General features: G+C 35.6%; 5 protein-coding genes across 6 annotated transcripts; 3 read left to right on the top strand and 2 right to left on the bottom strand.

Annotated features, from left to right (window-relative positions):
• Positions 1-14,170: 14,170 nt before the first annotated feature.
• On the bottom strand, positions 14,171-15,310 carry LOC137394218 (uncharacterized protein PF3D7_1120600-like). The gene has a single exon (XM_068080940.1). The coding sequence runs from the start codon at positions 15,308-15,310 to the stop codon at positions 14,171-14,173; it is 1,140 nt and encodes a 379-aa protein (XP_067937041.1).
• A 15,660-nt stretch (positions 15,311-30,970) lies between these two features.
• LOC137394217 (cation channel sperm-associated protein subunit gamma 1-like) lies at positions 30,971-40,740 on the top strand. Its single transcript, XM_068080937.1, has 7 exons — positions 30,971-30,975; positions 31,017-31,044; positions 33,287-33,413; positions 33,617-33,741; positions 35,688-35,831; positions 36,773-36,926; positions 40,562-40,740. Exons 1-7 carry the CDS (start codon positions 30,971-30,973, stop codon positions 40,738-40,740), a joined length of 762 nt encoding a protein of 253 aa, XP_067937038.1.
• Positions 40,741-42,212: 1,472 nt separating this feature from the next.
• Positions 42,213-74,157, top strand: LOC137394216 (uncharacterized). Its single transcript, XM_068080936.1, has 28 exons — positions 42,213-42,385; positions 42,918-43,014; positions 44,729-44,853; positions 45,161-45,320; positions 45,635-45,718; positions 46,512-46,643; positions 49,483-49,614; positions 50,469-50,580; positions 51,884-52,128; positions 53,066-53,251; positions 53,848-53,977; positions 54,858-55,099; positions 57,069-57,229; positions 57,528-57,649; positions 59,426-59,613; positions 64,406-64,541; positions 65,792-66,006; positions 67,023-67,145; positions 67,420-67,623; positions 67,807-67,887; positions 68,726-68,903; positions 69,098-69,213; positions 70,414-70,581; positions 71,340-71,493; positions 71,850-72,064; positions 72,152-72,261; positions 73,313-73,464; positions 73,740-74,157. The coding sequence occupies exons 1-28, from the start codon at positions 42,213-42,215 to the stop codon at positions 73,910-73,912; spliced, it is 4,314 nt and encodes a 1,437-aa protein (XP_067937037.1). The 3' UTR covers positions 73,913-74,157.
• Positions 74,158-77,814: 3,657 nt separating this feature from the next.
• LOC137394822 (complexin-like) lies at positions 77,815-86,315 on the top strand. 2 transcript variants are annotated; one of them, XM_068081590.1, is made up of 5 exons: positions 77,815-77,936; positions 78,381-78,452; positions 81,846-82,018; positions 82,628-82,757; positions 85,773-86,315. In XM_068081590.1, exons 2-5 carry the CDS (start codon positions 78,398-78,400, stop codon positions 85,871-85,873), a joined length of 459 nt encoding a protein of 152 aa, XP_067937691.1. In that variant the 5' UTR covers positions 77,815-77,936; positions 78,381-78,397; the 3' UTR covers positions 85,874-86,315. The 2 variants fall into 2 exon arrangements, with proteins under 2 accessions (XP_067937691.1, XP_067937692.1); XM_068081591.1 differs by having other exon boundaries at positions 82,628-82,766.
• A 2,438-nt stretch (positions 86,316-88,753) lies between these two features.
• Positions 88,754-117,062, bottom strand: LOC137394215 (programmed cell death protein 2-like). Its single transcript, XM_068080935.1, has 6 exons — positions 116,520-117,062; positions 99,348-99,437; positions 98,290-98,450; positions 94,760-95,299; positions 89,251-89,373; positions 88,754-89,033 (listed from the first exon to the last, which is right to left on the bottom strand). The coding sequence occupies exons 2-6, from the start codon at positions 99,435-99,437 to the stop codon at positions 88,754-88,756; spliced, it is 1,194 nt and encodes a 397-aa protein (XP_067937036.1). The 5' UTR covers positions 116,520-117,062.
• Between the last annotated feature and the right edge of the window lie 20,076 nt (positions 117,063-137,138).

Genomic DNA, 137,138 nt, shown 5'->3' with positions numbered 1-137,138 from the left:
TTTCATTAGACACACATTCTTTTCAAGAATTCAATTTCATATTGCTGAAAAAATCACTGCACTGACTCGGCCACACCTTTAAACCCCTTCGCCAAATATCCCGGCCACCAGGATACTTGGACCAGGTGTGAGAATACATGGACCAACTACAGTAGTTGGTCCATGTATTCTCACACTGTCATTATGTCATTTTGGTATTATTGCTTATTGTCAGCTTTTTTACATTTTTATTAGGAATTATAATAAAAAATAAACCTACAAGAACAGAAATACTGATAGTAAGGTAAATAGATAGCTGGCAGGATACTTGGGCTAATGGTGAGATAGATGGACCACTGGCCCATGTATCCCTGACTCAAGTATCTTATGGAGTTTATTTTTACACAACTGAACTTTTGCTTAAAAATAACAAAAATTTGGTTTCATGCTTTGCTGTAAAAGGAGGGTAACCTTAAAGTAATTCATTAACACACAACAAAATAGCTTCATAATATTTACCAAGTAATTATGCTGCAAAAAGCTTATGGTAAATTTAATTGTTTGAGAAAAGAGTTTTACCTACCTTTTTTTCCAAACTGTTTTAAAAATAGTGGCTTTGGTGTCAATCACACAAGTACCTGATAGATTATTGACTGGTAGATTATAAACCATGAAGATTCAACTCAAAACTGTTCGTGAGTACAGCTGGTTCATGTTTTCTGCTGACTCACCTATCCCAACTCTCCCCTATTATGATTTTTAGGAACTGTCTCAGGACAGCCGTGATCCTAAAGTGAAGGCAGCCGTGAGAATCGCATGAGACTTGCGGCTCCAGGTGACACAAATGTGTTTATACTAGTGTTTATATAGAGTTATAAAAATGCTGTACAGTATAATAAACATAGAGATTAGAACAGTTGATTGATTGCAATTACGGCATGTGATGTGGTTAGATGATTTATATATGAATTGTCATGGAGCCGATACTAGGTTAGAGGTTTACAGTTCCTGTATTGTATTCATTCATGTCCTAAAGGCCTTCGGCCAATTGTGTGATAGATATGTTGAACTACAACAGTGTATGTAGAAGACTGCGACGTTATGCTGTACATTGCGTAAACCGTAAAGACCACCCATGCACAATAATTCAAAGAGCCATGCTTTTTCTTGCCAAAGCTATTATTTTCTGGTATGTATGTACTATAGATGAAATTGTTGGAAAGTCTCTCACTGCGCTTGATATTTCACATGGCGATGATTATTGCGAATGGAAATATAATTTACTACAGGTAAGTTGTGTTCTCTTTAGCTGTGTAGGTAAGCACGTTGAGCTGGTTTACTTAAACCCAAAGCAAACATAGTTATGCATAATTTTGCTATTTTATCACCCACCTAGAAAAGATGCCAGTAAATGTTTGTATTAACACTTATCATTGACCAGAATGTATCAATGGAAGCTTGCTAAGCATTTATAGTACTTCAAGCTAGCTGCCAAGAGTTGTTCACTCGTAGTCAATACAGGGTATGAAGATCAACATGTCTTTATTCTGCTCAAGTTTTCTGATAATCTATGGGCATATTGCAGATCAATACTGATGGAACTATTCAAGTTGTTCCAAGAATAGACATCAAAAACACCAAAGTTGAGATAACCAAGCAGTCACAATTTCTCAGTTCTGAAGCATATGAGTATATGTCTGTTAAAGTAGGTACAAAATCTGGGTTCTATGGATGCATACACTGTTATAATAGATATCTTTCTGTTACTCGGGTAGACTATCTATCTAGTCTAATGTAGCTGATGTAGTCTATGTAGTCTATTAGTCTATGTAGTCTAATGTTCCTGTCTATTAGGGTAGACAATAACATGCTACAGGTGTGAATACATTAGTATAATAGGTACACTCCTGTTACTAAGGTAGACAGTTGGCTTACAAGACCATGCTACAGGTGAGAATACACTAGTATAATAGGTATCCTTCTATTACTAGGGTAGACAGTTGGCTTACAGTAACACGCTACAGGTGAGTATACACTATCAAAATAGGTATCCTTCTGTTACTAGGGCAGACTGATAACTTGCAGGAACATGCTACAGGTGAGAATACACTAGTATAATAGGTATCCTTTTATTATTAGGGTAGACAGTTGGCTTACAAGACCGCGCCACAGGTGAGAACACACATATATTTTTTAGGGTGCACTGATGGGTTTCAGGAACATGCTACAGGTGAGCATACACTGCAAGAACAGGTATTCTCCTGCTGCAAGTTTGATGGTTGCTCAAGATGGCTTCGTACTGCATGTCCATATATCTAGCTCACACTTGACACGAGATGGGAATCACACTGGTAATCTTTTAAGCCTGCGTACCCCTCATTTTCAATGTTTCCTTGCTCTTGTTAGAGACTTTGCAACAGTTTGCCTTTTTCAGTCAAGTTATTTTTATTGTATGCTCATTTCAGTTTTTCATGAGTTCATTGGTTGTTGTGTGCAGCATGCTTATACTTTGGTTGTTGATTTATCTGAAGATTTATCTTCCAAGTACTTACTACAAGCAAACCCTAGTCTATCATATAACAGGTCTCTTCAGCAAGTACTTACTCCAAGGGAACCTTAGCATATCATGACACAGGTTTCTTTAGTAAGTAACTGCTGCAAGGGAACCTTAGCCCGTCATAACACAGGTTTCTCTATCAAATACCTACTACAAAGGAAGTCCTAGCCTATCATAACACAGGTCTTTTTAGCAAGTACCTACTACAAATGGAACCCTCGCCTAACATAATACAGGTCTCTTTAGCAAGTACCTACTACAAAAGATACTCCGTGGGAGTTACTTGTTGATGTTTTCCATAGGTGTTTGTTGAGCACTTTAAGAAATGGTGAACTACACAAATCACCAGCCAGTCAATGTCTTTATCGGGAGATAAAAGAAACTTCATCCGTTAATTCTGAACAGAAAAAAAATCAAAAGATTGCATAAGATGCGCTGCTCAAATGAGTGAAAATAACTCTGATAGGAACAATTCTAATTGCAGTTATGTGTATACATGATGATTATATTCTTTTTTCTTTTCAACCTGTGCTACTAGCTTTAGTACTATAACATACTATCTCTAGTAGTCTCACCATTTTTGCTATAACCACTGTAGTACTACCCCAACTAGTATAAACACCCAATTACCGTCACAATTGTCCTTTCTGAGCTTTCTCTATTGGTATATATGTATTGCTATGTATAACACCATTACTACTACACCAGAAGTACACTACTGTTACATTCTTTATATACCTACTGCCACTATGGCAGCCACTATTAAAAACATTTCCTTTTTTTATCGAGCAGCAAAAGAAGAACATTGCTGTAGCTCAACTCACAGAGAAGATTCTTTTAACTATTTTTCAGGAGTCATTCAGGATACATTTGAAGGAGCGCTGACTGACAAATACTTGCTGACAAAATCAAACAAATCTTGTAAAGCAGTTTTGTGCGAGCCAGTCTGGGTGCTACCACTACCTGTACCCGATGACTCTTTGTATCTGGAGGTGACAATAGAAAGCGTTCCTGAGATTCTCTTTACGTCACCTCTCAAGTAAACAAACATGCCCACCTCTTTGTGATATCTAAAGTTATGGGAGACTAACATAATTTTTAGACATCTTGTCCTTTTATTCAGCTATGCTAAATACTAAAGTATGTACTGTTTAAAAATATTTAATGCATCCATGTTCTAGTGGTCTAAAACGTCTGGTCTGTGAACAGAAAGGTTGGTGTTCAATTCTTAGAAAGGCCAATAGTGGTGGTAGGATGGGCATTCATCATTAAAATTACTCTTTTTGCTGTCTTGTTGTAACTGGAAGGGCATCACACTTTAAATTGCTCTCTCTGCCAAATCAACAATGCAGATTAATTTACAGGTTGTCTGCATTATGTTTTTATGTTAATCTCTAAAGAAGGCTAATCTCTCAAAAACTATATATGGTAATTGGAATAATAATTTGAAGAAGTGACAAACTAATTCTTAATAATCTACTACTGAATGCCTGGCGTAGCACAGATAATAAAAAAGTTTTTGCACAGAAAATTTAGTTTAATCAACATACATAATAATACTCACCATTCTAACTTTTAAATGAAGGTATTTGCTTATTTCTGTGTGTGCTATAAGTCTAATCAAGTTTATGCTATATATGCATTTACTACCTAAATTCTTTGGTTGCACCGGTAATGAAAAACAGCTTATAAACATTACTTTACTTACATTACTTTACCTGCTACATTACCTTTACACTACAGTACTTGCAACTGTCTATAAGCTGTTTTTACAACACACACACCGCCGGGCATTTGCCTAGTGAGACCAGCTGGTAATCATTACGTGTGTTGCAATGTTATTATGCGTATTCCACACGATGTAATGTACATGTATATCTTGACAATTATTGACCACTTTTGTCAGTTGAATATGTAGTGTAATGGATAAGCCGGACACATCCAAAACTGTAGGTTCCGAGATCCAATTATCTTCAAAGCTGATTTTTCGTTATTAAAACTTTATCGTTATAGCTGGACAGACGACAGACACCGAGATTTATATATAATGTATATAGGTTTAAGGTTCATAGCATTTTGGAAAAATCTGGACACGTATTTTTCTTTTAGTAAAAGTTTTTTTCTAGTAAATTAGTTCAAGTGTGTTAGAAGATGTATGCATGTATGCATCATTGAAGATTGGCAATTGTAATAAGTATGTGGACAATTATTCCATAGTATGGCAAGTAGTGTGGAATAGTGGCTAGCGCACTTACCTTTAAAACTGGGGTTTCCGAGTTCAATTCTAGTAAGAAACGGTTTTTGTTCCTAAAACTTTGTCACTATAACTAAACATACAAAAGACAGACAGACACTTACATTTATCATTGTCGAGGTAATAAGAAGTCTATGCACAGAAAATTTATTTTTATTCAACATATATAACGTTTACCATCTTAAATTTTAAACTTCATATCATGAATAAAGTGTTTTGCGCAGTTCACATAAATTAGGAGGAAAACTAAAACAACTGTAAAGGTGTTAAAATGTGAAAGAATTAGCAAGTAATAGCTAGATAAAGTATGATTTGTTACAATGGTTACAATGAACAGTGAAATGATACAATTAAAATGAACTTGAAAAGAGTAAAATAGAAATCATGAATATGTTGAATTAATAATGACAAAGAGTACATAGAAGTGTGTCTATAAAAAAGGTTACTGTTGTTGCAGAAGCTATTCATCAAACTTTTTAATTCGGCTTTACTAGTACCTCTTGATAGCTGATACTAGCATAAATGTAAAAATGAGATATCAAAATTAAAAACATCAATGAAGCGCACGAATTTACTTTGTCTGATGGAGCCAAGAGAGAATGTAGAGGCAATTCTTACGCGAGAATGTCCATACGAACGTTTTTTAGTTTTACAATTTCTGGCGATTACCCTTTCAATAACCAGAAATTGAAGATCGAAACTGTCGTACTGTAACGGAATATTTCAAATTGCAATGACACAGTTAAAAATTACAAATAAAGATAAATGAATAATGAATTTAAAAATAGCTTTTAAAAAAATTTCAAACGAAAAACAAATGCGAAAGGTAATAATAATTTATAATAAAACATACATATTTAGCTTTAATCGTGATAAGGATACCGTAGGTGAGCTAAATAAGATAATGGCCTAGCTTTGTGGTTAGGTGCGCGTAGTTGCATACTTGCAATTGTAACCGAGGCTCAATTCCAGTATGGTGGGGATTTTTCATTGCTAGACTTTAATCGATATAGCTGGACACAGGGATGACAGAAAACCAAAGACCAACAAAAGGCATGCATTGAGATTTATATAAATACCTATGTAGATTATGCAGTTGTATAAGATACATTGTCTAAGTATACCGACAATTAATTATGATATGAATTACAAATCTTGTACTCAACTCTTATGGCTAAATTGAATGTTAACAATTGCAGGAGTTTTCTTCACCTGAATCCGTACTGCGGCCAAGATTGCATGCTTGGCCCTTCCGTAAAACTAGATAATCGTGTGGCAGCAAGTTTGATAGCACGAGGTTAGCATCATTTTCTTTGCCTATTTATTTTCTCAATCGAGTATTGATTTTGTACAAAGGTTTTTAATTACCTACTGACTAAATTACTACAAACATGCATGATGTCTGTATGAATTGAAGGAGCAAATGTTATATTGCCCTGCATAAACGATAAAACAGTTTGCAAGTTTTACTAATTTTGCTCTGCCGCTTTACCCTTTCCTTATTCTATTGCTAGGCAGGTTATAAAATTTAATTTTATATTAACTTTTTGAACCCTGACAACCGGTACAGCAGCATCCACATGACTCTGTTGGCAAATGCTGTTTCTAAGCAATAGCGAGTCCAAACCTATCAAAATACATCTTGCATATAGAAGAAAACCAGAAATTTTCCATTTTTATTGTTTTCAAATATTTTTATCAACTTTTTTCGTTATTATAAAAATTTTATTGGAATGAAATAAAAAACATTTATACAACTCATTTGTTGGTATGTGATAGATAATTGTGATACAGATGATGCATTATGTGAGACTAACTATTATTTTACTGATTATTTAGAATCATAAAATAATGATGAGCGTGTGCTCGATTAAAACGATGATACTGCAAACATTTTAAAGGTTGACTTGCAACAAAATTCACATTACCGTTATTTGATATGAAAAGATTCACCATGTCTTACTCTGTTGTGTTGTAGGTGCAAAATATGTGGAAAGGTGATTACAAGCTCTTGAAAGCTCAAAAACGAACAGAAAATCGCAGCCACATGAGACCGCCGTAGTTTGGATTCCCTTTCCAAAACGGCTCAAATGTGATGTAGTTGTGAGAGATGGTTTCTGTTTACACTTTCATGCAACCTTATTCGCCGAAATATTTTCACAAATATACTTCACGCATTCAATAAAACCATGTTTATTGTTCTTACGCGTCTGTTTTATCGTCACCGTAATGCTGTCATTTTTAGCAGTGATATCTTATAACTTACTGTACAAATTCGTTTAATTTTTTAGCCTTAGCTTGAAGGAGTACATATCATTGTCTGATAATCATGACGAGCCTGTTGGTCACTTGTGATAATTGAAAAGTGCTGCAGAAATTATTTGCGAAGTATTGGGTCACATGATCCGTTTACGGCTTGCCGATTGAATAATGCCGAAACAAAACTAAAGTAGCGAGCATCTATATTTGATACGGGGTCTTCGGTAAAACCCGAAGTGTTTGTCATAAACTAGTTCTAAGATAAGTTTTATATTGACCTTTGTATTGGCCTTTCATTTCACGTGAGAACATACGTGACAAGACGATAACCAAATTTCGTAGCTACGTCATCGAAATAAAGAGATTCTCATCTACGGCGGTTTTTCGGTTTTGAGCTTTTAAGAGCTTGTAATCACATTTCCACATATTTGGCACTTACAACACAACAGAGTAAGACATGGTGAATCTTTTGATACCAAATAACTGTAATGTGAATTTTGTTGCAAGTCAACCTTTAAGAATTTTTTGAAATCGTACGAAATTTTATGATTTGAACCCCAAGAACTGTGAAACAATTTTCTTTATATTTGGTGACATTTGCTGTCTTGTTGACCTTGTTTTTAGCATATTTTGATATATTTAATAAAATTTTCAAAATGTCCCACTGTTTGACAAATTGCATTGGGATACTGACACACATTGACAACGATGCGCTGCGTTCAGATGGTTAAAAAGTATTGGAATATTTTCATTACCTTTCACTCATTTATTAGCACTAAGAGAGCAAACCCAATCACGATAGTATTCTACGTCTGATGCTATCCTCTTCTACCCGTCTAGGTATTCAGCCTATGGTCTCAACCCCATCTTTCTCGGTGTTGGGCATATTACCTTTAGGAATTGACACTATCCTTTTAACTGATGACCAATGGACAACCGTTAATCCTATCAAAGTGAGTAAGTAGTGACTCGTGTCCACTATCATACTTATCAAAGTAAGTAAGTGATGACCAGTGGTCACTTGTCATCACTTGTCAAATCTATTGAAATGAGTAAATTGAGACCAGTGTACAACCTTTAACTCTTAAAACTAAATAAAGCGTAAACTAGCATTCAATTTGAACTCTTGTTTTTTTTAGTAGTACAAGCACCTGACTGCTGGTAGGTAAACTTAACAACGTGGTTATCAATTAAGGAATTTTTTAAACTTACGTAGTCCTACGCATTCGTTGACCAATGTGATATATATATCTGTATATGTATATTTTTCAAAGTTTGTGTGTATGCATGTGTATATATGTATGCATGTCCAGCTATAGCTATTAAAATCTTAGAATTGATATTCCACTTACTGATAGATTTCAACTCGCGGAGATTGCTACCACAAGTTTAAAATCCGGGCACTCTACCACTGAGCCATACAAGGCGTAATGATTTAAGACGTTATCATATACCGTATAGCATTATGCGCACGCTAATTATTTTAGCATTGCACCCGCGCGTTACGGTGCCCCTGTTAAGAAATATTTTTCCTAAGGTTCAATTACTATATCTGGGGTCAAGGCCAATGCTTCTCATGCGGACAATTATATTATCTTCGTGGGAAGAGCCTCGACATTCTCTTTCCGTTCGGTCAGACAAAGACAGTACAATATCTCATTTTTACATTTGTACCAGTATCGAGAAGTACCAGAATTGAGAAGTACCAGTGTCGTCGTATTCAAAGTTTTCATGGATTCAAAGTCTTGTAGAACAGTAACCTTTTTTATACACACATTTCTATGCAAGAATGTTATTATTAATTCAACATATTCACGATTTTTATTTTGTTTTTCAGTTCGTATTAATTGTATCATTACCGAATCATCTTTTATTGCGATCGTAGCAAAACCGACTTAATTTAGCTATTACTTGCTAATTATTTTACATTTCACATACCCTTATATAGTTGTTTTGTTTTTTTAATTTATTTGACCTACACAAACATTTTTCTCATGAGATGAAGTTTGAAAGCTACAGTTGTTTGACAAAGTTTGAAAACCTTTACATTTGTTTTTATTTTCTTTTAAATTATTTTAATTACACAAAACACTTTTCTCATGATATGTAGTTTAAAAGTTAGAATGGCAAATGTTGTTATGTGTTAGATACAAATCAATTTTCTGTCCAAAAACTTTTTTTATTATTCGGGCAACCCCGGGTAGTACAGCTAGTAATATATATAGTGTATATATAGTGTATATATATATACTAGTGTATATATATACTATGCTGGTGTATATATATACTAGCTGCGCTACCCGGCATTGCCCTGGTAATAAAAAATCAGCTTATAAACAATGAGAGGTAATGAAGAGTTGCCTGTCACTTGTTATTAATTAACCTGGCACATTGCCAATGGATAATTTGAGTAAGCTTACTAATAAGAGCTACAGTTTCTCATGACTTAGCGTCCTGACCGAAAGCGTAGCTCACATATATCGCCCAGTGAGTCTGTCAAGCTCGTGTGGCTAATGTGGTAGGGTGTTGGATTGACTAATGGGAGGGTTTGAGATCAAATCTTCTGCGATTCAGATTCTTTATTGCTAGATTTTGATGGCTATAGCTGGACATGAATACACACATATACACATACATACGCACAAACTTTGAGAAATATATATATATATATATAGATGTACATACATATATGCACTAGCAGAATGCCCAGCATTGCACGGGTATTAAAAATCAGCTTATAAACAATAAGAGGTAATGTAGTTGCCTATCATTAGTCTGGCACATTGCCAATGGCTAATTAGAGAAAGCTCACTAATAAGAGCTAACTACTTGCTCTCGTGGTTGGTTGAGCACGCATAAAATTACACTACTGCTCTCTGTGATGTTGCGCCGTAACAGAGAGTGGTAGCTTATTTGCACTCATATATTGTCTGATGAATCTATCAAGCTTGTGTGGCTTAATTGGTAAGGGATTGAACTGCGAAGGGGAGGGTCCGAGATCAAATCTTTTGTAATATGGATTTTTTGCTCTAAGATTTTAATAGCTATAGCTAGACACAAACACACACAGACACATAACTTTGATAAAAAAAGTCTTTGTACAGAAAATTTATTTGTATTTAACATGTACAACATTAACCATTCTAACTTTTAATCTTCATATCATGAGAAAAATATTTTTGTGTAGTTCAAATGAATTAAGAAGAAAAATAAAACAACTGTAAAGGTTTTCAAATATTTTCAAACAGCTGTAACTTTTAAATTTCATATCATGAAAGAAGTGTTTCATTGAAATAAATTAAGAGAAAAAATAAAAATGTAAAAGTGTTTTAAAGTAAATATGAAATCATTAGCAAGTAATGGCTAAATATAGTCTGCTTTGCTAGGATTACAATGAACAATTATTTGGTATACACTTATATGATTTTAGTTCGTTTCAGTGTTGGCATCATAATGCGAAAATATCGTAGGTTATAGACGTGTATAGAGTGGTATAGAAACCCGTAGTAATTCTCTAATGCAATCACTTTCTGGAAAAAATCATCAAAATCATCATCATTGAAAATACCTATAAATTAATGTGCTATTATCAGAATTAACGAAATGTAGTGTGGCTGGGAAAAAGTCTTCGAAGCACCTGAAATAAATTGGGAGAGCAAATAGATGTAGATGTGAAATAAATAGCAAGTATGTAAACTACAAAACAGATGATTTTGTATTGATACAATTAATATAAACTGAGAAAACCCAATGAAAGTCGTTATTCCGTCGTAATCAGTACAACAATCACCAAATTTTAATTTTGAGAGAATCTACTGCTGATATCGTTTTGCTGAAAACAAATCAGCCCTAGTACGACGAGGAGGAAAAAGCATCGTGTTTCATAGAGTTAATAGAGTTTCAATTAATACACCATTTAGCGTGTGAAATCGAAAAAATGTTCTATGAAGTATATACTAGGAGCGATAAATTGTAAGAGCTTTCGTAGTCTTGTGGTTAGAGAATTGGATTGCAAGCCTGTGGTCGCAATCTTTGTGATGTCAAGTCCAGCAGAATGCAAAATTTTAATTCCAAAATTTTAATAGCTATAGCTGAACATGCCGAAGGACAGACAGACCGATAGACGACAAACTTTGAGAAATATATATATAAGTGTATATATACATTCCAAAGGTCGTCCAAGTAATACTTATACAAAAATTCAGGCCCTTGGTCCTCTTTTCACTGCAGATTGACTTGGAGGCCCTGAACTCTACTAGGAATGTGTGTGAGGGTGGAGATGTTCAGCAACCTTCTGTTACTGCTGCAGCAGTTACTGGAGCCAACATCTATCTCGCTACTGATGTATGTAGCTATTTTACTGGCTTACATCTCTTCATGTACATTACATAGGTAGCTATCCTTTTGGCCAGTGTCTCTCCAAGCACATTTACATATGTAGCTATCCTACTGGCTTGTATCTCTCTACATCCCTGTGTATAAGGGCTCTCTTATAAGGGCTCTCTGTATAAGGGCTTGTGACTGCCAACATGCACGTAAATTTTGAGATAACCAGATAATAGACAGATGTGTATTATTTTGCGAAAAGAACTGCAATGGCATATTACTTTCTCATATTGTTGTGGAATCTTTAGTAATGGCATGTTAGTTACTTATATAGTTGTGGAATTTTTAGCATGACATGTTAGTTATGCATATAGTTGTAGAACCTTTAGCAAAACATGTTAGGTACTCTCACAGTTGTAAGATTTTTAGCAAGACATGTTAGTTATTCATATAATTGTAAAGTCGTTAGCATGGCATGCTAGTTACTCTCGTAGTTGTGAAATGTTTAGTGTTGACATGGTAGTTACGAGGGTCAGTCAATAAGTAGGGGGAATTTTGTCATTACATTTTATTACAATAAGATATAGCTACATTTTTTTTTCGCTTTTCAACATAATTCCCTTCTTTTTTTATGCACTTGCTCCACCTTTCTGGAAGTTTCTCATTTCCTGCAGAATAAAATTCTGGCCGCTGGGCTCTAAACCATTCACGCACAGCTTCCATGATGGCTGCATCAGTAGCGAAGAGCTTGCCTCTCATGTGGTTCTTTAATGGTCCAAAAAATGAAAATCGCTTGGTGCTAGATCTGGACTATAAGGAGGGTGTGCTAACACCTTTCAGCCCAGTTCCTCAATTTTGGCCAATGTACGGGCAGCAGTATGTGGGTGGGCATTGTCCTGGTGGAACATGACATCTCTATTCTGGAGGCCGATTTTCTTGTTCCTTATGTCTTGCTTCACCACAGCCAGGAGCTAGCTTTTTATAGACAATATTGTGTGCAGTTCCATGTGAAATGTCATTGGTCTCCGCAGCATCATCTATAGTGAGTCTTCTATCAGATTTAATCAGCTTTTCCAGCTCAGCTTCTGTGTCTGGAGTTGAAAAATCCACTGGTTCACCACTTCTTGACTCATCAGTTATGTCTTCTCGCCCATTCTTGAATTCATCCGCCCACATATAGCAGCTTGTTTTTGACATACAGCATTTCCCATATTGTTGTTTCATTCTTCTGTGTATGACTCTTGTTTTCACAACTTCAGCTCTCAAAAATCTTATAACAGTTCTTTGCTCTATGAGTGCGCATGCTTTCAGCTTGGCGGCCATTTTGAATATAGATAATATTAAAAAGTTGAATCACTAAAATGATGAATTTTCGGGGAAGTGATGACAACTCCCATTTATAAAAGTTTAGAAAATATTAAATTGCTAGATAAAATAGAACAAAAGTTATGACAAAATTCCCACTACTTATTGACTGACCCTCGTACTTATCTAGTTGTGGAATCTTTAGCAATGGCATGTTAGTTACTCATATAATTGTGAAATCTTTAGCAATGGCATGTTAGTTACTCATATAATTGTGGAATCTTTAGCAATGGCATGTTAGTTACTCATATAATTGTGGAATCTTTAGCAATGGCATGTTAGTTACTCATATAATTGTGGAATCTTTAGCAATGGCATGTTAGTTACTCATATAATTGTGGAATCTTTAGCAATGCTGTGAGAAGTTGCAAATGAAATCTAAAGTTTTTAGTAGCATAACACAAAGCACTAAAATACTTTGTACCATTTTGGTTGCTCTAAAACTTTGTAAATTGCTATCTGGGTTTGGGTTGATTGTGTAGTTTGGACTGTCCTTTCAACATCAAATAGATTTGTTTGCTTAGTGTCTACAACTTGCTTGCAATGAGTTAACCAGTCAAAAGTTGAATAATTATTAGAATTATGTTAATTATTTAATATTAGGTTTTGTTATGAACAACATAAAAATGAGTCAAAAGAATAGTGAATCGCTTCGATCGAATCATATGAATGGTATCAACATGCAGAGAATGTACTGACATAACCAAATTTATCAAGTAACTAGTATACAATCAAGAAGAGATAATTGCCAGATTCATCAAGTTTTCTCGACTTAACTTAAAATGTGATTTTTCATTAATATTTCCCATATTTTTGTGTTCCTCTTCTTTCTATACTTTTTTCTTTTGTTAAAGAATCTTTGGACAAGTTTGTTACATTTTTAAAGAAAGACTATATTTTTTGTGATTTTTTGAAAGCAAAATTTAGGTTGTGCATTTTCATTACAGATTGGGCTAGTATCTCTGTCGATTGGCTCCCGAGGACAGCTACAGCCTGTGATCATCTCAAATGAGTGTGTCAAAAGGCTAAAAGTCAGACTTGAGCATAACAAGCAGCAGAGACCTTTGCTAGCTTTTGGTGTTTCTAAAAATGAGTCGGCTGTTCTCTATCCCTTTCAATGTTAGTATTAAGTAGAGCAGCGGTTTTGGCATGTCTGTACACAAAACTAGATTGGATGGCGGTGTTTCTCACAAAATTAAAAATGGTCAAGTTGAGATGTTAGTTGCTTGAAAGCTATGGAATTAACAGTATCAGAAGCATATCTAAAACTTCTGGGACATCAGTTTTTCCGTAATTAATGAAATAAGAAGGCGAATCTATTTAAGAATTCTTGGGAGAAATATTAGGAAGTGGACATGGTTAGTTTTTATAGAACTGCATGAGTCTTGACTAGTCAAATTTTAGCAGTATAGTTTAGTAACAGGTACCTTTTATACAAATTCTACGTGCGCAGACTCATAGTGTACAGACTCATAGTATACAGACTCATCATATACAGACCCATCATATACAGACTCATCATATACAGGCTCATAGTATACAGACTCATCATATACAGACTCATAGTATACAGACTCATAGTATACAGACTCATCATATACAGACTCATCATATACAGACTCATCATATACAGACTCATCATATACAGACTCATCATATACAGACTCATCATATACAGACTCATCATATACAGACTCATCATGTACAGACTCATAGTATACAGACTCATCATATACAGACTCATCATATACAGACCCATCATATACAGACTCATCTAATACAGACTCATCTAATACAGACTCTTCATATACAGACTCTTCATATACAGACTCTTCATATACAGACTCATCATATACAGACTCATCATATACAGACTCATAGTATACAGACTCATAGTATATAGACTCATCATATACAGACCCATCATATACAGACTCATCATATACAGACTCATAGTATACAGACTCATAGTATACAGACTCATCATATACAGACTCATCATATACAGACTCATAGTATACAGACTCATCATATATAGACTCATCATATACAGACTCATCATATACAGACTCATCATATACAGACTCATCATATACAGACTCATAGTATACAGACTCATCGTATACAGACTCATCGTATACAGACTCATCGTATACAGACTCATCGTATACAGACTCATCGTATACAGACTCATCGTATACAGACTCATCATATACAGACTCATAGTATACAGACTCATAGTATATAGACTCATCATATACAGACTCATCATATACAGACTCATTATATACAGACTCATTATATACAGACTCATAGTATACAGACTCATAGTATACAGACTCATAGTATACAGACTCATAGTATACAGACTCATAGTATATAGACTCATCATATACAGACTCATAGTATACAGACTCACAGTATATAGACTCATGGTATACAGACGCATAGTATACAGACTCATCATATACAGACTCATAGTATACAGACTCATAGTATATAGACTCATAGTATACAGACTCATAGTATATAGACTCATAGTATACAGACTCACAAACAAACAAAAACATGACACACTGCGTAGACCCAGAAATAGCTACACTATTCCTTCCAACAAAACCTTTTATATTAGCTAAGCTAGCATTATTGATCTGACCACAAGCTATCTAAATAATCAAATTAGTTGGCTATCAAACTACAGTGAAACTCGGCTAACTCGACCTTCACAGGACCAAGAGAAAGTGTTCGAGTTATCAGAACGTTCAAGTTATGAGAACGCTGTCACAAGTGCATGTATTATTGTATTTATCAGTACATACAAACTATGTATAAATCAAAAGCATTGATTGCTTGTTGCAAGTCAAGGGACCTCTCATGTAATGTTTTAACAATTTTTATCAGAAAGTATAAATATTTTCCTTTTATTACTTGAGGTTCGTTTGTTTGTTTTAGGTGATTGTGACTGCCAAGACATTCAGATTAAAATAGGCAAAACTTGTTCGCGATTGAAACTCTCAGAACAAAAAGATATATTTTTCTTTTGAGCGTTTTAACAAAACCAGTTTTGCCGATTTTTCTTAAAGTTTATCTGAAGGTTACCTCGTTACACCTTGCTTGCGGAGGGCTATCCCCAAGTAGATGTTTGGTAAAATTTGATTTTTTGCAAACCTTTAGAAAAGTCGTTAACGAAAATATTTTGCCGATGGTGGTAATAATGACGCCTAAGAACTACTAAACATTGTTGTTTATCTCTATGGCTTGGAATAAAGTGATATTATAAAGCAATAACAACCGTCTCCGTTAGCCGTTGGGCAAAAAAACTGTTCGAGTTAACCAAGTTAAGGTCGAGTTATCTAAAGCAATTTGTCATTGCGTGTGAACGGACCAAACAAATTCGTTCGAGTTAACCATGTGTTCGAGATATACGAGGGCGAGTTATCCGAGTTTCACTGTTTACTGTTTGTTACAGATAAGTTCGACAAACATATTGTCATGCAAAAAGTTAATCCGAAACACATTTCATGCGAAGAGAACTGCGATATCATAGATGCAGAAATGGATCCTGTTGATTCAAACCTCTTGACTCTTCTGACAAGAACCCAGACTTCTGAAACATCATACTCTCTTTGGCAATATAATATGGGTAAACCTGGTTCATTTTAGCAATTTGTTTTCTTTCATTAGGCACTTGTTAGGATCTAGAATCTACAATACATATTGTAAGTTGAAACATGTGATGTCAGTTGACACCACAAACACACTTGCTATGAATAATAATGGTGAAGTATTCAACATGTAGATAATAGTTGACACCACCACCACACTTGCTGTGAATGATAATGGTGAAAGATTCAACATGTAGATAATAGTTGACACCACAAACACTTGCTATGAATGTTAATAATGAAGTATTCTACATGTAGATAATGAAACAGATGTGAAGCTGCATGATGAGTTTTATGGCTATATAATACAAGAATTCGGATATAGAGGGTACTATCTTATGACATCAGGTGAGTAGAGTAGTGTTAATATATGTGCCTTGTAACAATAAGAATAGTGTTAATTTATGTGCCTTGTAACAATAGGAATAGTGTTAATATATGTGCCTTGTAACAATAAGAGTAGTGTTGATATATGTGCCTCGTAGCAATAAGAGTAGTGTTAATATATGTACCTTGTAATAATAAGAGTAGTGTTAATATATGTGCCTTGTAACAATAAGAGTAGTGTTAATATATGTGCCTTGTAACAATAAGAGTAGTGTTAATATATGTGTCTTGTAACAATAAGAGTAGTGTTAATATATGCGCCTTGTAACAATAAGAATAGTGTTAATATATGTACCTTGTAACAATAAGAGTAGTGTTAATATATGTGCCTTGTAACAATAAGAATAGTGTTAATATATGTGTCTTGTAACAATAAGGGTAGTGTTAATATATAATGCCTGTTGTAGAGCTGAAAAAAAGACTTTCTACTAAGTTGTACCAAGCAAGCTTTTTTTCTATGCTGTGTAAAAACTGCTACCATAAGATAGGGATCAGAGTTGATCGAATTGTTTCTCATCATCAGACCAATAAGAATATCCTCCTTCTTGGGTCTCATATCATATATGGGTGAGTCAAGTTAGAGATGCGTTAAGAATATTTGAAGCAAATTAACCTTTACGCTTTAATAAACTTGAGAGGTTTTACAACCACTCAAGTTTTAGACAAATAGATATATAAGATTTTCATACATCTACATGTTCATATTTGTTCATGAACATGTTTACGCTTATGTTTTATGTAATAGTGATAAGAGATTCGCAGAAGGAAACCCATTTTATTGCTAGTATGTATTTGTTCTTAATTTGTAAGTCTGTGATTTTTTATATTTGCTCTAGCAGCCATTTTTACTGGTTTCAACTAAATCAATATATTTTGAGTTACCAGGTAAGTTAAATGTAGAACTTCCCACTGATTAAAGTGATAGTTTTACAATTGGCGCTTCATTAATAACAATGTTGGAACATAAAGGTCACTTTAAGGTGATCGGTATTTTTAGCCTTAGTTTGATTTAGTTTGATTAAATGTTTAATTTTTTAGCTAATGGTAGAATTAGGTTAACAATTATAAGTTTATTACACAAATAGCTGTGTATATTACAGCACTATTGACTTATTAACAAAAACTATTTTAAAATTAAATGCATCCAGACCAACACTTTGATAATTAGTGACTTTTATAGCAACCACAACTTATAATAAACTAGCTGTGCTACCCGGCGTTGCCCGAGGAATAAAAAAGTCTTTAGACAGAAAATTGATTTGGATTTAACATATCTAACAACATTTGCCATTCTAACTTTCAAACTACATGAGAGAGGTGTTTTGTGTAGTTGAAATAAATTAAGAGAGGAAATAAGAACAACTCTCAAGTTTTCAAACTTTGTCAAACAACTTTTGTAAATGTAAAGGTGTTTAAATGTAAATGTGAACTCATTAGAGAGTAATGGCTAAATATAGTCTATTTCGTTACGATTACATTCAAAAACTATTTGGTTTGCAATTATATGATTTCAGTTCGTTTCAGTGTTGGTATGTGAAAATATCGTAGGCTATAGACGTACATAGAGTGGTATAGAAGCCCATAGTCATTATCTAATGCAATTACCTCCTGGTAAAAATCATCATTAAAAATAGTACCAAAATAATATGTTAACCTTAGTAACTATAGGTACCTAAAATGATGTTTGTGATAGCTGTACAACTAGGCGTAGCCTGGGTAATAAAAAAGTCTTTGCACAGAAAATTGATTTGCGTTTAACATATATAACAACATTTGTCGTTCTAACTTTCAAACTACATATCATGAGAAAAGTGTTTTCTGTAGTTGAAATAATTTAAGTGAAAATGAAAACAACTGTAAAGGTTTTCAAACTTTGACAAACAACTTTTAAACTTCATATCATGAGGAAAATGTTTTGTGCAGATCAAATAAATTATAGCTATAGCCGAAATGACGGATTCACATACACACATATTGTACATTGAGAAATATATATATGGCCTTGTAGACATATTTGTATATTTGTATTCTCTCATCAGGTTGAGAAGATTGACAGCATCCTTAAAACTTACAGTAGCTGAAAGTTAAGTACACACTACTTGTCTAACTGATTATAGATTTAGCTCTATACTTTGTAACTTCATACTCAATAATTATTGTTAATTAACATCTAATCTAATTATGTATTGGATTTACTTGAGTAGTTATCTTTTAGATAATGATTTACTTCACCAGTATATTCAGCTGAAGTAAGTATATATATATATGTATATATATATACATATATATATATATATATATATATATATATACTTACTTCAGCTGAATATACTGGTGAAGTAAATCATAGCCGATACATATATGATACATACATCCTTATTAAGTATACATATATATATATCTACATAAAATATATGGACATTAAATATATGAACATTAAATATAAATATGTATACATTGAATATATATACATTAAATTTAAATATCATGTGTGTACGTTTAATGAAATATATATATTTTATTAATAAAAAGACAAAGGTGGGGTCGTGAATAATAGATGAAATAAAAGATGTAAAAATGACCACTAAACCATATTTATAAAAATTTATATTATTTATAAAAATATAAATTATAAGGTATCTATATATAATACTGTATATATAATATGTATAACACAGTAAATGTTTGGCCTAAATAGCCAAAACAGTGCTGTGTTGTATACTGGTACTATAGAAGACTGTTTTGGCTTTTTAAGCATCATCAGTGCAGCTCAGAGTAGGCAAGGGAGATAGCTCTCATTGCCAGCTAAAGTATATACGTGTATATACTTCAGCCATATATCTATCTTTATACATATTTCTCAAAGTATGTGTGTATGTGGATCTGTCATTCCGTCTATAGCGCACTCTGATTATTTTACCGATGCGGATACGCGTTACGATGCCCTGTTGAGAAATATTTTTTGTAAGGTTCAATTACTATATCTGGAGTCAAGGCCAATTTTTCTCGCGCAGACAATTATATTGTCTCCGTATTATCGTATTCAAAGTTTTAATGGATAGCTTCTGGTGGAACAGTAACCTTTTTTATACACGCGCGCGCACACACACACACTTCTATGCAAGAACTGTCATTATTAATTTTACATATTGGGGATTTTTATTTTGTTTTCTCAGTTCGTATTAATTGTATCATTACCGAATCGTCTTTTACTGTAATCGTAACAAAACCAACTTAATCTAGCTATTACTTGATAATTATTTCACATTTACATCTAAACCTTTTTATAGTCGTTTTATTTTTTTAAAGTATTTGACCTGCACAAAACGTTTTCCTCGTGATATGAAGTTTAAAAGTTGTTTGACAAGGTTTGAAAACCTTTACAGTTATTTTTATTTTCTCTTTTAATCTATTTCAATTACACAAAACACTTTTCTCATGATATGTAGTTTGAAAGTTAGAATGGCAAGTGTTGTTATAGGTTAAATACAAATCAATTTTCTGACCAGACTTTTTTATTACCCGGGCAACGCCAGGTAGCACAGGTACTGTAGTATGTATATATGTGTATATATATACATATATATATATATATATACATATACTCATGCTACAGACAGTACTGTTTCGGCTATTGAAGCCTCATCAGTGCAGCTCAGAGCTTAGGCAAGGGACACAAATCCCATTACCAAAGGGAGTTGACTTCCTGCCATGAAACAACTAGGTTGCCTCACAGACTTTAAGAAAGTCAATGTGCTGGCACCAGAGTGCTCAAATCATAAAAGTGATGAGCTTTGCACAAAGGCTAATAGTGCCGCACCTCTCACAGAGTGCTCAACCAAACCGAAGTGAGAGAGCATATACTCATGCTACAGACAGTACTGTTTCGGCTATTGAAGCCTCATCAATAATACCCAACGGCTTTGCGTACTACGCAGGGTGATTGCGTAACTTCATGGAGATGAATAGCTCTCATTAGTAAGCTTACTCAAACTTTCCATTGGCAATGTGCCAGGCTAATAGCAAGTGTATATCGGATCTCGAGGTGCACTGTACATTTGCTTGGAAACTCAGCCAATTTTCTTATTTCACCCTTCTGCATCAATAGTGGTTCTGCACAAAAGTCATCCAGCCGGTAATAAGACACTATGTAGTATAAAATGCTTTCCAACATTCACATCTCAAAGTGAAATAGAAATTGAGATAGTTAGTGGGACCCTAGCTTAGTTAGTTGGCTTATTTAGTTTTGTAAACAGTAAACGAGACTTCAATTGTGTACTTTAGAATACTTGGAGGAATGTTTCAGAGTATATCAGCACCTTTTGGTATATCTAACTACAGTCTTGTAGCTTCAGACTTTGCTGGTCACATGGTCTTCTATTCTCAGCCTCCCAAGAAGGTTAGTTATGATTGTTAGTTTTTTTATTGTTGTAGTTTGTGCTAAAGTACTTTACTCATATCATTATCCTTGTTAGTTTCCTCAGGTTGTAAACCAGCCTGAACTGGTGTCAGGTTAGAACATTTGTAAAGGAAACTGCCTGTTTCTTTACTCTCCACAAGACAGTCAAGCAATAAACACACCGAGTGTTGGCCACCGTGATATGTATTTGAGCAATGTACATAAGTATACATGTATGTCACTGTATAACAAATGAGCATGCATGCAGAGGCCGTGTTTGCAGTATGACTGCTGTAACGATCGTGATGGCCTGCCTCATATATCGAGACTTTATGATCGGCCCGTTTTCCTTTGTTTTTTCTCGGTCGGCCGAGCTGGCTCACTAGCAGCCCAGTCTTCTCCTATGATAGGAAGGCTCGGTCTGGCTATGTCAGTGACCGTGAGGTCTTGCCCGCTCTGGTCACAGCACTTTGTCGTAACACCCTTAACTTTAAACTTTTAAAGTTAGGAATTAAAACTGAGTTTATGTTTGTTATGTCCAGTACATTCATCTTGTCTCCAGTCTTGTCAAGTTTCTAGTGTTCCCACAACAATAGGTACCACATTAGCTGATGTTGACCACAATGCTTGTCCTCGTGTTCTCAATGTTCTCTTGCTACTTCTCAATATTTTCAGTTTTTATCAGGCGTTATCGGGCATCGCTATATCCGCAAGCTAAATATGGACGGTGGAACTTCTACTTTTGAAATACTCTATATACAAAATTTTCAAGTTATGAAACCTCTTTGGCAGAAATTTTGTTTAGAATTGTGAAAAATAGTTCTAGATACAAAAGGCAAAAAGGCCTTTCGTACTTTGGCCCGTTTGTTAGTTTTGTGCCTTGACAGGTTTGCTTTCCATGGGAATGTCTCTCTCAGATTTTTTTGCTAGCAGATGTCAGCAAGTAACAAGGGGGATGTTTTTTAATGCTGTATAATTTGGAGTTATCATATACCGCATAGAGAGTAGGAAAGCTTTTGTTTCTAGCAATTCAAGTTCTGGTTTTTCTGTATGAGTACAGTTTCTCAGCTTGTGCCAATGTAAATAGATTTTTTACTTACATTTTTAAAAACAATTATTCTGAGCAAAACAAAACCAAGCCCACAATACTGCACCCTCATCTTCTACTCCCTATCCTCCAATTTCTTGTAGTCTTTTCTTGTCCACGACCAGCACCAAAGATAAACAAACATACTGTATCTAGTTTTTTGTTACTTTTCTGTTTTTTCTTTATTCCTTGACTGCATTTAGTATTAACTGGTATAGCGTATAGGCCTACTCAAAACTGCGTGAGAGAATATTACAAAATGAAGAAACTGTAGATGTGTATTCAGTAGATTTACACCGGCTGGTTGAGTCAATGGTCAGACAACTCCTGAACCGCTCCTCAAAAATTGCTGTTATAGCAGGGTTACCAAACAGTGTGACCAATCAGTTGAAAAAGATGGCTGGTGTAGAAGAAATGGGTTTGGATGAAATAGTGACCCGTGATCAGTGCGAGTGGTGAGAGCTTTGGATGAAAGCGGTAGAGCGTTTGTGTCGGAGGTTCGCCCAACCAATACTCAGCAAATCGGCACTTCCAATTGCAACTGTAAATATTAGCAACATGCCCATGAGAACTTTTATTGATACTGATAGTGGCTGCGAATGGTCTGTTGTTTCAGGTGATGTTGTTGATAACTTGCTGTTAAGAACCACAGGTCCAGGCAAAACTGTTAGAATGCTTAATGGAAGTACTGCACAAAACAGCAGTAAAGTTCCACCGAAAGCTGCATATGATAGATGGCAAGAACGTGAAACAACTGTCTAGCTGCACCAGAGTTAATTTGTGACTGCAGATTTATTCTAGGAGTAGATTGAATATATAAACTGATTGACGTGACGGCTGGTTCATGCCAGACTCAAACAATTTACTCATTGAAGATACGGACTTCATAGCTGCGTTCGATGGCAGTAAATGAACAGTTAGCTGGAAATTAACAGAAGGACAACCAGTTCTAAAAAATCAATGTGGATAATATGCAATAAATAACTCAGCTGACTTAGCTGAAGAGTATCACTTAACCCTTAACACCTCACTAGTAAGATAAAAAAGCTGACAAATAACAAGAGTTCTTTGAAAGTGGTTAGCAGCGTGGATATGCAGTGTCAACGTAGCAGTTTCAGAAAGACGGAAAGACGACAAACGCAAACTTTACGACACTTATCATCTAGGAGTCGGTCGAACTCTACATTTAGCAAAAAGTAAGTGGAGTGCTGGCATCTACAGAAAAGATGTAGAAACAACTGTTTTTTGTGTGTAAGTGTGTAAATCCGGTTCTAGCTTACTGAGAGACTGGGTAAGTAGGCTTATGAGGCGACTGGTTACGATTAGCAACAGATATAACCCATTACGACAATGTTCCACACGCAACAGTAATAGACTGCGACCCAAGTAGACATGTCATTTGGAGGAAGCAGCCCAATGAAACATCAGCGCCAGTAATAGAGCAACTATAGCAGATATTTAGGGAGCAGGTGCTCCAACAGAACTTCTATTTGACAATGGCCTGTGCTTTAGAGTTTTGAGTTTGTTCACACTCAAATGGACTAAATCACTAGTTGAACTAAATCACATATTCAGTTGCGCATACAGAACCATCAAAATGGCATCGTGCTATAACCAATATCTAAATCAACCAATCAACCAAATCAATAACCATCGTACTATTAAACTAATGCTAGCTAGGTCTGGGTGTACAGTCAGTGATATGGTGTTTTGGTACAACAACACTCCTAATAACGAGGGTGTGGTGGCATGTGAAAGATTGTTTTGCTACAAAATGCGAACACCAAATGTCGAAGGCAGTGTTTCTCATGATGTTAGTTTAAACCCATACAAGATTGGAGATCAGGTGTTTGTGAAGCCAGGATCAGCGAAATGCACCTCTGATTGGAAAACTGGTAACATTACTCACATGGTCTAAATACCGCTGTCCAAGTTGATGGAGTTGCAAGACAGATAAGAAATGTTAAGTTTTGTTGCCGACTTGTGACTGAGAGGCTTTATAACAGCTGGTTAGCTGTTATAAAGTCATCACATTTTGTAATCCATGCGAAATTTATTTTACATAAATGTGTGACCAATTCTGCTAAAATCATTATCCTGTATTATCCTGTATGGGTATAGTCTATTATCTTGTCATTATCCTGTATAGCTGTTACTATCTTGTGTTCAGGTGTTGTTTAGTCCGTCAAACATATACACTTACACACCCTGAACTCTCACCTGTCTCGTATATTACAATGACTAATACATACTGCAAGCAACATAACACCAGCGTACGTTTATTTTGAGTTTGATGCTGATAATACAAATAAATTTGTGAATACTGAACCTAGCGTAAATTGTTCTGACAATGGCATTAGTGCCTATAATGACAATATTGCTTAGCCTGAGTCAGACATTCTCTCGCCTCACTCGAAATTGTAAGCCATCCACATGGTTTGCAGACTTTTGTATGACATACTCTTTTGTTGATGTGGAGACCAGGGGGAGATATACATGTAGTTGAGAGTTATCGTTTATAAGTTTATGGTGTAGTATAGACATTGTTATTGCATAACAAGAACACTGGTAATTACTATACAGCACATTTACAACCAAGTCTGATCTTGTGTGACATGGTCTGGTCTGTTCGTATAAAAAATTCTGCAAAACTTTTGCTTGTTCATTTTAGTAGCTTTTCTTTGAGTAGCGTGCATTCTAATTATTGGACCAAACATCTACAGGCTTCAGTTAACTATGTTACCTGTTCTTATATGTAGATTAGCCGAATGCCCTGCGTTGCAGGGGTTGTAAAAATAGCTTATAAACAGTGGCAGGTAATGTAGTTCCCTGCCATTAGCCTGGTACATTTTTAATGGCTAATTGGAGTAAGCCAGTATTTGGAGTAAACTTACTAAAAAGAGCCGTAAGAGCAAGCTCTAGTGACATTGCGTAATGCAGAGTACTATGCGTATTTCAACCTTGGTAATGACTAATATCGCCCAATAAACTTATTTCTCTCGCGTAGCTCAATTGGTTAGGTATTCGTCTGGTGATCGGAAGGTTCTGAGATCAAATTCTTTGTGATACGGATTTGTTAATGCTAGATACCAATCTTTATAGCTGGGCAGATTAAATCACAGAAAACACACGAGGACTGAGATTTGTATATATAGATTGTGCAATCTTGGAGAATGTACATAGAATTTGAGAAACTGTTTATTCTCCTTTATTACACATTCTGACTCTTTTTCTATCTGTACTCCAGTGATTAGTCCTTTCAACTCTCATATTTGACATCCCTGTTTCATTCATTTGTATGTTTTGTGAGACCAGTTACTGCAATCTTTGTGTACTGCCCATGGAGTGTCTGCTTCCACTCCTCTCTAATCTTTCTTTGGACGTCTTGCTATGGACTGCTTTTTTGTTTATTCATAAAATTTCTTGTGTAATCTGTTATCACTAGATTAAACATAGTTTGACAATTTGAGTTCTGCAGTTCTCGGTGATTGTTCTGCTCATTTCAAACCAGTTGTCCCTTATAATGGTGCTTGAGCTGTCACTAAGCATCTGTGGGACCAGGAATTCTACTGGCTTACTTTGCTAGCTGCTTAGTTTTTTAGCTGCACAGAGATTTCGCCCAAACTCATTTCATCATTTCTTTATTTATTATGATCTCATGCTATTTACTATGATCTCATGCTATTTATTATGAACTCATGCTATTTACTATGATCTCATGCTATTTATTATGAACTCCTGCTATTTTTTATGATCTCATGCTATTTACTATGAACTCATGCTATTTACTATGATCTCATGCTATTTATTATGATCTCATGCTATTTATTATGATATCATGCTATTTATTATGATATCATGCTATTTATTATGAACTCATGCTATTTATTATGATCTCATGCTATTTACTATGAACTCATGCTATTTATTATGATCTCATGCTATTTATTATGATATCATGCTATTTATTATGATCCCATGCTATTTATTATGATCTCATGCTATTTATTATGATCTCATCCTATTTACTATGATATCATGCTATTTATTATTATCCCATGCTATTTATTATGATCTCATGCTATTTATTCGTTCTATCCAGTTGTCCTGATGTCTCGGCTAAAATATTATTATAAATACTAGTATCTTGGCAGTTCGGTGAGATCGTCATGTGTGCCGATAAAGAGCAGAGAATTAGTATCTTCACAATTATACCCAATATTGGGTATGTGGTTGATTGGTGCAGTTGTTAGGGTGTTGGTTGACTCTGCGGAAAGTTATGAGTTTGAATCCTGCATGATGCAATCCTTTTTCTCAACTTTCAAGCATGGCTTGGAAAGATGGACACGGCTCCTATTATAGTAAAGGTTGTTTCACACTTTATAAGAGTAGGTCGTCATCACACTCCTACAGCTCTACTACTTCTCTGTTCTCGTGTTTCATGCTAAACCTAACAAACTTTTAGATCTCATCCATAGACTTGTATAAATAGCTACTAGGACTGTTACGACACACACAGCTTCTCTACTCCAAAGAGCCGTGACTAAATGTAAAACACCTGCACCAGACCATTTGTTTACATTTGCATGTACATGTACTTGGTTCTTTTTTAAATATGTAAATTCATTTACTCCTGTTTCAAGGTTTGTTGTGATGACTTTTGATCATGTTTTAATTTCAAACTGCAATTTTTTATAGAATGCTTCTGCTCTGATTTTAACACTAAATTGCTTACAACCTGAAAAGTAAAAGAGTCTGAAAACACATAAATCTTCAACCATTAAACATTTCATTTATTAAAACTCTAACAAAGTGAATTTATTTAATTTATTCTTTTCAGCTTTTCCTCTGGATTGTGCACACAAACTACTTGCACCAACTCTACCCGTCGCATGGCTGGGAAGCACAGGGTCATCAAATGACGTTACAGGGCTCTGTGAGACCTGCCGATGAAGGCTTCTTTGACATCCATGATATGATCAGCATGGAGTTTTCACTTGATGGTAAACTTTTGCTGGCAAGTCTTTTTACCTTTCTACTCCAAAAACTATATAAAATAAAAAAATACATAAAAGTGGAATACATTTAAAAAAAGATACATTTAAGTTTAAGAGGGGCAGTCTTGTCACAATTCATTTTTAACTTGTACATAACATTCTTTAGCTGATGGCAAACAGAAGTGCTGTTGCTCCTAGTGATACTCTCATCAGATATGAAGTTGATGCAGCTGCAGTAGTGCAGTACGAGAGAACAGACAGCCAGGTTTTACATAGGTATTACCGTTTCAGCATCCACATCCTATTTTAAGTACAGTGTACATTTCTTTCAAACGCATTCACTTTAGAGTCTGCTCCATCCTAGTAATTGCACTAAGAGTTAAAGTATAACAAAATCTGGACTATCTTGTTACTTAGGTATCTAAAGGTTAGAGTACTTGGTTTAGAGTACTTGGTTAGAGTACTTGATTGGCGTACTTGATTAGAGTACTTGATTGGAGTATTTGATTGGAGTACTTGATTGGAGCACTTGATTGGATACTTGATTGGAGTACTTGATTAGAGTACTTGATTGGAGTACTTGATTAGAGTACTTGATTAGAGTACTTGATTGGAGTACTTGATTAGAGTACTTAATTTGAGTACTTGATTGGATACTTGATTAAAGTATTTGATTGGAGTACTTGATTAAATTACTTGATTAAAGTACTTGATTAGAGTACTTGATTAAAGTACTTGATTGGAGTATTTGACTGGATACTTGATTGGAGTACTTGATTGGAGTACTTGATTAGAGTACTTGATTAGAGTACTTGATTGGAGTACTTGATTAGAGTACTTGATTAGAGTACTTGATTGGAGTACTTGATTAGAGTACTTAATTTGAGTACTTGATTGGATACTTGATTAAAGTACTTGATTGGAGTACTTGATTAAATTACTTGATTAGAGTACTTGATTAGAGTACTTGATTAGAGTACTTGATTGGAGTACTTGATTAGAGTACTTGATTAGAGTACTTGATTGGAGTACTTGATTAGAGTACTTGATTAGAGAACTGGATTGGAGTACTTGATTAGAGTACTTGACTGGAGTACTTGGTTACTTAAACTCAACAAGCTAATTCTAAACATATAAACTAAGCACAAATCAATAAACTTTGACAGTAGACACTGATAGTAAATCTGATTTTTTTACTCAACTTTAGAATTTCAAGCCATTCTTGTGAAAAAGTTTTATGTAAAATTTAGTACCTCATCTTTGCCAATCGCTATTTCTGTTCACATGTAAAAGGTTTGTTTGTAGCCTGATGCATTGCTAAAAATTCAGCTTTTAGTGTCACCTAGAAATGGCTGTTTTTCCTTTTACTATCATTGTAGGCGACCAGCCGGTCAGCTCAGAGCATTGAAGTGCAGTTATGAGGTGTTTGTCAACCACTCTGATCTGCAGACTCACGCCAGGGCTAAGGTAAATTTGTTGCGGAGCTTTCAAGTAACTAGTACACACTATACTTTCAATACATTTGGAACTTCCTGTTGGTTCAACTTGCCAGTTTACTGTAGAATATAGCTTAGAGGGTAGACCAGATCTTATTATAACCGTTTTATAGGAAACTACAGTCAAACATGGATAACTCGTCCTCGGATAGCTCGAACACATGGTTAACTCGAACGGTTTCTTTGGTCCGTTCCCACGTAATGATAAATTGCTTTAGATAACTCAACCTCAACTCTGTTAACTCGAACAGTTTTTTGCCCAACGGCTACCGAAACGGTTGTCATCGCTTTAGAAAATCACTTTATTCTAAACCATAGAGGTAAACCTCAACTTTTCGTAACTCATAGGCGTCATTATTACCACCATCGGCAAAATATTTTTGTCAACGACTTATCCAAAGGTTTGGTGAAATTTGATTTTTACCAAACAACCGCCTAGCGATGGCCCTTCGGAAGCAAGGAAAAGTGAGGTAACCTTCGCATAAACTTCATGAAAAATCGGCAAAATTGATCTTTGTTGAAACGCTCAAAAGAAACAGATGTATTTTTCTGAGCATTTCAACTGCGGTCAAGTTTAGCCTATTTTAATCTGAAAACGTTCGGGCAGTCACATCACCTAAAACAAACAAATCTCAAATAATAGAAAAAATGTTTATGCTTTCCGATAAGAAATTTTAAAACTTTACATGAGATGCCCGATTGAGGCCCTACATGAAAGAAACTGTTGGGGGAGCTGACACAGCCCCCCTCCAAACTCCCAGATGCTCATAATTAGTCGTCTAACATTAGCCGCCCCAACTTGCAACCAGGGAATACAGGCCTGATTATAATAAGGAATGGACCATAATTATATGGTTTGTGATCATAATAAAAAGGGAGGAGATCACTATGAAAGAATGTGGGAGTCTCACCTCCATTCATAGCGCTTCCATCTCCTTTCATTATGGGACCACTCCTACAGGCAGTGGGAGTTAGACCGCAATTAAAAAGATAAAACCACAATGAAGAGGTCGGGTAAATTTAAAGAGGAGTGTCACCAACCTTGACCATGTGAATATGCTAAGTCGGTTATCGAAAACTACAATTGAATGTCAAGTGTTTTTCTAAATGATATGGATAATAATAATAAGACCTCTGCATCTTTCACCTGCACTTGAGGTAGTTCTGTAGTGCAGGTGAAAGATGAGAGTCTCTTTCATCACAATACTATATTGTGATGATTTAGGCAGAGACACTTCTTTTGTACAATAGCTAATAGGAAGATCTTTCTTTTCGTAATGAAGAAAACCTGTTTTAGGCTACTACAGATTTTTACAAATTGCTGTGATTTGTAATATTGGGTAATGTTTAAAAATTGCTCTACATAAATGTAGATATAACAAGCATCATTTCAGTGCCTAGAGAGTGCTATAAAACGCTATTACCAAAACTCGTTAATTGTGTCATACTGTATTTGTCTCCTGTCAGTCCAGTGCGCCTCGAGAGATCACCATGCATAATAAATATACATGTACAATGGTTCTGTGATGTGGAAATGTGATCACTGGGGTGCAGTTGTGAACGTATAGTCTACCATGGACCTGTTGTTATAGCAAAGATTCTCTGATTACTTATTGCAAATATAAGCTGAGAGTTATAGAGATTCCATCTACTGTGTGGCTCACAGGTTATTTTGATGAGAGAAGCTTAAGGGGTAGCAAATGACTTAATGATTTTCAGGGTCAATGAGGGTACTTTTTCATTTAACTAGCAGTCGCTGTGGCTTTAATCGCCAGTCTTCCATGTCGTATCGATCTCTAGCCACTACTATCGACACTTGTAGCATCAACTTGTTGAAATGTAATGATAAAAATGTGGCTTGCCTTGAAATCTGACGCTCCGAGTTTGATTCCTTTGTGTGACAATCTTGTTTCTTAACATTCTTAGCATGGACAGACAGACAGACAAACACTGCTCTTATTATAGTTATAATTGTTTATTGCAACTACTTCTTTGGCAAGAATGTTCTATTAGTCATCCAAGCTTCTATTTGTATTCAACAGTTTTTTGATTGGCACATGTTTCCGACGGCTCGAGGATCGGGGCAGTACCTGCACAACCTAACTGACATAATAACCAACCAGCTTTTAGTCTATTCTTACCACCACCACTCACGGGCTTCATTAGAAGAGAGGACCAATGATAGCCTGACCTATACAGATGCTGTCTCTTATATATCTGCTCACAACAATCTATCTGAATACAGTTTCGGCGTTACACAAACTACAGGATTGGTAAAAAGTTATTGCTTATATTCTGCATTTGATTTGTAGTAGTAGAAAATATTTCTTCTATTCTTCTTATTTAACCTTCTGGTTTGAATGAAGAAATTCATAGTTTACTATAATAACTGCATGATATGGTGCTTATATAATTTCATGTGAATTTTGCATATTTTCACGTGAAACATTTTCTCTGTATGCTGTATGTAAATGTATTTCAGATGGAGTAATTGTCTTACTTATATAAAATAGTTATGCAAAAACAGTTTGAAAATGCACTCTGTGTTTTTATGCTTATAATTGGTTTGGGAGTTGCTTCCACTCTGAATCATAAAGATTGCAAAATCTGAAGGCATTAGATGACAGTTCATTTTGCTAAATTTGTGCGAAGGCATTTGCTGTGAGACTACTTTCGCTGTGAGAGTACTATTCGATATCATAGAAACGCTCACTGCTGATGAATCCGAATTGATAATAGTTGATCTCGAATTGATAATAATAGCTCTCTCCAGTGAAGGTGAAAGTAAAAAGAAATTGAGCACAGTTTAGTACACACCGACGGTGGTCTCGACTATGAATAAGTTCTACTGCTACTCACTACTGTTTATGCTTGACTTTTTGCTTTTTACATTCATATGCCAAGGATGAGTTGCTCATACGATGATAACGACAAAATTACTTTTTTAGATCTGGTAAAAGACTATGCATGAATTGAAAAATGACTGTGCCCTGAAAGCTATTCTACCTTGACAAGTTTTGTTTTGAAGGATGCGTCAATAATCTTGAAACAATCTATTTAGTGTAACTAATGAATTGTTGAAATGGTATGGTGCAAAACTGTCGGCAGCAGGCAACTCCGAACCTATTCGACGCATTGAAACGCTCTGATACGAAAGCGTGCATGCAGAATATACAATGTATGCAAAATTTGTATACTTTAAGATATTGCATATGTGTTAAGTAATTACAAACTAGCTGTTATTAGCATAAGTTCGTTAAAAGTTACTAGTTAGAAATTTGTTTTGAATTAACAGTTGGTAGTTAACAAATGTAGTTTGTGATAAATTAACAGTTGGTAGTTAACAGGTGGTAGTTAACAGGTGGTAGTTAACAGTTGGTAGTTTACAGTTGGTAGTTAACAGTTGGTAGTTAACAGTTGGTAGTTAACAGTTGGTAGTTAACAGTTGGTAGTTAACAGTTGGTAGTTAACAGTTGATAGTTAACAGTTGGTAGTTAGCAGTTGGTAGTTAACAGTTGGTAGTTAACAGTTGGTAGTTAACAGATGGTAGTCAACAGTTGGTAGTTAACAGTTGGTAGTTAACAGTTGGTAATTAGCAGTTGGTAGTTAACAGTTGGTAGTTAACAGTTGGTAGTTAGCAGTTGGTAGTTAACAGTTGGTAGTTAACAGTTGGTAGTTAACAGTTGGCAGTTAACAGTTGGTAGTTAGCAGTTGGTAGTTAACAGTTGGTAGTTAACAGTTGGTAGTTAACAGTTGGTAATTAACAGTTGGTAGTTAACAGTTGGTAGTTAGCAGTTGGTAGTTAGCAGTTGGTAGTTAACAGTTGGTAGTTAACAGTTGGTAGTCAACAGTTGGTAGTCAACAGTTGGTAGTCAACAGTTGGTAGTTAACAGTTGGTAATTAACAGTTGGTAGTTAACAGTTGGTAGTTAACAGTTGGTAGTTAGCAGTTGGTAGTTAACAGTTGGTAGTTAACAGTTGGTAGTCAACAGTTGGTAGTTAACAGTTGGTAGTTAACAGTTGGTAATTAACAGTTGGTAATTAACAGTTGGTAGTTAACAGTTGGTAGTTAACAGTTGGTAGTTAACAGTTGGTAGCTAACAGTTGGCAGTTAGCAGTTGGTAGTTAACAGTTGGTAGTTAACACATGTAGTTTGCGCTGAAGTAGTTCAACAAATATGAATTCAAAATGAGTTCATGATTTTCAAAATGGATACTAATACAACAAAATTGTGAAAGTGAACTAGGGAAAGATGCTTGGACTGTTCATATGCCTTAGTATTAGTACGATGAGAGATAACGATGATAATAATAGGGATAATGAAAGATAATGGTTTCTGTTTATTCGTTACAAATCTGTATAAGACATACCTCAAGCCAACTCGAAATCATTAACTTGGACATGTATTCAATGTTGCAATTCTTGGGTTTACCCAAATCATCTAAGCTGATATAATATTTTCTTTTTGAAATAGGTGGTTTTTTAACTACTAACATGAGAAAAACTTTGATTTTAGAAAAGACACAACCACAAACTAGAATATGACATCGGAAAACTACCTCCTTACATCTACTTAGATAAAACATCAGTTACCAATTTTGCAGTCGAAGTTTACCTCCTTAAAGACAAGAGCGTAGGAAAAGGTGCGTAAAGTTATGATTAGCTAGTTAATATTATGATTGGCTAGTTAATAATATGATTGGCATAAAGTGTTAACACATTAAAGTACAATCATTTGATTTTATCTCAGTCTTTCCAATTACTGTAGTTATGTAATAAAATAAACAAGAAATATGTATTATCAATGTATTGTACTTTTAAGGCATGTTTTACTAACAAATTGTAGACGTAGACAGTGAATTGGAAACATTGAGTGGAATTCAGCTATCCTTGGAGTTGTCTGTTTTGGGCCTGATAACTCTGCAGACTACTCGCAGTCAAGATTTCTACAGAGATGTGGTGAAATTTTTTGTAAGTTGCAATTTTTGCCTTCAACTTACCTTTTTATTTAAAGGTTGACTTGCAACAAAATTCACATTACAGTTATTTGGCACCAAAAGATTCACTATGTCTTAATCTGTCGTGTTGTAGGTACAAATTATGTGGAAATGTCATTACAAGCTCTTAAAAGCTCAAAAACGAACAGTTAATTGCCGCCATCACGAGACTGCCGTAGATTGGAATCGAAAACGGCTCAAATGAGATGTAGAGGAACGAGATGGTTTCTGTTTACACTTTCATGCAACCTCACTCGTCGAAATATTTTCACAAATATACTTCACACATTCAATAAAACTATGTCTATTGTCTTTACACATCTATTTCATCACCATTGTAATGCTGCTACTTTGAGCACTGATATCTTGAAACCTACCGTGAAAATTCGTTTAATTTATTAATTTTAGCTCGGAGTGCTTCTCATTTTCTGATAAAAATGACGAGCCTGTTGGTCACCTGTGATAAGCGAAAAATGCTGCAGAAATTATTCGCGCGGTTTGGCAGGAAGTATGGGTCACAGGATCCGATTATGACTAGACGGTTAGATCAAGCCGAAGCAGAACTGTCAACTAGCGATCATCTATATTTGATGCAGGGTCTTCGGTAAAACCCGAAGTGTTTGTCATAAACTAGTGCTACGAGAAGTTTAATATTGAGTCTTTTATTGGCCTTTCAATTCTCATCAAAACACCAACCAAATGGATTGACTACGTCAGAGAAATAAACTGATTCCAATCTACGGCGGTTTCGTGATGGCGGCGATCAACTGTTTTTTTTTTAGCTTTTAAGAGCTTGTAATCACATTCCCACATATTTTTCACCAACAACACACCAGAGTAAGACATGGTGAATCTTTTGATACCAAATAACTGTAATGTGAATTTTGTTGCAAGTCAACCTTTAAAGAAAATTTCAGTTTTGGAGAAAAATGAATAACAATAATAATAAGGGACGGTGAAATGAGAAAAATGTCGACAAGTACTATCCTAATAATATTTGAGACGTTACACCTTGTCATACTTTATGTGTAATGCATGTATTTATCTAACTAGTAATAATAATATTTGAGACGTTACACCTTGTCATACTTTATGTGTAATGCATGTATTTATCTAACTAGTAATAATAATATTTGAGACGTTACACCTTGTCATATTCTATGAGTAATGCATGTATTTATCTAACTGGTAATAATAATGTTTGAGACGTTACACCTTGTCATATTCTATGAGTAATGCATGTATTTATCTAACTAGTAATAATAATATTTGAGACGTTACACCTTGTCATATTCTATGAGTAATGCATGTATTTATCTAACTAGTAATAATAATATTTGAGACGTTACACCTTGTCATACTTTATGTGTAATGCATGTATTTATTTAACTAGTAATAATAATATTTGAGACGTTACACCTTGTCATACTCTATGAGTAATGCATGTATTTATCTAACTAGTAATAATAATATTTGAGACATTACACCTTGTCATACTCTATGTGTAATGCATGTATTTATCTAACTAGTAATGCTTGGCTAACAAAACAAATAACTAGCTGAAATAATTGTCAGATAGTATGCTCGTCGTCTGTTACAAAATTATACCATTTTATACCATTATAGTTATACCATTTCATTTTACAACATCCATATTGGCTATGGCATTCACCAATCAGTATTAATATATCCACCATCCTGTAGGTGTCTGATATCACCCTTCAGATCACAGTATGACTAACAGTATGACTAACAGTATGACTATCAGTATGACTGCTCTTTAACCATCTCATGACTGCCAACAACAGAGGCGTACACACTAATGAAAAAATTTGCTTGATAAGGCTTTGATCAATCGATCGACAGCTTTCAGAATGTCCAGAATGTTCTAGAAGCAATATTTCATGTTATAATTTTTAGGTAAAGATGAAGCTAAATAGAACTGCTCTCCCTGGTCAAGGACTGCCTGGTAGAGACCTACTTCCTGTGAGTTTGACAATGAAGGTGTCTATAGATACGCATTGCAGTATACCTCAAGAGATCTCTGCTGGATTCACTGTTGGAGTAAGTTGTCCTGCTAGTATTTCATGTCTTTTCCTCTTTTAGAGCACCTTTGCCTCCCTTGTTTTCCGTTGGCTATTTATTGCTTGTTTATAAATACGACCAGCTCTGAAAGCAAAATTCACATTATCAGCATACGATCCGTGTGGCTATTATTTGCAAGAACTGCAAAAACTTGTGAGGATGAATCAACATGATGAAAAAAACATATGTATGCATGCCTGGCTAGTACATATGTATGCATGCCTGGCTAGTACATATGTATGCACGCCTGGATAGTACATGTGTATGCATGCCTGGCTAGTACATATGTATGCATGCCTGGCTAGTACATATGTATGCACGCCTGGCTAGTGCATATGTATGCATGCCTGGCTAGTACATATGTATGCATGCCTGGCTAGTACATATGTATGCATGCCTGGCTAGTACATATGTATGCATGCCTGGCTAGTACATATGTATGCATGCCTGGCTAGTACATATGTATGCATGCCTGGCTAGTATAGGTGCTACAAAACCGGTATAAATGCCTGACAAATACAGTTACTAGTCAATGGATTTGTCTGATTACTGACACATCCGTATGATGCTTTTTCGCCAAAGGCTAGTGCACCAAAACACTGGTCATGTAGCTATGGCTCAAGTCGAAGTTGTGCTTTTTCGTTGTTTTTTTAATTTGCTCAAATCTATTTATAGCTTGCAGATTGACTTTTTTTAATTTATTTTTAACATAGTGTTGTTGTTGAAATTCTTTTTACATCTAAACTATGGATGTGTTTTAGCCACTTCTTACTCATAGTTTTTGCAGTCTTTATCTAAAGTCAGCTAGTTAAGTTATAATGAAATCATTTCTGTGCAAACTTATATGCACTTGGTAACACCTCATTTTTACTAGTGAAGAAGCGAGTAATGTGTTCAAGATTAGCTAACCTTGTTTATAGAGTGCACAAACCATGCGCATATTGCTGGGATGCCCGCCTCAGCTGACTCCGACCTTTGATCTCCGAGGAACCATAGAAGAACTTGAACATCACACCAATCACCTCCACTGTCTCAACAGAGATGAACACGAGAATTGCTTTTATTTTCAACACAGTAAGAATAGAGCTACTAGTAAATAGAGTTACTAATAAAGTCTACTGCCTTTTAGTTCAAAATAACAGAGTAAGCATAGAGTTATATCTATTGCCTTTCCGTTCGAAATAACAAAATAAGCATAAAGTTATAGCTATTGTTTTTCTGTTCAAAATAGCAGAATAAGCATAGAGTTATATCTATTGTCTTTCTGTTCAAAATAACAAAGTGAGCATAGAGTTATATTTATTGTCTTTCTGTTCAAAATAACAGAGTAGCATAGAGTTATAGCTATTGTCTTTCTGTTCAAAATAACAGAGTAGCATAGAGTTATAGCTATTGTCTTTCTGTTCAAAATAACAGAGTAAGCATAGAGTTATATCTATTGCCTTTCTGTTCGAAATAACAAAATAAGCATAAAGTTATAGCTATTGTTTTTCTGTTCAAAATAGCAGAATAAGCATAGAGTTATATCTATTGTTTTTCTGTTCAAAATAACAAAGTGAGCATAGAGTTATATTTATTGTCTTTCTGTTCAAAATAACAGAGTAAGCATAGAGTTATAGCTATTGTCTTTCTGTTCAAGATAACAGAGTAAGCATAGAGTTATGCCTATTACCTTTATGTTCAAAATAACAGAGCAAGCATAGAGTTACGCCTATTGCCTTTCTGTTCAAAACAACAGAGTCAGCATAGAGTAACCCACTGATTTGTAGATGTGCTAGTAAAACAAAGATAAATGCATAAACATTTTAATCAAACTCTATACAGCCTATCTATTACAAAGCCTAACATATAATACAGTATCTGCTCCTACAATGTAAGTAATGCTTTCCGAGAACGTTTCCATTATAGGGATTTTAAGTTAAACAAACTGTAAAATACATCTAAACTGCCTAATCTGTTTTAAGATCATCTCAAACTCAAACCTTTGGTCATTCAAAATGGGAAAAAACTAACTTTAACGATTTAATTTAGTGACTTTACAGTAACTGTGGTATTATTGGTTTGTATCAACATCTTTTCATTTTTTTATCACGCTATCACATTCACTCGGTTTAGGGTCCATGACTATGGTAATTCTACATTAAGTTAAGGGAAGCACACACTATCAATCTCAAGTTGAGCAGATGTTTTCGCATTTTTTTAGACAGCAAGGTCTAAGCCATAAAGAAAAATATTGCATATGGCAAAAGTAGACAAAAACAAGAAATACGTATGTACTATAGTAAGAGTGGTCTTTCTGTCTGTTCGTTTGTTGGAAACCAGGGTTAGAGGTTAGGATAAAATATCGCTTTCAATGAGACTCCAAATCGTGACATTCAGCTTGATAGACTGACACTCTACCACTGCACTAATCGATCGGATTTAAGCACTTCCGAATATTTGTGCGACTACTTATTCTTTGTGCTTTATCGACACGCCTGACTATCTCTCGCAGCACCCTAGACAACCAGGGTACTAGTATATATAATAGAGATTTCCCTGTGCGTCATTTTCTTTCCCTTATGCTGCAAAAGAGAAAATATTTTTTATAGTTTCCTATGGACCCTCATTATTCAAATCGAGTTAAAGGGTTTGAGAACTTGCACCGACTTGACCCTTTACGCTATATGGGATTTTTTACGCATCACGAATCAAAAACTTTGCATAAATTTTTATGTTATGTTGGCTTTACTTAAAATGAAGCTTTATGTTATAGAGTGTTGACTGTAGCTATAGGTTGTTTACTGCAGTTATAGGGGTGTTTACTGGAGCTATAGCGGTGTCTACTGGAGCTATAGGAGTGTTTACTGCAGTTAGGGGTGTTTACTGTATGTAGTTATAGGAGTGTTTATTGCATTAGTTTTTATTCAACACACAAACAAAATAAAAAGCTTTGCATTTTTTTTAAATTCGGAGGTGAGCTATTTCATTTGTACTATAATAAGTATTTTGAGATTGAAATATGTTTTTTAAAGCTAGTACAATTGTGGGAATTAGATGATAGCCTACTAGTGTTAGCATAATATCTGTAAATATAAAAAAGGAAAATTATGAACAACGCTTATTTGAGCAAAACAATAATATTGAATTAAAATGTATATTTATTTCTTGAATTTTTAAATCACTCAGTCAATTTGTCGAACAATCAATCATGTATTTGCTCCCAGCAGTTAAATGATATGCTATAAGGCTGTCAGTGTCAATTTAAAAAGCTTAGGAGGAATTATAGAATAAATATTGGAGGTTTAATCTTAGATTAGAGAGTTCTCCGAAATCATACTGGTATGTAATCAATAATATAATGTTTGTTTTTGTTCTACAAAAAATAGTGGAAGTTCTTCCACAGCTTATATTATTATATGTCTATCAGAAGAAATGCTTTAAAAGTAGATGCCATTCTTTTGTGCTTACTTACACATATTTGTACATACATGTATTACTTATCTGTATTTTATATATATATAGTCTGTAGCAAGCATCTCTAACTAAAACTAGAGTGTTTCGTGAAGTTTGCTTTTGTCTGTTAGTATGAAGAGCCACAAGTAAAGCTTTTATTAGTTAAGATTGCCAAACCTTGCCAAACCTTAGATAGGGTGCATAGTTGTTGTTAATCCTATCTAGAGGGACCGAGAAAGAGCCCTCAGAGTCTGAGTACGCTTCTTAAAATCTCGCTCTAATTCTACCTCAATGAGTATTTTGAAGCAGCTTATTAATGCTTCTAGAGTCCCTTATTCTCAGTCTACCAAAGTATTCAAACAGTCTTGTATCTCTTCTCTTTACACATTGCCTCTTAGTTTATGAGAGTTGTTTGCTCCTTCATGTTGCTGGAGGCTGTCAGTTAGCTAATGCTTCTAGAGTCACTTATTCTCGGTCTGCCATAGCCTGTCTTGACAATCTGTTGTTTTTTGCAGAGTTGTCTCCCAACAATCACGTGCGAGCAAAACAACAGCTTGTTACAAGACGTACTGCAAAATTTTTTAAAAGTGTTAGCATGGGTTTCCTTAGCATATTTTCCTTAATTTTTGGCAACTTGTTTAAAGCTTTTAAGCACTCTGTCTTTAGTCAAAATTGAAAATTATTTGTAATTGATTGTCTGCATTCTCAGTGAGCTTTCTCCAACCATGTCAAAATTCTAAAAAAATAAAAGACCAAAATCAGGAATTATTTAGTCAGCTAAACAAAAGCGTATTAAAAAGTTGTTTAACTAATAGTATTGTGAAGGAGTCGAGATAGTGCATTGAAGGTTTTAGTAACAGAAAGTTCATAAACTGTAACATACGATAGTGGATGTAGTATGTTGGTATCACAGAATAGAAAACAATGTTTGTCATATATGTGAAAGGTAAAAAAAAAATTCAAGGCATAGTTCACGCAGAATTTTGAAACTGGTCTCACAATTACAGCAACAACCAAGTTTGGGATACTTGATGTGAGCTGGAATATGTGATCGGTAGTACACAAGTCTAGATTTCTGTAAAAGAAATATCCTTTTCTGCTGTCAGTATGGTGAGACAGGGAAACATATCAATGCGGCTGATCAAATGACAATGCGCAAACTGCTAATAAAACAACAGTGCTGAAATAGACTTCATCCAATAGGGTACAGTAAATGATCCGTCAGACATTGACTAGCCTTAAAATATAGTAATTATCTCCTGCTCATTTTGTAGCCTTTTATCCCCATTTTGATATATTCGATTCAACTATGGGGTCTGGCAAATCCTTTCGAGGAAAGTACACACTCAAGGTAGTAGGAGGAGGAACACGCTACAGCAAAATACGAAGATTTACTGAAGAAGAGATCATTAAAGCTAACTTGATCAACCAAACGTATGTTGCCGACGCTTAACAGAAGACAGGCCAAGTATGCCTGTAGCATTACTGCTGTTGAAATTCTTGTACTCTGAAATTTTTGGTTGAATAAGTATTTTATTGCCTGATGACTGCAGAGTGCATACTACATTTTATCATCATTCAATTTTTACTTATTTGAGCATATCCTGTCACTTACTGTCTGCTGATGTGTGATAACAAGGAATGGATAGATGGTTTTACAGTTAATACATACTATAACATTGAATCTGACTGACCACAGCCTGAAAATGTTGATTATATATGCATGTGTATACATGTATACACATGCATATACATGTTTATACATGTGTATACATGTATCCACACGTATATACATGTATATACATGCATACATATGCATATACATGTGTATACATGTATATGCATGTGTAAACATGTATATACATGTATATACACGTAAGGTATATATACATGTATATACATGTGTATACATGTATATACATGTATATAAACGTATAATAATTAGTGTGCGTGTTTATGTGGGTATGCAGATGTGCTTGAGGGTGTGTGTGTGTATGTGCATGTGTATCTGTGTGTGGGCGCATACATACATATATGCGTGTGCACATGTGTACATGCGTGTGTGTGTGTGTACATGCGTGTGTGTGCACTTCTGTGGGTGTGTATGTATGTGTATGTATGTATGTACATGTATATGCGTGCGCATATGTTACACAAGTGCCCGCGTGTGTGTGCATTCGTGTCTGTGTATGCATATGTGCATGTGTGTGTGCGGGCGTGTGTGTGCGGGCATGTGTGTGTATGTGTGTCTGTGCGCCTTTGTGTTCGCCTGCACGCCTGAGGGTGTGTGCGGGTGTGTGTGCGGGTGTGCGCGCGCCTTTGTGTTTGCCTGTGTTCGCATGCGCACCTGAGTGTTTGCGTGTACACATACATACTGGCGTACATACATACACGCTTACACGTTTGTGTACCTGAGTGTGTACACGTGTATTTCTTTCAAGTCTGGTGGTCTTTTGGCAAAGGATCGGAAAAGTATAAAATTTAACCCTCTAATTTAAGCATTGCAATTAACCCAAATACATATGGCCTTTGAGATAAATTGATAGATAGGGGCAGAGAAAGGGGGAGAGATATAGAGAGAATAGGTAAGTTTACGGTAAAGCCACCCAGACAACAACATGTATTTAGCTAGTGTATTACAATGGTAAGAATTTTATTTGTATATACATGTAAAATACATTCTACTAGAAGAAATAGCATATAATGGGTAGTTTAAATAATACTTGTCTTTCTCAGCTTCAATTTCAAAACAGTTAATTTGGTGTGTAAAGAGATGAAATGTAAATAGACAAGGATTCTTTATGAACATAACTGGGTCTTCAAGAGGGAGCTATGAGAGAGACAGATCAAGCATTGTCAGTATATTATTGTACCATTTTATCCATATTTTTATATGTTATCAGAAGCAAGAACTGGGACTATTTAATGATAGCTCCTGAAAACTACAACCCAGAAAAAACTCACCAAGGATATCCGATCTATGATAAAAATGCGAATGAGATAGTCTGGCACTGTGGTAAAAAAAGTGAATGTTCAAAGCTGCCACCTGCGGAAAGTGGCATTCCTGAGTATTACTTTCTGCTGAAGTTCTCCAACAGGTAAGCCTGAGGTTGAAAGCGCATTTAACATTCACTAATATAAATAGTCCCAACATTTGCAAACAAGTTGGAACAAAGGCTTACATATTCAGTATATGTTGAGCAATTCAACAATATTTGAAATTTGTAAAAAAGGCGACAAATGTCTGTTGCTGGTAATGATTGTGTAGTGAAAGGGTACTTGCACTTGTTTGTATCTGTATTAAAAAAGAAACTGCTTGACTTCTTCTATTTAGCTGTGCACTTGCACAAGTTCATTTATTGATGATATAAAATAGTCTCCAAATCACTAATTACAAAATGTCTATTTGTTTAAACATAATAAGTGCAGCATTTAGCTTAGTGTTAGTTGGCAGCCTTTCGCAATCTTCTATGTAAAAATTTTTGTCAGTCTCTACTTCTTTATGTACAACGCTAATTATTGCTTACAAGTTGATTGTAATAATACCAACAGTGAATTTTTATGCTAATGCTAATTGTTTGCAGTTTTTTTATTTTACGAGTAATGTATTAACCTTGTATCTGGTTTTAGTGAAGTCGATTCCAGGACAAACTGTAAGTTTGAAGTTCAGTTTGTTGTGCGAGTGTTTGGCTACAAGATAGGACAGCAGCAATACTCAGTTTTAGCGGTAAGTTTTATTTGTTGACTTACTCTAGCGCTGCTTCACATTGCTTGCTAAGAACAGTGTTGCTAAGTTGTATGTCTGCCCTATTGCCCTGCTTGTTTTGTTGTTTAGTCTCAGTCTCTCTTCTCCCCTCTCCACCTCCCCTCTTCCTAACATTTTCGCTCTCATCATCTTCTTTCCTCTTCCCCATTTCTTTGTCCGTCAGTCAACTCAATTTAAGAGTAAAAGGTTAAAGGTTGACTTGCAACAAAATTCACATTACAGTTATTTGATATGAAAAGATTCACCATGTCTTACTCTGTTGTGATGTCGGTGCAAAATATGTGGAAAGGTGATTACAAGCTCTTAAAAGCTCAAAAACGAACAAAAAATCGCAGCCACACGAGACCGCCGTAGTTTGGATTCTCTTTCCAAAACGGCTCAAATGTGATGTAGTTATGAGAGATGATTTCTGTTTACACTTTCATGCAACCTTATTCGTCGAAATATTTTCACAAATATACTTCACGCATTCAATAAAACTATGTCTATTGTTCTTACGCGTCTGTTTTATCGTTATCGTAATGCTGTCACTTTTAGCACTGATATTTTATAACTTACCGTAAAAATTTGTTTAATTTTTTAGCCTTAGCTGGAAGGAAGACATATCATTGTCTGATAATCATGACGAGTCTGTTGGTCACTTGTGATAATCAAAAAGTGCTGCAGACATTATTTGCGAAGTATTGGGTCACATGATCAGATTACGACTTGCCGATTAGACCAAACCGAAACAAAACTGTAAAGTAGCGAGCATCTATATTTGATACGGGGTTTTCGGTAAAACCCGAAGTGTTTGTCATAAACTAGTGCTACGATAAGTTTTATATCGAGCTTTTTATTGGCCTTTCAATTCACGTGAGAACATCACGTGACAAGACAATAACCAAATTTCATGACTACGTCATTGAAATAAAGAGATTCCAATCTACGGCTGCTTTTCGTTTTTGAGCTTTTGAGAGCTTGTAATCACATTTCCACATATTTGGGACCTACCACACAACAGAGTAAGACATGGTGAATCTTTTGATACCAAATAACTGTAATGCGAGTTTTATTGCAAGTCAACCTTTAAGATACTTGACAAACAGAGAATATAAAGTTTTATACAGTTATTGTGGTTAGTTATTTGTGGCTAAATACTGGAATTTTTCAGGTGTTATTCCAGTCTTTATTGTCACCGACAGCGTGACAGTCTTTTCCACATCACACAGTTGAAGTCGTCTAGTGAGGACCTACAGTCTGTATAGACATGAGGGTGTTTAACTCAGTAATCTATAGCCATTTCTGCATGCATTCTTTGCTACGTGTATATCGATCTTTCCTTAGACATCATTAACCTCTCCCAGTGTTAATAAAAAATCTATCCAGGTTTCAATACATTTAAGTACAGTAACAACTTGATCCGCAAAAGTTGATATTTCAGCTGAAGTAAGAATCTATTGTGTCCTAACATAATTAGAGCAAATATGACCCCCGATATAGGGTTATTGTCTTGTCTCAGCTCACACGGCCTTCTATGCAAACGTAAACTCCATTATGTTCTTTACGACACTAGTATCGTAGAGAAGTCAATGTTGCTTTCACATAGCATCGAATGCGCATCCTAGAACCCAGTTTTGAGCGATGTAGATTACCTCTGCAAGTTTATTCGCTTTGTATGACTCACTGTTTGTAGGGTACACTACTAGTACTCTTTGCTCATGTAATTGGCTACTACTTTTGGAAGACCAGATTTTATTGGCTGGCCAAACTTCACAGGGAGGAAAACCTGGCTATAAAGAAACTCCTCTCATTTGGAAAGCTGGATGCTATTGGTCAGTAACATGTGGTAATGCAAATCAGTGAACACTATTGGTCAGTGTTGTAGCTACAAATTTGAGTTGAACTTTACCTATCACTAAACGCTGAAATGTTTGTCTAACTTCAGGAAACAAGAACTAGCTGCCACCTCAACCGGCTGTCATCGCTTTTCTGTCTTCTGCACCTAGTAGTATGCTGTGTTTGTGAAGCATAATTAAATTGATTAACTTACTGGTGTGGTGACACTAGCTATCATGAAGGCGTACCAAAAGTACAGTGTATGGTAATAGTTCATTATACTTGCTAGCCTCGCATTTATTTATATTACAGCTTCACAGGCTTCCTTGAAGAACAATCTCCTTGAAGCCATTTACAATGATGATACTTACCTGCTGTCTGAAGTCTTGGCTAAAACAGAGAACACCAATAAAAGGGCCTCAGCAGCTAAAAAATCATTTCCTAGCAAAGCCCTCACAATCAATGCTAAAGTAATATTAAATATCCATGACAATTGCTACAGCTTGTATATTCTAGATTATAAATGGCAATTCGACATTAAATTTTAATTAAAAATGTCAGTAAGTTGAGATTCAAGCAATAGTTTTAGATTCACCATTGAGCCTGTTAGCTGAATGTTTTTTTAAGAAAGTATCTATGCTTTGGCAACACATTTCTAGTAATGAATTTTAGGGTTTGATTTTATCTGAGGTGTATGACAAGGATAGTGGATTGTATCTGATGTGTATAACAGGGATAGTGCTGTTACTTGATCTGTTGGTAGAACAAACTGGCGGATGACTTGAAAAGGCTGCTGGAGAAGCAAATAGCAGATCATGACATCAGAGGAATAGGAATTACTGTAGGAGTAAGTTTATTTCAATGGAAACCTTCGATCATTTTGTTATAAATTCTGTAATTAAGCATGACTCAGATTCCATAAACTCTGAAATGTAATCTAATTACATTTCAATATGATAACCTGTTGACAATTAGGTCACAAAAAACTTATAGAGAAACCTTGCCTTCATTGATTATGACCAGTTTGTGTAGTGTGTGACTCTACATATGTCTCCATTCTTTATAGACAACTCATATTTTGTGTGACTCTATGTCTCCATTATTTATAGGCAACTCATATCTTGTGTGACTCTATGTCTCCATTCTTTATAGATAACTCATATCTTATGTGACTCTATGTTTCCATTCTTTATAGACAACTCATATCTTGTGTGACTCTATGTCTCCATTCTTTATAGACAACTCATATCTTATGTGACTTTATGTCTCCATTTTTATAGACAACTCATATCTTATGTGACTCTATGTCTCCATTCTTTATAGACAACTCATATCTTATGAGACTCTATGCCTCCATTCTTTATAGACAACCGTTTGTATTTTTAGAACTTTTAGAGTAGAATATGGCAGCTAACTATATCATTTGCATTACATTTAGGCGTGCTATATACTGTATATATATATCCCTTTGAAATTAGTATTATTAGATTCAAAATGTATAATTATAGTTTTTGTTATTTTGTGGGAGTTCAGCTTTTATATAAGCTAAAAGCCACAAATACCGGTTTTATACCCCTGGCCCATGTCATCTCAACCTTGGATAGTCTTAAATTTTATAGCATACGTATGAAATTTTGCAGGAGTTGGCAAGGCACAATATATTCAAAGAGGAAGGAGAGCATAACCCCAACTCTGTATTGATGAAAGCCAAAAAAATTCTCGCCAAAAAAGCAAACATTGTGTTACATCTGATTGATGCTATGGAGTGTCATGTACGTATCGTATTATATTTATAATTTTTCTGTTGATAAATATTTTTACCCATAATCCATTGTTCAAGTGCTTCAATTATTGGTGTTTAAAAAGTCTTGCTGGAATACAGAATAGGATATGAAATAAACACTTTATAATGTAAACCTTCTTTTACATACATTTCGTTTGACGTAAAAAATTAATGTCAAGTTCATGTGATAAAGGATCGGTCTACCGGGTTTAAAGTCATGAGTTGGAGTTTCGTTGAACGCGATTTTTTATCATAACATTCAGTCTTGATGACGGCCAGACAGACACTGCTGTCTAATGTAGTAAAGATAAGATATATTTTTGTTTTAGACATCTATGATCTTTTTCTGTTTGTTTCTTCGTAGTGTAGATCTTGCTGTGCAGAAAAGAAAGAAACAAAATAGCGTTAAATTAACATTGAAGGTCAAATTAACATTAAACATTAACATGCATTTAACTTAATGTAAAATTATCGTATTCATGAAACCTAAACCAGTGAAACCGATGAGAAAAAAGAGAAATGTTGTTGATACAAACCAATGATACCAGTTACTATACAGTCATTAAATTCAAAAGTTAATGTTCGTTTATAATTTTTAAATTGGATTGAATTTTACGATTTTGGAATGGATTAGGCAATTTACATGTTTTGCTGTTTGCATGATGTAAACTCCCTACGGCATAAACATTTTCAGAACGGATTATTTACATCGTATGACCACCTTTTGTATATTTTTGACAGCATGACCTTGTTTTCTTTAGCCAATTCTATGTCATAGATTCAGACATGTTATGACGCATCTATGCATCATTATTTACATCGTATGACCACCTTTTGTATATGTTTGACAGCATGACCTTGTTTTCTTTAGCCAATTCTATGTCAAAGATGCAGTCATGTGATGACGCATCGATCAATTTAAATTATGTTTATACACACGTACCTTGTGCTGTTGAAATATATATATATATACGAGGTCTGATCCAAAAGTTCCCGGAATTGAGTTGTATACTCGTGCATATTTACACGATGGAAAAACCCATTGCAGGGTTGGCTGGGAAACACCTCTGGAGTGTTGTCACAAAATTTCAGGTTGCTATGACAATGCGTTCTCATGTGAGCTAACGATATGTCAAGGTCTGTCCGGTGCTTCGGTATTTTTTTTAACAAATTTATCGTCATGTCTAATCAATCGGAACAGCGTGTTTGCATTAAATTTTGTGTGAAATTAGGGAAAACAAGTACTCAGACAGTTGAAATGTTAACTATTGCTTTTGAAGATGCTGGTCTATAAAGAACACAAATTTTTGAGTGGTACAAACGTTTTTGTGAAGTTAGAGACAGCACTGAAGATGACGCGAGGTCTGGCAGACCAGCGTCGGCAAGAACCTGCTCGTAAATTGACAGTGTGAGGTCACTAGTCATGCCAGATCGACGTTTAACCATTAGAGATATTTTGAGAGACTGGACTTATCTTTGGAACTGTTCAAAAAGTTTTAACTGACAATTTAAACAATTTAATGCAAAATTTAATGCAAATGCGCTGTTCCTGTTTATTAGACATGATGATAAAAAAACTTTTTAAAATACCGATGCACAGGACAGACCTTGACATATCGTTAGCTCACATGAGAACGCATTGTCATAGCAACCTGAAATTTTGTGACAACACTCCAGAGGTGTTTCCCAGCCAACCCTGCAATGGGTTTTTCCATCGTGTAAATATGCACGAGTATACAACTCAATTCCGGGAACTTTTGGATCAGACCTCGTACACTAGTACTAGTACACTCGGCAGTCCCGCGCACCATGAGAAATCGTTATGAGTAATTAGTACATGTATGTGCCTAATTAACTCTTTTGCTACCAAGTTAGTTTCTTTACCAGGACATAATTACGTATTTGATCAAACCTAAGATATATTATGATGATCCCTATATAATTTGTCATTATTTCTGAACCGCAGAATGAGAACGAAGACTTTTTTGGCCATTTTCAAAAAGACTGAGTATTTCTGAGTCGGACGATATATCAACGCTATTATTTTACGGCATTATTGTTACCGACAAAATATGAATAATTATTCTGAGTACTACTATTATCGAATAAAAATTAACCAAAGTCTATGGACCTAAAATTAGTAAAAGTTTGTAGCTGCAATTTGTCTAGCCCGACTGGTGGTTGCTAACGATAAGTTGTGATATAAAAATAGAGGTTTTTGCAAAGCGAAACTATGCTCAGGTTGGGTTGTTAACAGTTTTTATGTTTTGAGCGTTAATGATCGTTTTGTGAAACTTTATCTATTCCATGACCATGGTAAAAATAATGTTTACATTGTTGCACTTTTGAATGCTGAGAGCTTACCAAAAATCATGTAGTACTCGACGGTGAATCAGCAAGTACAGAAAAAATACAACAATTACCAATAATCATTTTTAGTTGCTTCTTATTCTACAAACTGCAGCATGTTTATTGACCAACCTCTGATGTATGAACCATGTATGAACCATTTACCATGTATGAACCATTTGAATATTTATGGAAACTTGAAAATTGAGAATTTTCAATTGTAGATAATTTGCAATTTGAAATAAATTGAATAGATTGAAAATAAATGGAAAACAATTTCAATTTGTTATTTACAATAACAATCAAGTTATGCTCTAGCCATGGCCTTGTTTTTCTCTAGGCTGGAAAGCCTTCAAGATTTCATGGATTTGTTTTTGACTCAAGCTTTATAAGGTTGTGTTATTCAGTTTTGTTAGGAGTTGCCTTCCCTAAGAAAAGACAACAACGGTTTAAAGTTAAATGAAGCATATCTATTGCAGAATTATAAAGAGCTGGCAGATGCATTGGCTCAGTACAAGGATATAATGCCATCTGAGAGTGTTGATAATAATTCATTACTAAGACAGGCGACTGCACAGCTCAGTTCTGTTCTCACTAAACAACTCCTCAAGGTGCTTGATATGAAGTTACTAATAGGTTATATATAGGTTACACTGATATACTATATGCTACTAAAGAACCTAGTTGTCATTTAATACTACTACTCTGATGGTCTAGTGATCTCCACAATTATTTCAAAAAGCTAGATGTTGATCGATTGCCACAGGGTTTGAGTGTCAGACTACCAAGTTTAAGGTCCCGAGTGCGAGCCCCGTATAATGCAATCTGTTTTTCCAACCTACCTCTGTTGCTTTAGAAGGATAGACACAGCTCTTGTTGTAGTAAATTTTAGTAGCCTGGTTGTCTAGTGTGCTGTGAAAGAGTGTGTAAATGGAGCACAGAGAATAAGTATGTACATAACTGTTCTAAAATACTAGAACGAGAATTATTGAAGCGGATGGTAGGGTTGGACTGCCAAGCCAAATGTCATGGGTTTAAATCCTGCAGACAGCAATCTTTTATCCCAACCTCTAACCGTCGCTTTAGACGGATGAACTCTTATTATAGTAAAGGTTGGGTTAGACTAGCCAGCCTGAGATTGGACGGATGAACTCTTGTTAAGTTAAGTAACTAAAGATGTGATCAATGAAGTCTTAGCGTAGTATACATGTAGGTGCATATTTAGCCTTAGCTCATAGGCTTCGTGTAGTTACAACTTTAGTCACACATGAAAGCCTTTCGATTTTAAACAATGCGGTACTTTATATGTCCGTTTCATAGCTGCACCTCTTGTTCTGAGTAATAAAGGCACCAGGATTAGTAAGCGGTACTATAAACAGGAGTACGGCTACATTGGCCCTGAGTTTACGCACTACTCGTAGTAGTATGGAGTTATGTGCACTTACTGGGATTTATCTCCTGACAGTCACTGAAGAAAAAAGACACATGGGAGATACACTATGCCATTAAGGAATTCAAGGCCCATGGCATTCCCGATAGACTGACTCTGATTCCTAAAGCTGAGCAAGTCATATACGGTAAGCCTTTGCACTTTCCGTTATTTTAATGTAAATTATTTAAGGGTCTAAAGCTAAGTACATCTAAAAGGTAAACTCGCTAATCAATCAATAATCTTTTTGCAAATATAATAAAACACTTACAGCTGATGAGCAGCATAAATAATAGTAGCATAATCAAACGTTATTTAGCGTCATGAAGATTTTTAAGATATGAAATTAATAGCTCTACAAGGCCTTCAGAAATTACCTTTTGTCATTTCTGTTAACTTAAAATTTTATATTACAATGGTCTGTAACTTTTGTACTTTTAATACATACCCGTCAGGATTTTCTCCAGCTGGAACGAAAAGGCAGACCACCCTAATTATTTTTGCCTGTCCCAGCTAGCTACCACTTTCATGATTGAGTGTACACAGCAATAAATGTGCTGAAAATACAATTCTATTCAGCTGCACTATTTGTACCTTATATTTGTACATATAAGGTACGAATGCAGGTATACTTATAGTATATACCCGTGTACTTATATATAGTATACACCCGTATACTTTCAAGTTAACTCTTTTTGAGAACACTATTAGCTAGGCGTGTTTCCATATCATTATTACTGGTTATGTAATACCAAGTCTCTGCATATATGTAATCTTATGCCTTATTGTCATAAAAAATATATAAAAATTGCTTCATTTTATTTCTGTCAATAATCATTATGTATATAAGTAAATGCAATAATTATACATTTACATGATAGTTATACAATTATAATTGCAATAACCGAGTAGGCTAATACATATGATGTTTTATTTTAATGAAACTTATTGTATTTACCATCATCATTACTTTCTTGTTCCTTACTTATTTTCTTACATCACTATCATTCCTCTTACTTTCATCTTCTTACTTTCATCACAAAAATCAAATAAGAAATACTGGTAGCAATATTTTGTAATGAATAAAGCAAACCATTGCAATGGATAAAGAGTTTAGTTGTGTTTTTAAAACAGTTTGACTACAAGCAAAGTGGTATATGAAAAACAGAACCAGTTTACTCCTAGGTATATATTATTCTGCATTAAATATATTTTCAAAAAGAACAACTTCTAATAAGTGAATAGTGAATGCTAAATTATTTTTATTTTTAGAAATATTGAAATTTAGGTATTATAACTGAATCGATCAGTTTGAACATCTACCCTACTTTCTCTCCCTCTCTCCCTTTTCTTGAAGCTCAGATGACACAAGTAAACTGTAATAACCAGACGTATATTGATCGTGTAGTATAAAACGACACAAATTTACAAAAATATTGAAATCGTTTCAGGTCGTCTGACAAACAAATTGAAAAAGGCGATAAAGCAAGGCACGCCTCAACTTTTGCGAGACGCGATCACTGACACGGAGAAAGATTTGGAATTTCACAAAATCCCTGACACTGATGCGATGATTCACCAAGCAAAAAATCTGCTTTACAAAATACTCAAAGACAAACTTTCTGAGGAGTTAAGGAAGAGAGATTCTGTTAAAATAAGAAATGCTATAAACAGATTTGCATATTACGGTGTAACGGTAAGTCAAACGCTAATGCTGTAAAACAGGTTGTTACTGCTTTTTAATTTTTTCGGTTTACCAAGATCAGAGAGAAGCACAATCACAGCATGTAAGAATTGAGGTCAGTTCAGGGATTTGTATTTTATATTTAGTACACTATCAGCTATATGTTCAGTTTATATTTTATATTCATTACACTATCAACTATATGTTCAGTTTATATTTTATATTCATTACACTATCAGGTGTATGTTCAGTTAATATTTTAAATTCATTACACTATCAGCTGTATGTTCAGTTAATATTTTAAATTCATTACACTATCAGCTGTAAGTTAAGTTTATATTTTATATTCATTACACTATCAACTATATGTTCAGTTTATATTTTATATTCATTATACTATCAGCTGTATGTTCAGTTAATATTTTAAATTCATTACACTATCAGCTGTAAGTTCAGTTTATATTTTATATTCATTATACTATCAGCTGTAAGTTCAGGTTATATTTTATATTCATTACACTCTCAGCTGTATGTTCAGTTAATATTTTATATTCATTACACTATCAGCTGTATGTTCAGTTAATATTTTAAATTCATTACACTATCAGCTGTAAGTTCAGTTTATATTTTATATTCATTACACTGTCAGCTGTATGTTCAGTTTATATTTTATATTCATTATACTATCAGCTGTAAGTTCAGTTTATATTTTATATTCATTATACTATCAGCTGTATGCACACTTTACGTTTATTACACATTACATAGATTTGGCTGTCTGGCCACGTTTCTTCTCTGCCTAGTTTCAGCACTGTCACCTAGACTGCATACCACCTTCTCACTAGTTAATGTATGTTCTCATAAAAAGATCATAGTCGCTCATACAACCCTTTTGTTAGATATTGAACTATATTTGTGTCACTAGTAAACTCTGCAATGTCTTTGTTAGGACGCATCGGGATTTTTAGACAAGGCAAACAGAAACCTGTACAACCTTGTAATACCTCCAATAGCCAAAACTTTAGAGCACGCAAAAACTCCTGAAGATATCTACCAGGTGGTCAATCGGCTTCGATCAGAACTTAACAAATTTGGGCTCCAAGACAAGGAAAAAATAGTTATAAAAACAGAAAAAGTAGGTGCTACAATGCTATAAGCCTTCCTAGGTATGTTGATAAGGCATTTAGGAAATATTGATCGAAAACAAACTTTACATCAATTATTTATTGAAAATCTCCAAAAAGATCTTTCAAGCCAATGTATGTTGAAAGAAGCGAGGTTAAATAAGAAAGTTTCTGTGTACAAAGCCCTCTTCCTTTCGATATTTAGTGTACTGCAATGCCTTTTCAAATTACCAATAGATCTTGTATCTAATCTTGAGCTTTTTAATTGTACTTACTGTAACATCAACATGCCTGGCATAAGGACATCTTCAACTGTTTTACAACTAAACATACGCTTATATACAGTGAATATATGACGTTGCGGAAACCCATGTGTTGCCTGGGAGATTAGAAAATAAAGAACCTGCTTATGTAATCTCATGTTAACACAAATTGTCAAATAGTTCGCACTATATCATGTTAACATATATTATAAGGTAGTTCATCCCATAAAACTATCTCATGTTAACATATATTATAAAGTAGTTCATCCCGCAACTCTATCTCATGTTAACATATAATTATTAGAAGGTAGTCCATCCCACAATGCTATCTCATGTTAACGCAGATGCTGTACAACATGGTCGCCAAGCAACTTCAAGCTGCAATCAAGTCCAAATCAAGGCCAAAGACGCTCTCAGTTATTCTGGCAGCGTTTATAATGAGCAAGAAGCAATACAACATTACAGACCACCGAAGTGAGTTCAGACCTCATTTCACATAATTTATCTGGTTTTAGCCAACTCAAAAACAAAGTATTACATCATTTTTACCTACAAATGTAGGAAAAGTGTGATGACTGCTAGGAAATTTCCTTTTCTTGTTCATAGACTAATAATAGGAAATTGCGAGCTTGTCATACTTCAACTTGTAGCAAAGGTTCTTATAAATTGAAATAGACTACCTTCTTTTATTCATGAAAACCTTTGCTACATGTAAAAGTTAAAGAACGACAAACTCGTAAGTTCCTATGATAAGTCGAAGAAAATCCATAAATGGTCAGTCTGCTTGGCTGTTGGTACATCACTGTGAAAGAATGCGGAGAGTACCTCCCTGTAGCATTAGCAACATCGCTTTAAATATTTCAGTTTGACCATAAAGAAAATCTTATTTCTATCATTAGATTTGGTATGCACTTCATATGCCACTTGTAATCATATGTCCATTCTATTTCTATCATTAGGTTTAGTAGACACTTCATGTGCCACTTGTAATCACATGTCAATCCTATTTCTATTATTCTGTTCATGCTATTTTTGTCTTTGTTTTCATAATGGATTGTTTGTGTAACTTATATATTCTGTGGTGCTTGTGAAAACATGTTTTCAATTTTCTACAGTTTTTTGTATTTTTTGTTTTGTGGTCATGTCAATATTGTTTAGTGTGCTATTTACATGTGTTGTCGACCTGCTATATTTTTCTACATGGTCAATCTTTGTGTGCTTATTGTTTACCACACTTACGTTTGCCTCAAATAGGTTTATCTGTTTGATTGTTTTGACCAAGTGTTCAGCATAATGCTGCCTGCACTTATATTATATTATATGTGAACATCCGTTCTCCATGTCTGTTTCTTAGGGTTGGAGGAAGCAGGAAAAACTCTACTATATCAGCAACTCGTTCCGTTTCTATTAAAAATCTTGGCACAATCTGAGCCTGACATTAAACATCTTTCGGCAGCGATTATCGCTGCCAAGATGGAGTTTAGCAAGCTTGGTCTACCTGACCCAGGAGATGTTATTGAGAAAGCAGAAACTAAGCTTTACCAGGTAGCTTTTGCTTCACTTAAGGAAATGATCTCCTTCTCCAAGGATAGCAAGGTAAGCTAGTATTGATACACATAGATGAGATGAGAGGTAGGTGAGCTGTTAGCATACACCTGAAATTGTGATGACTATCAGTTGGCTGCAAATATTTCACAAATCTGTAAAGGTCTTTTACACAATTACCTGTGTGGTCTGATACACAACTACCTGTGTGGTCTTTTACACAACTACCTGTGTGGTCTTTTACACAACTACCTGGTTGGTCGTTTACACAACTACCTGTGTGGTCTTTTACACAACTACCTGGTTGGTCTTTTACACAAATACCTGTGTGGTCTTTTACACAACTACCTGGTTGGTCTTTTACACAACTACCTGTGGTCTTTTACACAGCTACTTGGGTGGTCTTTTACACAACTACTTGGGTGGTCTTTTACATAACTACCTGGTTGGTCTTATACACAACTACCTGTGTGGTCTTTTACACAACTACCTGTGTGGTCTTTTACACAACTACCTGGTTGGTCTTTTACACAACTACCTGTGTGGTCTTTTACACAACTACCTGGTTGGTCGTTTACACAACTACCTGTGGGGTCTTTTACACAACTACCTGGTTGGTCTTTTACACAACTACCTGTGTGGTTTTCTACACAACTACCTGGTTGGTCTTTTACACAACTACCTGTGTGGTCTTTTACACAACTACCTGGTTGGTCTTTTACACAACTACTTGAGTGGTCTTTTACACAACTATTTGGGTGGTCTTTTACATAACTAACTATCTTGTTATATAGATTCATTAGCTGCATCTAGAAAAGATGTACAAAACAGATTATTCAAAAGAATTATAAGTTGTCATTAGTTTTCTAACAACACTTCATCAGGCATTTACTTACTTTTTCATTTGTGTCTTGAACATTGAATAGCAAACCATGTTTCCACATGTGCAATTGTGTGATAAAGTTTACTGTCACTGTACATGTATGTGTGTGAAGTCGATAAAGTTTACTGTCACTGTACATGTATGTGTGTGAAGCCGATAATGTTTACTGTCACTGTACATGTATGTGTGTGAAGTCGATAAAGTTTACTGTCACTGTACATGTATGTGTGTGAAGTCGATAAAGCTTGATGCAATAGTCAGTAACTGTGTCATCTTAAATATCAATGTCTATATCAGCCTCTCTTTATGAGTTGATTCACTTCCTACAGTAGCTTTGCTGCGTTTTGTGCTACTAGGCTGATTCCTAAATTTTATATATTGTAATTTATGAAAGATTTTGTTTTGTTAGTTTAAAGTTATGTAAATAAAAGATAGGAAAGTATTCTTTATGTTTCTTTTCTGATGAAACTCGTAATCTATCTTTTATATTAAAATATCATTTGATTAGCAGTTGCCCTAGTTAATCAACACTAATAAACACATCTAGTAATGTTGGATAGGTACAATGAGTCACTGGTTTAACTATTAAACGCATTACATATTCAAATAGTATAATATTATTTCATTAAAAGGTATAAAACAAGAATTATAGCAAACGTAATATTTATCACTAGGATGACAATCTGCCCAACATGGTGCTAAGCATGCAAAGTTAGATGAGAAGGTTGATTAACACGATTAGTTTAAAATACACGTGTAAAGTTGGTCTATTTACAGGTAACACTAACACTGTTAGTATTACTAACATTACTAGAATTACTAACTCTACTACTACCACCAACACTACTAGTACTAGTAAAAAACTAGTACTGCGAACTCTACCACTGTTACTACTCTATTTGTAGTACTAATATTATGTTACAGTGCATTTAAATACTAAAAATATTAAAGATACTGAAGTAATGAAAAAACAAAGTTCTATTTTAAATGGTTCTTACATTTAGTGTGTAATTTGGTGATTAGAGTGAGTGAGGAGCACAGGAGGAGCTTTATCGACAGTGTCTTAGAGTTGATGCCCTTGTGGCTGCAGATCAACCATAGTACTATGACCAGTTGCTATTATACCTACTACTTCAGGCCCTCTGGATGAAGCTGAAGAGCACACAAACCATCAGCAGGGAGTTGAACATTGTAGACAAAGAGTATATCCTGGCAAAAGCTGAAAGTCGGTTTACCGAACTCTGTGAATTAGAAATAGAAGAGGCTGTGCAGAGAAAAGATTTACAAGCTCTTAAAAGGTATAAAAGTACTTAATCTGTTTTGAGATGAGCTATGATGAGACTTTGTCTTGAATGAATTATTTAAACAACTTTCAGTGGAGCATACATGAGATGTGCATTAAATTTGTAAAGATAGCAGTTGAAAAATAAGAATTGGTGTTGGGGGTCTTTTGAGCTGAGCTCAAGAAGATTGTAAAATATAAATAGAGTAATTTGATGTGATACAGCAAGACTTTAGGAAGTACAGTTACCTTGAGACATGTTGTATAGATTTATGTTGTTAATGTAATCAGTAAAGTATTGCCTGTTTCCATAGTCTTGCAGAGTTTATACGACCCTTACCTGAAGCAAGAATAGAGCTAATTAAAATGATTGAAAAGCAGATCAAGGAATTGTCTATCAAGTTGAGTAAAATGAACACAAGACTAGAGCACAACAGTGAGTTAACTTTCTGTTTTCCTTTATTAATCATTTTGTTTGAAAATATGCAAAAAATATGCAAAATATGAAAAAAATCATTATGTAGGCTATAAGTTTCACTATATGTGTGGTTATTAATCTGGTTAATTAGGAAAAAAATCTATCAACTCGCTGCGCTGCGTAGTTCCCTTGTTAGTGTAACTTCATGATCATCAACTTTTTAGTCTGCAACCTTTTATTCATAAAGACTTTGACAATTAGTTTTTTGGTTATGAAATTCTTAGTCATTAAACCATAACTGTCACGAACAACTTTTATCGTATTTACTAGGTAAATCAGACACGCTGATTCCGATTTTGTACTCAAAATAAAGATTAGTCCACTAACCTTCAAAGTCATTTAGGCTTTTTTAAAGCGTTTCAATATCCGTTTCGAAAACAACACAATCGGCATTACAAGCTCCGCCCATAAATATGTGACGAAACCTAGCTTTTTCAGAAACGGAAGTTCGGAATGTTTAGTCCGATTTAAAATAATAGAGATGGGTGTCTTAAAACCCATTATTATCTAAATCCAGCCTGTAAAATAATTTCAGTTTTTTATGAAAGGGATATAAACTATTTAAAATTGCTCGCAGCTTGCTACATGACGTTTAAATGGGCTGGACGCCGAGAAAAATTAGCTCAAAAAGCGCGGTTTTATCACAAGCTAGCGTTGTTATCGCGCCTTTTAAATATGCAATGCTAAATAGCTTATCTACCTTTCTGAAAAGACTGATATTATTTTTAAGGCTGAATTTAGATATTAATGGATTTTAAAACACCCATCTCTATTATTCTAAATCGGTCTAAACATACCTACGTAACTTCTGTTCCTGAAAAGCTAGGTTACGTCACGTATTTATGGGCGGAGCTTGTTATGCCGATCGTGTTGTTTTCGAGACCGATATTAAAACGCTATAAAAAATCCTTCATTACTCTGAAAGTTAGTGGCCTAATCTTTATTTTGATTACAAAATCGGAATCAGCGTGTCTGATTTACCTAGCAAATACGATAAAAGTTGTTCGTGGCAGTTATGGTTTATTAACTTTCTGGTTATTAACTTTCTGGTTATTAACTTTCTGGTTATTAACTTTCTGGTTATCAATTTTCTGGTTATTAACTTTTGGGTCATTGACTTCTTGGTTATTAGCTTCCTGATTAGGAACTCCTTGTCACACCACTTGACAGCTTTCTGAGTAGATCTAAAGATTTTTGTCATTGCATAACCCTTAGTCGAACATTTTGGTTTACCTTCAAGTATTTTGATTAGTGAATGCTCTGAAGAGCAAATAATAACTTTGGTTTTAGGTACCCAAGTAGAAGTTAGTATGCTCTATATTTATTTATATTACCTTTTGTAATTTACAAAAGCTGCTCTTCCTTCATTAATATCTCTAAAAATAAAGTTGTTAGTTTTTGTTGCCATGTACTTTTCTGAATCTTGTGTAACTTTTTTTGTGATGGTTTGATGAGTTATAATATAAACATTTTTAAACTTAAAATCAATTAAATTGAAAGTAAAAATGTTGAAAAACCTCATTCCTTTTTTATCCCTGAAGCTGTGTTTGTAGAAAAAACTGTTGTTTTAAAGTTTGCTAACAGCCTGTTTAAATTTGGGTATTTAATCTAAATTTTAAATTTGATATTAAAGATACAAATGGGAGTATTCTTTTGCTGCTTGCATTCTGCAAGACTACAGCACCTAGAATTCTGTAGACTCAAGTGGTCATTTATAGATATAATATATTGTAGTGGGAGAGTATAATGCAATGAAAGAAGAGTTGAGGAGTGCCACAGCCACCCTTAATGCTACAGGGAATATTCAAGCTATTATGCCAATAATTACAAAATTTGAGAACTCTGGATTTCCAGATATAGATGGTGCTCAAAAGGCAGCACTGTCAGCAGTGACTAACCTGGTCGACAGTCAATTTAGAAAGGTGGTGACAAAGTAATTTAAGCAATGTATTGTCTGTCATTTAAACGATATGTTAGTATCAGTGCTATCAAGTAGTATAACAGTACTACTGTCTGCTCTATCTGATATATACAGTGCTATCAAGTAGTATAATAGTACTACTGTCTGCCCTACCTGATATATACAGTGCTAATAAGTAGTATAACAGTACTACTGTCTGCTCTATCTGATATATACAGTGCTATCAAGTAGTATAATAGTACTACTGTCTGCCCTACCTGATATATACAGTGCTAATAAGTAGTATAACAGTACTACTGTCTGCTCTATCTGATATATACAGTGATAATAAGTAGTATAACAACACTACTGTCTGCTCTATCTGATGTATACAGTGATAATAAGTAGTATAACAGCACTACTGTCTGCTCTATCTGATATATACAGTGCTATCAAGTAGTATAACAACACTACTGTCTGCCCTATCTGATGTATACAGTGATAATAAGTAGTATAACAGTACTACTGTCTGCTCTATCTGATATATACAGTGCTAATAAGTAGTATAACAGTACTACTGTCTGCTCTATCTGATATATACAGTGATAATAAGTAGTATAACAACACTACTGTCTGCTCTATCTGATATATACAGTGCTAATAAGTAGTATAACAGCACTTTTGTCTGCTCTATCTGATATATACAGTGATAATAAGTAGTATAACAGTACTACTGTCTGCTCTATCTGATATATACAGTGCTAATAAGTAGTGTAACAACACTACTGTCTGCTCTATCTGATGTATACAGTGATAATAAGTAGTATAACATCACTACTGTCTGCTCTATCTGATATATACAGTGCTAATAAGTAGTATAACAACACTACTGTCTGCCCTATCTGATGTATACAGTGATAATAAGTAGTATAACAACACTACTGTCTGCCCTATCTGATGTATACAGTGATAATAAGTAGTATAACAGTACTACTGTCTGCTCTATCTGATATATACAGTGCTAATAAGTAGTATAACAGTACTACTGTCTGCTCTATCTGATATATACAGTGATAATAAGTAGTATAACAACACTACTGTCTGCTCTATCTGATATATACAGTGCTAATAAGTAGTATAACAACACTACTGTCTGCTCTATCTGATGTATACAGTGATAATAAGTAGTATAACAACACTACTGTCTGCTCTATCTGATATATACAGTGCTAATAAGTAGTATAACAGCACTACTGTCTGCTCTATCTGATATATACAGTGATAATAAGTAGTATAACATCACTACTGTCTGCTCTATCTGATATATACAGTGATAATAAGTAGTATAACATCACTACTGTCTGCTCTATCTGATATATACAGTGCTAATAAGTAGTATAACAGCACTTTTGTCTGCTCTATCTGATATATACAGTGATAATAAGTAGTATAACATCACTACTGTCTGCTCTATCTGATATATACAGTGCTATCAAGTAGTATAACAACACTACTGTCTGCCCTATCTTGTATATACAGTGCTAATAAGTAGTATAACAGTACTACTGTCCGCTCTATCTGATATATACAGTGCTTATAAGTAGTATAACAGCACTATTGTCTGTTCTATCTGATATATACAGTGATAATAAGTAGTATAACATCACTACTGTCTGCTCTATCTGATATATACAGTGATAATAAGTAGTATAACAACACTACTGTCTGCCCTATCTTGTATATACAGTGCTAATAAGTAGTATAACAGTACTACTGTCCGCTCTATCTGATATATACAGTGCTTATAAGTAGTATAACAGCACTATTGTCTGTTCTATCTGATATATACAGTGATAATAAGTAGTATAACATCACTACTGTCTGCTCTATCTGATATATACAGTGATAATAAGTAGTATAACAACACTACTGTCTGCCCTATCTGATATATACAGTGATAATAAGTAGTATAACATCACTACTGTCTGCTCTATCTGATATATACAGTGATAATAAGTAGTATAACATCACTACTGTCTGCTCTATCTGATGTATACAGTGCTAATAAGTAGTATAACAGTACTACTGTCTGCTCTATCTGACATATACAGTGATAATAAGTAGTATAATAACACTACTGTCTGCTCTATCTGATATATACAGTGCTAATAAGTAGTATAACAGTACTACTGTCTGCTCTATCTGATATATACAGTGGTAATAAGTAGTATAACATCACTACTGTCTGCCCTACCTTGTATATACGGTGCTAATAAGTAGTATAACATCATTACTGTCTGCTCTATCTGATATATACAGTGGTAATAAGTAGTATAACAACACTACTGTGTGCCCTATCTTGTATATACAGTGCTAATTAGTAGTATAACATCACTACTGTTTGCGCTATCTGGTATATACAGTACTAGAGAGAAAAACATTGCCATAGTAGGAGTTGCAATTAATTACAAATATGGTTTTACATACTGTGGTATGTCAGTATTAAAAGCATGAACTTATTTTTGGTTAATCTTATATGGCATCTGAAACTTCAAAGCATCAGGTTTCACCTAAACTATTTAGTTTTTCAGAATAACATAAAGTAAATTGATGATCGCTTTAAAAGTGATTTCTTATAATCAGCCTGTTTTAGTCAGATTATTTTAATAAAGATAACAATGGCTGAAAACCAAGTTTAAAAAAATATAAATTTTTCATTATCAGTTAGTTCTTTATAGTTTATTCATTTCATGCACAATGCTTTCCAAACTCTTAGATAGCTTTCCAAACTCTTAGATAGCTTTCCAAATCTTAGATAGCTTTCCAAATCTTAGATAGCTTTCCAAAATTTTAGAATTTTTTTGTGTTTCATCCAAAAAGGTTTGTCCAAAATAATATTTTTTATAGCAAAACTTTACATGAAATGTCATTTTTATTAGTTTTAGATGCTATTTATTTACTTACTTTTGTACATCTTTTCTTCCATAAATACCTTTTGACAAATTATACGTGAGTTGTAGTTTCGACAATACTATTTAAATGATGTTTATTCTAGGCGAGAAGTGATAGTATTTATTTTAGGTGAGAAGTGATACTATTTATTCTAGGTGAGAAATGATAGTATTTATTCTAGGTGAGAAGTGATAGTATTTATTCTAGGTGAGAAGTGATAGTATTTATTCTAGGTGAGAAGTGATAGTATTTATTCTAGGTGAGAAGTGATAGTATTTATTCTAGGTGAGAAGTGATAGTATTTATTTTAGGTGAGAAGTGATACTATTTATTCTAGGTGAGAAATGATAGTATTTATTCTAGGTGAGAAGTGATAGTATTTATTCTAGGTGAGAAGTGATAGTATTTATTCTAGGTGAGAAGTGATAGTATTTATTCTAGGTGAGAAGTGATAGTATTTATTCTAGGTGAGAAGTGATAGTATTTATTCTAGGTGAGAAGTGATAGTATTTATTCTAGGTGAGAAGTGATAGTATTTATTCTAGGTGAGAAGTGATAGTATTTATTCTAGGTGAGAAGTGATACTATTTATTCTAGGTGAGAAGTGATAGTATTTATTCTAGGTGAGAAGTGATAGTATTTATTTTAGGTGAGAAGTGATACTATTTATTCTAGGTGAGAAGTGATAGTTTCTCACAAATTTTGGACGATGCGTTAAGCGTTATTGGTCACAAATTCATGCGTTCAAAATCAGATGTTGTATCAGCTGATTAAATCTGGCTGTAAGGTTCTGCTCTGATTTAGTTCTAATTCAAGTCTTACACCTTGAGCTGTAGAGATAACAGCTACTGTAATAATAGCTACTGCATCAGTTCAATCGGTTAAAACCTATTTTTCACTCCACTCTTACATCGAAGATCAAACTCTATTTGTTAGTTTTTTTTTGTAGCTTCACTGATTTTAATCTATTATTTTAATCTATTATATGGTTTTATTAAGGCTTAAGCTGACAGCTTCAGCCAAATAAAGCGCACAGGCTAGCAAGGTTGTTGTAGCTTATTTTGTTGTAAATGAGCTATCTACCTTCAGTATTAGTATGAGTCCAAATCTCCTTATATATGGATAGTCTTCACTTCAGTTGTGTTTGTCGTTAGGGCAGAGGGCTCTGGTTAGCTGGTGCTATAGTGTTATTCACCGTCTATGTGAGTGTCAATGCCGATAGGTGGGAGGTAGTCTAGTGATGGTCAGGTTACGATTCTACAACAAGGCTAATCCAATGCTATAGTTCATGTAACGATGCCTCATATATACGTACACCTCCAACCAACCCTCTGAAGACTGGGTTGGGGTTAGATTAACAGTCTAGACGTAAGATATTATGATACAATATACATGTTGATCGATCAACTATTAGTATACAATTAAATGATGTTGCTTCCTTAGTTGCTAGACATGGAATGAATATAACTATAAAGCTACTTCTATATAAATGGATTGACTGAATAGGAGTTGTGTTCCTACTATAGTGTTGCTATGGACTGAGTAAGTAATTCCCAACTCCACAATCAAATGGTAAGAATATTGTACACGTATGCAGCATGTAAACAATGGTTGTTGATGCATACTTGTTTCCGTTAGTGGGAGATAATGTATGCTGTAGGAATGTATTGTAACTGCTAAGTTTCCTACCTATTAACTAATCTCTTGACATTTACGTTTGTGGGAACATTGCTAATATACAGCTATTTCAAAAACATGATTTTCAGCTATAACAAGGTCATTGGCCAGCGAAATTACGTAATAGGCTGGTTTTTACCATAATTATTGCAAGAATTGAAGATTATCTTTTCTTATTTTTACAGCATTTGTTAGAAGAGAATTATGGAAAAGTCGCTCTGCTGAGAGACTTGGTGAATGCCTCAGCTATGGAGTCCAAATCAAAGGACACATTTTACCTGTTGACAGTTGTGTGCGGTAGATATCTTACAGCAAAATCAGGTGAGGATAACTCTGATTGTTCCCTAACCTCCAACTTTTCACAAGTTCAAAATGAAGTTGTTATCTAAATGTTCAGGTTTTGTTTGCATATTCTGTGCGTTCATGTTTCATGCTATCTTATGAACTGTCATGTGAGAGACTGAGATGTTTGCATATTCTGTGCATTCATGTTTCATGATATCTTATGAACTGTCATGTGAGAGACTGAGATGTTTGCATATTTTGTGCATTCATGTTTCATGCTATCTTATGAACTGTCATGTGAGAGACTGAGATGTTTGCATATTCTGTGTGTTCATGTTTCATGATATCTTATGAACTGTCATGTGAGAGACTGAGATGTTTGCATACTCTGTGTGTTCATGTTTCATGATATCTTATGAACTGTCATGTGAGAGACTGAGATACTACTGGCTATTTCTGAACAGTCATAAATTTGTAACAGCTTGTTCCCAGACAATCAGTTACAAATCTATATTATTATTAAGTCCCAGTTGGTCATTGTGTCTTTCTGTTAGTCTACGTAAATGCCGTGCTTTTTCATATATTTTGACAGATTTTATCCAAACTTCACACGTATATGCTCCATGCCTCCGGCCAGGTTGCTAAGAATATTTGGTTTCAAAACTCTATCTGGTTCCTGTAAACCGGCCTCTTAGACACCCACCTGCAGACTGTCTCATTACGAAAAAAAAATACAGATATTTCTCAGCTGAGTGCTAGTTGTATATAAATTATCTTCTCGTTCTTTCATCACAACCACAACATAAAAGATTAGCTCATGATTTGCCAAATATTAATTACTTACAAAACTCTGTCGGATACCTGAGAACCAGCCTATTAAACCCCCACCTCCAGGCTATCTGATTAAAAAACCACCTACGGGCTATCGGATTAAAAAAACCACCTACTGGCTATCTGATTAAAAAAGACTACCTACGGGCTATCTGATTAAAAAACCCACCTACGGGCTATCTGATTAAAAAAACCACCTACGGGCTATCTGATTAAAAAAACCACCTACTGGCTATCTGATTAAAAAACCACCTACAGGCTATCTGATTAAAAAAACCACCTACTGGCTATCTGATTAAAAAAACCACCTACTGGCTATCTGATTAAAAAAACCACCTACAGGCTATCTGATTAAAAAAGTTTGCCTCAGAACATGTAGTTATTGCTTTTCATAGTCGCACGTCTGAATGATGATGATTTTACGAAACTAAAAGATTGGCTTGAAATATTTACAGACATAGAGATGTCAGTCGTAGAGAAGTCTGCTGACGTTATCAAGTACATACAAATGCTCGAACAAGCAACTCTCAGCTTGAAAACATTGAAAACATTATTGCCAGAGGCCTACATCCCAGCCTTGAACAAGCTAGATGTTTATATCAAAGCGCTTATAGAGAAGGCCGGAGAGCTTAGTGCTTTTCTTTCCAGTGTTGAAGAAATTAGGAGTGATGTAAGTTTAACTATGTAGGCTCTGTTGAAGCTTCACATAAGCTTTATGTACATGTAAGTTCTGTGTAAGCTCTATGTAAGATCTGTGTAAGATTTATGTAAGATCTATGTAATATCTATGTAAGCTCTCTGTAAGATCTATGTAAGTTCTGTGTAAGATATATGTAAGCTCTATGTAAGATCTGTGTAAGATATATGTAAGCTCTATGTAAGTTCTGTGTAAGCTCTATGTAAGATCTATTGTAAGCTTTATGTAGATCTATGTAATATCTATGTAAGCTCTATGTAAGCTCTGTGTAAGCTCTATGTAAGATATATGTAAGCTCTATGTAAGATCTGTGTAAGCTCTATGTAAGTTCTGTGTAAGCTCTATGTAGGGTCTATGTAATATCTATGCAAGCTCTATGTAAGCTCTGTGTAAGCTCTGTGTAAGCTCTATGTAAGATCTATGTAAGCTACATGTAAGGTTTATGTGAGCTCTATGTAAGATCTGTGTAAGCTCTATGTAAGCTCTATGTAAGCTCCATGTGAGCTCTATGTAAGATCTGTGTAAGCTCTATGTCAGCTCCATGTGAGCTCTATGCAAGCTCAATGCAATCTATGTGTAAGCTCTATGTAATAGAATGATCAAGCTGTCTTTCATACATTTTACTTTAGATAGAGATATAAAAAGCTTTCTATATGATAGTGAGTTCTTTCATTTATAGCGTGTTAATAGTTTAATCAACTGAATTGATTGTTATGCGACAGTATCTACATGCAACTGGAAATGTTCCTATTTATTTCTCTCAAATGTTATTTTGTTATTTATTGGGTCAGAAGTTCACACATTCAAAAACAGACTTTGTATGACTTGATGAACTTTGGTCACTGTCAGTGTTGGAAATATAAACTTGAGCTCTAATAAGTCACATGTTTATTGATAATATAACAGCTCTGGGTACACGCAGAGTACAGTACGAGAGCTCTGTACAATATCTCACTTTCTATCCAGTTGATGGCCTGTTTTATTTGCAGCTGTGTGACCTTAACCCAGTGGATATAATGGCATTTGAGAAATACCTCGTAGTGCCTTCTCGTGTTATTGATATACTCAGGGCATTCTTCATTGTGCTTGGCAAGCCGTTCACTTCCACTCAGGTGCTTTTTCACTCTTTTGATTTTCTTGGCTCTTTTATTCGAGGGAGATCAGGATATAAAAACTTTTACTGGGTTTTAAATTTGAATGTTCATATACGTATTTAGTTTGCTTAACATCGAAATTTTGTCAAAGTAAGTCTACAAAAATGTTTAAAGACTGTAATTAAACAATCAATGTACATGGAGATGAAGAGCTGTATATGAAGCAATTGATTGTTGCATGCTTTTCACACTACAACTACCACTACTATACAGACTGGAGATTTCTTTACAGACATGGACAGCCGTTAGACAGGAGATATCTAGCTATGTTCATATTATGAATCTGCTCAAGGAAGCAAAGTCCTATGTAGTCGGAACTGTCGGAATGGCAGAGATTCTAGAAGCTAAGGAACTCTCTGACCCATATCTAGAGCTCATAAATGTTACTGCTGAGAGCAGCAATGAGCACACAACTCTTGCCATCATCCTCAAATGGGTAAGTGATTTTTGTCTGTTATGCACCCTAGGGCTTTATCATGCTCCAGCATTTTTGCAGTCAGCTATGAAACATGTTTACTTTTGTATAAATTGTTATACAAAAAAGATGTTCTGTTATGTCTTTACAGTTTTCATAACAAATTATTTTGTAAGTGAACATTCAAGTAGTTGAATTCTATAGGTTCTGCTGACCATCAATGAGACAACAACCTACTACAAAGAGCTTGGAGCTGGCATGCATGAGATTGTCACTGAATATACGGTATAGCACTATCTGCACTTTTAATTGTTTTTATTGGATTATCACATTTATATCTATTTGTCAGCAACCAGTGCTTTGCTAGTTTGGAAGTTATATGTCGAAATATGGAGAACTGAATTTGTGAAACAATTCTATGGTTTGAGCAACCAGTGCAAAACTAGCTGGTCACTGGTTGCTGTCATGCATTGCTGCCTCTTTTTGTTGTTTTTGTATTTTCCAAACTTTCATTTCTCTTACCGTTCTTACTTTGCCCCCCATTTCTCATTTTTAGCTACTCGACATACCATAAAACCTCTAATTGACCGCCGCTCTATTCGAATGACACCTCTGTTTCACTGCCACTATGGGAGATGGGTTAAAAATAGGGGGCAACCCTTTGATTGAACGCCACCTCCATTTGATCCCCACCTTGACATTCTTTGATCTTCACAAACCCATAATAGCAAAGGATCAGTAGAAAAGTGTCCACAAAATCGTACTAATAATGAATCGTTTACATCAAAAACAATTAATTCTCTCGTGGTCCAACTCCAAGGTTTTTCGTTTTTTTTTTTCGTTAAAACTTTAAAAGCCGCACCATAGAAACAATTAATAGCTGTATCAAGCTAATAATAGTTACTTGTTTAATGTGGTCTTGATATTTCAAAGTGCAATATGTGTGCGCAGTAACCCATCTGTTATATAGTGTTTATATAGTTACTGTATGTATATCTACCCACCCTTTATATAGTGTATATATAGTTACCGTATGCATATCTACTCGCCTGTTATATAGTTTATATATAGTTATGTATATCTACCCACTAGCGGCAAGGTTTATCTCTTTCCTATTTGTAAGACGAGAAAGAAGTCAAGGCAAATGAGGTTGTCTTCAAAGGAGGTAAGAAAAGACAGTGTTGTACATGGTAAAGTGATTAATCCAACGGAACTGGCCCAAACAAAAGCACTCATATCTGCCTGCGGCAGTATTGTCAGGCCAGAGTGGAACTCTTCGTACCTCAGCAGGTGGATCAAAGGTAAGCAACTCTGTTTTCCAGCTTGACTTTTGATCTAGTCTCTCGGCCCTAAATCAAAGCCTGTTATTAAGTAGTTACGTGGAAACTATGATGCCAATTTCAAATTGAACGTCACGCGTTGACATTAGCTGTTAAACAAAAACTTACAGAATCCTGTCTCACTGTTGTCTATTATTATATTTCTGTTGTTTTAGCGTATCCGGCTGCTGAGTTGGCTGTCTTTCATCTTCACAACTCGGTCATTTTGAAAGACTCTTTAAAACTATGGCGAATCTTCTACCGCTATGCTGCTAAGGAGCCCCTGTTTACGGTAAGACTATTATACCTCATTGGTCTGTGATTAACATGGTATCTCATCATGTCAGAATAAGTAACTGTTAGTCACGCTACTTCATTACTTTGTTCAGTAGTAAGTTAATCACTTAGTTACTTACCTATTTACTTACAAACTTACAATGGTCCTGCAATATTGATCTGTTTTGTTCTAATTTTTTAAACTGTTCAAGTATTGATCTATGAAGACTGATGCAATTTGGTGAGTGTCACCTCTGTCATTTCTTATGCGAATCTATTCGGATTGTTGTCCTCAATTTAATAAATTGAGTAAATAATTTAATTAATTAATTAAGTACTTAAATAAATTTAAAGTACTTAATTTATTAATTTTAATTTAATAAATTTAATGAGCTGAATAAACCTCTTATGACAGAGTTGTGCCTGATTACACTTGTTAAAGTTTCATGGTAGGATATCATGGTTACGGTTATTGTTTTGATAGTTAAAACAGAGTACCGTAGATTTGTCTATTCATGTTGGTCCCTCTAAAACCTTAAATACCAAAACAGCTTATAATCTATATGTGATCTAAAACTGCTTACATGCACATAACATCTGTGAGCATTTGTAGGTGTCTATTAGTACTCTTGAGTGTCTGTATGGGCCTTTGACAGTTTGTGGGTTTTTGCGAATATCTGTGAGTGTCTGTGAATTTTTGTGAATATTTGTAAGTGTCTGTGAGTTTTTGTGAATGTTTGTAAGTGTCTGTGAGTTTTTGTGAATATTTGTAAGTGTCTGTGAGTTGTTGTGAATATCTGTAAGTGTCTGTGAGTTTTTGTGAATATTTGTAAGTGTCTGCGAGTTTTTTGTGAATATTTGTAAGTGTCTGTGAGTTTTTGTGAATATATGTGTCTGTGAGTTTTTGTGAATATTTGTAAGTGTCTGTGAGTTGTTGTGAATATCTGTAAGTGTCTGTGAGTTTTTGAAAATATCTGTAAGTGTCTGTAAATTTTTTGTCTGTAAGTGTCTGTAAGTGTCTGTAAATACCTGTAAAGTCCTGTGACTTTATGTAAGCAGTTGTGAGCATCTGTCAGTATCTTTAAGTGGTAATGTGATTGTCAATATTGCAGCTGCTTAAAGTGTGAAGAGCACTGTGCTTGGTCAGATTGAAATTTTAGACACTTCAAAGTTATCTTGTTTAGCTGGTTAAACAGCTATGCCATCTCTGTTACAGTACGGAACAATTATAGAGCGTTCCGGAACAGATAGCACAGGAAATCCTCTTTACCTGTGTCAGCTGGGTAGCATAGACTGGGAAGGTTTGGCACTGTGCTGCAGCAAATCAGAGTTTATGCTGTATGCCATCTATCTATTAGAGAAAGTTGAACATGAGTGCAAACAGGTGAGTCCAAAATTTTATGCTGGTGGTTCCACCTGTTGGGGCGTGTCAAATATCAAACTAGCGGGTGAGTCATACTTTTGGCTGCATTTATCAACATTTATAATGGTGCTGAATAAAAGCTGTCAGGTTAGTGAGAGCCCAATGCTAATTCCCATCCAAATATTAGAAAGAATGAAAACAGGCTGATGGGTCAAAGATGCCTAAATTTATATCAATTAATTAGAGATTTCTAGAGCAAAGCTGTTGAAAGGAGCATTTTGCTAGGGCGAGATGTTCGCCAATAAATCATTTTATCAAGTTTTCCACAAGGTATACATGTACCTTGTCGTAGTTGTCATTGCTGTCTTTACATCTACCTATCGATTAGTTGTTATTGCTGGTAATACTGAAATATAATAGAACGTATTTATTTTATTTATTATTGTTATTGCTGTCTTGTTATATCATTTTATGGCTATATTAAAGAAGTGAATTTAAATAATACTTTTTTATCACATTTTTGAGAGTTGTCTTTTAATAGGAAAATAGCTCCAAATGTCTTCATCAATTCTCAGCAATATGTCATTTCATTTTTTGTACCATTTCTGGGTTAGGCATTTTACATATTTTTGTTCATCTTTTTTGTTGAACTATGGCACTGTAGCTCTTTCACCACATTCTTTGAGCAGTTATTAGTAAAAGCCTATATTGCTGCTATAAATCTTTGCTTGCCGAGTGGCTACAGTTTAAACAACTGCTATAAAACCGTATGATTACAGAATGGGTACAGTTCTATGCTCATAGTAGATGCAACAAAGTTTCACCTGCCGATGCAGTCATCCCATGTAGAAGGCTTGTCTTGGTTTCACTCTATGATAACATTGATGTGTAGAAACTACCCTGGGCTATTTTCCACTGTCTTTCTTGTTCAAGGTGAGTAATGGCCTTCATCAAGTAGCACCTAAAAAGTTATTTTGTAGTTTATGATTTGTTAGCAGTATTTTAAAAATAATTTCTTAAAAGAATTAAAATTATGAGCATGAGTTGGTGTGAGAATAAACGCTGATCTAAATTTGGCAGACTTCGGTTTTTACATATTTTTAATGTGATACAAGAATTCCTGCATGGACAGATCTCATAAAAGTTATATCACACGATCTAATCATTGATTTCGACGTGTCTTTTAGCAATTGGCCTTCATGAGCTATTATATCGCTGTTTTCCGCGCTGTCTTTAAAGGCGGTAAAATGCTAATTAAATCTATTACTATATTATTTATCTTATTTTAGGGGCTCACTACGATGAAGTGACAGAGAAGCTGGCTATATCCCTTTTCACAGAGCATAATGCAATGCGCTGTGAGTTCATTGAAGGCGATTCTTGGAAGGATGTAATTTCTCCCCTCGTGTCAGAAGACTTCCTACCACCAACTCTGGGCGGTTCTTACAATATTGCCCACCACCTAAACTCTCCTGCCAAGATTCCAGCAACTTATTATTTACCAGTAAGTGTAGCAAGCCTAATGGAATGTAATCTTAGAGTAGCTTTGATAGTGTTAAGACTATCTTAATGTAATAATGCACTATTCCAGCAAAAGGTTCAGAACAAGTCGAGAGCTCATTGGACGTCCCTCTCTGTAGAGACCATGCCAAGAATACTGATCTACCAGCAGCCAGAGAGATCTCTCGGAGCACTGCTGTTGTAAGTCTGTGAAGTATTTTTACAGCTATGTATCTATGTTTTCCTAGTTTCCACTGAGTTTTCAGAGGCATCTTAAAGAGCTGCTATAAATTACTAGGTTGTGGTGGTATATATAAGGGTTTATGACAGGCTTTAATGAGTTTCTAGGGGCAAAAGCTGTGAGCTTTTGTTATAAAGGCTAATATGCTTGTCAGTTTTGCATGCTGTGGGAGATCATCATGAGTCATCCGTGTGTGTGTATGCTTAATTCATGATACAGAAAAGCGGCCAGCACTGTAGTGGTTAGTGCGCACATAATTGAACTTTGTAAACATAGCAAAACAGAGTTCAATTCTCATGAGAGGCAATTTTTTTCTAACACTGTCAGCGTGGCTTCAGACAGACGGACAGACAAACATTGCTCTTATTATAGTAAAATTGCTTCAAAGTTCAACTTGCTACATATAGATTGTTTGCTAGCCAAAGCGCATGAGCTTATTTCAAGTTAAGTACCATCTCAAACTCTCTAAATGTGTTGACTTTACCTGCATTATTGGCACTCAGCACGAACAGTTACAAGTTTGACTACCATAAACGAACATTAATTATATGTTAATCTTATTGATCGCTAGAATCAATATGTAAGTAATTATTACTTAGTCACTAACTGGCTTAGTTTGTTACATATCTTTGTGAGAGAAATATTAAAGAACTATATCTTTGTTGTTTCAATGATTAACTCAATGACTAATGCTAATATTAATGTTACATGTTATCAGCAAATGAATACAAAAGAATAAGTATGTTCAGATGGTAGTCTGCCTGGCTGCTAAGCTGAATGCCATTGGTTCAATTCCCGGATAATGTAATATTTTTTCTAATTGTGCAACCTTGAATTCGCACTGGCCGACAAACAGTCAAATTGTAGTGAAATGTTGCATTCTATTATATTGCGCTGTAATAATTGTGCTGCACAAAAATAAATGTTAGACTAGAGTTATTATTAGTATGAGTGGCATGCGACTGAATATTTCTTGTAGCCATGACATAACTCTCTAATTCCTTTTGTTAGTGTCGAGTTTGAGCCAGATGGGCCAATAGATTTTGAGATATACTACCTTCCACCAGGAGTTACTGATATCCTTAGAAAGACGAGCCTAGTTCTGGTCGCTCAAGTCGACCACTATTACAGCAATCATATTGATGCAGTTGAACCGGGAAAATGTGAGCCACTCTCTTCTCTTCCTTTACCCATCTGGTCATCACTTTGAGTGTGCTTAGAATATGTACTGCGTAGTTTGATTGGAGTGAACACAAGTATTCTGTTTTATGGTCGACGGATATCAGAAAATCTCCAACTTTTCTATTTAAAGAAGCTTCTAGAAACAACCAAATTGCCAAATACCAGTATACCTGCCCAAGTTTTTATGAAATAAGTGTTTAGAAGTTATCAGAAGCTTTGCAGATAACTCTGATGTTAACTTTTCTTTTTTTTGCAGATCACATCGCCTTTAGCAATAATTTCTCAAGAAGCCCGCGAACTGTCACTTATGAGGCAGGCATAGCCAACACTGTAGAGGATGTCAAGGAATACATTTACAAGTTTGATACGGACAGCGAAGGAAACATGACTCAGTTATCGTCATCCAACTATTCATTCCTCATTGCCTAACTCTAGTTACATGATTGTATGGTTTGTTATATTTGTTGACTGATTGCAGCTTTTCACCAAGCATTTCAAGGTTATATTCCACATTGTAGCCTCAGCTCTTTGCGTTCAGATCACAGCCCTTCGTTACATGGCTGGCAGTAACAAGGCCTAATACCACCATCTCTGTCATAGGACTATAACTCGTTATTATACAGTTTGTCATGGTTAGATCCGAAACATCAAATCAGTCAGGACAATTTTTTGTACTACACTTGCAATAAAATGTAATATTATATTAATAGAAGTTGGTCATAATAAATGCATTCCCAGTGATAAAATAATCATAATAATTATTATAGGTAGTCAAAGGTTAAAATATATACTTTTGCTGACCCAATAATTAAATATTAGTTCAGCAAGTAGCAGATATAACAAAAAACCTTCATGCAATAGTTTAAACGTCGTGTATTGACAAACAGGTACTTTGTAGCTTGCAGGTCTAGTGGCTGAGATTATACCAAGTTCCTTTCAGTCTAAAACAAAATTCTTTGATAGGCAAAGCCAAGAGCAATAATATCAGCTCTTCATAGATTCCAACAATATGAGCTCGCCAGTAAGTCCAGTAATATGAGCTCTTCAGTGAGTCCAGTAATATGAGATCTTCAGTGAGTCCAGTAATATGAGCTCTTCAGTAAGTCCAGTAATATGAGCTCTTCAGTGAGTCCAGTAATATGAGATCTTCAGTGAGTCCAGTAATATGAGCTCTTCAGTAAGTCCAGTAATATGAGCTCTTCAGTGAGTCCAGTAATATGAGCTTATCACTAAATATGGTTATTTTACTGTATACAGTGTAATGACAATAATTTCAGTTTTAAAAAACGACCTAGTAAACAAATTTCCAAGGGTTTTACAAGGGTTAGATCAATATAAATAATTTATCTAAAAAGGGATTATCAAGCAGAATTTTAAGTAAGTATAAATAGTTAACAACTGCACATGAGTTTCATAAGTGTACATGCAGTAGATCACTAGTGTTATAGTTGCATCTGTTGTACATCATGTTATACATGCATCTTGTTGAAAATGTTGGCAAAAGCGCTGTGAGCTTCTTAGCTTTTTCTTATGCTATGCTGAATCATTGGCTTTTTTGACAGCTTTTTCTATTCACTAATTTCTCTGATGAAATAGAATCAGTAGCTATTTTGTCATCAGAACTGAACACACATCAAAACTTATAACAACTAGCATGCTCTACTGCCACATACGGTATTGTGGCAGTATTATTAATTTTAAAAGCGACTGCTTCTTCTAAGATTAAAATATTTTTGTCTCTCAGTTAATCAATTTATCTTTTTGACAAGCATGTCTATTATTCACTATGTTTGCATGCTTCGAATAGGTTCAGAGTTGCTTCTGCTCTGGATCATAGAAATGATAAAATTCAAAAGCATTCGATGCCATTTCATTTTGCTAAATTTGTGTGAGGTCATTCGCTGTGAAATTACTTTGACATAATAGAAATATTCACTGCTGATGGACACGAATTGATAATACTCCACTCAACTCTCCCCAGTGGAGGTAACAAAATTTCAGCACACTTCAGCGCACAACTATGCGGCATTCTGCTATGTATACATTCTACCGCTACTCACCCTTGTTTCTGCTTGACTTTTTAATCTCTTAACAAAAAGATCTCCGCTGTGAAAATGTTCTGCTGTTATTCGTTGCCATTTCTGCTTGACTTTTTGCCTTTGCATTAACATTTACATGCCAAGGATAGGTTACTCATACGAGGATGACAAAATAATTATTTATTTTAGATCTGGTAATTGACTACACATGAATTGAAAGTGATCATGTTCTAACAGATCTATATAGTCAACTCTGAATCGGTGAAACCGTAGGGTGTGAACTCGTCGGCATGGGGCAGTTTTGAACCTATTTAAAGCATGGAAACAGTAATTGTCCATCCATCTGCAATCAACAGGTTAATGTTACACAAAGGTCAAAGTAAATCCATTCTACACTGGTAGCTCTCCATGTTGTGGTGCATGGTAAGTGTCATATACTGACTAATGTCAAACTCAACTCCTCGGTAGCTTCTCTCACCCAATTACATTTTTAAAGATGCGATTTTAATCAGCCTCTTAATGATTTCATCAATTTTAGGACTAATTTTAAAACGTTGGAATATGCAAAATACTTCAACATATAATATGTTACATGTAATGTTAGCCTGGCAGTCTAGTGTAAAATGAGAGATCATATGGCATGCGAATAAAGTGCAGAGGATGCCTGAAGGTAGTCAAGTGGTACAGGTATAGAGTGTCAGTCACCAAGCTGAATGTCATGAGTTCGAGTCCCGTTAAAAGCAATCTTTTATCCCAACCTCTAAGCTTGGCTTCAGACAGACATGGCTATTATTATAGTAAAGATTTACTAACAGCTATTATGTAGGTACAACCACGCAAAGTGTAAGTGATCTTGATAAAAGTTGCATTACTATGTTGCGTTTCTAGGAGTTGTCCCACCATGTTTTTGATAGGTAAAATTATCATTATCTGTTTACACTATATTGGATGCTTGCACTGGATTCAAAAACTTTTTTACAAATTTTTTTCCACATATTGAACTACAAAATATTAATGAATTAATTTATTTCTAAACATATTTCTAAATATTTCAGATGCAATTTCAATCAGTCTAAATGATTTTTTCAAGTTTATGACTAATTTTAAAGCTTTATTTACTTGTATATATAATATAGCTTGAATATTTATACTTTATTTATGCTTGAATACAGCATGAGTTTTTATTACTAATAGTTTCATGGGTTATTGTCTGATGATTGTACTCTGTACATGAAATTATTAGTAATAAAAACTCATTTTTAGTCTTCTCTTACTTCTTTTATATATATAGGCCTATATATTACTAAATATAATAACACAGTTTAGTAATTTAGTAATATATTTGAAATATGTTTATTTGTATATAATATACAAGTATATACAAGTAAATACTTGTAAAATACTTGAATATATAATATACTACGAATACTTGTACCCTGGCAGTCCAGTAAGCTGTGAGAGATCACCAGATGTACTGATGAAGCAAACATAATAAGTATGTGCACAGTTATCCTGGAATGCCTGATCACAGTCAATTGGCTCATGTGGTAGAGTGTTAGATCACCATGTTGAATTTTATGAGTTCAAATGTCATTCTGAAAACTATTTCTTTAAAACAATGTTTATGACTTAAAATTTTTTAAACTGCCATCTCCATAATTTCATATATTTTTCACAAATAGGGAATTCAGATGATAAATTACATTAGTTTTCTGTTTCAGAGTTGTCAGAATTAAATCTAAACAGCTGATAAGATGTTGAATAACGTTTGAGAGTATGTTCTGCATCTCTGACTACCAAGTACCACTTACCCAATTATGTTGTTCAAGACAAAATGGTAGGCTTTTCCTCAATGACGCTGGTCTCAGACTGAGGTACTTATAGAGTGGATATTTTGGAATGTTATACCTGAACCATGAGAGCTTGTAAGTAGCTATATTATTGTGACTAGTGTTATCAGTAACTAAACAGCTGGTATTGAACAGTTTCATAGATAAATATATTGGTTAATGGTACCTCAACGTACAGTATTTGCTACCTAATCAGAGTCAGGTGGAGGCAAGACCTTTTCCGTTTAATCAAGCAAACAATATTTAATGTTAAGTAATCATCCGGCAGCAAGCAGGGTTTGCAGAGTCTATTGATGAATCCGGAAGGACTTAACTATAGGCAACTCTGTAACGTGAAAGCCAATCAATACCAGCATCCCATTGAGTGGCTGAGAAGCTATGCTGGTCTAGCACACTAACATAACAGACAATAGTTGTCCCCTTGCAGCAGTATTGATTTCCATGACAGCTTGTAAGTACGCTCTCTAGTATAACCATGTATCTCTCGCCCGCCTCAGAGGAAATAGCGACTTTCACTCACTAAACTTGCCTATCAATTACATTGACTAGTAAGACAAGTGGAAGGTAAGGTTGCCTAGAGCTAGGAGCGCTTCTGCTAATGTTAGTCATATATGTTTAGTTGTATTTTTTACTAAACTCTTGGCATTTCCGTATATTCCCTAGATAGGTGTAGCGGGTGGCTGTTATTGGGTTCTAATAGAGGGTGCAATGAGTATAGCCCGAAGCTATGATGAATTGTGTATTAGGTGTATTCACTTAGTCTTGAATTGGCATTCAAGGAGTTTCATCCCAAGCAGGCAGGAGCAATTCATTAGTTCAACCATAAAAAAGAAACATGGCAGGTTTAATTCTACCAAGGTTAGTAGATGAAATAAGTGAAATAAGATGGAGAGGTATGATGGTCAAGTACTATGTTTAGAGGTTTATAGATAATTGCAGAAATAAAGTTTTAAATTAAAGATTTCAAATTCTGTACCGTTCATAACAGCAAAATGTCGGCATTTGTAGAGTTTTACAGCAAGGCCATGGCCTCATTTATAGCCAAACAGCTCGTTGGAAAACAGATAAATGCTGTCAAAGGTAAGTCATTTATCAATGTTAGTTTTTTGCTGCTTCATTAAGTTTGACATGTTTAGATATTCAAAACAGTAAGTAATAATGATGTTATTAAAACATTCAGCAGGTATGAAATACTGATTGGAAAGGCTAAAGCACACAACATATGATCGCTAAACAACAAAAATATTTTTGGTTTCTGTAAACATGAATAAAAATCTCTTAAAAGAAAAGCACAATGAATTACTTCAGAATTGGGTGAGAAACATAACTTCAGCTAGCGATGTATTAGACCGCCGCTATCACCCAACAAAAGCTTCATATTCTTTAGAAAAGATGTCGGAGGACACATCAAAGCTGTCACCATTCTCCTTCAAAAGATGTCTTATATCTCTGTTATACCACATTCGTTACGCCAAAACTATTCCTGACCAGTTCGATAACATGCCATTCTTTAAAATCGGCTCATTATTTTTGGAATTATATAATCTTTTAAGTAATCTTATTTCTGTAATCTGCAATCTTATTAAGTACATGTAGTTCAGAAGTTGGTATAGAGTCTGACTAGCTGAAGGCAGGTCTATTATTAGATATGCTATGGCTTATTGGTCTAGAGCTCTTGACCTGCAAACAGGAGATTAAAGTTTGACTGCCAGGAAAAGCAATGACATCAAATCTGAATGACTCTCTGTGAAGGGCAGAGTAATTGCCCCCAGTTTTGGACGCGTTCTGTCAAAATGGCAGAGTCATTTTTTGTGCAATGACGCTCTTAAAAGTCCCGCACAGCTTCCGTTACAGCTAGCAAATTATGCATCATACTCAATCTTTGAGAGACTAACCATACTTACTTAGAAATACTGTGGGCGTCATCACACATATACCTGCAGGTCAATGTTTCTTAGTGGACAGAAAACAGTATCATAGAATGAGACATGTTCCATGGTAACTGACGCCATGAGATAACTTTTTTATATCTAGAGCATGCTCTCATGTGTTGAGAATATGAAATGGCACATAAAGCATGAATAGAGCATACAAGACTACAGTTGAACGTTCAAAGAGTTTCTTAACCTCATTTGGTATCATCCAATAATAATGGACTATTATCATTGCTGCACATTTAATCACGCTGATTAAGTTATGGCTACATGTAAACTGGCAGGGCTAGGGGAGTCTTCATAGATTCTATTGCCAACTAATTTCATAAAACGTGATCAATACCATAGCATACCATACCTTACCGTACCATTCTAGCTCACAGCAATCTCAGTTCCTTCCATTGACAAGGATTATAGGAAATTTAAAGAAATATTAAATCTGAAAGATAATTGTTGCTCTACTAGCTACTATTCATTTCAGAACTAGAACCTTATCAAGATGTCTTTGGTACGCTCATTATGTTTAGCCTCAGTGGGTCTTGGAATACATTTTATGCATTGGAAACAGACTCCTGTAGATACAGTTAATAAAATACTATGTAATACATTCAAAAGTTAATGAGCTAGAAATTGTCTATTTTAAAAAGTAAGACAGATATATGAAAAAAGTTAGTCTAAATTAGCCGACAGAGCTTATTGGTGGTGATGGGTAATCAGGTAGAGTGGCTAATGGTGCGCGCCCGCCCGTGTTTATGTAGGAATGGGCAACCTTCTCTACTAGCTTGTTTGATGGTACACATGACAGCATGTCTAGAGTCTGAGGTGGTCACAAAGAACTAATCTCAAGCTGCAATATCCCACAAACAGAATTTTCAGCAAATATTAAGAATATAAAAGTAACAGACATTAGCTATAAATGCAAAAGCAATCAATGGAGTAAGAATCTGAAACATGTATAGATTTTGACTGATCGCAAATATAACAATATCATGTCTGCTAACATTGCTATAAATGCTGGAGGTTAAGTGGTAAGTGACTGTTATTTGTGTCACATAATACTTTGAAGCCTGGAAGTATTCTTTTCTACGTGGTCCTACGCCTGAGTAAACTCAGATTCCCTACTCGTTTTACCTACTTTTTATTTACAAATGAATATGAAACTCTGAGCACTTTGTGTGAAACAGGTTTTTAATATAATTCCAAAGTTTCAAGTTGATGGGACGACTAGTTCTTGAGATATCCTCAAAATACCAACTGCACTTATAAATGATCGAGAAATGAAAAATTGCTGCCAACAGAGCACTAGTTCTTTTCGCACATTCGTACTTCTGGTTTCTCTAGAATTTCGAATTTTGGTCGCTTTGTGCAGTATACGTTGTCAGTATAATTCAGAAGTTTCAAGTTGATGGGACTATTAGTTCTTGAGAGATTGCCAACATACGGAAAGCACTTCTACCCGAATGAGAAATGAAAAATGGCTGCCATCGGAAGATAAGCTTCTAATGACATACTTATTGAAATTCTTAGCAATGAAGATAAAAACTAGACAAAACTAAAAAGCTTTTTCTCCTCAAAAACAAGAGCTTTGCAATAAAGCTATTTGCTTTTCTGTTCATAAAAATATGCATACTCTATCAGGCTCGATTTATATTAATCATTATGTTTCTTCAGTTATCTCTATAACATCACATCTTTGAAAGAATATAAAAAAGCTATTTGCTATTTTTGGTTTCTGCTGTCTTTCATTGAGTTATTCAAGCTTGGCACTTCAATATAACATTCAGTTCAAAAGGAGTTGCGCTATCATACGTACTTTTACAGTCGATTGCAAGTTGTTAATATGGTCTGACATCGGGGAGCTTGCTTTTGTATACAAGGTTAGGCTTCAAAGTTTCAACTAAGTAAAATTTGTAACAATTATCAGAAAGATAAAAAAACATTAAACATGGCTTCTGTTTGTCAAATGCAGTAATTTTTGTGCAGAATTTTCTGCTGATTCCAAAAAACTTTAGATTAAAGCTCTTTGATAGAAACTCTAGCTTTTACAGTAAAATATCGAGTGTATGCCAGCAAAACTTTTCAGCATGAACTAGTTCTGTCAAACCAAACAAAAAATTCTGTAATAAAAAAGTTAACAACAGTTAACTATATACTATTAACTACATGTGTATGGTTAACTATATGACTCTCTACCAGTGCAATTCTTGAGTGGGGACCTTTACATTTTAACTATTTTTGTGGCCTCTGACAAAACCACAATAATAGCAATTAAAATAATTTCTATAGATTAAATATCATAATTGCAATACAAGTCACTTTCATAAGAAAACTGCCTAAGTGCGCCAAATGTTAAAAGGCTTTTACTCTTAAGTAGCTCATACATGTGAAATTAAGAAACCATTTGGTTGAAAGCCTTAAGGTAATGTCTTCGATTTCATACGTCTTTGCGCGATATGCATACGCCAACAGTGATCAGAAATTACTCTCGTTTGTTGCTTATGTGCCATAAGGCGGTTTAAAAGTATGCTCTCATGGTTAGGCGCTGTCGGAGGTGGTGATGATAAAAAGGATGATGATGACAAGAAAACAAATGAAGACGGAGAGGATTTAGAAGTTGCAGAGGCAAGAAGAGAAGAAGAGGAACGTCGCAGAGAAAAACACAGAAAGGCAGAAGAGGAAAGAGAGGAGATTCGAGCTCAAATTCGTAAAAAGGTTGGATGGAATGTTTAACCACAAACATATATGTTAGTTGATTTAGTACTTTTGTAAGTGTTTTGATAAAACTTGGGGCTCAAAATTAAAATTTTTTGACAGATTTGAACTCCGTGAAAGGCCTTTTTCTTTTTTTGAAATCATAAGAGTTAAGTGTTAGGATAGACTCTTCTTTTGTTCAACTTTCATACTTAAACAGGCTTTATGCACTTTGTCTATAGTGTACGAGTGATTTCACGTGTGTATTTGTGTACACTAAGAAGCGAGAGGCTATGTAAGCATTATACCTAACGCTTGAGTTTTTTACTCGATCAATAATGTTTCACAACCTCTCGGGTGGCCAAACTGCCAAAAAACCTATTTTAGCTTAAAAAAGGAGATAGAAAGTTGAAATTTGGCACATATATTGTAAGATTTGTACTTGCTAACTGCAACAAAAACCATTGTGTTTGATGCAGCAGTTGTTGCGATATATCCATTTATAAAATTATAAAAATTGTTGAGTTTCACAAATTTCGATTTTGTGAAGCAACTGTCATAAATAGTTGTTCTTGGAGTCAAATTGAAGCCTTATCTATATTTTTACTAAGGCATATGTGTAACTTGTAGTATAACATTAAGAAGAGAGAAGACTTTCCAATGATGGAAGACCCAAACAGACAAGGTCAGATTGGCAGAAAAAGAAAAACACCTGAAGAGCTTGCAGCAGAGGCTAGAGGAGAGTCGATAGAGGAAGACAGTAAGTCCTGTTGCCCATCCATTCACTTAACTGTTTAGTTTACAGTTAGTACTACTCAACTGTTTAGTTTATAGTTAGTACTACTCAACTGCTTAGTTTATAGTTAGTACTACTCAACTGTTTAATTTATAGTTAGTACTTCTCAACTATTTAGTTTACAGTTAGTACTTCTCAACTATTTAGTTTACAGTTAGTACTACTCAACTGTTTAATTTATAGTTAGTACTACTCAACTATTTAGTTTACAGTTAGTTCTACTCAACTGTTTAGTTTACAGTTAGTACTGCTCAACTGTTTAGTTTACAGTTAGTACTGCTCAACTGTTTAGTTTACAGTTAGTACTACTTAACAGTTTAGTTTACAGTTAGTACTACTCAACTGTTTAGTTTAAAGTTAGTACTGTATTAATACTCTTAAAAATTAGCTTTGGCAGCAATGACCTGAGGTTAGTTACAAATAATCTAGTAGGACTCAGGACTTTAGCTGCATGCATGTACATCGTAGCCTTTTCACACAAAAAACTGCTGCTAGAACTATCATTAGACGTGAATGGTGTATCTTTACTTCAATGGTGAGTTTACATGCCTATCTGCTTATAAATATCTCGCTGTTTTACTATTCATACCGCTCGTTGATTCTTTTTTATTCTGTAATAGAAAAACTTTTGCTCTTCTAAAGAAACCATGATTTTGGATGGGGAGTTATTTGTTAAAACCTTTTTTCCTAGAAAATTTTCTGTGACTAAACAAACAAAGGCTAGACATTTAGTTTACTCTTCCAAAACAGCCTGACATGTGAAATCATTTTTAATTTTCATAAACTTAAAACTATAATAACCTTTTCAAGTTTGAAATTTGATTTTCTTAATGAACTATGTCAGTTGTTTTGGGCTAAATAAAATCACCTTCAGCAGAAACTGGCTTACCTCTATGAAAAATGAGCTGTACGTTAGCTTGTGCACCTACGCAAAGGCTAATAGTCATATTATACATGTATTATTATGACTACGTACTGCAAGGGTCTATTAGGCACTGTCACTGTGGTGCTTGAAACATCAAATACATGTATATGTCATAACTTCACTAATCTGCTATTATTGCCGCGCGAACTTATTGCCATGAGGCAGACAAATTTACCTCTAATATTTTCACTTGCTATTTGTTACTCTTTCACGAATATATGAGAGTCGCCATTATTTACCCTTGTTAATTGTAATAACAATAATGATGATAATAGTGTATGCTTCTCTTTATAGCCGGAACAGGTATAGTGATTTTATAGACCGGCTCAATGAGTTATTCTTTGTTGTACCTTCTCTCTTCATCTCATCACTTTATAACTTTGATATCGTTGTATATTCAGATCATGTGTTGACTTTTCCAGCCTTCAATAAATTATTAGTTTATGCCTCAGTTACGAAGTGGAGTGCTGTTCTTTTGTTTTAAACCAAATAACTATGACTACTTTTACACCAGTCTGGAATAAATGCATTTAAATTTAACATTTGATAAATATGAATTTTACTATCGGAATTCAAGGCCACTCAAAGCAAATTAGACCAAAAGACTAAAATAAAAAATAGTAAAGTCACATTTTACGTATTGGAAAAAAAGCTCTTTTTCATAACACTGTTCAAAAATATGGACTGTCAAGGTACTGGTGTTTGGTATCATGTATAATGGGTTTTCTGGGAAAGTAGGAATGTGATAGATGGTCATTTGGAAGTCATAATTAGGTTTAGCAAATCTTTTAGCTTCTTCTGCTAGCTCTTCCCCAACCACACCCTCTGTTAGAGTCAGTAAATATTGCCTCACGTTGTGTAATTGTCGAAAGTGGCTGGCATTGAATTCACCTCATGATGAAATTAAGCTGCAAAGCGAACTCAATCAGTGCAATGTATGTAGTATACCCCTCCCTATACTATAGCCACGCTGTGCCTTCTCCATACAGCTCATCCATTGTTACCTATCCATAACCAGCTAGTAGTACCTGCCCATAAAATATGCAATGTAAATCTCCAATTTGTCTTCTTTTCTATGAAGCTCCAACCAATCTATATATATATATATTTCTCAAGGTATGTGGATCTGTGTGTCATTCCGGCTATAGCGCATGCTGATTATTTTACCGATACGGCCACGCGTTATGATTCCACTGTTAGGAAATATTTTTTGAAAGGTTCAATTACTATATCTGTGGTCAAGGCCAATTCTTCTCATGCAAACAATTATGTCTCCGTGGAAAGAACGTCGGCATTATCGCTCCGTTCGGTCGGACAAAAACAATACGAGATCTCATTTTTACATTTGTACCAGTATCAAGAGGTACCAGTCTCGTTGTATTCAAAGTTTTGATGAATAGCTTCTGATGGAACAGCACCCTTTTTTATACACGCACTGCTATGCACGAATTGTTATTATTAATTCTACATATTCAGGATTTTTATTTTGTTTTCTCAGTTCGTATTAATTGTATCATTACCGAATCATCTCATATCGCAATCGTAGCAAAACCGACGGAATTTAGCTCTTACTTGCTAATTATTTCACATGTACATCTAAACCTTTTTATAGTTGTTTTATTTTTTTTAATTTATTTGACTTTCACGAAAGGTTTACCTAGTGATATGTTTAAAGGTTCTTTGAAAACCTTTACAGTTGTTTTTATTTTCTCTCTTAATTTATTTCAATCACACAAAACACTTTTCTCATGATATGTAGTTTGAAAGCTAGAATGGCAAATGTTGTTATATGTTAAATACAAATAAATTTTCTGTCCAAAGACTTTTATTACTCGGGCAATGCTGTGTTGTACAGCTAGTAGTTTACTAAAGATTGGCAATGACAAGCGTTGACCTTGTACGTGCGCACATGCAGGCTCTTATCATCCTTGGTTAGTTCAATAGCCATCTTGAACCAGTGTCTATCATGTGCTCAACTCCCATTACGCATAATCAATATTTGTGCAAACACATACTGTCCAGGTGAAATGCTAATTGAGCTTTTTATTTCTTAGGTGGATTCCTGCCGGCTAACATTTCAGAAATGCAAGCAAAGCTAACAGAAGGTCCAGGACAACTACTAGCAGGTGCTCAAGAGAAATGCTCACTTATGTGAACAAGCCAATCAGATTTATACTTTGTGTATCAGTGGCCAATCATGTCCCGTAATCTAAAAGTTTTAGGAGTATCCTGTTTAATGAACTATGATCTGACAGATGTGACTTAACAGCACTCAATTGACTTCCTAACAAACCTGAGAAGCTGCGCACAACTGTAAAGGCTCAACTATAATCATAATATTATATGTGATTACCTAGCTAGTCACTACCTAACTGTGTTATAATTACACAGTATTCCAAGATTTTCTGCGACGCAAGGAAATCCGTGTTGCATACGGTGAACATATCAGAGAGTGTTGCATACGGATAACATATCAGAGAGTGTTGCATACGGATAACATATCAGAGAGTGTTGCATACGGATAACACAAAATTTGTGTATTTAGCTTAGTATTTATTTTGTTATGTCAACGAATTATACATAAAACATGTTGTTACATTAAATAATTCTCTGGATTATTGTCTTGTGATGCACACACTTTGCAACCACCTGCATCTATGATAACAGGAGTTTGCTTCCTCTAGAGAAGATAATTCCAATTCAGAACTCTGATACGGGTGTTCAACAATAGCTAATATCAAACTAATACTACGACTTGCTAATAACGTATTGTTGATGTTTAAAAATACCTTATTAAATGAGAGTAAACAAAAACTAAATACAAAGCCACAGCATGTACCAAGTCTAAACAAATGAAAGACAATTAAGAAACTGTATGGACCAGCTTTGCGAAATGATTAAAACAATTTGCACTGTCAATTGATAGATTCAAGTAGTGGAGTAAGTTGTTTTCAAATAAATTCAAACTATTTGAAAGCAATTTTTTATGAAATTCAAAAGTGCATGATAAACGTTCTTATGCGAAAACATAAGGTTATAAACTAAGTACACAGTGTAGTCTAACCGCAACTGAAAGCCTGTAAATATGCTTAATGCATACAATTACAGCTCAGGCTACCTGATGTTCTATGAACTATAATTAAATATAACAAAATAGATTTGTTAGATAAACACTGAATATTATTATACAATGATGAATTTTCACCATTGTTTTCATCATCCTTTCACGAGTGTGATATTCTTCAAAAGCACACGAATGAAAGGAGGACAAAAGAAAGAGACAGTAAACCATCACCTTATTGTAATAGTCACAAGCATAAGCCAAACTTGTCATATGCTACACACCACTACACTGTACCTACTTGATAATAAAAGTGATGATATAAAAGTAAATAACTATCCTTCCTGAATATTCTATTAAGTGGAGAAACTTGTAAAGCAACTTCAATTTTTCATTTTATTTAAACAAGTTTGCACTTTGTTTAAATAGTTTCTAACACATTCCATGATCCAGCTGACATTTTTCTTGAGCATGTACATGTCAACTAAAACTTAGTGGTCTTGAAGGATTGGAACTTACCTGTATGGTTAATTTAGCCTTAACAGATTATTCCTTTATCCTTCTTCATCATCCTTCTTCATCATTGCTCTGTTCCTTCATCACCGATGTGACATTCCATGAATCTACGCACCTTGAGAAGTGCTTCACCGAATCCTTCTTGAAAGGTTGACTTGCAACAAAATTCACATTACAGTTATTTGGTATCAAAAGATTCACCATGTCTTACTCTGTTGTGCTGTAGGTGCAAAATATGTAGAAATGTGATTACAAGCTCCTAAAATTTCAAAAACGAACAGGTAATCGCAGCTATCACGAAAACGCCGTGAATAAGAATCCCTTTCCAAAATGGCTCAAATGGGACGTAGTTGTACAAGATGGCTTCTGTTTACACTTTCAGGCAACCTCATTTGTCGAAATATTTTTACAAATATACTTCATGCATGCAATAAATGTATAAAACCATGTCTATTTTCATTACGTGTCTGTTTCATCCTCATTGTAATGCTATTACTTTGAGCACTGATATCTCAAAACCTAACGTAAAAATTTGTTTCATTTTTTAACCTCAACTGGAAGGAGTGCATATCATTCTCTGACAAACATGAAAAGCCTGTTGGTCGCCTGAGATAATCGAAAAATGCCACAGAAATTGTTCGCGCTGTTTAGCAAGAAGTATGGGGTCACATTATCAGATTATGGGACATGGGGTCACAGACCAGGCTGAAACGAAACTGTTAAGTAGCGAACATCTATATTTGATAAGGGCTTTCCGGTAGAACCTGAAGTGTATGTCATAAACTAGTGCTACGACATGTTTTATATTGAGCCTTTTATTGGCCTTTACTTTCACGCGATAACATCATGTGTCAAAACAATAACCAAATTGTTTGAGTACGTCAGAGAAATAAAGGGATTCCAACCTACGCCGTTTTCGTGATGGCGGCGATTAACTGTTCGTTTGTGAGCTTTTAAGAGCTTGTAATCACATTTCCACATGTTTTGCACCTACAACACAGTAGTGTAAGACATGGTGAGGTGAACCTTTTAATACCAAATAACTGTAATATGAATTTTGTTGCAAATAAACCTTTAAAGATTAAATTTTAAACCCGTTAAATAGCAAATGTTTACTAAAATCATCAGTAGTTATAACAAGGCCCTGAAGGTATTTGTGAAGGAAAGAGCTAAGAACAAGCGCATCAGATTATTGAGAATTTGTCACTTGGCGAGGAAATGCCACTATTTTGTGCAGTGTGAAGAAGTTTGCTCAAGTTGTACTTGCTGAGCTTTTTGATCTAAGACAGCATGGAACAATACTTTATGCAGTAATGGCCTTGCACGGTAACGGAAAATAGGTAATACACCTTTAAAAGAGTGCCACAGCGTGACCCAATAACCAGTGTTGCGTCTTGCTATGCATACTACTGCAACTGAACTTGGCAATAAAAAACAGCAAACTAGTTGCGGTTTCTGTTATTTCATCAACTTTTTATTAACCAAATCCTCATCGGGATCATTCTGGACATGTGCCAACTCTAAAACAGCCTGACCAGACCAACAACTCTGGCTGCAAGAGAACACAATTACAGTACCTATGTCAAGGGAGGCAGACTGAGAACCTACACTAAGTGACTGTAACAATGCAGGCATGAGCTGCAGCTCAAACATCCTTGCAGCTCCACATCTACTGCAACGAGTCACATTCTGACCATCAAGGGGCGCCATTATCAGTGGACTCCCTCCATAGCTGTACCTGTAACAAGCCTCATAGTATATTTCCTTGAATAGTACAACTATAGATGCTTTGCGTATGCTAGAGTCACATTGCGCAACACTGCTCTTACCCTGCTCTTCACATTCTCCCATTCTACCTCGACAACCCCTACTCCAACCTTACCTCAACCACCCCTACTCCAACCTACCTCAACTATCCCTACTCCAACCCTACCTCAAACACCCCTACCACTCACCTTATGATCTGTTTCGGTGATTTGCTGAGGGTTTTGGTGAATTTATAAAATATTCGGTTTCCATGAGCGACTTGAGTTTTCTCATAGGTCTCTGAAGCTGCTGACTTCTGCCTTCCTGACTTCCTACACAATCACAGACGAAGATATTATATTATGAAAACAAATTTAAATTCTCCAAAGATTAATGTGACATGTCACAATCAGTTTTTGATGTGGAACACACTACATGTAATTTGCTAACTCTTGCAAGACCATTCACATCTGCAGCCTGGCAGTACAGCTAACTAGAACTTACAATGCAACTTGTCCTGTTTTAATAGTGATGAAGAGTTTTAAATTTGGTCAGAGTGTTAAGACAAGACAGATGATGTTGAGAGATTATCTAAAAAGTATGCAGATATATATTTAGTCATGGGATGACAATCAACCCTCAAAAGAAACACCGGCACATTTCGACTTTTCACAGATATGTAGCGTTTCCAAATCATCACTGTTACCGAAAGCAGCCAAACCTCAGTTCTCACCGACCATAATCCGTTGCGGACAGCTGTTCGAAAAACGATTTGTTCGAAAACCAAAACGATTTTTCTTATTATAACTAATGTAAATAATTTTAATACATTCCAAGTCTTGAAAACGACTTTTTAAAATAATTTTTTACTATTTCAAACCATAAGCTGTGTAAACATGTAGTTGAAGAGCAAGTAGTATGTAAAATACTTTGATTGTCTCATAAAATATATATTAATAGACTAAAGAAGGTGTAAGAATGTGCATCGAGATTTATACATAACTGCTGAATGCCCAGCGCTGCCTGGGTAATAAAGAAGTTTTAGGACAGAAAATTCATTTATATTTAACATACAACAACAGTTACCATTCCACCTTTTAAACTTCGTATCCTAAGAAAAGTGTTCTGTGCAGTTAAAACAAATTAAGAGAAAAAATAAAACAGCTGTAAAAGTGTTTAAATGTAAATGTGAATGGCTAAATCAAGTCTGTTTTGCTACGATGATAATGACAAAGGACTCGGTACACAATTATATGATTTTAATTCGTTTCACTGTTGGCATTGTAAGGCGAAAATGTCATATGATGTGCTATAGAAACCCATAATAATTATTTAAAGTAAACAAACCCTGGTAAAAAATCATCAAAATTTTATATACTTACTGTACATATTCAAAATTAGTAATAAAAAATTATGTTAACATTAGTAACTGTAGTTACCTACAGTACCTTTAGTGTATTCAGCGGTTATGATTTGCAATAAAATGTAACATTACAATGTACTTTGTGAGTCAAAGAACCCCCTATGTACCGCAGAGAGTTTTTACCTTCGAAACAGATTAATTAATCAAATGTTGAATTTAACTTAAATGAATTTAGCTTACTAAACCCATACTTAAATTTAGTTAGTTGAAGTTCAGTGAAATTGTCATCGACCAAAATTTCATCACTTATCTTTTTTCGCTTTCGTTTTTACTATAACTTGAAACGAATAACGCTGAACTGAGTTAGAGCGAGCATCGTATCCCTTTCAGGCATTGTGAGAGGGATTTCAGCAAATAATGTAGCATATCAGCATCTTCGTTATTCCGACGTAACCAGCACATCGACCGCCAAAGTTTAATTTGGATAGAGTACTTTGTTGATCTCGTATGGCAAAAAAAGTCGAACCAATTTTTGTCCTTGTATGGTGAGGAAAAAAAAAATTGTGGTCTACTTCATCAGGCGAAAAAAATCGCATAATAAGGTCATCGTAACTCGAGGGCGCACAGTTTAATACAAAATGCACATTTTGCGTGTGCAATGGCGAAAAAGATATAAGTATATGGTAAGAGAGATGGGTATGATCAGAACAGCTTAGCCTTGTAGTTACGCACTTGTTTGTAGACTTGCGATTTTAATGTATCGAGTTCAAATCCAGTACGACGATGGTTTTAGGTTGCAAAAACTTTATCACTTTAATCGGATAGATGAATGACAGACAACACTGAGATATATATATACTAGCTGCATTACCCACTTACAGGAACAGATTCACGCGCAGCATAAGGTTTATTGAGAGTTGTTTTTCATACTGTATAACAACTCCAAATATGCAGTCTACTGAAATTGTTGCCCTGATGTATTACTATGTCAATTGTCTACTAAAATTGTTGCCCTGAATATGCACACACATATTACATTTCAATAATGTTGGGGAGAATAATGGAAATCTGCAATGTGTTTCACAGCTAGATGCGTGTAAAATCTAGTGAATAATCTAGATTCATGCGTCCGTCTATACCCATCTATATTTGCAGTTGACGATCGCACACTTCTGCCGCCTCACCCCGCCTTGGCTGACCAGTCTTTACCCACCGAGCAGTTGACAATCGCACTCTTGCACCCGCCTCGCAATCAATCGCTTTGCACTCGCAATCAATCGCCTCGCACTCAATCGCCTCGCACTCGCCTTGCAATCGATCGCCTCGCACTCACAACCGATCGCCTCGCAACCAATCGCTTCGCACTCGCAACCAATCGGCTCGCACTCGCAACCAATCACCTCGCACTCGCAATCAATCACCTCGCACTCGCAATCAATCGCCTAGCACTCAATCGCTTCGCACTCAATCGCTTCGCAATCAATCGCCTCGCACTCGCCAACTCATTCATCAGGAAAGCTGCGCCTGGATACTCTCACTGCACTCGGGGCGAAAAAGGTCTCCCGCGCATCCCCGAGTGACGCCACGACCCCAAACCGCTAGCTGCATTACCCGTCCACGGAAACAGATTCATGTACAGCAAAAGGTTTATCGAGAGTTGTCTTTCATACTGTAAAACAACTCCATATATGCAGTCTACTGAAATTTTTTGCCCCGATCACACTATGCATACACATATGCAGTCATATATGTCAATAATGTTGGGAGAACAATAGAAATCTGCAATACGTTTTACAGCTAGTCTACAATGCATCAGTCTCAAACCACTCAAATCGGCATTGCCCTATTTGTGTACAGAGAACTAATAATGAAATTGACATTGCTAGGCAAACTGAAGTTCTTCAAGCTGGCAGTATTGAAAAGTTTTGCATTTTCTAAAAAATTATACAAAATATTTTGCTATCGCCAGCACTTATTCAATGGAGACTACATGCTTAAAACACTAATCATAGCTCACCAGTTTTTCGTCTATAGCCTGTGTTTTGACATGGTATATACGAACAGTAATGAGGTTGTGTCGATAAAATTTATATGTACAACAGCACAGACAGTATGATGTCAAAGGAGATACAGCATTAGAACCTTACAATAATAAAACATAGCGCCAACATGATAGCCTTTTTATGAGATACAATAAGGATAACAAATGCATGAAAATATATATATACTTAAAAATATGTTAGAAAATGCTGCATGTGGTATAGCGGAACATGAAGAACATAGCATGACATAACAATAGCACAATGTTAGTTTAACGCAACACTTGCGGATAGACAACATCTTTTGTTTTTCTGTCGGGTGTATGAACAGTTTTCGGTTTGTGTCTACTTTTTAGCAGGCGACGTACAGCTGGTCATGGCTAAAGCAGGGTGACACTAAGTCGATACCGGCTGCTCTCTTTCTTTTCACCATCACCTATCGCAACCCTCGGAGTACTCGTGCAAGTTCTGTAGTAGTAAGTTACAGTAGGCCTACTCGTAGCTAGAAAAAAAATTAGTAACTCAGCTGCTGAAGGAAATGAACTTGTCCAACTATCACAAACAGTGGCAAATCCAACGTTGTTAAGTAGTTGAGGTGTGGCGATTCATAGGCAATACATTGAATAAACCGTACTAACCTTTTCGATGTAGAAATTTAGTAGGTAAAACACAGTAGCAATACCCGTGCAAGTTTTGTAGTAGCTGTAGTTCTGTAATACTCGTAGCTGGAAAAAAGCAAAAGTAACTCAGAAGGAAATGAACATGTTTACTATCACAAACAGAGGCAAATCCAACGTTTTCAACCCTTTCACTGATGTAGACTCATTTATGCGTTTTCTATGGTCGACCACCGTAGACACTTTTTTGCAACTTTCCCAGCAATTGCTAGTAACTGAATTTTATTATTCGTTGATAACATGACCAACGATCTTTAGGACTTTTATGGTAGTGACAGTGTTGTCCTAAGATTTCTCTATAAAATTAGCCTAAAGTTTAATATTTTAATCTTTGTTTGGGGATTTCCAACTTAAAAACGAACATTTTTGTGTAAGTTCATCAAAAGCGTCCGAATTAGAAACAGATAACTACTTATGTTGATGACATATAGCCGATTCAGCTTTTTGTGATTACACAGATACATGTATTTAAAAAAGTAATAGCAGCACTGACTCTGATGGTGATGAAAGTAATGGTTTTGTAAGAATAAGGAACATTGTAGAGGATCGTTTTGCTTTGTAGCTTCACATCGCTTTATCAATGCACAAAGTATAAGTACAACGAATTTTTTGTATAGCAGTGCTTGTTAACATGTTGGCAAAATGAAATTTATAACCAAAACAAACGTTCTAGATGGAGTTTGAAATTGAAAAAATATTGTATACATATTAAGCAATATCGGCAAAATGGCTGGCAGTAGGCCGATAGCTAAATTTGTACATGGACGCAAGTGAAAGGGTTATGTAGTGGAAATGTGGCAATTCATAGACAATACAACATTGAATAAGAGGTACTTACCTATTTTTATGTAGAAATTTAGTAGGTGAGAACTGCGTTTTTTCCAGTGACCACAAGAACCCAACATTCGCGTGACCTTGTCGGTACACGTTGGCAGTAAATATTAATCGCATTTAAATTACTATTCATTAATTTATTTTATTTAATGATTAGTACATTTGTATAGCTGTATAGGCACCTTTGTATAGGCCGTAGGACTCAAGACGGTGCTTTTTAACACGGCAGCAACTTTTCTGTTTCAAACGCGCCAGTGTCGTTGGGCACTGTAGAGGCGCGCGCTAACCAGAGATGACGTGTTTTTGTGTAAAAACGATGAATAGGTAGGCTATGTATAGAGGCGTGCACTAACCGGAGATTCCCGTTAATGCGCCCTAGATAGCTAGTAGCGGCTAATAGTCCGAAAAGTACGGTACTCTATAAGGCGGACACTCAATCACACACACGCACGCAGACGATTGCCGTTTATATAGTAGATATATATATGTATAGATGTGTATTTGGTATGTGTGCATAAGTATGTGTTAAAGACTGCATATGATTGTGTTAACAAATTGCCTCACATAAACAAGACTCAATGGGGAGGGTTTTTCAGGAACACCATGTAGCATTGCAAAGAGTCTACTATTAACAATCCGAAGCTGATAGTAAGATGTATTATAAGCTGGACTGCTGAGTGCATGTAAAGATGGCCAATGAAAATTATAACAGCTTTATTTCAACTTCTCCAAATTTGTTAGACTAAAATAGCCGACTGAGATCTATATTAACAAACGGTGCAAAAGTGCAAACTGAGACGACTACCTTTTATCTGAGCCAGATATCTGCTGTTCAAACTCCTCCATGAACTGCCTTTCCAGGTTTGTCAACGACTTTTCATCAGTAAACTGGTCCTCCTCAGCTACTGAGATGTAATATGAATCATACGATGCGATCTCTCTATTGTCTATAATCAAACCTTCAACAGACTGCAGCAACTTCTCCACATCAACCATGCTCGTAGTTATTGACTCGGACTTGTCCTTCAAAGACTTCCCAGGCCTTACATCAACTGACATCATGCCATCAGGATTCCCCCAGTCATTCGTTTTCCCATCACACCAGTCACTGGGTTTCTCATCACTCCAGTCATTGGGTTTCCCATTCCTCCAGTCATTGGGTTTACCATCACTCCAGTCATCGGGTTTTCCATCACTCCAGTCATCAGCTGCCACAGCACCCCAGTTATCAGAACTTTCATCACCCCATCCACCAAGTTTATCAGCAGCGTTAAAATGGTTGGCCTTAAGGTGATGATTACAAGTGGGTGATGGAATAGGGGTTTGCGTGCGCAGTATTCTCCATCTAAGAAGAGAAACAAATGCCAGTGAGCAAACTAGGCAATTCAAGCAAATGTAAAAATTATGTACAGTAAAAGCTCTATTTGATCGCCATGGCACACTATTTTTCAACCCTTCCCCTATTAATAATAGTGGTGTTTAATTAGAAGCGGCATTCAAATAAAGGGTGGCACTGTATTTTTCAGCTAGCTCATCCCAAGTTTTGGAAAGATAAATTGAACCCTTTTACAAACAAAGCGATGGTAATGTTTTACATATTTTAAGACTCTCTTTTGGGTGAATCGACATTAACCCCGTCGGCCTCAGCATTTTTTCTAAAACATTTTTATATACAGTGCACCCTCAGGGTACAATTACCCTGATATATGACTTTTTCCCCTTACGAAGTTGAACATAGTGATATTTTCACCTCACAATACAAATTTTATTTCACCATGCGAATTCAAGAAAATTTTTGCACGAGTTTAAATTTGGCAGTTGGGGTGCTTATTACGTACATCAAAATAGCAAAAACACCGAAATTTGATTCGCCGAAAACATTTCCACGACGTTTAGAAGAGACACGATGACCGACTTCTCTCAGGTCAGCATTCCACGTGAAAGATTTTGTGAAAGTGCGTAAGAGCAAATATTCATTTGTAGCGTTATACTCCATTTTACTATAAACTTTCATTCAGCATACGTATATAACTACAAGTATCTATATTTAATTCATTAGCTATGGAATCTGAGACCGATAGAAACGTTACAAGACAAAGGAAAAATGATTTCTATGACAACAAAGTTGGAGGTCATAAATAAATAGGAAGAAGGCGCTCGTATTGTTAATATTGCCAAGGAATATGGTCGCAATCAATTAACAATTACGATTATTGTTATTAAAAACAACAAACTCGTTAAAGCAAACACAAGGAGGAGCTTAGGACTGACGACTTGAAGGAGTTCGAGGCCATGCACGAGATCAGCATTCAAGAGAGGCAACCATTGAGTAGTGGCAAGGAAGTAGAGGAGACAAAAAACCTACATCAGCAGAAAGATTTCAACTGTTTAATTTACTGGTGTGGACTGGTACATAAAAACGATACAGCACAATGTATGTATAATGTATATCATTAATTTATCTTCTTTGTGTGGCGTGTTTTTCATGCTATTCATTTCATGTTTTATTTTTTGTTTAATCATGTCTTTGCAGGCGAGCTCTCCACGGCAAAGGCTCCACCGAACCCCTGAGACCGACTCACTGAATCCCTAGGGTTCGATCGAACCCAGGTTAAGAACCACTCTTTTAGGGTATAAATACGTACCAACTTCTGCATGTATGCATTGATTCATGTGCACATTTCATACAAGACAAACTACTGTACAACCTTCTTTGGATCATTTTATAAGCGTTAGCTCGCTAGCAATTTTCTGAATTGCAATAGCATTTACAGTGCACCAGCAAGCATCATCCTCAATAAGTGACAAAGTAGACTATCTTCTGCATTGCACCAAGTTAGCTTAGTTCTTAGAGCACTTTCTGCACCAGCAGGAAAGCTGTGTCTTTCTGGCCATTTCTGCTTTTTATGACCCAGAAGTGTTAAACTTTTCCTTTTAAAACCAGTCGAAAAATTGGACAAGATTAGACAACTTCTTTTAGCCTGCTAAAAATTCCATTTCATTACGTATTAAATTTATTTTCAAGTGTACAGTAACATAATTAGCATTGATACGTCTTTGCCTCCTCTCTGCTCTACTCGCTACATGTATCAGCTCAAGTCACGTTACTCCAAAGGTATGTACGTCCTGTATAGTAAATAAATTTAATTTTTCTTTACGATGGCCATTAAGTGGTCAAGCATGCAAGAGGCCGCTTTCAATAGCTGCATCGCTCAGCTTTTCTTGTTGAAATAAGTTAAAAAAGGTTTTAAGCAGACACGCTAAATGTTATAGTGAAAGTAAAGACAGAAACTGACAAAGAATAAGATTTTCGAGATATAAAGTTGAAATTCAGTAAAATAGTTAAAAACGTACTAAAACTTAGTTTCAAGTGTGAGTTTAGTAAGCTAAACTTATTTGAAGTGAGCTGAAAGTTTATGTTATAGGTATGTCTTGAAAGTAAGAACTTTTTACCTTACGTACTGCATTTGGTACACACATTATAGTGTTGCATTTTATTGCAGAGCATAGCCATTAACCTACACTGAATACAATACAGTTATTGTAGGTAACTATAATTATTAAAGTTAGCATACCATTTTGTTAGTAATTTTCAATAATTACACATTTTTATAAAACATCTTACAATTTTTACCAGGGGGTGTTTGCATTGTATAATTACAATGGTCTCTATACCCTTCCACAGCCTCTATACTCCTATACAAACTTTTCACCATGCGATGCCAACCTTGGAATGGATTAACATCGTATCCTGAGGGTGCACTGTACGTCGAAGTATCTGGCCAAGTTCAACAAGGAACTACTTTGATTATAAAGTATTAGCGTGGTGTTCCTAAGTATTTTGGTGATGCCAATTTCAAAGTTTTAAAGATAAAAAATGTAAAGCTTTGGATTTAGAAAATGGATATAACATTTTTAATTATTAAAGACAGTTTTAATGTTGGAATACGCCATAACAATGGCTGATATTACGTCGTACAGTGTTCCTGAAAAGTATGCTCATCATTCATCAAAACGTTTTAAAGTCTTCAGGTAAATATTTTGACATGTGGTATCAAATTTGAGCAAATATTTGTCTCAACATACCAAGTAATTCCAACAGCAAAACTTTCAATAACATAATGTTTTCATATATTCCGAATATGTACATGTATATTTTCATCGTTTTTAGTGTTTTTGTTTCATGCCCTTATTAGTCGAAGGGGGTTCAGTGATAAAAATAAATTGGGAAGTGCAGCTATAACATATGATGTCAAGGCCAGAAGCTAGCATAATTAATGTTCAGAGGCAACTTTTTTTAAAATGCAGCTTGAAGGTTAATATTTGGCAGCCTACCCAACACCACTTCGATGACAAACAGGTGACGGGCAGCAGAAGACATATAGTGTTCTGTGAAAGACCTGATCTACGGGGCAGTAGATCTGACAGACCAGTCTACAGGTGCTGCTCCTGCATGCCTCACATTGCAGTTCTATTTTTTCTCCTCCGTCAACAACCTGTATCGACCAGTACCCTATTTTAGTATTTTACACATAGTTTGATCGTCTACCGGTTAACAAGAAGCAGAATAGTAATTCCTATTGGTAAATACTAGTGAGGTGCCACAAACTATTGCTAGACGCCTGATTAAGAACACGCTTGTCCTAGTCAGATATCACCAGAGTGTGAAATCAAAGTTTCAGCTATTTTTTCAATAGCTGTGGTTCCATGAAAAGGACCGCTTTTGTAAGACTAATGCTACCAATAGAAATGTGTATTAAAAGTTAAAAACTCAGACCAAAGTCACTGAATAAAACAGAACAAAGTGAATAAACTTGCGGTTACATGTTCGTCTATATATATTTTTGATTACACTTTTGTTATAACATCTGTTCATATTTCTATTCCACGTAGAATACTCGTAGAATACGTACAAGTTTTATCTATATTGAACATATACCATAATAACATGACTTAATTATTTTGCATTTCTTTTAGCTAAATGACCTTTTTTTAAGTTGTTGCTACTAATTAATATTTTTTCTTGTTAAAACAAAAAATATTTTTCAAAAAAGAATCCCTAAAATCATTTGTTTTTTTACTAATTTTACTAACATCTAAGTATATTGTTTAGTTGGAAGGGTTAGCGTAATATGTGGTTAATATGGGCTAATTTAAAACAGTAATTTTAGGCAGAAAACTATGAGGCTCACATAAAAATTACCCTATCGACAGCTTAAGATGACATATTACAATCCTTTATAAAATGCAGCTTATTATCAACATGGCTAAGTTAAGTGGGAAGCATCGAAATGCAAAATGAGATAACAAAGAATAAAATAAAATATAGAAACAAAAAACTAGATAAAACAATGATTACATGATCAGGAAAATCTTTTAATTAATACACTTACAGCCTTTCCACCTATCTTGCTCGTCTTGCTGTCAATTTGACACTCTGAGGAAATCGGTTCATCAATAAATCCCAAAAAGGTGCCAGACATCTATAAATATGACATGGCTCATTATCAGCAGCGGCACCAAATGAAAAAAATCCATCATGAAAATATTGAAAATACAAGTAATGTTAGAATGTCATGAGTGATTCTCACAAAAGATTGTTCCGAGACAAGTTTGTACACTATTGTTCACCTATGGAGTCAAAAATGCAACCACGTTTGCCGGTGTGGTAAACTTAATCAATCCAGCCAAAGATCAATTGGTCACTGCAAATGGCAGTGAGGTTATTCTGAAACACATAATTTTAACTGTCGCATCACCATTGACTTTGATACGCGCAGCAATTGATAGCATAGCTCAAATGCTCTTCTCTCCTAATAAGAGCTAAATATAACAACAACTCAAATTAAACATCACCAGAGATAACTACATGGGAGTAAGTAAATGGCAGTAGCATTGCACCCGCTGCCAGGGTAATAGAATAATGACATACTTAGCAACATTAACTTGCAAAATGTTTTCCAACTACAAATTATCTTTAAACCTCTACAAAACCTCTAATTGAACGCCACCTTTATTTGAATGCCACTTCTGTGTGATCACCACTATAGGAGAAGGGTTGAAAAATAGAGCGCCAGCCTTCAATTGAACGCCAGGTCCATTTGACCGTCCCCTTGACGTTCTTTGATCTTTACAAACCCATAATAGAACAGTGCCCACAAACTCATACTAATAATAACACGGTTACACCAATTAATTCTTTCTTTGTTTCTTTTCCACATGAAGTCTGTCTTCCAACTCCAAAACTCTTCGTTCTTTTGCTAAAACTCTGAAAATGGCACCATATAAAAAATTAATAACTGTAGCAGACTAATAGTGGTTTCTTGTTAAATGCAGTTTTGATACTTCGACATATTTGAAAAATCGTTTACATTTACGATGGTATATGAATGACTAGTTTCAGGCTAAAATTTGTGCTTAACGTGCATGTGACTAAAAGTTGATCATTATTTGTGCGAAATGCGATGCATGATAGTTTTGCTCTACTGAAAAAAAAACTTTGGACACTCATATCCACTAGTTTAGGAGTGTAGAAGAAGAGTTGAGGTCAGAAGACATTGTGGAAGGTATTGAACAGCAAGAAGATCTTCGTTCCATCGAAAGCCACAATCAGAACAAACACAACTGGCCGAGCAAACGATGCAAATACTTTGTTTCAAAAGTTTCAATTTTTGTTTATGTGTGTATTATAAATATTGTTCATTTCACTTGTTTTTGAATATATATTTGTAGTATTTGATAGATCATTACTATATAATTTGCAAATTCGCAGACTTACAGCATATATCCTTAGGGTTATTTTAACTTGGCTTACAATGGATCGGCACTCATAACTCCTCTTCTATTGCACATAAAAAGCCAGTTTTGGCTGCAAACTGTAGCAGACATATCAATGAGTGCAATGAGCTTGTACGCAACATTGCTAAATATAGAAAATATAAAGATATATACCATAAAAATATGCCTTCAAATTTAAAACGAAATAAAAATTTGAAAGCCCAAACAAATTGGAAAACAGGGCACAGGCTCTGTGGATGATAGTGGTACTATTGTCGCAGGTTAATTGATATTAACGAGCAAGATATCGACTGGTAGAGATATTTCTTAGCTTCCCAATACATATTTATTCAGAGAACTTTGACAAGTTGAAGGTAAGTTATCTTTTAAAAATGTTAATGTCGGTCCGCCTGAAGGAGAGTGCAGAATATAGGCAAAATTTGCTGTGCTCGTAAAAATATTAAATTTATCTTCCCAAAATCCTAACAAGCTAGTTGAAAAATACAATGCTAGCCTCTATTTGAACGCTACCTCTATTTGACCGCCACTATCGGGGAAGGGTTGACAAATAAAATGCCATGGCATGCAAATAGAGGTTTTATGGCAGCTCTAAATGTAATACTGTATCCAACTTATTACTTACATACCAAACATTTTATTTAGGCAGTTGATAGTAACTACATGTATAATAACTAACTTGCAAAAATATCCTAAATATTGCTCACATTGTTTACTTTGCTAGATAAAGGTAAAAAAAAGGGCCATCTGTAGACAATAATATCCCGGATACAGAATGGCAGTTTTGGCTGTTATACTGTTGTACTCTCCAGTACAAAAGTGACGTTTCATACTGAACAAAAAATCGGAATATTCACCATGGTAGATTCCAACCAAGTAGGGAGAGCATGGGTCCCTGAAGAAAGTGGCCAAACACCAGAGCGCTCAACAGTAACTGAAAGAACTGATAAGGAATTGTCACAAAACAAGACTCTGAGCTACCTGCAGCAGTTGTTGGATGACACCAAAATAACCTGCTCTACAAGAAGCAGCAAGACAAAATAAAATACTTACTGTGGCAGTATAGCGATGTATTTAGTTCAAGAGATGATGATTAGAGACACACTTCTATGGCTGGACATGATATTGCCTCTTTGATACCGAAAGCATGACCCATCCGAGTGCCTGCTAAACAGTTAGGACCAAAAAATGTCAAAAAACAGGTAGGACACTCACTAATAGGATGTAATAGAATCAGGAGCCTGGAATTGGTCGGTGATGTAAGTAAACAAAAAATTGTGACATTTCTGTGTCAATTACCGTCATTTAAAAGCAGCAATACAGTAGGAGTATGCTCACCCGCTACTTAGAATCAATAAGAGCTTGGAGACTGTCAGGTAGCAAATACTTGTACCCTGGATCTACTGCCTGGATATTGGCAAGTACCACTGAGTAAAGATGTGCAAGACAAGGCTGCAACTACGTTCAATAAGAGGGGAGGAATTTGAAAAAGAAAGATTTTACTTTTCAGACTGACCTCTGCTTTTGCCACCTATCTTTTGAGGCTTACACTGAGAGACTCGTCTTCTATGTGAACAAGTCTTCATTACTGATTTCATTTGATTCGCTGATTTCCCCATTCAACTAAAAAGGCTGGAAAAGGTATTCACCAGACTCAGATATGCCGGGTAACGCTGAAAGCATCAAAGTCTTCACTGTTCCAACCCCAAGTGGAGTATCTGGGTTATGTGGTTAGTACAGAGGGTAATCTAACAGCTCTCAAGAAGATGAAAGCCATAGAGAATTGGTCGAAAAACAATAAAAATATAACAATAAAGGTATATAAAGACAATCTATGACGGAGGAAGCAATTGATCTACTGAATCACTAACGGTTAAAGTTTGTGGTAGAAAAGAGCACCCGTCGATACATGCAAGCCAAAAAATGTTCCCCACTTTCGAGTGTGCTCCTTAGAGTCATTTAACGCTACAGAAAAAACAGCCACACTCGAGAGCTACCTGTGATCCCACATCTTAAGGCAATTTGCTTTACAAGAGAACAGATGTTTGAGCATTGCTTAAAAACAAATAACACCAATGACTCTTTCAGTTGGCCACGGTATTGGCATAACAAAAAAATAAACATGATGTACAGGAGCTGAAGAGTTTGGTGATGAAACTCAAATACCCTATCATATGAAACGGCCCTGTCGTCACGTATGACCCTTCACAGTACCATGGCCGAGCCAGAAGACAGTACCAACTCCACAGGGCTTCCGATACTTGCCAAACAGTGAGTCACAATTTGATGAATCCCCTTCCGAAGGTTCTGTCACAAACCCTGACTGTCAGAACCCGACACAGCCATTACTGCAGTGTTCTCTCCTACAGTCATTAAAAGCACCATTGCTGCGGTGTTGGCTGGAAAACCCAAGCAGCCACGATGTACCGTCGTCATTGCCAAGGTAAATAGCAAACATGTCGAAGCTATGCAGCCAACCCCGGTGAGACTAGCTTCTATATGATTGGCATCTTTAAAGCAACTCACAAAAGACTGACAACAGGACCCCCCACCTTAAACCATAACTGTTACATACAACTTTTATCGTATTTACCAGGTAAATCAGACCTGCTGATTCCGATTTTGTATTCAAAATAAAGATTAGTCCACTAACTTTCAGAGTAATGAAGGCTTTTTTACAGCGTTTTAATATCGGTCTCGAAAACAACACGATCGGCACAACAAGCTCCGCCCATAAATACGTGACGTAACCTAGCTTTTTAGGAACAGAAGTTACATAGGGATGTTCAGACCGATTTAGAATAATGAGGATGGGCGTTTTAAAATCCATTAATATCTAAATTCAGCCTTAAAAATAATCTCAGTCTTTTCTAAAAGGTAGATAAGCTATTTAACATTGCATATTTAAAAAAGTGCGATAACAACGCTAGCTTGTGATAAAACCGTGCTTTTTGAGCTCATTTTTCTCGGCGTTCAGCCTATTTAAACATCATGTAACAAGCTACAAGCAATTTTAGATAGTTTATACACCTTTCATAAAAGACTGAGATTATTTTACAGGTTGGATTTAGATAATGGGTTTTAAGACACCAATCTCTATTATTCTAAATCGGACTAAACATTCCTAACTTCCGTTCCTGAAAAAGCTAGGTTTCATCCCATATTTATGGGCGGGGCTTGTAATGCCGATTGTGCTGTTTTCGAAACGGATATTGAAACGCTTTAAAAAAGCCTAAATGACTTTGAAGGTTAGTGGACCAATCTTTATTTTGAGTCCAAAATCGAAATCAGCATAGCTGATTTACCTAGAAAATATGATAAAAGTTGTACGTGACAGTTATGGTTTAAGCTCCTGAGTGACATTAGGTTGTCTATAAATACTGCAAACGAAAAGTTTGCATCAGCCGATCGGATCATCAGAGATTGACACAGCATAAAAATGGTGAATATATAAAAGAAGAAAAAGCAATTTGACAACAACCCAGCAACACGATGAAGAATATTGAGCTAAAGATGCAGGAACTGGAGCAAGCAATCAACAAACAATAAGCAATGAAAACTGCAGTCTATTGAGGGGCTGTGTGATATTTATCGAGTTGCATTAAGTGCCTTAGTGCAGAGTTATCCCCTTTGAAAAACAATTGTTGTAATTACTATAAAACTATATGCCTACATTTTATTTACTTTTTATGTTCATCGTAGATCTGCACGATATTTCAGTTTGATCCGGTGGTTGCGGTTAGTTTCTATTAAATCGAGTTGAATCTTTTATTTTCTGACATCGGACTAAACCGGGAACGCCAGTTAATCGGTGTGAATTTGAGTTGTGATTTTTCGGTGCGGTTTCCGTTTCCATATGATAAAAACTGCGCCTGCGTGCTTGGACCGGATACACAGAATCTTCCATGAAAATTGACACTATTTTCTCTTGAAAGGCTTTTAATCTTTGCTTTACATATATGTAGATATCACATCCATTCTTGAAAGCTATTTATATTTCATTACAAAAATCTGAAGTCAAGGTTCATGAAACGAGGATGTTCAGGTGGCAGGACAGAACCCTGTCCCATCCTCATCGACCCATTTAAAATCATGCATGGAGCGTTTTTACACTAATCAAACCCAATGACTGAGTCAATCTTTCACTCATTCACTTCACAATTACATCCCGCTACTGTTGAAGGCTCTACTCTACAAGAACTTGTAACAAAATAATTAAAATAAATTTGAGAAATAACTGTATATTTATACTTTTAAATTTTTTACTAAACTACCACTAGCGCTCCAACATGACTAGAACTGTAGAACATCCATCCAGCAGACATGGCAGATAATTGATTCGGTCACAGACACAGTTATCTTGGATTTTGATGCTGATGATACATTAGATGACCACAATTTCAATGCAAGTTTCTTTTTTCAGACATGACATACATTGTCTGTGATTATTATTTCTCATAAATATTTTATAATAGTCAGTAAGCCAACTCCAACTTTTGTTCAGTTCCGCTCCAGTTGCATGGATATACGATGTGTGGGTTGTGGGTTATAAAGTTGAAGGCGCTGAACAACATGGCAGGTAGTAACTCACTGCAAACCTGCACATTCACTCATAATTAATGATTTTTATGGAACCAAAATTGAGGAGCTGCTCTCTCTTGTCAAACGAGTTTCAGCCATTTGATTGGTTCGAATCGCAAGGTCGTTTAAGAGTGAATACAGTGTGTGGAGTTCTAAGAATTTATTTATATTGAGAAATTGAGTTCCAATCAACATGTTTTTGATTTCTGAGCGAGATAATCAGCATTATGATTTGTTGCTGTCACTTTCAAAGCACTAGCCAAAGAAATTCACCCAAACAACTGAGTCAGCAAAAAATTTAAATTACATTTATTACATTAAAATTACAAACTTTGATCTATGCTCGTCTAGACAACTCGTCTATGCTCGTCTTCTCTGTCGTCTAGACAATTCTGAATGATGAATGAAATATATGAATGCCTGCATCTGGTTAAATTTTATTGGTATATGTTTCTTTCAAGATTGTCACTCATGAGAATGAAGATCCTGAGCCCACTGCTAAACAACTGCGCTCCTCATCCTCAAGAGCTGAGACTACCCTACCCAAACTATGTGTTATTTGTGGAAAAAAGGAGCGGTGAACTAAGAAAGCTGGTAAGCGCATCAGAGATGGTCTACTAAGGGCAAAGACCAAATATGCTGATAAGTTAAGTAACCTTGGCATTATGTTTATCACAAACTCTACCGTAGAAACTAATTAATCTAGCATTTGTGATTTGTTGAATTGTAATGTTTGTTTTTACAAGGTAAATTAAAACAAGCTGCTGAGCGAAAAGCTGATCATAGCCTCCTGGTACATTTTCTCTCTGCCGACGCCGTCGCTCAGGAGATGTGTTACCACAAACAGTGTTACTACCAATACCCAAGGCTGAAATCATTGTATAACTCCCACACACAAGACAAGGGCGCGTTATCCAGGTTGGTGCAATCACTGTACATTGTTATTTTTGTGAATATGAACATTATTGCTGGATGTTATGTACATAACTGCTCCCGTCATCCAATATCAACCAAAACCAGAGTACAAACTAATATGACATGTCCACCATATAGGTATACTTATATTTCGGCAAGGCACCAAATGAAATATGAAAAGTGTGTGAATTGCGATTTACATCAATACTTAATACGTAGAATTTAAATTATTTATAACATGCCATAGTTCAGCTATACTCTGTTTCTTTTCAGTGAATCTTTACTCAATCAGGTAAAATCCTAATATATGATACACTGTACAATATACAGATTGTGTGAAGTGTGGCCATTTCTTTTGCAAACCAGAATGCATAATCTAACACTTAATACACTTCCATCCTGTCTTTGTATGTGAAATTGGAAAAACTTCTTAATATGGCCTATGCTGGACTAGTGTCCTTCTAAACAATAAAAAAATTGATGATTGTTTCCTTGGTGAGGGAGCACCTTTTTATGAATTACAGTACATCCTATCTGAGCATAATGGTACATGAGCATCTATTGTGACAAACAGTACCATATGCATTTGTAATAATATTTCACTTAATTTTTTAGTAATCTGGAGATACGACTCAGCCCTAACTTCTGCCGGGAAGTGATCACTTATTGATTAGTCACCATGAAGCGGATCCTATTAATGACTCAGTTAAGAGAGCTCCACAATAAGTATGATGATGCCCCTGATTTCGAGAAGTATGCATGATCAATGCATAGCGCCAGTAATGGATTGTTAATTAGTTTTTGAAAACTTTTTAAATGGAATTTCCCATTGCAAAATAGATTCATGGGCAACTTGTCTTTTGCTAACTGAAAACTAACTCAAATACTCTGAAAATTTAAAGAGGTTGATAACACATGTTTCTAATTGATTATACTACTGAGTAAATATTTGGCAACAAAGGTCCAAACTTTAGTAAGATGGGTGTTTTTCTTTGTAGAAATGATTTTCTGAAAACCTATCTATGCCCCCGCTATCCTGAGTTGCAGTTTGATAAGCCTCCACAGCGCAATCCAAGTGAACTGGTGTACCATAGAAATGCATCCTATTCTCAACTGACTACCATCACACATGATGACTCCTTGCTAAGCTCAGAAAATCATGACACTGGAGTGAATGACCCTGATCTCAAAATTCATTCAGATGATAAGCAGGATCTCTATTATGATGCACTGGCACTCCGAAATGCCATAGTCGATCATAGTTATTCTCCTCCCTAGCCCCCAATCGCTTCTACCTTTACCCTAAAAGAAACAGAAGAATCTGTACTTTCTGTTCTTTATAACTTTCTAGCTCTGTTTGTGGAAAGAGCGAGGAGCCTATAGATAAGGAAGAACGTGTTTTTCTTGGTTCAGACACTAAAGCGAAGATTTTATCAATTTGTCAAGATTTGGTGCGCATGCCTTCTGATGGCCAAATACAGACACCCAAATCTTTGAGTCTCGGCGTGACAGTCAAGCATATGACCCGGTCGGCACATATATTCCGCTTATTGAACAAGTTTGGTCATGCTGTGAGTTATGATTCAGTGAATAGAGCAGAAACAGCAATAGCCTCTGTCAAGCTACAAGTCACAAACAGTCCAATACTCCCTGGATTTAAAGATAAACACCCGCTAGTGCTTGTGTTTGACAACATTTATTTCTTTGAGGAGACAAAAGTGGGTCAGGTACTAGTCATCATGTGAACGGTATCATGTAACAGAGTCAGAGCACTACATCTCCTGATAATATTGTCTCATATGCAGCATCCACCCTGGTATTAAAGAGAGTCAGAACTATTCATAACCCTCTCAACGTTTTACCTTCATACTACCTAGGCAAGCGAAGTTTCTCTACAATGTCATCAGAGGCTGTGTTCTCTCTGTCTAATGCCTCTATGTTGCCACAGTCCTTATTGAACGAATTAGCATTCATTGCTACAAAGACTAGCAGTGATCAGCTCTTCCCCAACTGGCCAGGTTTTCAGAAACAGAGTACCCCTGTAAGCCACTCTCTTCCAAAGTTACGACTACACTACCTTGATGTCATTCAGGCTTCTCTTACCAGTTTATATACCACAGCACATGTACTGAAAACCAGTGTTGAAAAAGCTAACCAGTTTCAGTTGACATCTGTGACTATTGTGTTTGACTTGGCTCTTTACTCTAAAGCACAGCAGATTTCCTGGAAGGATGTGGTGCTGAAAGACCGACTTTTCATCAGACTTGGTGAATTTCATACTGCTATGGCATTTCTTGGTGCGCTCGGCAAAATGTTCAAGATGTCAAGATTTGATGATATACTGGTCAAGTCGGGAATCATAGCCAGTGGTTCGATGAATGGAGTTATGTCAGGTCATATGTATAACCAATCCATTTATGCACACAAGTGTTTACGTATGAGGCTTTATCTCGATTGCAGCATATGAACACTATTGATCATGTACAAGCAGTGAATAAAGGAGACATAGCCCTAGTGTATTCTGGCTCAGAGTCACCGTCATTGTCAGCTCAGTTCCAGGCTTTTATTGATGTACAGTGTAAAAACAGCCCTACTTACAAGTACTGGAACCTATACCTACAGGCTGTCCGAATTCTACTGAGTGTCATACGTGCAACAAGAGAGTCAGACGGGGAGTCTCATGGCAACTCGCTGCGATTAATGCTGCCTTTCTTCTTCTCATTAGATCGCCCGAACTACGCAAGGTATGCACACCAGGCATAAGGCAAACCAGGCCTTTTTATTGTAAAATGTTTGCACTCACAGAAATATGCATAACTGCTTTCCATCTGAAGGATGGTATAATGTCTAAAGTCTATAAAGTATAAAGTCTATAGAGTATAAAGTCACAGAATCATTGACACAAACAAATGCATTGGTTTAATTGGTCTAGGTTATAGATATAGAGCAGTCTACTGGGCTGAAATGACTGGAATGGCAGACACTCATCCAGACTTGTATAGGACTTTGGTTGAGGAGAGAGGTACGTGGACATTGAGGCGTCTAGATAGTGAACCATTCGGCAGTGTTGCAGTGACCAAGGAATTGAAAAGACTCTTAACAGAGACTGTAAGACAAGCGGAGGATTACATGGGATCACACTGACGCATGGTAAGCATGTTTTATAATACAACATTGAAAGCACATGGAATACCAGTTGCTGATCTCTATTGTATTCGGAAATATGTTCTTTTTGTGAAAAAATAAAAATTATTTGACTTGCAGCCAAAAATGTCTTAAATTGATCAAAAAACTGTTGGTCTGCCAATAATAGTTTAAAAGCTGATTATCATACTTTTTTGTCTGGGTGCTCTGCAAAGATGGTATCTCACACAGAGTGAGCGAGCGACAATTGCAAGAGAATGTGAGAACATGGCCAACACGAGAGATGGATGCACACTCATAAGTCACCTTTCTGACAAAAGGTACACCATGCAGATTTTTTGTTACATACTAATTCATACTGCTGATTTTGTGTCACTCGATTCAGACTCACTTCACTTAATGATATAGTACATGTGTATGTATACATGTGTATGCGAGAATGTACTGTGCTACTTGATGCTTTTAAATGATTTGAATCATTTTCTCATTAGAATTTTTAGAATGAAAGCAGATGAAGAGGCCATTCAGACTATGATGAGGTCTATTAACGCATTCATCAACCTATGCACATATGATGGGAAAGACTGTGCAGCCTGATGTCTGGTGTAATTGCTAGCCAGAAAGCCGAAGAAGACTTGTTCAGTGCTCTTCAAAAGGGTGAATAATTTGTGAGAGCTTTCCTGTCCGATAGAATTTACAGCACCATAGTGGATTTCTTTGCGCCAATCAAGGCGTCTAAAGTAAGCACATTCCATGACACTAAAAAAATACGAACAGCCAGACAGGCAAAGGCTGCTACACAAGTCAACGATAGATCACTTTCTGCTTGTTTACTTATTATTAGTACAACAAAGTAGATTGACCTTTGCTCTATCTTGAAATATCCCCTTAGCAGTGTATCATTGCCTTTGTCTGGTGCCGATGGTGTTATTGCAATGACCAACAAATCAAAGTTTTTAAATGCAATAGTTTTTAAATGCATTCCACTCTAAATATGATGAAATGAACTGGCAGAAAATCTCGGGTCCCACTGCTCTTATCATTGATGCAATGGCTCTTATCCAAGCTTTGACCAGTGGAGTTCCACAAACATTTGGCCTACTTGCTGAGTTGCTGTTGTCCATGCTTCTAACCAAAGCTAAATCGGTTAAAGCACAGAGGGTGGACTTTGTAATTGACACTTTACTTACAAGTCAGTCTTAAAGATGCAGAAAGATCAAAGCGTGTTGGCACTGATGTCATAAACAACAACAGCCCAACAATACACATCTCAAATCCTGAAGTGAAAGTTCCGAAGCGATTCAAGAAGTACATCTCATCTAAACAAAATAAGAATGAGCTTCTCAGGTTTGTTGCGACTCCTTGGCAAACATGCAAAATTGATGAAAACTTAACAGTATTTACTACCTCCACAAAAGAATGCCATGTTTATACATACAATTCTTGTCAGCTCCTAACAATACATCAAATTCCTGAACTGGTTTCATACTCGACACTCGTCTTATACTACATGGTGTCCATGCCAGCCAAGCATATGATACAGTTATCATATCCAGCCCAGATACTGATGTCGCCATTTTGGCATTGTCTCACAGCTCTCAGTTTAGATGTTCAGATATTGGATTTCTCACTGGTATACAGAATAGGAGACGTATCATTAATATCAAGCAGATATCAGAGAAGTTACATGATCGTCTGCCGGCACTCATTGGTTTGCATGCGTTCACAGGGTGTGATGTTGTTAGTTCATTCAGTGGTAAAGGAAAGATGGCAGCATTTAAACTTCTTGATGCTCAGCAACCAGATCGAGACGCATGTTTGCATGCTCTTTCAAAATTGGGTGATAGTTTTGACTGCTCCGATGAGCTTTTACTTTCCATAAAAATGGTACCTGTGGGCTATATGATTCTCAGGACAATGATATAGATGAGTTGAGGTTCCAGAAGTTTATTCTGTCAACAGATGCGAGCAGCCAAATGCCGCCTTGCAAAGAATCCCTGAGGCAGCATACCAAAAGAGCCAATTATGTAGCAGCCTTGTAGAAGCGATCTGTTGACCCTCTTATTGATCAACCTAGCCCTGTAGGTAGAGGATGGGATGAAGAAGCCAACCAGTATGTGGTCAAGTGGCATGACGGTCCTATTGCCCCTAAGGAAGTACTCAAAGATGTCTTTTGCTCATGTAACGCTAGTAAATGTCAGTCTGAACAATGTGGCTGCTATAAGCAGAGCCTGAAATGCCCTGAGTTCTGTCGGCGTTGTCCCTGTGAGAATAAAGTTGGAGGAGATGACGACAAAGGAGAAATCGAAGAGGTCAACGACTTTGATGCCTAATTTCAGTTCCGGTGTTTTGAATTCATTATTTTCTTCATTTGTTCCAACATAATCTAGTTTTAGCCTTTTCATAGATCAGTGGATAATAAAACAAATCAACTACCAATGTTTTTAACTTGTTTGATAATTAGCAAGGCATGTGCCAGCAAGGGGGCATTTTTATCCACCCCTGTGATTTTTTACCATCAAAATTTTTAGTTATACTTTCATTTAAAAGATATGAGTGTTCAGTCAATAAATTTATGAAAACTTAATGCTCAGTTTGATTTAAAATTAATCCCATATGTAATGAAGTATGTATTATTGTATGTATGTATTATTCCCACTTGTTCGTATTTTTATAAACCCCAGTTTTCCCAGCTACCGTGCCGGTTTGGAGCAAGTTACTACTCAGATTTGAAAAATTCTGGTTTTTTGACCCACAAACCACTTAAATTGTGTATATCCATGTAACTGAAGCGGAGCTCAATTTTTAGAACACTTTTTAAATAGTGGCTCACTGACTAAGTATAAATGCCTATTCTCTATTGGTTAAGCAGCAATGCGGCACAGCTTCATTTTTTATGATTTTATTTTCCACTCTGGCATTGCATATTTGCAATGGCAAATCACTGTTATGATAGGAGGAGTATAAAGATGTCCTCTAAAGACAGAAATTGACTGGACTTGATTTTGATCGCATCAATGTCATGTCACATAAATGTCTGACCAAAAGCATGCAGTCTATAATTAATGCATTGGTCTATTAAAATGTATTAATATCCTTTATTTAAGAGTCCATGCCAAGTGCATCTTCGACACAACTCAATGAACTCAGTCAAACGTCAGAACTGAGTACAGACTCGCGAAGATCAGCTGTGTGGGTCTTCTTCACTATCTCCGATGTTTCCAACAAGAACTAGGTGACCTGTAATCTATGTAAGAAGGGAGTAAAAACCAGTGATTCTAGCACAAGTAATCTTCAAGTGATCAAGTGATCACTTGATCAAGTGATCAAGCATCAAGTGATCGCTATACCCAAAGGTAGGTCAACAAGACAATTCATTCTATCTATCAAAAAATTGAAGTGTTGTTTTTTGTCCCATAAATGAACACAGATCAGATTGATTATTTATGATAAATCACCCCCTCTCCATACATATTAAAATGACCATCTGAAATAGCTAGTTACAGTTTGTACCAGTGTTGGTTATTTTAAAAAGTTCTTGAACCGTAAATATAATGTGTTGGGTGCTACTTTTTTTAGTTCAGAAGAAATCACTGGCGACAATACTGCTTAAGAAAAAGCCTACCTCTGCTACAGAGACAGCTGTGGATGATCCGGACAGGACAGCCAGATGCGAGGTAAAACTCTATCTATCCATGCATGGGCAATATTGCTTCTGCTAGGGTGCTGATAGGCATTAAATATAATTGTTATTTTTTGTCATTAAGCATAAGCTTGCTTTCAAACAAAGCACATGGTCCCAATAATCTTTATTTTGATTGTCATCAGGCAGAACCGTGCACATATCATATATTGTGTGGTAACAGGGCATTAAGGCTATCATGAGTGCCTTTATTAAGATTGAGTAAGCTTACTCCAATGCCCCAAACAGCAGTTCAGCGGTGTTGCCTTTGGGCATTACTTTTCTTTCCTTGTTTTGATGGGTAAAATTATTTTTATTTTAAATAGTATTTCCTTGCTATGGAATGTCCTCCAGAGATGGAGGTTAACGTATGGTGGTCCACACATCAGCCTGAGTTTAAAAATCTAAGTTCTATCGCAAGGAGAGTTATGTGCGTAAATGCCACAAGCGTTTCATCAAAACGTCTATTCAGTATAGCCAGCCACATAGTCAGCAAGAAGAGAACCAGTCTGAGACCAGCCACGATTAACATGCTTACTGTTCTTGCTTTCAATTCAAAATTATTAATAAACAACTGAACTTGACCTCTCTTCTTACACATGTCCCGGTCACCAAGCCTTGATTTATCCTTTACACTAAGTTCTTTATTATGTTTTAAATTTGATATTGTAATAAAGTAGATATAAATTTTTTCCATTGAAGACTTGTCATAACCAATAACTTATATGATTATATAATAAATAGAACGCTCTTCGGTGGGTTTGTTCTGCTCGGCACTCTGCTTCTGCAACAAAGATTGATGATATTATTAGTATTTTGGTAACGATACTTGTAGATTTAAATATGTAAATGTAATGTTCTATCTTGGGTTCAGGCTCTCTAGCTCTATTCTACACCAAACCGTTAACCCATGAGGCATGTTGGGAGTTACTTTTTCATGGTGAGCATTTATCAGAGGGGTGACAACTTCCTTCGGTTAACCGTTAACCAATCAGAAGAGGTTGTCTACCCTCGGTGTCAGGTTAAATGCAAGCAATTGTGACATCGTTTGACACCGTGGTGAGTCATCAGTTATAAACGGTGTTCGATTGAAGTTGAGGTCTATAACTGAATTGGCATGAGGAGACAAATCATGCAGGTCTAGTTTATCGCACCTGAGGACTTGAGTCTTTTGCCATTGACAATATTGCTGTGTGCCAGTTATAAGCTAAACTATCGTACTTAAATGGCCTATAAGACACATTTTGCATATAACACACTTCAATTTCAGCAAAAGAGAGGGAAAAAATATTCATGGATTTTTATATGTATTTTAGTAGGTTATTACAAAATTATAGAATTCATTTACTCATTGTCCAATAACTTCCTCTGATTGATGATGGAAAATATTTGGGAAAGGTGAAAACATGATCCATACAGATACTTTACTAGTTCCAAAGTTTCGGGCAGCATTTTTGTGCCATTGATGTTTTTTACATTCATAATATGATAACGCCAGCCTTCTGAGCCTTGAAATTATTTTTTCTGTCTTCGTGTTAAAATTTCTTGGCTTCCTTTCTTTTCATTTTTTTGTAGACACACACCTGCCTGAGCGCCTTTTATCTATTACCCACTTTTTATTTCCACATCAATTGAAGGCCAGTGTGAAGCAGAAAAACGAATGTTATTATCTTCCTTCTTTGCTCCCAGTAGTGTATTTTCTTGTACTATTTGTTCAGTAAGAGGAGGCCCAAAATACCTTGCTGCAGTTATATTTCCATGTTCTTTAATATATTCTATACCTTGATGCTCATGGCGAATAGCGTAACTTAGCCTTTTGTTCCCTGCATCCATATTTGTAGAAGTATAATCCAGTAAATAAAAATTGTTTAACTGTAACCAGTTCAGTATCGCACAATGTTGAGTAAGCTATGACATTTGCATGACATTTTCATGAAGAATTTCAGACAAAGTTCCCAAACTTTGAGGCTGAGTTATGTACTAACAATGCATTATTAAAAAAAACTTATTCTGCATCTATTTTTTAAAAGGTTTTTTGATAAAAAAAGCTGTGCATTTTAATATGCTGTGAAATATGGTATTTTATTCTACATGTCACGTTACATCATGTTTGATGGCAATACCGCAAAAAATTTAATTGTGGGAAATTTAGGTCTAATTGGGCAAAATTCATAACAGATAAAAGTTTGGCTTGAAAGCGGTGTGCTTGGCCTTTAGGAACCCACATAGAAATCAAAATGTCCTCAGGAGCGGAGAAATTGGAGCATCAGAGCCATAGCGAATCAGAGAAAGGAAAGCCCACTAAAACCCACAACCGTGAGGAAAAATGTCGCACGTGTGGACAGGTCGACTGCCACATGCAAATCAACTCCAAAAAGAAGCAACAGATGAATACCAAGATGCTTCAATGTGACAAGTGCAACAACTGATATCATGGCCTATGTCAAAGAAAGCAGATCCTTGATCTCAATCGGATTGCAAAACAAAAATAGAATGGAATAAGATGGTACTCTGATGTGTGCGTTAATGAAAGTCACACCCCTCAAGATGTAGTACTAACGACAGATCAATCATGTGAACACAAACCCACGATGAACAAGCTTTATGATATAAAGCTGACAGATAAAGGCAATGCAGTTCACCCATGCTGAAGGACTAAACAAGAACAAAGAGAATAGAAGATGCCTGGAAGAGTAATACCCACAAATGATGCTCCATAGCTTCACAAAAATCTAAATCAGCCAATGGAGATTTTTAAAAAATGTCAAAAAGTTGATGAGTAAAGGTACAGAGATTAATGAGGCAGAAGCTAGCAAATTATCACGATACTTTAGGCTATTAAGGAGAAAGATGATGAAACCACAGTTATAGAGTAAGTAGAGCAGTTCGTGAATAGTGTAACTTAGCCTTTTGTTCCCTGCATCCATATTTGTAGAAGTATAATCCAGTAAATAAAAATGGTTTAACTGTAACTATTTCAATATCACCCAATGTTGAGTAAGCTATGACATTTGCATGACATTTTCATGAAGAATTTCAGACAAAATTTCCAAACTTTGAGGCTAAGTTATGTACTAATAATGGATTATTAAAAAAAAATTTATTCTGCATCTATTTTTTTAAAAAGTTTTTTGATAAAAAAAGCCATACATTTAACAAGGCTGTGAAATATAGTAGTTTATTTTACATGTCACGTTACATTACGTCTGATGGCAGGACCGCAAAAAATTTAATTGTGAGAAATTTAGGTCTAATTAGGCAAAATTCATAACAGATAAAAGTTTGGCCTGAAAGCAGTGTGCTTGGCCTTTAGGAACCGACATTGAAATCAAAATGCCCTCAGGGGGAGAAATTGGAGCGACAGAGCCATAACGAGTTAGAGAAAGGAAAGCCCACTAAAACCCACAACAGTGAGGTTTTAGTGGGCTTTCCTTACTGCCCTACTTACTGCTCTAGCAGCTACAGGTGCAGTTAACTTCCAGTCAAATATGAACACTGTACATAGCTAGTCCTCTAAGTGGAAGATGCCCTTCAAGATTGTAAATGTCGCGCAATTGCATTTGGCAACAAGGCCGAGCTTCCGATCTACAAAATTGGAGACACACCCTTAAATTGAAAGGAGGTAACGACATATCTGGGTGCCATCCTAGACTGATTTTAGATTTGAGAAACACAAGACACAAAAACCAAAAAGGCCTGTAACGTCTTCGGCACTGTTCCCTCTAAGCGTGGTTTGTGAGCAAATGCGCACTACCCCCTGCGTGTTTGCGCACAAATATCTGAGCTGCGCATAAATTAAAAATGCATCCAGTATTGAAAATAAACACATAGTTAATTCGGTATTATGCAACATGTGATGAGCTGTCCTAGGTTGTTATTTGATACGATTCGCTCATGCATTCACATCACAACGTTGTTAACTGGCCATTGCGCCTGTGTGTTCCTGACCCCGTGGTATTGTAAGCAGAGAGGCGTGTTCGCTGTGGAGGCTGGGTGACTTAATTTTCAAGTCACGGTATTATCTACCCATAAAAATAATCGCAAAACGAACGGGCACATACATTCACCAAGTAAATAAGAAATGTGGTCATTTAAGATGGAATGGCTGTCGGAGTGCAAGCGGAAGACAGACCAGTGAAACTTGATGAAATTTTTTCTTCCGAGTGGGAAAGGTTTACTCCGTAAAACACGTTGCGAAGCTAAAGTAGAAAGCAAGTTTTTGGAGGGTAAGGTGTGGAGCAAAGATGGGGCCATCAACCTGGGCAAAGTGTACAACCACTGAAGAGGAGAAAAAGACAGATGGAGAAAAGAAGGTAAAATTTAAGTTCTCAATCAGTTTCGAGCAGTTTTAATTTATTAAAAATAATGATTATTAAACATCATTTGTGTAGATGCTAATAAAACAGTGTTGTTCAATATTTTCCAGAAATAGTTGATTATTGTTTTATGAATTACAACACACGTCATTGTGCAACATGTTAATATTTTAACTTTTTCCTGAAATATTTACAGGTCTAAATCCTTCTAGAGCAAGAGCTAGTCAGAATAAGGACTCTTACACTGTAGAAGAAGCAAACAGATGCATCTGAAGAATGAAGAATAGGGTGAAATTTCAGTACCTACACAGTAACATCTGTGCTTATCTGGTGTTGTTTACCAAGATATTTGTGTGTATTGATCAGTAACTTCGGTAAGATCAGTTAATGTAATAGAACAAATTGTAATTAAAATTGTGTATGTATTTTTCTACAGGCAGCATTACATGAGGGGACTTTCAGACTACAGCTGGTCTATCAAACCCAGTGAACAGCAGCACTGTCTCCAAGATCACAGTAGGACAATGTCACATTGCAGTTCATGCTTTGCCATAATTTATACAAACCGTTGTTTAAAACAGCTATGTTAATATGCTACACCTTTAGTTACATGGCTATTTAGTTTTTCACAGAAAGTGGACAGACACATTGAATAAAGAAGTAATTTGATAGACACTATGGTAGTTATGTTATTGGTTAAAACATGCAACTTAATGTATACGATGAATATGATACTGCGTAACAACAATTTGCATGGCGCATGTTGCTCACAGTTGTCGACGGGACCGCTGGGGGTGTTTGTGTATTTGCTTGGACACAAAAAACATTAGAGGGAACATTGGTCTTTGGCATGCTGAAATATGTACTACATGATGGCCTAAAAATGGCTCATCCAGAGTTTTGTATGGCAAACAAACAATCAGTTATAGTAGACTGTTGTTATGCCGACTATTACACGTCTTGAAAAGTCAGTCTATAGTTATACACATGCGCGAGTGTTCTTTTTCGGAAGCATGCTTCTAGACTAAATGTGTTCCTTCTATTTCGTTAACACTTTTATTGACGTCAGACCTAGCCAGGTGAATATATATCTTTACAACCAACCATGTGTATCTAATATAACTGCTAATAATTACGCGTAGCTATAATACAACACGAGCTATTATTATAAAACAGGTGAGACAAAACAACTGTAAGAGTAAAAAATTACGAAAATTGATACTGGATGTAACATCGGTCTAAGATTTATACGAAGAGTTGAAAGTAATAGGTAAACCTAACGCAAGAATTCTGGATGATTAGAAGTAAAAATGTCTGTTCTTATTAAAACGATTTGTTCTACAAGGTTTTGACGGCGTGTTTAAAAAATCGCATTTGCAATCCAGCGGTGCAAAATCTGGAGAGTTTCTTAAGAAGTAAATAGAAGTCGATTTAAGCGTACTCGCTGCAAATTGCTCGCACTGTGGTCCGTGATGATGAGACGTCTGATTAAGTCAAGTGTCCGTAAACCTCGTGCCGTTTAATGCAATTGATTGCTTGCTAAGCTTGGACGTCATGGAAAGGGGTTGAGAGGGACGCGCCGTTGTTTTTCAACAGTTCAGACTATATTTAGGCTAGAGTCTACCAAGAATTTTAATCTTGGTATAATTTTTGTTTACGAAAAATATAAATTTGTCTTATGGTAATTCATTAACAACTTTTTGTTTGGTCAATACAGCTAATTAAATCATTAATGATTGAAGTTTTAAAATGACAATGTTATATTAAAGATTAAATGGACGATTTTACCATAGGCGTAATAGAAGATGGTATACTGTTGTATGGAAATACTTCGAAAACAAGATACCAGCAGGGAATGTAACCAGACCACAGGATAAACGTATAATAACTACAAGCAGCAATACACCTAAGAGACATCAAAAGATTCTCTAATTGTAAATGTCAGAATTAGAAGACATCAATCTTGGAAACTGCTGTGTCAACACCACGTCAACACTGCCAAAGGAATTTGTAATGTAATTACATCTACCAACCATGACCAAGCACAACCAAAAATAACTAAACAGAGACAGCGTTAATCAGATGACGCGCTCAGAGACAGTGTTCCCTCTAGTAGACTTACTCCTACAACACAAAGATATAATACGAACATTACACGTACCCGTCCTCAGGCTATCCTGAATGCCTATAAAAGCGAACAATTTAGGTAGCTCATCCTCTTTTGACAGTGACACTTGTGGACGTACAAGCCGAACTTAAGAGCAGATACAGCTGTTGGCGTAAGAGATTATTTTACTTAGCTTTTACTGCTTGTTATCTATCTTATATTCTAGAATTTTGCTACTTGTGTATTAGGCTTTGGTTCATAAGAATAAAAGATATTCTGATTGCTATACCAACCATCTGAGATTTATCATAGTTGAGGCTTGCACAAAGATCTGGGTCAAGTCCCATACTCACACTCTTAGCAACCATTGAATAAACAAGGCGTCTTGCCTAGCCTAATTTACCACAACAAGCATAGTTTAGATTGAAGTAGAACTAGTGGTTATTAATCATTGATGTTAGTGTGGTATTCAAGTAAGACAAATTACTTAAATAACCATATAACAATACACTGTCAACATGCCAATATTGAACAACCCCATGTGGAAGCTGTCATTTTGGTCATGTAATTACCACTCGTCAGTGAGTTCATTTACAAATTAATGTCTATTGGTTTGGTATCTATTTGTATAATATTAGTTCCATTAGCTTCGAATATTCCGTCCTGTGCTGGAATATGCTGTTATGTGTAGCCTGTCTTTGTGGTAATTGTTGGTAGGTGTTTCTGATAACGTAAGAGTTTAGCAATAGTAAGCGTGATGCGGTTCATGCGGTAGGTGACAGGAAACTGTTTATTGACAGGAAACACAAAGTGGGACAGACAAGGTATGCGAATATAATATTGATACAATAGTGGGAAGATAACTCTAAAATACATAATACAACAGTCTTGACAAACTGTTGTTTTTGCGGAGTTGTCCCCCATCGAGCGGGCGAGCAACACAACAGCTTGTCACAAGACGTACTGCACCTGATGCATCAGCTGCACTTACAGGGAGTTGTTCTCCTCTATCTATGCGGCTTGGTTGCGATGTCGGTCGCTCCATTGGTAATCATAACGGATTTCGTGCAAAAATTTATGTAGAAAAAAAACCAGATCACAACGTTTAACCAGCGACCAGTCTCTGCGGTAAACTTTATTAGAACTTAAAAACTTAGGCAACAACAGCGACTAAAATGTCGTTATTTGTGCGCTCAGTCAGTTTAATTTCTATTTTTGTATGTCAGTTTTATTTGTTTTTATAGATTTTATTTTCAATTTATTTTATTCTTAAATTTTACTAAAGTTTACAACAAAATTGTAAACAACCAACAGTCTTTGATTAAACGTTGTCATCTTATTTTTTTCTACATAAATTTTTGCGCGAAATCAGTTATGATTACCAATGGAGCGACCGATATAACATCGCAACTAAGCCACATAGACGGAAGGGAACAACTCCCTATAAGTGCAGTTGATGCATCAGGTGCAGTACATCTTGTGACAAGCTGTTGTGTTGCTCGCCCGCGCGACGGGGGACAACTCCGCAAAAACAACAGTTTGTCAAGACAGGCTATGTTATGTGTGGTTGTGGAGAAATTATGTTATGCATAACCAATCCAAATCCACACATAGCATCAGTGTTGAATTTGCTTGTCATATTATTCTATTTTGATTATGTTTAGTTTGTGCACTTTTACTTAACTCGTGGGAACTAATTTAATTATTACTGGTTCAGGTATAGTGAAGGTGTTAAGCTATTGTAAGCAATGCTGATATTTACCAGTAAAAGTTACTTTATTCTATATAAGTCAAACAATTAAAATACACAACTAACGAAATTCTAAAACAATAATATTAATGACAAAACAATTAGAATAGCTAATGAAAGTTACATCCTTACTCGAACGGTCGTCTGTGTTTGCTTGGCTCGGTCTATGCGGCTGTGAGTTTCGATAGTCAAACGAGAGTCATGAGAGGTCATAGGTAGAGAGTGTCGGCAGTTGAGATAGTGGCGTAGGGGAGGCTCAGCTGGTGGAGGAGAAGGAGGCTCTATTGGTAGAGAAGAGAGAGAGGCTCCTCAGCAGGCAGATGGGAAAGCGTCCAAGGAGGCCCTCAGGAAGAGAGAGAGAGAGCCAGAGCTCAAGCTAGAGCCGGAGATAGAGATGGGGATGGAGGTGCTGAGTCATTGGAGCTGTTCTCTTTTATAGATGTCTGGCATGTGGGATGGTTAGCCTGTGGGTGTAGGTTGAGTGTTAAGGTTCGATGCTTTCTGTCAGGCTTGTGAAGATACCTTGTTTGCGTAAGTCTTCAGCTGGTGCACGTGATGTTGACATGTAGGGTGGAGCTCGTGACTTACTCCAGGTGTCTAGGTCATGTTTGACAGAAATGGCAGATCTGTATGTGACTCATTTGACTCGTATCTAATGTTTCTCTGGTGGCTTTTTGATGATAGTGGTTGGTAGGTTTAATTGCTTTGACTTCCCTTTGGTATATTCTCCATCTGGTGTTGACGCAATTTCTATGATTGATTTCTTCCAAATTTGAAGTTTCTAATTTGCTTTTGACATTTTCTAATTATTGAATCTTTTAATGTCTTTGGGCGTCTTGCTGCTTGTATGAATTATATGCTTATCCTGCAGTCTGGGTACATTTCCTGTTGGTATCTTTTTTTTGCAGTATTTCCATACAACAATGCCGCAGCATTTTGAGATTTTGCACCAGACAGTACCTCTGACAAACTGGAGGCTGTGCAGAGGCGATCCGTGCGTCTAATCTGTGGTGTTAGGAGAAATGATAGAAAAATCGGTACTACCAGTCTCCTTTGTAAATGTGATAACTCACTATATAAGTATCTGAGTATCTGTGCTGTATCTCCCATCTAAGCTCTGCTCTACTTCGACTGTCTACTTCCTCCGTTGCAAGCTTTTCTTGCAAGCTCTTGCAAGGTAATTCACAAAACCTAGAAAGCTTTTCAGTTCTGTTTTATTGGTTGGTGGGTGCATGTTTTGTTTTGCTTTGACTTTTTATGGATCTACCTGTATCCCATTTGCAGTAATTTTATGACTCAAAAATATCAACTTCCTCTTCTTAAACTTGCATTTGAATTTGTTTAGCGTCATTCCTGCCTTCTCTATTCTCTGGAGCGCTTCTGTCAATTTTCTGTCATGCTCATTTTCCTCTTTTGCAAAAAATCAAGATGTCATTCACCATTGCTTTTAGAGGCTACTACCATTTTCCTGCACCATTCTCTATAGTTCTCCACTTCTTTTATCACACCTAGAGCTTGCATTTTTATGAGTTCTTTTTCTGTCGCTGCTCTCAGTTCAATTGGTAATTTTCGTGGAACAGGTATTGAGTGTGGAGTTGAATTTTCTTTCAGTTAAATTAATAATTTTTCTGGAAGCAGCCCCAAATCTCGATATAGACCCGAAAATGACTTCTCCATTTTGATCCCTTGTACTCTTTTTAGTAAACCCATGTTGTTCATCTCTGGAATCCCTAGGTTTTGGGGGGCTTGTTCAATTATGCAAAGTTTGCCTGTGTTTGTCTCTCTCTATATTCTACTGGAGTTGCTAGCCTTTCAGAGTGTGTAAGCCTTATTCTTCCTGCATCTATAAGCTTCTTTTTTTTGTTAGAAGTTGCGGGCATTCCTATATAATGTTAAGTATACCCATTGATCACAGATACATCTGCCCCTGTGTCAATTCGAAACTTTATGTTGATGTTATTGATTTTAGCGTTGTTGATATATTCTTGAGTTTTGTTTTGATTTCTACATTTGAGATCATATAGTCAGAGTGATTTATCACTTGTATCTTGCTCTTGAATAACTACTGCTGTGTTCTCTTGCATTTCTTGCCTTTACCCTCTCTGTCCTATTTCTCTATAGCTTCTAAATCTCCCTAGATATCTTCCTTGTCCTCTATTGCTTCTCTGAGCTTTTCCACTATAGTTTGCGGTAGTTGTGCCTTTTTTGTTGCAGTCATATGATAAATGGTAGTATTCCTGGCATTTGTAGCATTTTGCTATTGAAATTTCCACACAAATTGCACCCTTCTCGGCTCCTATTTTTTCATCTACCTTTTCTATTCCCCGTTTGGACTCTAGTGCTCTTAATGTCCTAGCTGCTAACTCAAACATGGCGCATGTGGTGTTCACATGATCCATAGTTATGTCTGCCTTCTTGAGTAACTCTGTCTTTAGATCTTCTTGTTGCAATTTGTTTATAATGAGGTGTATAGCTAGGTCATTCTTTAGTGTTCCCAACTGGCACTGGCCTGCCTGGTTGAGAAACCTTTGGATGAACTCATGTATTTCTTCATCTTTTTCTGTTTCAAGTTCAAGAATCTATGGCAGAGGATTATTTTATTCTCTCTGCCAGCAAAGTAGTGTTTGAACTTATCTATCAGGGTTTCGTAGCCGATATCTTCTACTCCTATATTAAAGCTATCAAAAATTTTCATTCTCTTTTTCCTAGAGCCTTGAGCATACTTGCTACTTTCATCTTATTTATCCCCTTTTTTGTCATCCAGTTCCGTGATTGTAAGTTTACTCCCAAAATCTACTGTCAATGAAGCTATCTGGAACCTTTTCAAAAATTTCCTTCAACTTTTAATTTTATTATCTCTTTCTATCTTCATTGCAGAGATGTTTATTCTACTAGACGTTTTTTTCTAATCTTCTATTTCTATTTGTGAGTTTCCAGTCATTAATCGTCAGTGCAAGTTTTATCCGTGGTACCATGTAAAAATGATAATTATAATGGTATAAGTGTCTGGGTTTCCGTGCAGTATCTCTTATCTAAGCTCTGCTCTACTTCAACTGTCCACTTCCTTTCTTGCAAGCCTCTTTCGTTTTATTTCTTAGTCCTTTCTTCTCTTATAGAATTTTGAAATTCTAGGTTGGTTGTGCTGTTGAAAAAATACGTTGGTTTTGACTGTGTCAATAGATTTCTTTATTCAGTGATGAGTATTGAAGACGCAAGACATGGTGAAACCTGTAGCAAAGGTTAGATAATCGCTAAAATGTGTACATAAAGATAAGCAGAGTAAAATACATGTATGGCAGGACGATAGTGCAAAACAACAATGTTTATACCAACATTACAGGTTCAAGTATTTATGCATTTACTGCATTAAAACTAAAAGGTAATTGAGACAAATTAAATCAATAAAGAAAATGCAATTAGAGAACTGTAAAAATATTACCTTTGCTTCCTTGACAGCATTTGTGGGATTAAATAGGTGGCTGAAAACGCCTGAACTTCATGTCCATAGTTTTGCAAGTTTAGAATGGGTGTGTATGAATGCTAGGTAAAACTATAAATGACCTAAGCTACCAGGAAAGCAGTGGCAAGACTGACCCCAAAAGGAGAATAATGGATAAGAATAAAATATTATTGGTCGACCGCAGTCAGCCCATCTTTCATAAGCAATAAAAAATACATTAGGTCAGGACATTGGAGAGGAAGTGTTTGGGATGGATAAAAACAAAACACACTAACCCTAAGGTGAATGATGAATCATCGAGACCATGACACCTCTTACGCGCGCACGCGACTTTTCTTTCTAATAGCCTCTGTTCTACATCCTGCAGCTACTACGACTATCCAAACGCCAATCTGAGAGACAAATTAAGGTCTTTAGTCAATATCACCACTCAAACTCGGGAGTGTTAGATCGATACATCAAACGTTCTTGTTTCTGTTTGTCGAGTAAACATCAGCACCAGTACTTCATACCACAGTCCAACACGCTACACCAACAGCGCTAATTTTTCATTTGTATAGCAAGAACTTTGGAGCTTACTCCGTCCAATAGCAATCTTTTAGTACTGCCTGGTACATATTTTGCGTGTATTGTACTATAGTTCCCACTTTGTTGGCCACCGGAAACGATGTAATCAATACTGAAACAATGTTTCCCGTGTCAGCTTGTGCTGGAGAAATGCAGGTAAATAGCCATTTGGATATCTTGTACATATACGTATGTCGATTTTTATTGTGACTTGATATTGCGACTTAATATTTGTCGAAGGTTCCCTTCGACAAATATTAAGTTGAAGGGATATATCCTGTAATATTAGTTACAGGTCTCTAGGTTTATATGTAAGAGTTCAGAAACAGCTTAAATATTGAATATTAAAATTATTAAAATTGAATATTAAGTGGGTGTATGCGCAAGCGTTTGTGTGCTGTAATATAATTACATTCTTGATAATAATTGCTGGATATCTTTTGTAGATAAGCGTTTTTGCCATTCTCAAGTCATGCTCAATGTGTTCAGAAAAGAAAGCGTGTCTAGAAAGTCCTTTCTGTGGTCAGAAAAGATTTTGTGTCCTCCATACACCACGGAATCGGCTCTGAACATTTTTGATAAGACCAGAACACTGTATCAGGCAGTGCATCTATCATATATGAAGGTATGCATGTATATTTATATTGTTGATGGTACAGTTCCATCTAATAATTGTATTTGTTATTTCACTGTCCATGTTTGAGTAGCCTTGTAATTTTGTGAGAATTGATGACAGTATTTACACTGGTCAGAATCCATTCAGCACCGTATGCAAAAGCTTTTATAAATTTTTGATTAAATGTCAGCAACTATCTAAAATGTAATAAAGTATCGTTTAAAGTGAAAGTAAACATAACTTTAACAATGTTTTATATGATTGGCAATGCATGATACTATATTAATTGATCGAGAAAACAAAATTTTAGCAGATATTTTTACTAGTTTAGCAAGTTCAAAGTTGAAAATATATTTTGGTGCATTTACCTCGGCACATCACTGATTCTCAATTCAGCCATTTCCGGTAACTTATTCCTTAGTGAGACAACGTCCAACGCATTTGAATTTTTTTGTTTAGCCACAATCCGTTAGTTACAATGGGTAGATAGATGTCTCTTTGCTAGTTGTGAATTTTACACTAGAAATCGTGGCATAACTTCTTTTAGAGTGCCTGTGTCTCAGTCGCCAAATTTAGCAAAATTGTGGCTGCCTAAGGCAAAGCGTGCCGATTTAACTTTTCGCAGACTAGTGCGGTCATGTGCGTTAGGCTCTTCCATGCGAGCCAGCTTTATTCTGAAAATTTTGGGACAACCACGAGATTAAGGGTGAATAAGGGAAAAGTTCCAATCCCTAACGGTATTGTACCATACAGCAAGAAAGCATCATCGAACAGGAAAACCTCAACCGTAAGTAATTTATAAATAATTTTAAATAAGTATTAATAACCAATATATATAGTAGTTTTATAATATAAATTAATAAAAATAATAATTAGATATATTTAGTACTGTGCATGAGTACAAAGCAATGATTTAATATGACTGGGTGACAATGAGCCTCAGGCTGAGTTTCATACGTTTGATTTTAACCTGATTCACTTGAATTAACTTAGCTAACTGAGTAAAAGTTAGTCAGGGAATTTAAAGTTTCTGTTTGGTCTGGATTGTCAGAAATGCCCTAATTGTTCATAAAATACATGACTAATATAATCATAAAATTTGGATTGCATTACTATTTTTATATTCATGCTACTATTACTAATATAGGCTTTACAGATCGCTTCAAGTTATTAGCCTATACTTACAATCAGGTATAACTTTTTAACTATATATAGTGTTAGTGTGTGTTGGTGATGGTGGTAGATAGCGGTTATGGTGATAGTGTTTGTGGTAGCGGTGGTGACACTTTAGGTAATGGCTTAGAAGCAATTTAAACGTATTAACTTTAGTGGTATTTATTTGTAATTTTCTGATAGGATGTATGGCATTGGACCAAGAATCTAGCCAAAAACTTGACTAGAGCATGTGTGCGCAAAGATCAAAAAGAGTTGCTCCCTTGGATAAAGGAAATAAAGAACCATGTGTAGTATTCTGCAGTTCAATGTAAAGGCCATGCTGAGCTATTGGTTGAGATGGTACTTAGCATAAGATACCATGTCGCTAATATTCATAGGCTTTCCAGGACACGACAAGTTCATCCACTGCTCTCATGAACCAATTGATCTGTGAGTGATGAAAAAATATATTATTTGAACTCAATGTTGGCATGAAAGCTGTATGTTGTATCTAATAATATATTCAGAAATAACAAAGCACAGGCAAATGTGTAATATAATATTTTATATATCACTTACAATGCCTTTGGTTTGTGATATAAGAAGATGTAGTCATTTATTGCATAATAATAAACAGAGATTGTACAAAAGGTAAATATTCTGCAGCTGGTTGACATTTGAATAAACAGAAACTTTGCAGATTTATAAAATATTGAAAAATAGCAACGAATAATTTGATATGTTTACAGAGAAATGGAAAGAAAGGTGAAATGGTTAATTCCAGGAAGTGCAGGGCACAAAGTACTTTGTGATGCGTTAGGGCAAGCGAGACAGCTAAACACATTGCGTCTGTTGAACCATGGTCAACACACTGGTGCTTTAGAAAACCTCGACAGTCTCATATTAAGTTATGCACCAAAGCGAATAGACTTTGATCCCTAGGATATTTTACGAGAATCAAACTAGCAGTAACAGATCACAACACGAATGTGGGAAGAGAAGTTCTGACTGGTAAGCTGTATCTACATTAAAATTATACATGGATTATACTACTCTTCAGCAGGGATACCACTTTTACAGCTTGAACATCATTAAAGATAAATTTATGCAGAAGTTTTATAGACACAATTGATAACTGGCATTAAATTTTAATTAGAATAAATTATTTATTAAAGATAGCAATGGGGAACTGAAAATGACAGCATATTACTCTAAAGAAGCTGAAGGCTTTCTCACAAGAAATGTATATGCTGGAAAGAGGTTTGAATTTCGAAGAGAGCTTTTAAAGATTATCTGTAAAAAGTCTATGGGATCAACTCCAAAAGTACCTGCAGTAAGTCATACCTAAACTGCCATTTATTAAAAGCACATTTTGCGCCAAAATGTTGGTTCAATTAGTCACTGTCACACAGTCTGCAAAATAATGCCTGAACATACAGTCACCATGTAGTCCTAAATTACCCTAACACTGTACTGTGCGACATTCTAAAATTAGTCTGATGATGGTGTGACACACAAAAAATTTCAACCAGTTTGTTATACTTTTATTTGATTTACATGTAGATAATAGTTATATTGTGAATAAATATAAATATATGAATTGCAGGACAGAGCAGCTCCACTTTCAAAACATCTTACAAAACCAGATGGTTAAACAGCAATAGAAATGCACAGGTCAAGATTCACATGAAAGTTATATCCAATCCTTAGTAGTTTTATATGAGGTATCGCTTTGATAAAATTAATACAACAGGCTATTCAAATTATAAATATTATGCTGCTCTTTGTATAACATGATTTAGATGTATGTAACGTAAGCTGTTAAATGTGGTGTTTTTATGTCATGGTGCAAGAAGTCAAATGATTGAAATATAATTATTCATCAAACCATACATTATGATTGTATTATTTTGTTAAAATCACTTATTCACTGTACAAGACATGAACATCAGCTAAATAAAGATGCTGTCAGATTCAGTTAAAATATTTCTAAAAACTCTATTTTTCTCAACTCACAACTGAACTTACATTAATTTCCTTCATCCATGATAAAAAGCTCCACTTCATCTGCGTCATTCTGATCATCATCTTCTGATTCTACATTTTTGAAGCCTACATAACTCCCATTTGGATCAGGCAACATTATGTAGGAAACAACGCATGAAGGATTAACTTTTTGGTTTTTTCTTCCAAGGTACCCGTAGATGAGAAAGGAGTAGTTGTTTTAGCAGGGAGTCTTTTAGCCTTCGTATTGTGAATGTAATAAAAAAATGATAGAAATAAATTATAGTTGAAATTTTTTAGCGATATGTATTAGCAATAATGATCATAGAGAGTGTTCTATATGTGCACTTGTTTCCGGGTTGTCACAATTGCGGGGGACGTTCGGTCTTCATTACATTAGATAATAACGAATCAAGTCAAACGCTACGTTTCGCGTGATTGGATGATTCATTGAGAATGAGTGTTCCAAGAGGTGAGTCCGTTTCACACTCATTTTCGCAATGGCGGTATCTATCCGATTTTTGCAAAATATGCAGTTGAAAAAAGACTGTATTCAGTTATATGTGAATGCACGGGCCTTTTTTGTTTTTAAAATATTATTCTGAGTCTTTATCTGTTGTAAGAAATAATTTATATTTTGCTAAACATAGTAAATTACACAAGACAAATACGGTAAAAGTTTGCCTTCATCAGTAAATTGTGTTTAGTTTCCCTTGACTAGTAATTAGCAGTGACCAGAGGTGATGAGTGCTGTGCATTGTCAATCTGAGTCGTCAAATTGTCCTGATCATCAAAATTCTTTGGTGCTATAAGGGGCTTTGAACGCCTTCTTTCAGCATCTGATGTGTGATTTTTTGTAACTATATTTTCAGCTAACATCTTTGGCTGTAGCAATCTAGGACTACTTGTACAGACTCACAGGACTTTAGGATATAGACATTACTTTTACTACTAACCCTATGATCTCTGCTAACCTAAAAACCTAACGAACAGTATTCATAGTCACCAAAGTTGGTCATTGTGGTGTCGTGCTCTATTGGATTACAGAGTTTTCTGGATCCAACGCTCCTATGATACATTTTGTTGGACCCAACAGCTGTGAGCTGAAACCAACTCATTGTTGTCTGTTGAGACCATCACAGCACACTGTACTCAACACTATCTGAAATAGTCTAACAGGAGGGAGCTAAAGTCAGCTCACTGTCCTCTGCGGCAGTGAGGACTTTACAAACACATACTGCGTGTATTTAAAGCACTATTTAATGACATTTCTTCATGTTAAATGCTTTGTTTTACTGATATATATTTATATATATATCTTATATATATATATATTTCTCAAAGTATGTCTGTATGCGTGTGGATATGTTGGTACGCATTCCGGCTATAGATATAGCTTTAGCGCACGCTGATTTTATAATATTTTTCATAAGGTTCAATTACTATATACTGGTGCGGACAAGTAAACTGTAGTCGTGAGAAGAACCTTGACATTCTCTCACCTTTCTGTCAGACAAAGTACGATATCTCATTTTTACATTTGTACCAGTATCGAGAGATAATAGTATCGTCATATTCAAAGTTTTAATGGATATCTTCTTGTGGAACAGCAACGTTTTTAAAACGCACACACTTCTATGCAAGAATTTCAATTACAAAAAACAACATTTTTGTGTAAGTTTTATGTAAGTACCTCCCAAGTTAGATACCAGATAATTACTTATGTTGATGGCATTATAGCCGATTCTGATTTTGTGATTACACAAATAAGTAAAATAGCAGCACTCACTCTGATGGTGGTGAAAGTAATAGTTTTGTAATGTTTTGTAATGGGAACGCTGTAGAGGATCGTTTGAGCTTCGTAGTGATCGTATCTTCACATTGCTTTATCAACACACAAAGTATAAATACATTGAATTTATTGCATGGCAGTGTTTCTAACATATTATAGATATAAAATATGTAACAAAACTGTTTTAGATAGAGTTTGAAATTGAAAAAATATTGATTACATACATATCATGGAACAATATCGGCATTTTTCGGTAAAATGGCTGGCCGTAGGCGGATAGCTAAATTTGTGCATGGATGTTATACATGAATTGCTACTAATTCAACATATTCAGGATTTTTATTTCGTTTTCCCAGTCCGTAATAATTGTATCATTACCGAATCATCCTTTATTGTAATCATAGTAAAACTGTCTTAATTTAGCTATTACTTGCTAATTATTTCACATTTATATTTAAACTCTTTTATAGTTGTTTTATTTTTTGTAATTTATTTGACCTGCACAAAACCTTTTCCTCATGATATGAAGTTTGAAAGTTAAAATGGCACATGTTGTTATATGTTAAATACAAATCAATTTTCTGACTAAAGACTTTTTTATTACCCGGGCAACGCCAGGTAGCACAACTAGTATATATATATATATACAGTATATATATATATATATATATATATATATATATATATATATATATATATATATATACAGTATTTATATTCGTATATAAAGTTTGACTATTTGAAGTAGTTGTGCACTATCACAAAGTAAGTTGCATGTGAATACTTGCAACCAATGATATACTGACTTGACTCATGACAAGAATAAAAATGTAAAACAAGGAGAACAGCATGTAGGAAAGCGGCTGACAGTGGCAAAGGTGATGAACAGCAGCAGAGGAGCAAACAGTTTCCACAAGGCAATGCCAGGAGAAAGTGCAAAGTAGCATCACAGATACATAGGACAAATGATAACCGCAGTTCCCTTGAATGAGGTAACATAAAGCCTTGAGATGTGACAACTCATACTATTGAAGGCTTGAAGCCGTAAGGAGTCCCATCGAGACTAATAAAATAAACAGTGCGCACTGATGTGTTGACCTTGTATAGAAACAGAGAAGTCATTTTCGAAATATATTTATGAATATTTGTAGAATTTGAGATCATTATCTACAAAGAGCTCTGATCATTATCCAAGTTGAACAAGAATGGTAATTATATTTATTGACAGAATAGAAAGAAAATAGATAAGTTAATTTGCATAAGCGAGGTGATATTCACGTTTAGGTATGTGCACATAATTGAAAAATTACTTGTCTTATAACTCATCTAGAGCAACCCTTATTGACTAGACAATCAAGTCACCTTTACGCCCCTAAAATTATTTCCAAATTAGGCGATGTGACTTTGTCTCAGCCGTCACTTGTCTCGAAAACAAAATTGTTATCATGGTTCAGGGCTGAAATTGCATGCACAACCGCAGAGGCATTCATTTTCCAATCTAGGTAATAAAACCATTAGGTGTTGATGGCTACATTATTCAAATAGAATTGAACATCTTTTTCATTTCTATTCCTATTCATTACAAATCATATTCTTCATTTTATATCATAAGTTTCTTTTTTAGAAAAGTTACAAAAAATATTATCTCCCTTGACAGAGATGGAGGTCATATGGGACATATCAAGCATTCAGCCAGACTGACGTTCATAACTATTATTGTTGTGCGCAATGTCTGCAAATTTTGGTTATTTTTGTTTATTCATACACACAGCAGCTGTAAATTTTTATTAACATTTAGAAGGCTAGCGACGAGCACGCTCGTCCGATCCGTTACATCATCATTGCCTAGTGATGAGTACAATCGTGGTCTAGTCACATGTTAGTTTTCCTACGAAACGGATTTCTTAAGAGATTGTAATTGGCCAAATCATAAACTAGAAGTCTTTAGTATCGGTCCTGTAACTGTTTCCTCTCGGTACAGCAATTTTACAATCATACTGCACTTTGGTAATTCCAGTATTGTAACACTCAGTTTTTTTCAAAATGTCTGCTGCTCGACGAACATTGCGTAGGTATATGGAAGACGTGTTTCAGGAAATAATCAAGGATAATGGGAGTGAAGTTGAGTCAGATAGTTACAGTGTTGAAAGTAAATATTTTTAGCTTTCATTTATGTGTTAGAACCTTATTTTAGTCGTCATAATCGAACCAAATCCCTGTATATATTACACATAAATGCAAATGTGAATGAAACTGTCAGCAAATGATATTGCTCTGTGTTTGCATTCTTTACTACCTTATGTTTGCTTCTCTTGGTATGAGCATGATAGATTAAGCTGGAAGACCTGTGTGGGCTCTTTGTGTTGATTGCTCAATATGCATACCCTTATATAGAGTACAAAGTTGGGGATGTCACACTTGATCAGGACAGTGAGAATAATTTTGATGGTGCGCTATCAGAATCTGATGGCAATGCTGACCCTGTTACTCCTACTGTATCTGCTACTGGTGATAGTAGGTTAGCACAACTGTTCCTTTATCGTGAAATTTATGATCCTGCATGATTCCTTTGTCGAGAAGAATTATTGCTTGTGCAAATACTTGATGTCAATCTACATGACTAATCTATGCGCAGACTTTTAATAAATTCTGTGTTCTCAATTAGGCGTGAGTCCAGTAAGCACTAGGAAAGGAAGAGGCGGAGGTTTTCATGCTCATGGTAGAAGTCATGGTACCAGAAGTAATGCAGGGCATGGTGTCAGGAGCGCTAGAGGGTGTGCTGGTGGTGCAGCATCTGAGTTTGTTTGGGTAGATCTTTCTCCAAGACAGTTGGACAGGTTTAACGGTTCCACTTTAGGTCTGAATACTTCAAAGCTAGCTCCTGGCTGCTCAATAGTGGATTCTTTTCGTGCAATATATGACCGCACATTCGTCCAGCTACTAAAAAGTGAGACCAACCGTTATGTCAATCAAACTCTTACTGACACTAACCGAAAGATATGGAAGCCTATCACTTTTGATGACCTTTACCAACTCCTTGCTATGGTGATCCACATGTGATTAGTTCACAAACCTGCCATAGATGATCACTTCAGCGTTAATGCTGTCATGCATTTCACATTTCCAAATGCTATTGGCCTGGGTAGAGACAAGTTCAAGCGCATCCTGAGATACCTACTTCTAAATGACAATGAAAATTATGCCAGACGTGGTGATCCTAACCATGACCCTTTGTATAAAGTCAAACCTTTCTATGACCACTTGATATCCAAGTTCAGTTCTTTGTACAAGCCTGGTGCAAGTATCACTGTTGATGAAGCTATTTGTCCTTTCCGTGGTAGGGTGCATTTCAAAGTTTATATGAAGAATAAGCCTAACAAGTATGGCTTGAGAGTAGTGTGTATGTGAATCTACTACTGGCATTGTCTGCAACATGGAGGTGTACACAGCTACTGGTGATAACACGGTAGAAGCGCTGCTGACAGGTGCCTTGAGTCCATTTGCTAACAAGGGTCATAGGGTGTTCATGGATAGGCGTTACAGTTCACCTGTAGCCTAATATTCAAGAGGTTACGAGATATGAGTTTTATCCTGTTGGTACAGTAAACAAAACTCGTAAACACATTTCAATAGAGTTCAAAAATAAAAAATTCAAAAAGGGTGAATGCATTGCCATGCAGTGTGGAGACATACTGGCTACTATGTGAAAAGATGTTCGAGATGACATTGTCAACTGTAGTTGAAGATGCCATGATCAATACTAGCATTCAAAGGCCTCGGTATAGCGATCATGAGACATTGGAGCTAGCATCAGTAGTCACATATAACAAGAACAAAGCAGGTGTAAACAACCACGATCAAATAGCATCTTATTATCCTTTCAGACGCAGGCAGATGAAATGGTGGAAAAAGATGTTCTTTTTGCTCTTTGAAACTAGCCTGATCAACTGCTACAAAATTCACAGGATTTATAATCATGTGTGTAAGTTAGCTTTTTCTAGCTATCTGTGTTCTCTTGCCAATGAGTTGTCTACACAGGTTGAATATATGACACTACCATCAGTGGCTCAGTTACCAGTAAGGAACAGATCTAGTAATCACTTTCCTATCCGCATACTGCCAACAAAACATAATCAGTTTCTTACACTTCATTGTGCACACTGCTCATCTAAGACAGGTCCTGGTGGGAAGAAGCCAAGAAAAGAAACCTTTTGGTTATGTAAAGAGTGTTCAGTGGCTCTGTGTGTAACTTGCTTCCATTCATACCATCGCCCTAACAGCCGTTTTACTCAATAGTATTTTCATCTTCTATGATCTATGTTTCTACCATCTGTGTTCTTGTATTCTATAGTCTTCCATATTATTGTAAATTGTGTCAGTACTTTTGCTGAAGGTGATAATTATGGCAGTAACTATAGTTTGTGTTCTACATTGTATGTAATAAAGTAGACAGATAAAATCATGCTGAATTCATTCTGCTAGCATATAAAATATGCACTAATTTCATGTGCAAGTTGGGACTTGAGTTATACAGATTGTGTGCGTTAGACTTTTGTATCAGATGTACAACTTTCAGTACCACTGGAAAGAGGAGGCCTTTGAGTTTCAAATGATATAAAGAACATAGTAGAAGAAGCAAAAAAGGATGATTATGCTGGTAATGCAAAGTAGAGCAAAGCGCCTAGCTGACTGAGATGCGTTATGTAATAGCCAAGTAGCCTTGAAAGTGTTAAGCACCTTTATAGTTACTACATTTATGTGTTAGTCGTTATACATAGGTTTATCTAACTAAATTGGCTTGTAAACTTATAACTACTCATGTTTTTTTTCCAATATCTTCTGTATGTATATTACAATTTTACCAATAGTGTTTATAATACTGGCGTGTTTAGCTCTACTCACACCCAATATAAGACAGCACTTCTTTCTACACTTACCATACATGGCGATACAATCCTGGAACTTACCAGCTCATATCTTCTATAAGTAATAGTGCAAGCAGCTTTGCATCAGCAAGATTCAGAATACATAGCAAATCTATATGCTGTGTCAGATAGCACCAGCAATGATCTCCACTGTGCACCAACTTGTATTCCAATGTGCCTGCAGGTTGCTCAGATCTTAACTGACTACTCATTTTGCAGTAGCAGCCAGTTTTGTACCATCCGTCAGTTTTGTACCATCAGTTAGGTTTTGTACATCTGTCAGGTTTTGTACTATTTAGTGGTTGCATCAGCAAAGAGCATGAGTTACACCTGATTGTCTAGGTTCATTTGTTTTTTCCCTTATCGGCACCACATCAGTCATTTTTTTAGCAAGATCAGTAAATTTGGACTTGCCCTCTCCTCATAAAATTATTAGAGAGAAATAACTAGTAACTTGCAGAGATGAACGGCACTTTTCTTTTATATGGATTGCAAAGAGGATTCAATGCTTACCCAAGTGAAGTGGATTTCGGTTAGTAGGCTAAGATAGGTTGTCTGATCCATGACCTTCTGTTTTAAAGGGGTCGCAACTCTTAACTTATTGCTGCTTTTGTAAGAGAAAATATCGCTTTTTTTTCTGTCATGAAAAGTGGAGATGACCAGAGAGATGCAAATGTCCTGCTGGTGCACTGTGATGCTAGTACAATCAGAGATGCTGGTGCAATCTGAGAAATTGTCAGCCTAGTTGCTTATTGGAGATGATGCTTGCTGGTGCAATGTGTATGTTGATTGCAATGTGTATGCTGGTGCAATGCAGGTGAAGTCAAGCTAGTTGATGTTTGTAGGAAGATCTAGTGAAGGTTGCAGTATGTCTTTTATTAGGTATGCACAAGACTGAACATATCCATACAGGAAAGATATTTATATCTTAGAGGGCAGGACTTGTAATGAAAAACAGGCTCCGCCCTCAACACATGATTGGAAAATGGCTACACATTTGATGACTACGCATACAGAAACAAGGAATAATTATGGATATGTATAATTAGTTATTTGTATCAATCCATATCACAAGCGAAGTGACCAATGTTGAGTGCAATACTGTACTTTAGACGAAACTGTGAGGTCGATAGAATTCTGTGTTTTGATGCTAACTTCAACAAATATTACATGCAAGCAAACTATGATCTCTATAATTATTTCAAAGGGACGAAAACATGTAAAATTTCTGCAAGAATGTAACATTTGCAGAAATTCATGAGACTAAATAAACACTTCATTATTGTAGAAGCTTTGTTGCCAGGCGGAGAAGCCATTTTGCTAGCTCAAAAAAATTGTTACGCGACGGCCCTGGTCAAAAGTGACGCCTTATACA

The sequence above is a fragment of the Watersipora subatra genome, chromosome 4 (genome assembly GCF_963576615.1).
Source record: "Watersipora subatra chromosome 4, tzWatSuba1.1, whole genome shotgun sequence".
In the NCBI taxonomy this organism is placed as follows: Eukaryota; Metazoa; Bryozoa; class Gymnolaemata; order Cheilostomatida; family Watersiporidae; genus Watersipora; species Watersipora subatra.
The sequence above is the reverse complement of the archived record's forward strand: the minus strand, read 5'-3'. Positions and strand labels throughout refer to the sequence as shown.

Excerpts from the sequence above, each read along its gene's own strand:
- LOC137394218 (XM_068080940.1), bottom strand. The coding sequence starts at position 15,310 with ATGTTTTTGTTTGTTTGTGAGTCTGTATACTATGAGTCTATATACTAT.
- LOC137394822 (XM_068081591.1), top strand. The coding sequence starts at position 78,398 with ATGGCCTCATTTATAGCCAAACAGCTCGTTGGAAAACAGATAAATGCT. Across the intron at positions 78,453-81,845 it reads ACAGATAAATGCTGTCAAAG|GCGCTGTCGGAGGTGGTGAT; the intron begins GTAAGTCATTTA and ends TCTCATGGTTAG. Across the intron at positions 82,019-82,627 it reads GAGCTCAAATTCGTAAAAAG|TATAACATTAAGAAGAGAGA; the intron begins GTTGGATGGAAT and ends TGTAACTTGTAG.
- LOC137394215 (XM_068080935.1), bottom strand. The coding sequence starts at position 99,437 with ATGTCTGGCACCTTTTTGGGATTTATTGATGAACCGATTTCCTCAGAG. Across the intron at positions 89,374-94,759 it reads ATATCTGGCTCAGATAAAAG|GAAGTCAGGAAGGCAGAAGT; the intron begins GTAGTCGTCTCA and ends GTGATTGTGTAG. Across the intron at positions 89,034-89,250 it reads TCACCGAAACAGATCATAAG|GTACAGCTATGGAGGGAGTC; the intron begins GTGAGTGGTAGG and ends GGCTTGTTACAG.
- LOC137394216 (XM_068080936.1), top strand. The coding sequence starts at position 42,213 with ATGATAGCTCCTGAAAACTACAACCCAGAAAAAACTCACCAAGGATAT. Across the intron at positions 55,100-57,068 it reads CCTTCTCCAAGGATAGCAAG|GCCCTCTGGATGAAGCTGAA; the intron begins GTAAGCTAGTAT and ends CTACTACTTCAG. Across the intron at positions 67,146-67,419 it reads AGCCGTTCACTTCCACTCAG|ACATGGACAGCCGTTAGACA; the intron begins GTGCTTTTTCAC and ends ATTTCTTTACAG.
- LOC137394217 (XM_068080937.1), top strand. Across the intron at positions 33,414-33,616 it reads AGACAAGAGCGTAGGAAAAG|ACGTAGACAGTGAATTGGAA; the intron begins GTGCGTAAAGTT and ends AACAAATTGTAG. Across the intron at positions 33,742-35,687 it reads GAGATGTGGTGAAATTTTTT|GTAAAGATGAAGCTAAATAG; the intron begins GTAAGTTGCAAT and ends TATAATTTTTAG.